At 36.6% G+C, this 121,896-nt stretch overlaps 3 protein-coding genes and 1 pseudogene across 6 annotated transcripts; 3 read left to right on the forward strand and 1 right to left on the reverse strand.

The window, feature by feature from the left end:
* Positions 1-21,465: 21,465 nt before the first annotated feature.
* On the forward strand, positions 21,466-23,463 carry LOC136408841 (cathepsin L-like). The gene is made up of 6 exons (XM_066390026.1): positions 21,466-21,622; positions 21,678-21,902; positions 21,960-22,070; positions 22,645-22,787; positions 22,896-23,050; positions 23,104-23,463. Exons 1-6 carry the CDS (start codon positions 21,530-21,532, stop codon positions 23,361-23,363), a joined length of 987 nt encoding a protein of 328 aa, XP_066246123.1. The 5' UTR covers positions 21,466-21,529; the 3' UTR covers positions 23,364-23,463.
* A 10,546-nt stretch (positions 23,464-34,009) lies between these two features.
* On the forward strand, positions 34,010-36,514 carry LOC136409292 (cytochrome P450 6k1-like; annotated as a pseudogene).
* Positions 36,515-49,419: 12,905 nt separating this feature from the next.
* On the forward strand, positions 49,420-121,326 carry kn (EBF transcription factor knot). Of its 4 annotated transcripts, XM_066390481.1 has the most exons (16): positions 49,420-49,664; positions 54,100-54,389; positions 58,062-58,215; positions 66,034-66,097; positions 71,717-71,772; positions 81,011-81,084; positions 82,002-82,070; positions 104,389-104,470; positions 110,862-110,979; positions 115,044-115,198; positions 115,254-115,380; positions 115,436-115,524; positions 115,581-115,755; positions 118,502-118,708; positions 119,142-119,314; positions 120,122-121,326. In XM_066390481.1, exons 2-15 carry the CDS (start codon positions 54,262-54,264, stop codon positions 119,306-119,308), a joined length of 1,665 nt encoding a protein of 554 aa, XP_066246578.1. In that variant the 5' UTR covers positions 49,420-49,664; positions 54,100-54,261; the 3' UTR covers positions 119,309-119,314; positions 120,122-121,326. The 4 variants fall into 4 exon arrangements, with proteins under 4 accessions (XP_066246578.1, XP_066246581.1, XP_066246579.1 ...); XM_066390484.1 differs by lacking the exon at positions 119,142-119,314 and having other exon boundaries at positions 115,032-115,198; positions 120,122-121,232; XM_066390482.1 differs by lacking the exons at positions 119,142-119,314; positions 120,122-121,326 and having other exon boundaries at positions 115,014-115,198; positions 115,581-115,770; positions 118,488-118,636.
* LOC136409159 (uncharacterized) lies at positions 104,866-110,806 on the reverse strand. The gene is made up of 5 exons (XM_066390489.1): positions 110,591-110,806; positions 105,894-106,137; positions 105,530-105,842; positions 105,244-105,437; positions 104,866-105,163 (listed from the first exon to the last, which is right to left on the reverse strand). The coding sequence occupies exons 2-5, from the start codon at positions 106,024-106,026 to the stop codon at positions 104,955-104,957; spliced, it is 849 nt and encodes a 282-aa protein (XP_066246586.1). The 5' UTR covers positions 106,027-106,137; positions 110,591-110,806; the 3' UTR covers positions 104,866-104,954.
* Positions 121,327-121,896: the final 570 nt, after the last annotated feature.

Raw genomic sequence — 121,896 nt, forward strand, 5'->3', positions numbered from 1 at the left:
ATCCACGAGTTTTCCAGGTAAAGTTCAGGAGAAAATTAAGACATTTGTGGTGGTTCAATCGAGTAAATTGATTCTTCCTATTAAACCGTTGACTGTAAGCGTCACTATTGGAGGATTTAACGTCTAAGGCATTAAAATTCAACATTTGCACCTCTCAATTGACGTCGACGGGCATCCCCCAGGACCTGTCATGAGACAATAGGCCACACTAATCATTGCAATGACGTCGCATCCGTCTGGATGCACCCCAATTGTACCCCGTTACAGTCCCATTGCTAATTGACAATCTGAACAATTATTGCCCTTCGATTTTAGGGCTCTCGAGGTTTATGTCACTCAATATGCATTTTACTACATGTTGAAATTGACTAAAGGAAACTTACCGAAATTTTAATATGATTCTAACGGATAATTCGTTCAGAATCTATACGGTTTTAAATAAACGCTTTTACTCATTTCGTAGCTTTATGTTTTTAAAAGAGAACTTACTAATATACTGAACCCCTTACTAATATACTTAACGTAAATTAACTTACACGAATTTACTTGAACATTCTCACTAATTCTGTTACTTCAGTACAAGTTTTGAGTAATGAGACAGTGAGTAACACGAATTGAATTCATTCAAAATTTATACGGTTGTACAAATTTTCTTATTTATGCTGTAGTTTCATATCTTGGTATGCAAACCGATCTTCAATAGGCAAGTAGAAATTTGAGGTGTTTCTGAAAGAAAAGTTACTAATATACTCAACCGCTTACTAGTATACTTAATCCAGATTAACTTCCCCGAATTTACATAAAAGTCTTTACTGTTTTAATTACTTCCAGGTTTTGATCAATGGAGATATGAGTAACCTGATAGTTTATACATTTTTATATAAACTGTTTTACTAATGACGTAGAATGAAAATACATCTACAGAATGAAAAGAAATTTGAAACATTTTTGAAAGAAACCTTACTAAGACACATCGAAAAAGGGAGTCTTAATGTTTTAATAACCCTGCCTAGAAGGCATACGTCTGCTTTGTGAACATTTTTTCAGAATTTACCATAGATCCATAACTATGATTTTATGCAAAAATCAGTGACGTAGCGCGTTCAGCTTTTGTGTAATGTGTATTTTTAATTCCTTTGTAAATCAAATTAAATACATAATGTTTTTGTAACTGTCTTGCTACGGCACTGCTTTTTAAGTGATAAGTTACTACTTTCTTAAAACTTAATAGACATCTTTAATTAAGATTTTACGTAAAGCTCAGTAGTGGAGAATGTTACTTATTGTGAATCTCTATCTTTGACACCTCACAGGTAATTTTTGGTTTATTTTACAATTAATTTTCTATACTACTTTAGTTGTTTTTGTCCAGATTTTGAGTAATGAGATATTAAGCCTCTGTCGCGCAAATATACCTTCCAAAGTTTACAAGAAACCTAAAATATTTGAAGAAAAACTCATTAATACACTCTAATCTGATTAAATTATACCAAGTTATGTACTTTGCCTTCATAATTTTGTTATTATACAGTTGGTCTTCATTATTGAGGTTTTAAGTCTATGCAATGTGAATATTTATTCCTTTAAGTTTCGATGAAAATCGGAACTCACTAAAATCTTCAAATAGAAATTAATTCGCATACAGATAATAATATACTAATTTTGCCTTACTAATTCCGTTACTTCGTTCCTGGATTTGATTAGTGAGGTTTTGAGTTCAACGACTGTAAATATATCTGTCTAGGTTTAATAGGAAACTTCGGAAGTTTCTCAATGGTAGCTCACTAATATATTCCGTCCAGATTTGAGGGAGAAACTAACTACGTTATTTTAGCAACCAAAAGAGAAAACAAAACCATCAAATTTACATTCAGAGTCGCAAGCATTACTGGGAAATCTGGCAAAAAACTCGATGCAATCCCCGAAGGCTCCAACAACCACACTAATACGAAAAAAGGTATTCAGTCAGAAATAATTAAAGTCATATTTGTCAGGACTAAACTTTGCGAATAATTAAATATAAATAGACAATTACAAAATATATGCATTTATAAAATGTAACTCTGGAGCTTGGATGTTGGGAGTGTCCACGCCGACGCGCCGCCTTTCCAGAAGCCTGGAAACCACTCCTACCGCTTCTTATCCCATAGGACTCGGACCTGGCAAACCGCGAAGGAGGATCTGCCTGGGAATTTCACCTCGAACCGAAATTTTTAAAACAAAAACCTTTTTAGAGGTTTTTTGCATCTCTTTGTTAGGGTGTTAAGCAGGTTGGAACATAGAATTCACATTGTTCAAATAATATATATACTGGGGCTGCTATTACGGGCGGGTAAAAATTAAATGGATCGGTTCCAGGTCTGACTTTTTAAATGAATATTCCTCCAAGTTGTCTGAAGAGATAGTAAATTTATTATCATTATTGATTATGAATGACTGAAGGCGAGACACTTTCTAGACACAAATAAATGAGTGCAATAAAGCCACTCCAAAAGAGGCAAATTTTGTCACATTGCTCTATTGCATGTACACATTGCACATTGCAATTTCGTGTCAATTTTCCTGTTCTTTCAAAAACTATCTTGGTATACGAAGGTCTAAGAAGGAGAAATCTGTAGACACAGTCAAACATTTACATAGATTAATTAAATTTCAGGATATGCCAAATTAAAGCGAAGCCGACTGAGGTCAAATTAAAACATATTGAGTCTGCTTCCCACGTCATACCCGATTTCAGAGGTGTGGCACAGACTGGGCGAGGGCTCTCCGTGGAAATCAACCTTTTGATCAAACATATATTGAAAATTTCGGTTAAAAAGTTTTAATTTGTTATAATCGTAGGTCTGTAAGTAACCCGATAAAAAAATTCCTCTATTGTTATTTAATCGACATTTTTCAGCTAATGGAAGTTCCAAAATCAAAACGTTATCTTTTTCTGAGTAGATTTAATGCTTAATAGTGGAAGCCTGTAAGGTACTTTTAAAAGTTACTTTTCTAGAATGATACAAAACAATCTTTTATTCGAATCATTTCGTTGTTTTCTCAGATTTTTAAATTGTTAGGTGGACAGCTGAACACGTGAGCAAGGAAGAGAAATTGACATTAAAGTGGTAATTTTTGGATGTACCTATGCAGCTCCTTCCCTTAAAGCCTGAATTCAATTCCATTAGGGTAAACAGACCGAGTTTAAATAGTTGAATTTTCCGAATTAAGACCATCCGAAACAAGTGATATGTGAAAACGACATTAGTATTACTTCATCGTTCCAACATTAAACATCGTTCCAAGTTATCCGAGATTACGAACGTCAGTTGCGAAGAAACAAGAGCATTCCAAGTCATTCGAAGAAACGATAGTTAGGCGTGAAGAAAAACCAGTCGTGAGATTTAAAATTTCATTTTCTTCAGATATACGAATCTAAATAGGTTAAATCTGACAAGTGAAATTTACCTAATTTAAACCGTCCAAACCATGCGGAACACCGACTTCGTTTTGCCGGATTTCCACTTCGTTGAACCAAGATATTCTAGGAAACAAGGTTTATTATCAAATAATTCTAACCAGTTGTGAAATTTTAGACACCCCTTTTACCCCCACCAAACCAAACACTCCGCCGTGGCAAACCTACTTTAGGGCGGCGTTTTCCCACGGCATCAACCAAAATATCTAAGATAGCAAAAATTATCTGAGCAGGATTAGCACTTGAACCGAGCAGGGGGCGAATGTATCTTCAGTTTCACATGCGCATTTGTGGTGTGTTCAGATTAGTTCAGGTTGGATTTACTTTAAGATTTACTTGCCAGAGCTTTCTAAACACTATTTTTCTATATGAGTAAGAAATCTAAGATGGATGGGTCTTCTGGATTGTTATTTCAAAGTGTTTTCTTTCAGATTTATAATTAAATTGAGGATTTTTTGACTTTTGGAATAATAAGTAGAAAATTTTCTGGATTCGTAAGAACAGCATCTAACCTTAAAATGGCTTCGTTATTCATTTTTATCTCTGTTAAACTCTTCAGCCTTTCAGAACTTAATTCTTAGGGGCGCAGCAGTCGTAAAACAATAATATAGCTAGGTTTTTGATTTGGCGTGATTAAAAAAAGGGAGGAAGGGAACGTAGTAACTGCTAGGGATGTACATGTGATCCCTAGGGAAAAAAGCCCTATTTTATGGCACTCACTCTCTATCTCTCTTCGTGAACAACCACTTTTCTAACCTCCTTCGGAAGGGTTTATAATGTACGCAAATGCCATTACCTGCATTTTAAAGCAGTGCGTCTCCTGCTAACCAGGACTCCAAGGTATTATCAATCACTCAAGTCACAAAGGCTCTCCAGGGCTAGAGATCGTCCCTCTTTTACTCTAAATTCCGAAATTCCGTATTCTTTGTTTCTGGCAACTGACTTTTACCCTTAACTTATGGCTCTTCATGGCCGACAGTTTCTTTTCGGAAGGCCGCAGGCAAATTTAAAGGATTTATAGCTGTGTTTTGCCTATTCTTGTGCTCCTCTTTCGACCCTCCAAGGTATATTTATCATTTGGCCTTTCATTTGATACTGCTCTGTATAACATTATTTTAGGGAAATAATGGCGAGAGAGTCTCAACACCGAATTCAAATACACCACTTAGCTTCTAAGCGCTTTCAAATATTGAACGGACTTTCTCGGAGTTCCAAAGTTCATGTGATTAAGTTACTCGTACAATTACAAAGTCAAATGCGGAGTTGAGAAAATGTCGTCCAACTTGGAAAGAATTAAGTTTTAATTTTTAATTGCAGTTTGAATACGTTTCGGTTTCACTCAGGGGACAGATCGGGCATAATAGGGACGTCTGGGACACGAAGAATTTTAAAGTAGGGACAAACGTGAATTTTCAAGTAGACGTGATTATGTGAGGAGATTAATGGGTCAAAAGTTTTGTTTCGCAGACGAGAAGTTGCTGCTTTTCATTGAATTTTCGCTTCGGTTGGATATGAAGTCAATAAAAATATGGTTTTTTAATTATTAAGATTTTTTTGCACACCAAAAATTCAGTCCATATCACTGGAATTTCACTCTATTATTTTCTTCAATAGAATTCTCTCTTAAAACAGTTAAAGCACACGAAAAGATACCCAGTTTTACTTCCGCGCCACAGATGTCAGAGTGCATCCACAAGTAGAGAATTTAGCAATTCATTTGCTACAAAATAAATTTTGAAAATTGAATTTTATCAATAATTCTTTTTAATCAGTCCCAATAGGCTCTAATTATCATCAAACAAACCATAAGCGTACTTTATTTCGCTACGAAAAAATTACATATTTTTTTGAGAAGATTATTACTTGAAATCACTATTGGTAATTAAGTCAAGATCTCGAAAATTTCTAAATTAACTCAATCCTAGTTATACCTCGAATTCTCGAACATTCTAAATGACGCTGTCCCTGACTTCGAAATTCTCAAAAATCTTGGGTGAGGAGACTCTGAGCGACTTAAAATTTTTTTAGTATTCCGGTTCATGTCAAGGAATTACTTCAAAATCTACGTTGTATTGCTGATTAGAGGGTCTACAGGTTAATTTGAATTCTCGAAAATTCTGAAATACTTCCTCCAGGGTTTTTCCAAATTGCTAGAAAATTCTTGATAAGTTCAGTCTGCGTTTCTTCCAAATTCTCAAATATTTTAGACGAAATCGTTCAAAGTAGCTTAAAAATTCTGGATAATCTTGAAGAGAGATTGTTCAGATTTACTTAAAATTAAATTCTCTATGTTTCGAGAATAGGCCTAATCTGTAAGTAATAATGGTACAGAGACAAACTATGCATTTATAGCGAAACATTTCAATCTACGCTATTGAAATAAAAAATTTAGATTTTATATTTGTTCCGGTTTTTATCGCTTTTTTGCTCAAAGTTAGGAAAAATGGCTCTCAATTATCGTTTATTCATAAATGCAGAGGCGCACTTCGAGGTTTTTAATACGTTTAAATAAATGTGCACTACGCCGCTGGCTTTCATCGCAATAAAGTAAAATCTTGAAAATTAAAGGGAATGCGCGCACGAACTTCATCACAAAATTCTTAAATACAGAGGCGTCCTGAGATGTTTTAACACAATTCTGCTACTGCTGTTTCACTAATAGAGAGTTTAAATTTGTGTTCACTACAACTACACGTTTCTTTAAAATTTACAATGATTTCTCAGTCAGAGGCGTGCTTGACGGCTTTTTGATATTAGAGGTTAATATTACTGAATTTTGTTATTTACGAAGGTATAAATTTGTATAGCCAGTCCACAATTTCTCCCCACTCGGACCTCCCTGGAGACGTCTTGGGGTCGCAACAAAAATAAAACTTATTTGACCACACACATCTCGAACTTTCCTACAAAACGTATACGCAAATTCAATTGTCTGTAATTTTTCGCTAAAAAGTTCCGAGCCGAAAGCAAAAGTTTCGACATCTCGGCAAACATTTGTCATTGAATGTTGTGACCATGGTCTCAGGGGACGAATCCATCATTTCGTTTGAGTTTCGAAAGAAAATAAAATATACAGTTTTGATGTTGATAAATTGAAAAGTATTGGGCTGAACAGGAGCTGAATTTATTTCGGAGAACGTATTCGTTGGGATGTGTGGATTAGTGAGGATTCGAGCCGGATTGAATTTTGTTTTCCATCGATATGTGTGAATTTGTGGATAAAATCGACCATTACGTCTTCTAGATAGGACTATTTTGAGTATTAAAATTCACTCCTAAATGGTCTTACTACGTTTTAGATTTTCAATTCAGAAATTGAGAGGAGACAAATTTGCGGCAAACGTTTCACGTGTGAGATAACTTCTGGATAAGGTTATCTTAGATAAATATAAAAATATATATTAAAAACTCTCAAGTCGCTTCAGATCTGTAGAAAAATTAAATTCCTCTTTTAGTTCCCCTGGATAAATTAACTCATCAACTTCTGGATAAGATATATTTGCATGTGGATAAAATGTCTTGACGAGTATTAGAAATATCTGGCTTGCAAAGAATTGTTCCTGACAGAATATATCTGTAAATGCATCTTGTTTTCTCAACTCCTCTGACAAAGGGAAAAACCTATTAGAATCCATAGGAAAATTTACGAATTAGGGGGTGAGTTCTGGATAAGATATCTTAAGGGGCATTATTTATAACCCAAACCGTTCTATATTCCTTAAGATTAGCATAAGACAGAGCTGTCGCTGTCAGCTCTACCTCATAACACTCCGTATTGCCATTATTCTGCGCTTTGAGGTTTTAACAGTGGATTTTCTTGTTTCCAGATTGCAAACATAATCTTGCTGTTTGTCATCATCTTCAATTTGAAAATACTCATAAACCTCTAAACGAAACCGTAATTAACACTTTAACGTGGCACAAATTTCGCCTGGTCATCAAAAGTAGGCTCGAAACAACAGAATACGCCGATGGGGTGCGAGGAGGGGGCTGACTCTGAACCCCGTTGCCTGTTCTCGAATGATGGGGGATGAAGTTGGGCCTCTGGAGAGCCGTTACGGGGCCAGCCCCGTCTTTTCCACACCGAACTTAAATTGGATACTGGTCACTTTCTATAATTCATCCCCTATATCATAATTTACAGTTTCGTGCTCGAATAACCCGTTTTCCTTCCCATTTTTTCTCAATTTAGCACTTTTAACTAGACGGAAATGCTCCCTTTTTGGGTATGTTCCTGGATAATATAAGGTCCAGATAATTATTGTTTTTAAGGGACGAATTTCCAAACTTTTTATGGTATGTTCTCAATTAAAAGCTGACGTACGTGTATGTGGTCCAGAAGGAAACTTTTTCCGAGGCCGCACTCACAATTCCCGCAATCCCAGCTCAATTTGATTTCGCGCATATTCCCTGAGGATTTTAATCCGGTTCTAAGCCGGTGCAGGTCACTTGCGGTCGCAATATCAAGCGAAAGTCAATATTCATCCTCTTGGAAACCCTATTAAGGGATGGGAATTATGTTTTCATAATATGAATCCGTATTAAGATTTAATCCATATATCCAGACTTCAAGATTTCGATATGTAGAGAGAAATCAAAACTGTGAAGTTGGGGTTTTTGTGTCTGCGTATTGATTTTGGTTTGAGCAAACGAAATTTTATAAGGATTAAGGCGGAGATAATGCATAGCACAAACACAAATTCGGAGCGGTTCACGTTAGTTTGGGTTGTCATGCTTGTGAGGAGATTTAAAAACTTTTCTTTCTGTATGAGACGTTTTCTGAAAAATATTTCTTAAGAATTATTGGCGTATTACGCTTTTTCAAGCGAATTTTTTCAATTCCAACTTCTTTGCAAGTGTATATAAACAACTATATTTCGAAGGCACGCTCCGTGCGCCTCTGGTTTCTATTTATTGAGAAAATTTGCTCCTAAATATCTCCCAGAAATCATTAGCGTATCGAGATATTTTGAAACTCGATCGATTTTTTATATAGACAAAAATATAAAAGTTAGATTTTTTGGTTGAAGAAGACCATTAAGAATTTTGTCCGGTGATAGCACGTCGTGATACGCCAATGACTTGTTAAAGACAAGAGGTCCGCCAAGGGCCAATATAGAGTAAAGAAATGGAATAAAAATCTGTATAGATAATTTGTACTCAACGTGATTGATGATACTTTGAAAAAACTTTGTCAGACGCCAATGATTTTTAGGAAAATACTTTGAATACTTTTTCAACCAAAATATCTCGAATCTTACTGCGTCGGAGGCAAGATCGTGCGACACCATGATTGATAGCTATTATTGCCTGGAGCTTGATTGTTTTTCAAGTGCCTTTGAAAACCAAATTCCTTCTTCCTCTCATCTGTACTCAACTTTTTTATATTATCGATGCAAATATTCTCGAAAAACACGCGCCTACGCGTGAAAACTTCCACAAACAAGCAGTTAAACTCATATTAAAAGCAAATCCGCCTCAATTTAACCCCGAATCCGATTCAGCCTGTAACATGATTAAGTCTTAAGTTATTAAGGGTGTCATCTGCTTGTCTGCCGGTTAATTAAGCCGATCTTAACTGCGGAACAGGTGAAATTTTCATTAATTAATTCGCCGGGATGATGTCACTTGAATTATTTAGCACCTATTCTATATTCTATGGTGTGGTGGTTATTACCACCGCTGTGTATTAATAACCAGAGCCAAGGGGTGGAATTTGGCCTGAAATCCTGGCAAAGATAGCTAGGAAACTGTTAGAAAATACCCGGAAAAATTACCAAAACGTAAACTAAATTTTTTATAGTGTAAACTTGATTTAGGGACGCCCCTGTCTTCTCACATAAAATTTTTAAGTTTTTGGTTAACAATTGGCATAGTTAAAAAAATAATAAAATTAGTTATTTAAATGCGATATTTATAGATTGTTTACTACATCCTTTTGGAAATGATTTGTATTCACCTCTGTTATCTGGCATAAATCTCAGCAATTGTCCAGAAAACAGTTGTAACGTTTAATGTGTCAGAAAACAGGGGCGTATTTTACATTGAAGGTTTTAGGGATAAGCAAAATTTTAGGTTCAACCGTCATGTGGTGTTTATTTTGAGATAATGATTTTTTTAATTATAATATTAGGCATCTACATTAAAACTCTCACAAAAGGCTGGTTCCGCACGCCTCTGTTGTTAATACAGTTAATGTCCCAATTTATAGAGATCTAGATAACAATTATTCCAATCTATTTGAACAAAACCATTGCCGTGCCGAGTTCAATTTGAGATTGCGATTTTCAAAAATTATTATATTGCAACTTTAAATTAAGTATGCCACTGAGGTCTGTCCCTGTATGCTTCTGTTTTTAAAATAACCAAACCCACAATTTTTCAAGTATCTATACATAATCGAAACCATATTTTTTAATTAGAAATCATTGGCATGAGGACCCATTTTGGCCATATACATATTATATTTTTAAATTTTATTAGCATAGGTAGAATAACAAATAGCATAGGCGAAACCCGGTATACTCAACGTCGAAAAGGAAATATACGGGTGGATGCCCAATTCTGCCATAATGTTACATTAAAAGAACAAGAATAGAGAAGCATCGGGCCGATGGAAGCGGCGAGAAAGAATCATGAGACCCGTGAGAATCAACATAAAGCCAGAAAGGAAGGAGGAGACGATCTCCTATGTTTATTTAAGCAGTTGGATTTAGCGAAATTTACTTTTCATTTCAATTTGTTCATGGGGCCAAGCAAAAAGTAACAATTTGGTGCTTCTTTTGTGTTAAAGAAACAAATGGAAGTAGAGCAAGTTTGTTACGTTGAAAAAAATGAGAAATTTGAGTTATCAGTACATACACATGTAAGTCAGTATTTGAAGACAATTTCAACTAAAATTTGCAAAAAAAATTTTTTTTAAGTTAATAAAACAATTAGGACTCAGAAAAATGACTAATTTTTTTAAATTTGATTATTGTTGTTATTATTATTATTATTATTATTGATTATGATTAAATATGGACCTTTTGCAAGAGGAAAATTACATATGTATTTAATTTTTAATTTGTGTCCCGAAAAACGTCTTCAACTCCAAATGAATTGCTTGATGATTTTCATTTTTTAAATATTTTTAAATATAAAGTACAACATCAATGAACATTTAGAATGTTTAAGGGTCATCTATATGCACATTTCTCAGATTCCTATCAAACTAGTTCTGAAATCCAGCCTTGAAAGTTCCTTTTAGTATGAATTTGAACGCACAAAATTCTATCTTAAATCTTCTAAATATTATCTACTATAGCGAGCTGAATTAATTTTTGCCCTAAAACTCCTCAGAAAGGAGAAATGTAAACTTCTCCCTAGAAAGGTGTGAAAGGGACTTTTTATTGACCTTGGTATAAGCCCATTTGGACAGATTTCTGCCTCCTCTGCCTCCCATATAAATAAATTGTTTGTTCAAATAAATCCCTAACACAAGAACTGAATTAAGGCCAATATAAATGTCTGAATAAATAAGCGACTGAACATGATTCCCTGGTAAATAAACATTTTATTTAACACCAAACCGAAATCTGTGTGTACAAACACCAGTTTAATAATAGAGGGCCATCCATTCTTAATCCTGCTTGAGCTCTGGCAATTGATGCATGAATGATGGCCCGAACTACGTTCCCCAATTTAGAGAATCTCATATTATTAATTGTATTACTCAAACTAGCATCATTGCTATTTTGAAATATTGAGAAACGAAAGGTTGGTGACATTTTCGATCTTTAGAAATAAAATAACTGAAGGGAATCTCGTGAACTTGCGTTAATACAATTGAGCGATGTTAAATAGGGAACGCAGCATTATTTAACGCATGAATGATACAACCTGCCCTAAAATAGATTTAGAATACGGAGCAGTAGGCAGCCCCATTACGTATATCGATGGGGAGGCTTTGAAAATCCCCCAATGTGCATTTTTAATAGGTTTTGCATCCCTTGGAGACGAACATGCATCGACGACTGTACCCTGCAGATGCTAATGCATCTTGCAGATTTTGATTGCCTCAAAGTGACGGTATTGGATATACATGAGGAAAATGAAAGTATATGAGTCTCATAGTTAGCTCTAATCTCAGTTTTAAAATAAATCTTTCTGAATAATGTACGCTTCTTTAAAGACACAAACAAAAAATACTTCAATTGCTTCAGTATTTGCCATGGAATTTTTTGCCTGAAATAAGTTTTTTCTACTAGGCAAAGTTGATTTGTGTACCACTAAGCGTCATAAGCGGACGATGCATCGGACACACAAATTTGTGAATTTGTCCAAATATAGCTTCAAATATAATTATAAAAAAAATTATAGCTTAGAAAATACAGGATGTTTCATTTAAAGTGACATAAACGATTATCTCCGAAAGCAAATTTAAAACCAAAGAAAGTTTCAAACAAACATTGCTCGTTATAAAAGAGGACGTCGAACGCACATAAGCAAATTTTTATTCAAGGTCATTTAAAGGACGTTTCAAAGCCAACTTTTTTTTTTTTTAATGAAGCACTCATTTTTTTTGTAAATTTGTAAACGGCTTCATAAACTAAGTATTTTTTGCTTGAAAAGTTTTTCTAAAACTTCTCGTTTTCTAGATATCAACAAAAATTGAAGTGACGCATTTAAAATAACACATTACTTAAATTGCGATAAAACTTTATTAATAAAGAAATAAAAATTTACAGATTCTAAAAGTAAATCCGGAAATCATAGTAAAAATAATTTTCAAACATTTATCAGTCGAACAAAAATGCCATGTTTGCATATTAGAGTATATTCGTGATTTTTTTTTTTTTTGGTATTGAATTATTGAGGAACCTTTAAGACAAAGCTAATTATTTGATTTTCAACTGAAGTTGTTAATTTAAATGTGGAAAACGGAGAACTGTTCTAAAGAAAACAAAATTTAAATGGCGTTAGCTTATAGAAAAAGTGGTCAAAACAGCGTTGAAACTTATCGGATTTATATGCAGAGATTCCCTGAAAAAAGAGCACCATTCGTCGAACTTTTTATCTAGTAATCAAGACATTTTTTGATAGTGCCAACATGAAGATTAGTAAAAAAACCTGTGCAAGAACTGCCACCAATGAAAACGACCAAGGTCCAGTGAACTGATCACTCAGATCTTCTGACTTGATTCCGTTAGACTTTTTTCTTTGGGGTTATCTTAAAGAAAAAAATATACGCTCAAGTCCCATCAACACCAGATGATATGAAAAACCGTATTGGAGCAGCTTGTGAAGTAATCACTGAAGAAATGACTGGAAATGTTTCGAGATCCTTTACCATGAAAATTGGAAAATATCTCGATGCGAAAGATCAACATTTCAAGTATTTGTTCGACTGATAAATGTTTAAAAATAAACTTTACTACGATTTTAGGTTAATTTTTTGAACTTGTAAATTCAATTTTTGTTGATATCAGGAAAACGAGGAGTTTTAGAAAAAAGTTTTCCAGCAAAAAATACTTTTTAAAATTTTTGAAGCTCTTTGAAACTTAACGAAAAAATGGGTGTTTCATTAAAAAAAAGTTGATCTTGAAATGTCCTTTAACTGTACCTTGCGTAAAAATTTGCATATATGCATTGGACATTCCTTTTTATAACAAGCAATGTTTGTAAAATGATGGTTAAATGTGGTTTTGGTTTCAAGTCAGTCCTTTAAGTGCACAAAAATCATCTTTTAATTCTATTAAAATCAGGGACAAACGACGCTCTAATTATAAAAATTTCCGTGGGTTGTATGACATACTTGTAAAAAAGATCAGAAGTCTGGAAAAATTTTAGTTATGCAAATGATTTTTAACAGAGTTATAGTTTAGACCCAGTGTTTAACTTGACTAATAATTTAATTTTTCTATTTTATCAAATTGTCTTTAAATTTTAATAATACTCAGAGATATACTGAGGGGCATATATTGAAATTCTATCCACAATACGAAAGTCGTGTTAAACAAAAGTAAATAAGGTTGAATTACTCTACTGATATTTTTGTAATGTACCCTTAGGCTACGCCTATGAATTTTCATTACTTTGGTGGTATGTCCAGGATGGCCATATGTTGGGAACCCATTATTTTCCAATAAGGGTTACCTTTCATAAAAACTTTCACTTCTTTTCCTCGTCAAGACAAAAGTCTAAAATATCCACATTTTGCTAAAATCTCACTATAGCTACAACATCCCCGTAAATCATCTTTTCTTATCATTATCTTAACGTTACGGGTTAAGGATTTAGAAAGTTACCATCTGTGGATTGTCTTGTTAATTGCCTAAAACCGGAGTACGCCTATGGGTACTAACCCCCAGATTTGGTACTTAAGATACCCCGAAGCTTGTAAAAGGACCATAACTATTTTGACCATTACGATTATAATAATATAACTCGACGCTCCCGGAATTTTGTCACTTCCCTCATTAACTCTTGGCTCTCTCTATTGAAATGTCAGTTTAATCCCAAGATCTTTAGTTTTATAAACGATTAAGGGTTGTGTGTGTCATAACGAGTGGAATAAAAATCTACCAAAGTGTTCCCGAGTTTTGTTTCGCGAGTTCCATTACATTTTGATGAATTAGGTTTTGAAATGAGTTCCTTAAGTGAACAATATTTTAATAAGAATCAGTGACGTAGTAGAAGTCGGTTATGGAAATTCAAGCGATTTTGACAAAATGCGGCACGGTTATTAAAAAAATCAAAACTATGAAGATACTTGTGTAACGCCAATGGCCTGGAATTAGGATCTAAAGCGAGCTGCAGTTCCAGTATGAATGATAATTAAAACACGAAGCAAAATTGTATATTAAGTCAGTTTTTGAAAGTCGACGTCATTTGCCCTTTTCAACGCTCATTTCCCCCCCTCCGGATCTAATTTCCAGAGTCATTTTCGCTAACGACCACCAAAGCTAAAGGTCACTCTACTAACGAACGCTAAACGTATCTCATTTTACATGTGAATGCACCCTCATTAGATGTTACTTCTGCATTCAGAATTTTTCTGTCCACTTCTGTTGCAATAGGGAAGTAATACCCTTTTGGTGGTTGGATCACGGTAACGATATTTTAAAAACTCGTTGTTAACATTAATTTAACTATTTCGTACACTCTTGAATACCAATAATATTTCTTGTAATCTGTTTTTAGGCGTAAATTTCCAATCTGTGCAGTTTTTTCTACGAAGGGCGAAAACAGGTCGCAACAACCCCCTATAGCTGTACGCCCTTTTATGCCAGAAATACAATGCCAAATCAAATGGGATCGTCCATTCATAAACGTCCAAACTGTTTTTAACAGGTTGTGTGTTTTGAGCGATTGTACTCTATAAGGGTTCGTCAGGGTGATTTGGAACATTTGTTTCGCTCAAGCGCCATTTGGCCACAAAAACCCTTTAAAACAAGGAATTGCACAACTAACAAAAACAAATCTATAAACGAACTCAATAACTTATTATTTTACAGACAATTGGCAACAACGCGGACATCATACATCCCGCAAGTTTAAAAGCAGTCTCTAGTGGCCCTAAGGGCTGCGGTCTTGGCCAAAGGGTCACCTGGTGACAATTTGTCACTTTCGGGAGACATCTAACATACTTCCTCCATTCCCCATGCAAAGTTTAAGGGTTTTAGCGAAATGTATATTATATATGGGAGTTTTATGATTTAAAATGTGCAAATCCTTGGCCCTTGTTTCGGGCCACCAGCGCATAAAGGTTTATGAGGATTTTTAGGATGATTTTGCTGCACCTGATTGGATCGGGTCATTAAGTGTGACAAGTTCAAGGGGGAGGGATATGGCGTTTGTGAAATTTCTTTGGCCTTTCCTCACCTGTTCTAAAAATTTCAACGAAATACTGTTTTGGACTTTTTTCTCCTTTCAGCAAAGTGTTTCCAGATGCAGTCTCGATATCCAGAATTACGCATAAACACATTTCCCACCTCTTCGGCTTCCCTTTAACGAAAATTTTTGCACCAATAAAATCCCGGGGGCTTCGGGAAATTGATTTTGGTAACCTCAAAAGCCCCTCCAAAGTTTTCGTTCGCCTTTGACACCCGCGAATTTACATAAATAAAATTCCTTTTGCGACACATCACTCCCTGAAAGCCGCGACTTTATTTTGTTTTTCTCGGGCTCTGCAAACGTGAATGTTTGCTGAAAATTTAATTTACCCGAAAACAAGGGAATTTAAGACAGTTGAGAGGGAAAACTTCTTTATTGCCCACGCACGTTGGTTTTTCAGTTTATTTTTACAAGTCAGTTTTCATTTTAAACTCCAGTTTTTAGAGTTCTACTCGAAGGTAAGTGAGTACCTAGATTAATTTGAAAACAATAAAATTCACTATTCAACAAAAGTTTCACCTGAAGTTTACTATCGAGTTCATTACAAGAAACTTTCCTTTTGTACGCCCCTGCCTTTCAGGGTACAAGCTTCCAACATCGAGGATTAATAGCTCTAAAGTAAGGTGCATAATTGGCCCTAAAATCAACGAAGTTCTTGGTTTTACTTAGAAGTATCCCATTTTTAAATTTCCTAAAAGTTTGACAAGTTTACCAAGAATGCCCTTATTAGAAGCTTTTCTTATATACGTCCCTGATTTTAACAAAAGCTCCTCTAATATTGGGGGTTAAGCACTTGAGGTTAAAGGCAGGTCAGCTTGCTTCGTTGAACGAAAAGTATGAAGTTACCAAAACCAGTGCTCTTATTGAATCAGTCTAGCAACCATTCAAACAAGTAGTTGGACTATTTTATAATTATTTCCAGACATTTAATTCCCTGGACAGCGCAGTCCTTATTTTTTCCCAGGTCTGGGTAATTGAGAAAATCATATCTCTGCATCCCCTCACTCAAAAAATCTACCCCACATTCGAGTTTCATCCCTCGCAATTTTAGGCTCCTCTAGAGACCGCAAGTTGCGCCGTCGACAATTTGAAACTTATTTTAACATTCATATGGAAAGGTAGAGGCATCTAGGCCCTAAAATACGTTGGCGACGAGTCCTTTAATTTATATGTATATTTATTAGTCCTGGAACCGTATATGCTCTCGTAGAGACGCGTATTTTATGGTTTTAATCAAGTTTTGATTTATGTAGTAAGTGTAAGTCGAGGTAGAAACTCTTCAACCATTTACCTACACCAGAGACTATTACACGTAATTATTGTGAAGTCTAAAAAATATATTTCCTATATTTGAAAAATGCTTAAGATCCCTCAAAAGCGCTCTAGGTGTAGTCAATATTAAACAGTATACGGTATATTTCACGACTTAGAGATATGAAAGAGTGTATGCTTCTGAGCATCTTCATTTATACATGTAGTATACAAAAAATGAAGTAAACATACTGGAGATCAGCTGTCGTACGCATGAGCTCCGCGATGTTGCCGACTTGCTTTTAAATAGCCAGGTTGATTGATTATTATTTATCGTTTGCTATCAAAATCATTTTACATAATTATTCTTTTCAAAATTAAATAAAAAAATACATACAACTCTGAAAATTATTTGAAATAATTTTGATAGCAAACTTTAAATAACAATCAAGCAACCTAGCTGTTTAAAAGTAAACCGGCAACATTGCAGAGCTCATGCGCACGACAGCTGATCTCCAGTATGTTTACTTCGTTTTTTGTATACTATAAATGGAAACGCGCGGACGCATACACTTCTTTATATCGCTACTGTTGTGAAATATACTGTATGTAAACACTTCCACGAACTCAAAAACTCTTTACCAAGCCAACAAAATTTTATTAAAAAAATTGTGAGATCTTCAGCTTTTATTTTGCTATTTTTCCCCTATCCTCCAGGACGGCACTGTTTACCTTTGAATTACATAGTCAAGATCGAAGATTAGAGACAAGCCTTTCTATCACAAAAAACTATGCTAAACTCATTGGCGTAGGCGGAGTACGGGGACAGATATTTTTGGTTTTTTTTTATACCTCTTGGAATTACCTTTGGCACAGCGATGTTGCGCTTTGAATAAAAGTTCAAAAATTAAGATTTAAAAAGGTGTCAAAGTAAAAATTCCCATTACTATCGCCAGTTTTTTAATATTTTTTCCTCATTTGAAGTTATCTGTGGCATACCAATATCCAGTATTTAATTAAATTCTCCAAGTCAAGAATAAAAGCACATAGCTTAAGACCACAAACCTACTTTAAAATCACTCATAGATTTATTTTTTCGGCCATTATTTCAAATACATTTATAATGCTTTCTCCGAGCTCTAATTATTATAAGAAGCTCTATACTTTGAATTAAACAATGAATATATCCCCTTCTATGCCATCCACGTCGCCGTTTCCTGCATGAGCAGCCACTCAGATGTTCCAAAATATTTACACACCCGGTATTGTATAAAATAATAGGCACTGCATGCACGGATTCATTTTAATCTGTTCTTCAATCGAAAGAGCAAACAGGGCCTAAATAAACACATCAAAGGGACGTCGGTTTGTTTTTTATTTTCCATGTAATCCAGTCCGCTCTCATGGTGAAATTTCCAAGAAATTTCCTGCTTTAAATCAAATAACAATAAGGCATAGGTAGGAAACTCGCCAGGGAAATCCCTTCGCAGCTCACGTACTCTTCAAGATGGAGAATTAAGAAAATCTTGACATTTGTCAGAAGTTGCAATTCTCCTGGCAAATTATACATTCCGAACATGTAGACAATTCTCACTCGTCCGGGAAATATGAAACTCAGTCACTCCTGGACGAAAGACGTGCCCTCCGTGTTTTGTGTTTGTCTCGAGAATTTCTAATGGCCACTGTCAGATTTGAGCCGGAAAATGTATATTTCGAATGGAAATTATGAGAAAGTTGTGTGGCGGGAGAATAGAGAAATGTGATTTTAAATTTCTCAAAAGAAATCGATTTAATTGGCTTCAGATACTAGCCTTTTCCAACAGTTTTCTAAAGTCAGAAAGAACGTTGCCATTTAAATAAGATTATGTTCAAATTATAATTATAAATTAGTTGAACATTGTAAATGGCAACAAAGTAAACCTCTTTTGTCATTGAAACTTAGCTGGTTGCCACCAATACGTCCAATAGAGGCTTCGCTTGTATCACTTTTAAAAGGTGAAGTTGACATTGCGTGGTTGCCGATAAGCCCACTTTATCTTAGTTTTTGGTGAATATAAAAATTTACATTTACGTTCATCGCTATAGATTCTAATAGAATAGGCCTGAAGAGGGTTTATTCGGTGGCAAATATAAGGGGATGTGGTGCTTTATAGTAGCAACGCGAATATGTATTACCGGCTTTACTTTATTACTCCCAAGCCTATAAAATAGTCTTTACTGTTTATTGAATAAACAAGAATGACGTTGGGGTGCATTTTTGATCTCGACTGATTTGAAGATTTGAAAAAGTGTCCCTTCATCTTTGAGAAAGCGCAATCAAAAGTATTAAAATCCGGCTCGAACAATACTCCCTCGCATAGTGAAAAGACTTGTTCCACCTGTTTCGGGAACCACTACTGGTTTTAAGAACACTCTTTTTGAATTCCGGGATCTCGTCTGGAGCTGCGTATTGCGGCTGCTCCCGAGGGAAATCCAGAAGCAACCGGCCGCGGCAGCATTGTCAAACACCCTCCTGAAAGAATATCATCAGGCCAGCAGCGACGGTGAATAATCCAGCAGGAGTGGGCGATGTAAGTGCGATCAATTGTTAAAATAAACACTCACTTCTTTAGGAGATGGTTGCTGGCTTGATAAAAAAGGGTTCTTTTACTTTTTCCTTTGGAAAGAGTTCGCAAGTAATTTTTTTGCTTGAGAGTATTGAGAGAAGTGTGTTCTTGGATATCAGTTATTGTTAGGATCGAAGTTTAATATTGAACATTAAAAAAGTCTAAACCATCACTTTAAGTTAATTTTTGCATTATTTCTTTCTGGCACTAGAAACAATGAAATTAAATCAAATTAAATTTTAATTTATTTTATTTAGTTTAAGTGCAGTCCAAAAGTGCATAAGCGTCAATTATAGAAAAATTACTTGCGTAACTAGAATAATAAGCTTTTCAGAAATTCCGAAAAAGAAACAGGCAAAATATTTGGGTTTTACCAATAATTTTCTTGCAACGGCCTTCTAATTATCTTAATTAAAAAGATTAATTTGCAATTGGCAATCGATTCGGAGGCATATGAGCTTCTGATTTTAGGGAGAGTAAGGATTTTCCTAAATTTCTCTATTTTCCTTGAAAAATCCAAATTCTAAAAAATTTAAAATATTTGAAGGAACTTGTGCACTTATCCATTTAAATCCAATAACTGACGTCCCATCAAGCTCTTGGAATGACAGTCCTTTTGGAATTGTGTCAAAACAACTGTCATTCCTCAGCGATTGATAAGAGGAATTTCAGTTAATGTTTTTTTTGCGGCACAGTACGCTGCTCAGTTTCATGTACGCCCCTGAATTTCTTCTTCGCAATAGCCGAAACTTTTACTATGAGATCATTTAAATTTCATATCTAGCCAGCTGTGGGATTTTACACAAGAGAAATAGAAGATAAAAAGTAGGTCGTAGCTTGATCATATGCCGCAAAATGACGTTAAAATTACGTTTTGGTAAAGGAGCCGAGTGAAATTATGTTGGTTTAGTTACTTCTACCGACATACGTTCTCTTCTTCAACGAACTTCACAGCTAACTAGATTTGAAATCTAAATGATCTCTCTTTATTTAAATTCAATTTGAGGTCTCTCCAGATATGCTGCTCGACGATCGTGCGACTCCGGAAAACCGAATGCAAGCGACGCGATATTTCCGGAATTGTCAAATAAATTCGAATTTTAAAAGTGCGATTTTTACCTGCTTCCAACTGGGCACAATCCTGTACGAACACTCGTTATATTTTTATTTAATTAATCTTCAACTCTGCACAGAATTTTCCAATTTTTTTCCACATTTTCCCGCGAATTTCGATGTTTTTTGCGAGTGAAATGGGAGGAAACGCGAAGACGTCATTAACACTAACAACCGGGGCGTTATTGCTTTGTTTCCAACGCTTCCTTGACAAAAAATGTTGTATTACGCTAAATCACTTCTAATCGTTTTATTTAAGGAGGTTCAACTTGTGAGTTTATCCAATTAAAATTATAGAACTGGAGCCTCCGATTTTAGGGAGCGCAACAGTTTCAGAACGCTCTAGGGGCGATACTTCCACTTTTCAGCTTACATTAATCATTTCGGAGACTGATGACATATGATAAGAAAAAATTAACGATGAGCTGATAGAATGATATTAAATATATAATTACAGGGGTGCTTTTGAGGAGAATCAGACGAGGAAAGGAACGAGACCTAATTTCAGAATTCCATTCTATAAAACCTTAAAATGTATTGACATAATCTGCCTGATTTCTTAAATATATATTGTCTCTAACTATGATGCAAGATAGGAATGAGTTGCATGCTATTCTAAGGGTAAACACTAAGGAGACACAAACACAATATTAGAAGCTGACACCACTACCTACTTACCTAATTTACAATCAGAATTTGAAATCTGAAAAATGCATTCTTATCTGTTTGGGTAGTTGAAACACTTCTTGAGAAAATAGCGGAACAATGGAATGGAGACCTAAGCAAACAGAAACTGGGAAATATTTTATAGTTGTTGAATTCATTGTAATTCCAGGTATTTACCGAAAAATAGTTAGAGACACGTATTTATAGAACTGGAAATTTAAGACTACCAATTCGAGTAACAAGTCTTGAATTAATGCCCAATGTCAGCTTTAAAAAGTTGGGCCCAACAAACTTTCTTGACGAAATGGTGGCCGAAATTTTGTTCTTAAGATCATATATGTTTGCAAAATATTTTCATTACGTTCAATTACGTTTGGACGAAGCTATATGAGTTTTAAAAAATCTCTCAGATCTTCCTTTATTTCTAATCAAATCCCTCTTCAAAAATTCAGGTCACATTAAAGATATAAATACTCTAAGATTTTCCACAGTCACCACTACACATACCACAAGTAAACTAACATTCTGTTAACCATAAACTCGTCATAAAGAAAACATGAAACTTGTGCCCTTAATCGCATTATTTTACCTTAATTTCTGCGTGAGCTCATCAGATTTCATATACGAAAAGGAGTGGCAAGCATTCAAGGTAAAAACATTAATACAATTATTCCTTTTTAATTACTGATAAGTGCGTGATTTAGAACTTACACAACGTTTCTTACCGGAGCCGTCATCACGAGAACAGCAGACGACAAATATTTGAGCAGAATGTTCACAAAATAAAAGCTCATAATGTTCTATATGAGCACGGAATTAAGGGTTACAAATTGGGCATTAGCCCATTTGCCGATTTAACGTCTGAGGAGTATAAGGCTTTGTTAAATCTGAGGAACGGTGAAAGGAGAACCGCGAGAAGCTTATTTAAGGTGAGTATTCTGAGCTTTAGTGTATATATAGCTGTGTTGTAATTTAATGTATTGCAGATACCAGAAAATAGATCTGTAATTCCAAAATCTATTGATTGGAGAGAGAAAGGTGCTGTCACCTCTATTAAAGATCAAGGATTCTGTGGTTCTTGTTGGGCTTTTTCTGCGGTAAAAAACTTTTATTGATCGTAGTATGATTAGTAAATTGGATTAGATAAATCAGTTTGCCTTTACTGAGTGAAACAAACATTCCTTCTTCAAGACCTGAAGGACCTTTTTCTTATTATCCCTGATTACTCGATGATAAATTTTCCTGATTTAAATGCAATAATTTTTTTATGTTTAGGACACTTCAGATTAATCAAAAACCTCGCTTATCGTCCCATAAATCACATTTAGAACTGATCAATTATTGCAGGTTTGGTAAATGAAAAATCAGGACATTTGACTTGTAAGGGCAGTTTTGCCATCTCTTGTAAAATAATTTTAAGTCAGTAGTCAACAAAATATTTTATAGTTAAATTTTCCTCTATCTCCCAGAGTTTAGCTTAATGATAAATCCGGAAAAGTATTCCCTTAAAGTCGATTTTAGTTCATTTACACCGGAAGAAGCATGGAGAAATTTATTTTATTTTATTCATTTATTTATTTATTTTAATTGTTTCTTCTTAAAGAAACTTGAGAAAAATCATTTTAGAGGAAATATAAACTTTTTTCCCTAATAATTGAAGGTTGCTTTTAGATTGGAAGTGTGGAGGGCCAATACTTCTTGAAGTATGGTAAACTGCTTTCCTTCAGTGAACAACAGCTGATTGACTGTGCTTCGGAGTACGGGTCTAAGGGTTGTAGTGGAGGGTTACTAAACTCTGGTTTCCAATATATCAGGCAAGTTTCCATATAAATATTATGTGCTCTTTCTTCTCTAATCTACCCAAATTCCAATGGGTAATCATGAAGCTTCTAACGTTTAAATTCCATATTCATTAATTTTAGAGACAAAGGAATAGAGGAAGAAATTACTTACCCGTACGAAATGATCGATGACGTATGCCAAGCCAGCACCAATTTGACCATCACCAAAATCAAAGATTATGTTGAGATAGAGTCACTCGATGAAGATGCGCTTTTAGCAGCTGTTGGCATCATTGGTGCGAACTGTTAAGGACCAAAATTCTCCATTGAGAATCTAATTCTGTTTCAGGTCCCGTCTCTGTGGCTATTGATGCTTCAGACTTCGATTTGCAGTTCTATAAAGAAGGCATTTATGAAGGGGAAGTTTGCAGCCAAACTACGCTCAACCACGGAGTTGTTATTGTAGGTTATGGATCAGCAAAAGGGGTTGATTACTGGATTGTTAAGAACTCCTGGGGAGGTGATTTTGGAGTAGACGGCTACATTTATATGAAAAGAGGTGTTAATCAATGTGGAATCGCTAAGGAGCCTGTTTATGCAATTTTTTAATGTATTTAGAGTGTCAGAATGTAATATATTCTTTGAAGAACAATCTAGAGTCATGAAAGGGATGTAATCAGAGGGTCGCTCTAAATCTGTTCCCTAACGATTATCGGCTATTCCTGCGGCTTTGCTTCCTCTCATTACAGTTAAACCGGGTGCAAACGGTAACTATTATGGTTACGGGCGTCGCGACGCGTCGTGGGCAGTTATCGCGCCCTTTTGGGACAGGCGTCGTCGCACGTGGCTCCGGGGGACGGCTCTCGGACGCCGCCCAGCGCCGATACTTGAAGGACGACCTGTAATAGCCATATCATTACTATTTAACCACCTCAACCCTGAATAATAAATGCGGATTTCAAAATTTTGTGAAATGCCTCAAAAGCTACAGATTTTTTAAAGAAAAATTGTAGTAATTGACATAAAAGTTGTACGGTCAATTTATCTTATGTTTTTAGGAAACTGCCGAACGTCATTCTCATCTCTAAATTTAAGTACCATCAAAATTCTCATTTTATGGATTTATAAACTTTATTTAGAGGCTCAAGTACTGACCAAAATTGGAATGAAACGGCACTGCTACTGAAGTTCGCTAATTTAAAAATGAAAAAAAATCCGGTCCTGGAAATACGGCTTAATGTTTTCCTCAAAAGCGTAAAGATTCTATGCCAACGAAGCTTCTCGTAACGGTCTTCATTGGCGTAGTAGACATTTTCTTCAAACATTTTTACTTCGTTTTAAAGCAATTAAAAAACTAAAGGAATTGGCAGAGACATATTTATTAACATTCTTGGGTTCCATAAATTCTACTTTGAACAATAGAAACTAAAAAATTAGGTACCGCCACTAAAATTCAAGAAATCGAATGATTATTATTTTGCAAAAACTCATAAAACATCCGAGCTTCATCGCCGCAGGAGATATTTTTCTCCAATTAGAGATGTATTTCTGAGCATCAATAATATTATTTTTAATAGCAAGAAGTAAGAAAATTGGCCGTACCATTAAAATCCATAAAAACATTAGTTTCCAAAAATATATTACATATAGGTTCAAAAAAACTCTATTTCGGACAACTGGGAACCTAATTTGGTAACGCCATTGGAAACCAAGAAAGCGGATGATTATACTTAACTCTAAACTCAGGTTCAGATTCCTCTATTAAGACATAGTTAAAAATTATTTTCAGTGGTCAGTTTAACATAACATCCGCAGCCCCCAAAAAATTTCACTGTGGACACCAGGATTATATAATAAGCAAATTTGATACCACCACTAATACCTAAGCAAGTCCAATGGGTTTGTGTGGGTGTAGATGCCGTTTTTCCTGAGTTAAGCATGTTTTAACTCACATGCTTAAGCATCAAAAAATTGCATTTTGGACAACATAAACGAAAAGATCTGGCACGCCGTTGGAATCCAAGAAATCAGAAGATCGCTATTTTCCAAAAAACTCCGACGAGATTCAGGTTTCATTGACCCATCTTTCGTCTTTTTCCTGTTAGGGTTGTTTTAACTTAACATTTCAGAGCACTAAACAATTCTATTGTGGATAGTCGTAAAGATTGTACAGACTTCATTGGCGTTGGTACCGTTATTTTCATGCTTTAACTTATTATTCTAAAGTTTCAAAAAAACTCTAGTTACTATTTCTCCCACGTGTCTCTAAAAAGTTCTGCCACAATCGAGATTTTAAAAAATTGGTTCCGTCTCTGGAACCCGAGGAACTAGGTGATGATGATTTTGCTCATTAGCGTAGGTGTTGTTTTTTACCTTAACATTCTAAAACTCCATGAAAAGTCTACTTTGGACAGAAGAAATTAAAAAATGAACAAAATTAATCACGTCACTGGAACTCAATTAAGTTCCATTGGCTTAGGAGCTATTTTTCCCAGTTATGAATATTTTAACTCATATTTCTAAACAATGAAGAAACCCATTATATACAATCGAAATTAAAAATTTGGTATGCCCCTGAAATTAAAAAAAAAAACAGAAAAAACTTCGAAAGCATTCAGGTTTAATTTCATTCATCATAAGAAAGCAGATGATTATTATTTTGCCTCGTTGGTATAGATACCGTTTTTCTTCGGCTACCGTTTCCTGTATGAAGGGTAGTTCTATATAGAATAAGCATAAACTACATAATATAAACATAAGCGATAGAGTGAATCTGTTCTCAACATTTGATAAATTCAAGGGTTATTCCGGTCGGAAATCTGCCCGAAAAATCCCTCGAGGGGGGTACGAAGTTTTATCTTTATAACATCGAAAATATCTTCATTTCGTATTACTCTAAAGAGGCAATTTCGCAATTTTTTTAATATAGGTATGATTTTAATGCAAATCCAAGTATGGATATGACACACCCAGCCCCCGAGCATAATAAAAAGAGCTCGGCCCTACGTGATCAGTCGCCCTTCGCCCCACGCACCGCGACCGTTCCTTTTCGCGTCATAGCAGTTGAGATAAGCAATTTTCTCGGCTCGTGATTGGGGGTTTTCCCAGGGGAGGGAAAACTCCATCTACAAATGAACAGCCGTGACAAGCACTATAATTCGTCCACTGTCGGAAAAATCGCGAGAAAAACCCGACCGTCCGCTCGGAAAATCTCCGCTCTAATTCGGATTTATAACGCATGAAAAACCGGCGAAAGCTGAGCGCTCGAATATCGTGTCAATTTCTCGATCATAATTAGATTTTGGCCTCTTTTTGCCAAATATTAAAGATTTATATGGCCATAATGTTGCTCTGCGTAACGTAAACCTCCAATAAAGAGAAATCAAATGGTGTTAAATCAGAAGGTTGACCCGGCTGGTTGAATACATCTCAGTTACCCATCTATATAGAAAAAATAAAAGTCTATAAGATTTGAGGAAAGATAGAAATCATAAGGATTAAACATAATCAATATTTAGATATTAAATCTGAGTAATCCGGAACAATTTATTCGGCAATAAATCAGGAATAAAAGTGCGTTCGAAATCCAATTAAGCTGCAACTGCACAACGCAAACCTTCATGTCCGACAAATTATTGCACCCCAGCCACAAGAGTGGACAAATGGCTTCTGAGGGACAATGGAACTGGCCACTCATTCGTTATTGGGACGAATCAAGGCCGCACGCAACAAATTTGACTAGTTCCGCAGAAATTTGACATTAAATTTGAAAAAAATATCTGTTTAAATAAAGAACAATTCAGAAATATGAGATTTTTATCAATACCATTGAGCTTTACGCTTTTAGTGATCCTATCGACTGCGTCAAAAAAATGTCTTTAACGTGATCATAGTTTGTGTCGTGAAAGTTGTGATATGAAATTGTGGTCAACAAATTACCATAAAAATTATATCGTTTTTCCACAAATTTTAAAGAGATTTTTTTGCAATAATCACTGTCTATTTTTTCTTGTACACTGAACTCGTTTTCTCTCCACCACCCCTGTATCAATGCAACAATTCAATTACTACACACATCCCTGGATTCGATACAAATGCAATAAAACATACGTCACCCCTATGCGAACCCTGTACAAATAGGAGGAAATAATTGTGATGGTAATGCCGAAAGGGCTTGCGTCAGTATTTTGTAAATTTGGAAATTATACAGGGCCAAATGGGAGGGTGTAATGCCATTTGTTTGTCTGGTAGGCGTATAATGTGTGGCATTATGCCTGCGTGATAAGAGTTTCCGAACATTTTCAGAGCTACTGTTACGAGCAATTTTAGGTCTTAATTTGTTTTTGACACTCTCTGATTTCAAATGCAATACGAATGATTTAGTTGAATGTATTGAATTTTTTTTGGAGGTTAAACCTCTCTTGGACCTAAATTTACAAAGAAACAATTGTAGAAAAATTGATCCCCTCAAGTTTATTCAAGAAATGTGCTCAAGACCCTTAAAGTAATGCTAGGAATTCTTATAACTATCAACTTTCTCTTATTAAAGTTGGAGCAGAGCGGCCAAATGCCCTGAGCCCTGAGAAAGTTCTCCGAAAATAGACAAAATTCTGATAATTCTTACCTTGTTGTTTGAGAGGATAATTCCTAAGTAATACAGCCTGCATACGTTGTATGTGATAAGGATGAAGTTGTAAAGCTTTAAAAATTTAACACACAGTAAGCTACAAAAATTGTGGCAATTTAAAATTAGGTATATCACAGTATGTGGCGCCCTCTATCAGTAAAACATGAGTAAATATTTGGGTTTCCCATTATTAACTCTTCAGGTATGCAAAGTTTCGTGAGAATGTACAAAACTGTCCAAAAATATAATCGTAAATCGAATTTAAAATGTTTATTTTAATTAAATTTGGAAGTGAAAATTTAACTTTTAATAAACTCGGAATTGAAAATTTAACTTTTATTAAACTCGGAATTGAAAATTTAACTTTAATTAAACTCAAAATTAAATTTTTTATTTCGAGTATCTAGAAAACGTAACCGTTAAAGCTTGTCCACAGAATGAATTAATACTCTGTATGTCTTAATTTCTTCCGAAAATGGTCATAAAAATATAGCACCTGTTGGTGAATACGTTGCCTTAAAAGCTGGTTTAGTTTTCCAAAAATTCTAATGATTCTACTCCATTTGACCAACTTCAACAGATATAAATGGAGTTAATCTCACAATTATCTCTTAAGATAGTCATTCACCTGTGATTGAACGCTCTTCTAAGGGCGAGTGGTAATACGAAAACATTCTGAGAAGTAAATATCCTTTTCCCCAAGAGATCCAGTTGAGAAAAATTCTTAATATTATCTATATAAATTAGAAAAAAATCCTTTCCAGACCTATAAGAGATGTTCGGGTTTTCTAATCATTTAAATCCCCTCTCCCCCCCTTTTTTTCCTTAAGCGGCAAGATTTTCAGTTCCAGCGCAGTTGACCGGAAGTCCAGAGAATGTCTTCGAAGATCAGATTAGTCAGTAGTACTGATTATTAGCTTCGTGGAAGATTAAAGCAGTTAAAAAAATCTTTTAAATATTTTTTGCCCTTAAAGTCAATTTACGTAATATAACCAAAGGTACTCTTGACCATGAAGTTTTTGTACTAGAATCGGCCCTTTTTTTGCTTGCCTCTTTGAGTCCTTCTTTTGTATTCCACAACCTAATTATTCCTATTAAACGAACACCCTCACGTAGGTGTACAAATGCACAACAGCAAGGCCAAGACCGTTAAGAATGCATGAGAACAGTTAAAGCCCATTTAGTTTCCGATGTTTTGAAACGAAATTAGGGCCCTTTGGTCCAGTGGCGTGTTTTACAGGGAATTATTCAAAACAGTGCCCCATAAATATTAGATTATTTGTAAATGACGCCACAAATAACATGAAAATTGCTTTTGTTTATTTACTCTCCCATTTGGGTAATGTACAAGCATCAGCCCTTGGGATGTACATTAATGCACGAAATATATTATGCAAACAATTCAGTTGGATTGAAAAATATACCGGTGTAATTAGATTAGTAATTTATGCGATATGAGTTTCAGCGCATAGTAGAGGAGACTCTAAGGTGAGTATTGCAGGAAACATTTAAATTCATAATTTCTGCAAAAAAAAAACGAAAATGGACAGGACGCGATGTCCCTGAAAGTTCACCCCCCTCGGAAGCCTCAAAATCAGCTCAGAAGGCCTGGAGTGGCGTCAACTCCCTGATGATCCCCCCAGAAGTGGAATCTAGAAAGATAAATTTAATTGCAGGCATATCATACAAACATATCGCAAATAGCCATACAGAGCGTGCTCAGATTTGATTATTCATAGAGCTTTAGGAAGCCGTATCAAACTACCCAGTTAATCGAAACAAGGCCCACAGAGACCCATGCCAAAACCTTAGAGGTCAGAGACGTTCCGACAGTTTAGGTTTAGACTTAATTAATACATTAAAATTGTACATCATTCGCTAGATTTGTCAGAGGCGTAGCTTTAAGGCATTAACAACCCAACAGGATCTTGGGGGAAGAAGAGATAGAGAAAGGTATGCAGTCTTAATCACCCAAATGGCCGTTGCCACCCAATCTCCTCTTTACTCCTCTATTATCTTAACCGTTCTAATGAGCTCTGAGATTAGAAATTTCGTGGACCCCGCCTCTGAAACGCGCCATTATAGTTAAGAAAGTAAGTTGCTCCGACTGCAATCCGAACTTTGACTAAATTATTAGGTCCGGGCCATTTGGGTTGACCAAAGTTAATGGACATAGATACCTTGGTTAACCCGAAACGCCCGACTGGATATATCAAACAGATTCAGTTTGAAATCATAATTGGATTCCAGACTCGAGTTTAGACTAATCTAAGTTGGGAGTTTTAGTGTCCTGTTAATAACTTACAAGAGGGTTTAATTCGCCTTCTGCACTATGTGATCAAACCCAAGAACAGGACAAACAGACTGGCTTGCTTTCCCCCGGATGAAATATTGTAACAACAAGTTCGAAAAATATCAGACAGATGTGTCTCTGAATAATTGATAATACAAGTGGAGTTTGATTCAGTCCACCCTCTGTTGCACTGCCCTTTGGAAATAAGGGTGCTCGCGCCATTTAGGGCTCAATGGTTTTATGTTAGTTTTATTACCAAAAAGGAGAAGCTGCGCTTAATTGAGAGGGGTATTGGGCTTTCCGCGTTATTTATAATTAACATATATTTTTGCCCTTTTTAAGGTTTATGTGAGTCATGAAACTTGGGAAAGAAGCGCTTCTCAGGGGATATTCATCAACTGGATAACTCTCCGATGAAAGACATGAAGAGTTCATCGGTGAGGAGGAAGAGTCAAGAGGAGGAGGAAGAATGAAAAGGAAGAGGAAGAACGAAGAGGAGAAGGAAGAACGAAGAGGAGAAGGAAGATCGAAGAGGAGAAGGAAGAACGAAGAGGTGGCAGGAGAGGAGATGAATTCTCCACTCACATTTACTTATCAACTCACCAATTTTTCATTTTCACCGGTATGTAAAGCAAAGAAATAATAAGATAATCTACGCTTCCAGTGGCCTTAATAATTTAGAATAATTAATGGAATATTGTAATGATACAGTATTATTCATGATTCAAATGCGTCTAATACTAGTTTTCCAAAGGCGCGAATTAATTAACCTAAGTAAGAAAGTAAACCTAAGTAATTAATCATATCAGTTAATACATTTACGAATTATTGCAATACGTATCCTGGAATGCGCGTTCCTTTAAAGCTGAATCGTAAACAGTTTTCAATGCACATTTTACCTACGTATTTGGTATATGTGAATTAAGTAAATAGTTTTTGTCTTACCTATGCGTAACCCATGCACAAATACTCAATTTGTTACTAATGCGCATTCTGACGAGATTAACAACCTTATTTCTATATTTTTGACATTTTTTAATAATTTATTACTATCACCGTGTTGAACGTACAAAGCTCGAAATGAGCTGTTATTCATGTAGGGAAAAAATAGGCGCACTGTATGGGAGGAGATGGAGACGAGTTTTATGTCCCTCTCCATTTACCCGGACAAAAGACACTAAAACCGAATTAACTTCTAATTTGAATTTGTGAAAAAGCGTAAGCAAGGGACGAATACGTATCTCCTGAGTCGACAGCTCTTGAATACGCATTTTACAGTGCCTGTTAGGAAAGCACAAACGTAATACAGAGTGTTATTTAAGTACGTGGCCAAACTCCAAAGGGTGATTCTTCAAGTGATTCTAAGGCGAGAAGCTTATATAAACATAGGTCCGGTAATGCTTCGTTTTCAAGATACAGAGTGTCAAGCTTTTTTAACAAATCGTCATATATTAAAAAAACTCCTAAATAACAAGAAGATGCAAACTAATATGACGTTGAAACTTGATGATAAATTTTAATGTAATATAAATGCATCTTTTAACGTAAAAATTGTATACCTCCTTTTGCTAGTAGCGTGCATAGGGATAAAGCCGTAAGTTAAAAAAAAAAAAAATAAGAAAAACGCTTTATAAAACTGCACTTAAATAAATTGTACGCGATTTTTTTTAGTAAAAAAACATTTGACAATAAGTAACCCGAAAATTACAATAGTTGTTGACAATATCTTCCTTCAACATCAATAGAAGCATTAGCTCGTCTTAATATCTATTACCAAACATGGTGAAATATTCTCGGAGCACATCTTATATGATCATATGAATCCTGTATCCGTTGAGTTGATTCTTCTACAGTGTTGATCAGAGTTCTATAAACGAAGAACTTTACATGCCCTTAAAGGAAAAAATCTAACGGACTTAAATCCGGCGATCTAGGTGGTCATGATTGTGCTTAATGAGAAAAAAATATAAAAGTTTAAAAAGAGTCAGTGACGCATAAATGACAATAATAACCATAATTGACACTGCCAAATTTCAACAAAATCGGCTTAAGGATTATTAAGATTTTTATGAAAAAACGATTTTTTAAGAAAAGTATAACATCCTGTATCTTGAAAACGAAGCATTATCGGACCAATATTTATATAAACTTTTCGTCTTAGAATCACCCCTTAAAGTTTGACCACGTACTTTAATAACACTCTGTATAATATAATACACATAAAACATATAACGTAATATAACGCATAAACGTATGTGTGTATATGCACATACGCACTTAATAAATGAATAGAAAAACGCATTTTGAGAATCAATAAGGTAATACAATACATACTAATATATGTATTGTTCATTAGCAAAGGTCTCCCTCTATTTTACCAATCATTAATTAAGTTCGCATGTACTCGTACGTAGACACAGACCAGATAACTGAAGATCAGAATTGTAAAAGACTTAAATCTGAAAAGCACAAAGTGAAATTAAATTTGACTTTCAAAAGAAATTGTCTGGGGATTTAATGAAATGTTTTAATTTTCCTCGTTTACATATTTATTTGTATTTTTATTGTGTTATATTTTACATCTCCTCTTACTATAATTTCGACTAAATTCCGACGTGCTGATGACGAGAATTCATTTACAGCTAATTCAGATACAAAAAATGAATTTCCCAAAGAAGTATAGATACACTTCGGACCCAGTTTCGCCCAATAGATCATTAATATGGAACAGTGTCGAGTGGCTACTCTTCGATTTTTAAACGAACACTTCCAATGTGCATGTCAGTGATTCGGTACCCAAACAGCTTTAGGTGCAGATCTACTGTAGCACTGACCACGGAAGCTTCTTCTTGACCGCGTGCGGCAGTATTGATCTGCGTTGCTTTGCTTTACGGAATTCGTGTTTATCGTAACTAGCAAGTGATGATTCCGCAGTTAATATCTCGTGTAAGTAAATGATTATAATGAGTTTTTTATAACTAAATTGAATAACATTTAGGTCTGATATGCCAAGCTCCTGGTACCTTTACCAGCAAGAATAAAAAGCGACTAACTTCCGTAAAAACAACGAAACTACTGCAGGGTATCGGAAAATTTCTCCATTTCCAAGGAAATTATGTTGCTGGCAGAGTTATCAGGAATTTGTAAAAACTGGGTTCACTTCTGTTAAATATTTACATCTCACTATGCAACGCATTAGTGGGAAATTTGAGTTTGTTTAATGGAATACATTGTATGTTCTCATTTAACGTTATACATGTTCGTGTGCTTTTCGAGTTATTAAAGGATTTATAAGAATGGGCAATAATTATTGATGACTCAAGTTTGCTGCTCACGATTGTGCTTTATGAATTTCGAGTTCTGTAAATAAAGCACCCTGTATATTTTTGAATATGAGATTATAACCGCTACTCTACAGGAATGTTTCAGCATTACTTACATGATTTGATTGATTGAAGAAATATAGATATTTTTGGGCTCGAAGGGTCCAAAAGAGTCAAAAAGGTGAAGTAGATTTAGGTTTTAAAACAAAAAAAAAACGCATTTCGTATGATTCGAGGAAGGAATTGAGGGATCTTGAATAATTTCATAGAGTTCTCGGTTGTTGCTTCGTTATGCTTGGAGTTTATAACGGAAATTTATACCTTCAGTTCATGAGAACGCATCAACAGCGATATCAGCTTTCCTGCTAATATGGTGAACGTTGGTAGGAAATTCATCACCAGTTAGTAAAATGACCTGTCTAGGAACTATCCAAGGTACATAATAGCTCAGCATATTGCTAATAGTTCTTGATTTCAAGTGCTGTACATAATTTATATTGGATTAAGTTTCTTTGAAAAGAAACTTATGGACTTCTAAATTCATTGCTTACATTGTTCAGCCACTGCGTCTATGGCTCTATTACTGTTCAGCCACTGCGTCTATGGCTCTATTACTGTTCAACCAATACTTCCATGGCTCTATTAATGTTCATTTAGTCCTCGCATGGGTCGGTCAGTGGTCAACCACTGCTCCCATGGCTCTACCTCCAGCGTCGACTGTAAAGAAACTGAGGCCATAGATGAAAGATCAGTTAAAAGTGTAGCGTCAGTTAAGTCGATTTTGCGTTGACCAAAAGCTTGAGTTGCTTCTAGGGATCATTTGAAGAACATTTACCATCGTCCCTTTTAGCGGCTTATAAATATACAGGATGTCCTAATAATTGTTCCTATAAACTTCTCGATATCTTAGAAATTAAGAGAGGTGTAGGGCCAAAGAACACTAAACCATTCCTAATCAATACAATGCAGGCAATGGTAATTCTCATTTCCATGAAGAGCTGCCTTCTTATAAATGCTTAGAGATATCCCCCTCTTCAATTGGGCAACGTTAACCTCCTTATTCGCCATTTTCTTACTGATCGCCTTTTACATGAGAAGACTGTGCAATTACTGGGAACTCCTAGGAGTGCCCTTCGAATGATCAATGTTCTTCGTTAGAAGCTTATGGATGGCGATCAGAGGCAAAATGCAAATAGGAAAATACTTTGGGGAACTGTACCAGAAGTATCATGGGCCGTACTTCGGGGTATATCTATGTAGTAAGCCTTATTTTGTCATCAGAGACCCAGAAATCATCAAAAAAGTAACAATAAAAGACTAACAATTTTACTTGTGATAAACAGGCGGACGATATGTCTGAAAATAGCTTGTTCATCATTAAACATCCTGACTGGCGGATTATCAGAAATAAATTGAGTAGTATTTTTACTTCTGGAAAGATTAAAAGCATGTACCCTTTGATGCTACAAACTGCCTCAGACATACAAGTGTTCTTGAAGAGTCATGATGGGGAGATTTTGGACACCAAAGATGTTGTTGGGAAACGCATGACAGATTTAGTGGCTCAAAGCTTCTTTGACATAGATAACTATTCTTGAAGGAAAGGAGGACTTGAACTTCAGGAAAGTTTGTTCTGAGATGCTTCAGATGACTCTGTTCAAGGCGTTCAGCATCTTTTGCTACTTTTTCATGCCTAAACTTGTGTTTTTGTTAAATCTGAAGCTTCTGGATACAATCTATTTGAAACACGTTTTCCTGGAGACTTTGAGATATCGAGAAAAGACTGGATTCTGCCAGAATGAATTCGTTGACAAGCTAATCCATGTGAGGAACAATTTTTCAGAGGATGTGGAGAAAGAAACCAATTTTGGTAAGTTATTAGAAATAAGCATCTCCCAAACTCTTCCTTTCAGAGGCTCAATTTTCCAGTCACCATCTGCCTGGTTTCTTGAGCAATAAAGTTCTTCATGGCCGAGTTCGAGACGACGAGTAACATGATGGGATTCGCCATCTTCGAGTTGAGTCTAAATCTTAAGTGCCAGGAGAACCCGAGGAAAAAGATTTTCCAGACATTGCCCAGCGACTCGGATGAGGTCACTCTCGATAAAGTGCAACAGATCTGGAAGTGCTGTCAGTTGGTAAGCAATTATAGATATTTAAGTGCTAAAACTGCGACACCTCGGTTGTCTTCCAAGTTTTTCCTAGAAACGATCTGGACGGACCAACCCCTAAAGAACAGGAAGGGGTGCTGCTAGTCATTTGATTCTGACCAGACATCTGAAGCTTCATCGATCCCTCTTGTAGCACTTGGAACGTTGTTCTGTTTACGCTACCAAACTCTAGCAAGGTGACCCCTGTATGGTTACTAATATCGCTAATACTTTTCCATATAAAACACTCTTACTCTTCATTTCGAGACAACTCATTGAGCTTCGGTGAAGCATCACTATTCTTACTCATAAATATAAAAATAATGAAAAGTAAAAAGACGAACTTAGCTTATTTTCTCAGTACATTAAGATCACATACAAACCCTTACTGTGGTCCAAAATCAACCTTCTTGGTGCTGTCATGTGGGCTTTACAAGCTTTTAAAGTTAGTGAAACCTTCAAATAGATTCATAGTGCTTCGGCAAGATTACGATACTCTTACAGAAAAGCTCCAAGCAAATCTGCCAATTGTGCAAATATTTTCCACATATTTGGGGAGCACAGAGGTACTTACTGTGACCAAAAATAAACTTTCTAGATCTTTTCAGCCAGGAGTTAAATATTTGTAAAATCGGTGTTCTTCCAGACTTCTTGAGCTTACGTGAAACTTTGGTATCCTCATCCGTAACATCCAAGAAAAGCAATGAATTTAGTTCATTTATCAAGCTTTTGTAGGGAATAGGTAGATACTTAACAGGCACAAAAAGAAATGTTGTGGAACTTTTCCTTTATGAGTTATACATTTTTAAACTGAAGTAAAGCAACGCGAAGACTTTGCTGAGCTGAATGATGCTTCCCCATTTTGCCCGTAAGTTCCAAGTAACAAAGTGAATTGTTCATGTTTCAACATATTTAGGACATACACAGATCGTTGTTATGGCAGTACCTCAATCTTCTAGATCTTTCGGTTTTAGAGTAGCAAAATTGTTGACCTGGATTGATCCCTGGATCAGACTAATTAAGTCTCAGGGATTACTCGTTGGACTGATTCATAGATACCAAGTGAACTAACAAATTCAGCTCATATTTTCAGAATATTAGAAACAAGCATTGCCACACTCGAATCGTATCCCAGAAACTCTTAGGCGCTATCTCTTCGGACCGTTCCTCAACCGACTTCCCAAAGAAGACTACATGATAGAAAAAACGAGCCTCAGCCTGAGAAGGAAGTCTCAATCCTCATTCCTTTGGATGGAATACACTTTGATCCAGTATACTGCGAAAATTCCCACAAATTCGACCCAGAGAAATTCCGAGATGGGTCCAAGCACTATGCCAACAACTGCGTCTATACAGAGTGGTTTTGAATAGATGGTTAAAATTTTAATGGGTGAATCCTGAGCCAACTTTAAGAAGAAAAGTTCATATTATATAAAGACATGTTCAAAAATGCTTCGTCTTCGACCTACAGGGTGTTAAAGAACACTTTATTTTTTAATTACTAGTTTTTTTTTTCGAAACTTGCTGAAAATTTGTACATATCATACGTCGAGTGTTTCCTACAAACGGAAATGTTCGGACTTTGATTTCATATACGGGGTGATGCGGATGGATTGGTCTTAAGCTCTTATTTATCACATTTTTTTCTACATTAGTAGGAGGGGGTCATTTTCAGCAGCTGCTATAAAATTAAAGCAATATCATATTAAATAAAGTTAAGCTCTCGTCTAAGCTTGGTTGATTACCACTGATAATAATTGTATCTGCAGGAGGCAGTTGCTTATTATCGCGAATATTATCTAAACCATTGATTTAAGCGACATTTTGCAAGAGACTGAAAAGTGAGAAAACTCAATGTGGATTTCAGAAATGTGCCTAAAAGAATAAAAATATTAACAGAAAAAAACATATGGTAAATGAGAGCTCAAGATCTATCAATCCGCATCACCCCGTATATGAAATCAAAGCCCGAACATATCCATTTGTACGAAACACTCGGCGTATGGTATATACAAACTTTCAGCAAGTTTCGATAAAAATAAATTAGTAATTTTAAAAAAAAATGTTTTTTAACACCCTGTAGATCGAAGGCGAAGCATTTTTGGACATGTCTTGATATAATATGATCTTTTCTTGTTAAAGTTAGCTCAGGATTCACCCATTAAAATTTTTACAATCTGTTCAGAAATCCCTTGTAAGTCCTTCGGCCTTGGCCCTAGAACCTGCATAACTAGAGAAATTTTAATATATAAATTTAAATATTTATAATTAATATAGTTTCAATTTTTTGTTACTACTGCAGGTGAGAAATTTGCTCTAATTAGTGCAAAAGTCGGTCTCATTTATCTCTGCTAAAAATTCCGGACTGAGAAGTGCGATCTGACAATGAAACGGTGGAAATGGAGCCAAAGTCTCCCTTTGTAATCCCAAAAAATGTAATCAAACTTAAGGTTAAAAAGGTGTAATTTTCTTGATAGTTTTTTAAATAAATTTAATTAAGGAATTTATTATTATACTACAAAAGCACTATTTTGCCTCCATCTTTCTCTTTACGCAATAATCGTAATAGTTATGAATTTTTCTCTTCCTCTAAACATCATTCTTCTTGACTGCTCTAGCCTGAGAGCACATTTCACACGTTGTTAGTCGATTCGGCGTTATTGAAAAATTGATTTACAACCTGTGCCTACCTAACGTTTCACTCAATTTCATTTTCATGCATATTTTATTTACCCTGTTTTGTACAGAACCGGACTCGAAAAACCTGGGTTTCGTATCGAGAACCGCGTGAAATTTGACTCGCATGTTATTTTCCTACGGCCTTTTTTCAATAATTATTAGTCTAATATTTGTGGCGCAACCAAAGGGCTAAAGACATTGGGGCAAAATTATTGGTCTTGTACTAGGAGAAGAAATGTTTTCTCTTGCTTTCCGATCTCTATTAAATCTCTGCTGGATACGCCACTGGATTTACACAATGGATTTCGAAATTTTCGACAATAGTAAACAAAACCAAGATCTTGGCGCTGTAGAAAAGTCAATGACGTAGATTATCTTTAAAAGAAGTTTTGATTTTTTTAAGTATATTTTAATGTTTTTTCGAATCTAAGGCAAAATTTTTAATTGAATTAATGCTTTCAACTATTTTTAACATTCACATGATACGCCACTGGGTTTTGCTCTCCGGTTCTTTATACTTTCAAACAAACTGGAAATATGAATTTTCCAATGCACAGTGGCCACATTTTTTTATGTTGTGTAATGGCCATCACGTAGGTCCTCTCAATTATACGAAGGGCGCAAAGAAGTAGAAGAGGACCGAAATGACCCAAACAGACGGTAGATGTTCTAAAAACATAACGGATGAGAATAGCGCGTAATCGACTAGCAGAAGGCGAGTGGAGTAGATAGTAGCTAGTGGCAGCCCTTTTCGACCCTGACGATATAACCCTTTGGGACAGTTCCGGAGTTGGAAAAGGTTCTTTCATCCCGAGGTTTTTAATGGATAGGTCCTTTGGCGAATCCCACACTACCCGGCCGTTGGAACACTAGGTCGGGTACCTTTTACAGATTTTCCTTGAGATAAAAAAAATGTGTAAAAGAATCTGTCACTTTCAATCATGAATACCTCTTTGATACACCACAAGATTTCAATATTGAGTGTGTATCAGAGCATAAAGAAGAAAATTTTGCTCTGAATTTGCCAGTAGGTTACATTCACTGAACTCAGTATACACGAAATTTCATATACGTACGATGAAATTTGAAATTTTCCGTCAGTACAAAAATCAGTGTCGTAGTTTGTCTTGAACAAGTACTTGTAGATTTAAAAAACTCAACTATTTAGATCAAATTTTGTTTCAATTTTATCCCTTTAAATCCCTCTTTGATACGCTGTTGTATTGTAATGTTTTACTGTGTGTAATTCAGTAGTTGAACATGAAGGCGTTTGGAAAAGTAGAAATTCAGTGGCGTAGCGGGTGTGTCCACGTGCGCTACTGTACAATATAGAATTCTTGAAAGCAAATTTTGTCTTCATGTAATCGCATTAAATCAGTATCTGATGCACCGCTGGGTTCAGTAAATATTTAAATGCCAAAAAAGCTAAATTGAAATGCCACTTGATCCATATTAACATTTTGGCAGAATCTATGTGTCGTACGGCACTGAGTTTTAATAGCGAAGTTTTTAAAAGCCATAATATGTAAATCTTAAGGATGTGAAATTGCGTGATAATCAGTGGCTCAGTATTTGACTAAATAAGGAATTAATGGTCTTGACGCATAGTTTTGAATTTAACGAGCACATACATTTCGACAGAGATTAGGGAGTGAAGCTAAGCTTGAAGCCACCCGCAGTTTAAGCGTTAACAAATTCAAATTTAACTTTTTAAATTTGCCTCAGAGACGCCACTGCGATTCCAAGCTGATTTTTGAAACTGACGCCTTTTGGATATTAACAGAATCAGTGTCACAGCAGTTTTTATGGTTCAAATTAAAATTTAATGTTTCTGGTTTGAGAGATGGCAAAGAATCCTTGAAGCTGTTAAATCGTTAAATAGTCAGTGACGCAGCAATTAATCTCAGTTATGGATGTGTTAAAACTAAATTGTTCGCTGTGATATTTCATTTACTTTTAAAAATATTTCACAGTACACCGCTAAATTTCTTGTATTTCACAGGTTTTAGGGGTTATTGATGATCAGTGGGGTTTCAAAACGAGAGACAATTCTAAGATGTTTATCTTTCTTCTCTTTAGTATTTTTGTCCGTTACTAATAGAAAATTTTCAACAAATTTCACGGTAGCCTTTGATGTGTCTTTTAGGTTACACTATGCAAAATGGCGAACAATGGGTCATTGAGAGCCTTCAATTCTAACTGCCTGATGGGCGTCACTTTTAACCACAAAAACGAGGACCTCAGATATTTACAAGAGCGGTACATTCTACAAATTCATGCCGATCGTTTTAGGAAATCAGTCCCTGGAGATAGACTTTTGGATGTTTTCGACCAACAGTGCTTATTACTAATAAATGCCCTTTGTGATAGCGTCAATGCGGTGTGTCCAGCCCTTTTCCCTCCACGCTTGAAAACGATTATCGAATTCCGGCTACTGGATTTTTGACAGGGTTTCAATCGGCAACGGTCTGCTTTGTTTGAGAAAAGTTCCATGAATTATTATCCTAGTTTTGACAGGTGCGTGAAAAATTATCCTCGGATTTTAAGAAGTTAAGACTGCCCCTTACATCCCTTAATTTTGGGCGTATACAACTGGTCATTTAGTATTGATGAGGTGGACTATAATGGAGTTGCCTCGTAACCTATCTCCCCTTATCATTGCTATGAGGATGCATCACATTTAATATAAATGGGAGCTTGATATGGTCCGAAACTCTGACCATATGACCATATGCGAAAACGGCACTTGGACCATTACAGACAATAGAAAAGTAAGGGATGAATCTATTATGCTTGTATTCACCCTCGGTCTGCCGTTTTTTCGATCAAACGGAATTTTGTATATTTTCAAGCATTCAGTAATTTTTCTCCAGTTTCCACTGGCGTATCAAGAAATAATTTTCCTTTTAATTCTAAAATCCTGGTAAGAAGGGCACAGTGAATTGTTTCAATTAAAGAATTTAACAGGCGCCCCTGCTTTTCACATGAAAATAAAAGATTATCGCATATTTGTGATAATTGTAAGTGCTAACGTGTGTAATTTTTTAGTGATCTTTCAGTGGTATATCAAGTATGAACTTATCTTTGTAATTCTAAGCCCTTCGAAAGGATTTTAAAGTCAATTTACTAAACTTCTGCAGACACGTGCCTGATTGTGATATTTATGCCAAGGGAATGAATGCATGTTCAAGAGTTCAATAATTTTTCAATGATTTTCGGTGAACACTAGTAAGAAGCTTCCACTGAGTTGTTTTGTTTACTAAACTCTTTTAAGGACGCCCGTGACTTATGGGTCCTAAAACCGAAGTAGGTGGATGCTATTTTTAAGCGTTGGGTAATTTTTCAGTTGCTTTCATTACGGCTCTACGGAAGAAGTTTCCTTTTTCTATTGAAAGCCTTGAAAATATGTGAAACCTGGATGGGGATGATTTTTGTTAAAATAAATGTCTTTAAGTGTTTTGTCATTTAACGTTGCTCAGTGGCGTCGATGGCAGTGGATTTTTTAAATTCCGAAAATCTCAGTAAAAAGACCATCAATGTGAGCAATTATTTTGAATTTATTAAAATATTTCAGAGACGCTCCAGATTTTTTTTTTTTAAATTTGGTCCTCATGGTATACTCAGTCAGTTGCGTGCTTGTCTACCATATAGTTAAAAATAAAGATAAATAAAAGCACTCCTCAGTTCTTTTACTGAAATCCAAGCAAGTGATAAAATTTCCAAACAGCAGCTGATTTTTTTAAAATTTTCAATGGCGTGCGAAGAAAAATCTGATTTATGAACCTCCATTGATTCAAATTTTCGATTCTTTATTAAGTCGCTTAATATTGAAACCCACGGATTCTATTGAGGGCAGTTCCTCACTCCAAGCGCCAAACCAACTGAAAGGCCTTTCATGGTCCAACATTTAATCAGAATTATAAGGGCTGAAGCTCTCTCTTTGGCCAGTGGTAGGTATAACATCAGTTATTTCAGACGTGAGCTTGTCATATTTTCTGAAATAATTGAGTAGGGATTTAATAAGGGTCCATACATGGGTCATTGGTCACTACAACAGGGAGGAAATTACGCTGTTGTTTAGTCCCTAATACAATTCTCTTTATTTAAACAAACAATTCCCGTTAGCTTTGTACGTAGTAGTTTTTCATACCTCAGAGACAAACCCCCAATGGCAATTTAACTCCCCCTTTGTCCCTTTCCACAGTGGTTTAGCGGCACCTTTGCAGTTTGTCTTAAGTCGTTTATTGGCAATATACCTGTGGTATTACGCCCAAAGTCAATACGACGAGCAATAACCATTTGCGTGTGTGCAATTCCCACGACGAGTGTAACACCGGCCGCCGATTGTCTGCAAGAAATGGAGCTGCTGGAAGAGGAAATTGCCGCAGCACGAGGCGAAAAATAACGTAACACAGGGGCGTACAAAATTTTGATGTGCTACGTAAGAACAATCCGAAGGGGGCAGCAGTGCTGGATCTAAAGTTGTAACGTCTCAAAAAGTCCAAAACTCAGTAAATCAGACGAGAAAAGAAGAAAAAATACTCCGTGCCATCCAAATAATGCACACGCAGGGGCGTACAAAAATTTTATATTCCACGTAAGAAAAATCTCAATAAATCCGAAATTCGCGAAATAGAGTCGACAATTAGAGACACTTTTGAGAAAAATAAGTTCTCACAGACCACATAATACAGTGCTAATAATTGTACGTTAGAGAATAAGTTAGGCAACAAAATAAATTGAGAATTTCCAAGTCACTAAGTTGAGACGCAACTAAGTGATATTTTAATGCAGAGCACGCTCTGGTGGGTCACAAAACATGATTCGCGCGTGCGTACATTAGAGAACACTTCAAAGTGAAAAATCAGGAAATTAAGGTGTATTTACAAAGATTCTCTGACAAAACACACTACTGGTTCTAAATGAGCGCACATCTGAGAATACGCTATGAAGAAAAGCATTTGAAATTTAGTTGGAATTAGGGAGTAAAATGACACTCCGACAAACAGCTATCATGTACGTATATTAGAGAATATGGTAGATAAAGAAAAAAGAGAAGTTTGAGAATTTGAAAATGCAGATGATAATTACGGAATGTTTTAAAAAATATATTTTGATAGACATTTACGTTCTCTCTAGAACGTACGTGCATTATAGAGTGAATACATTAGAGAATAATTTAAACAGCTGGAAAAATGTATAGTTTATAATTCCGGAAATGAAGATACTACTTCGAAAGGATAAAATAAGTCATTCTAGAGACAATTAAATACCTTCTTCGGGAATATAGATTAGAGAATAAAAATGCTTGTGGAAGTGGTGACAACATTTTTTACAGAGTTTAAAATACAGGGCGTGGACGTGACAGAGCTGAGACAGCAAAAATTGCGTTGGAAACGTTCGTAAAGGAAAAAATAAGCGAGAAAAAACTTTGCGAGTTTGAAATTCAGGAAATACGAATCGATTATTGTGTTTGTACATTAGAGAATAAATTGGAACAGTAAGGAAAACCGGAAATAGTTGGTTAGAGATTTTTTAAAAAAAGAATGGTCCCTGACATCGCAAAGTTCATTTGAAGCAGGTACGCGCAAATTAGAGAATAACCTAAATTTAAAAAATAGTATCTTTTTATTTAATTTAAGGTTCATTCAATGGAGAAATTAATAAATGATAATTTGAGAGACCTCTCTGGTAGACCATAAATTAATGGTTTCTTTCCTGCAAGATACGCCTCTGGATTTACCAAATCGTCCCCCTGCAAATTGGCATCTTACGTTTACACCGAGGCCGGTCGCTTTTGTGTCTGATATGGCCACGATATTGAGCTTCATGCCGGACGAGTTTTTGCCTCTTGTGCTTTCAGCGTTTTCTTCATCCTTTAAGGGCGTTAATTGCTTATTCCCGTCCTCGCCCAATGGCAAAAAATCACTCTAGGACCTTTGATGCCCTTTTAATCGTTTCCTGACCATCTCAAGAACACGTTTCTCAAATTGTGAAGATCTACAATCCAATTGTTCCAACCGGGCAAATTTAAAAATCCACAGGGGATGGAAATAAAGACGTCACTCTCATTTGCAAGTCAGAACAAGAGAGCAACATTTGTAAAGGGAGCTTTACATTAAAGTTCAATTAGAAGAGTGCAACCTCGGTCCAAATTTTCTGAGGGGGAAGTATCCAACCTTGCCAGATTTATGGATAAGTGGGATTGGGATTTAAATTAACTTCCTATAATAGAACTAAATTCATTCGGGTTTAAATAATAATGCTTTTTTCTTGCTGTGAAGCACTTCGGTCTACAGCCATTTGCATTTTTGTGAATATCTGACTTTCTGAGTTGAAAACAAAAGCCGCGGCGTATCGTGATGGATCGGGCAAGTAGTCTGGGGATTTGGTAAACCTCAACAGGATCCTGCACTCGACCACGTGATTATCCCGAGGATGTAAAGTTGGTTTACAATGTTTGCCTTAGAGCGGCGATTTGCGCATACGATGGATTTTCTATGCGACGAAGAAGCCCTGAGAAATTTAGAAACTCTGGAAACGAGCGACACATACTCTGTCACCTGTGTTGCCTCAATTTTCAATTTTAAGCTTTATATAAGCCGAACAATACCCCCACATTCGCTTACTTTGTAGATGGCCTATCTACTCGAACTCGAGCAAAATTGAGGTACCTCAATCCTGTAATTCTTCAATATGTATCTGACAGTTCCTTTATTTACATTTTATCTCAAGTCAATAAGGACTTATCATCAGTGTCATCCGTCACATCAGACTGAAGTTGTCTGTCAACTTCTTTGACAAATTGCAGCTCATCGCGCTAACAATTTCTCTCAACAGTCCACTGTCAAGATAGGTTTTTCTTGTCATTACTTGCATCACAATAACTTCCAGTGCTTCTCGCCGAACAGCCGCGCTAACATTTGCCTTTTCCCTTCGTCTAGTCTATATCATCCCCCATCTTTTATACCTTAAGAAAAAATAAAACAGAATTGTGACATTGTCGCGTTGGACAAAATTTAGTAGCCTTACCATTGCTGGTGTTGCACACGCTCGTCGTAATTGAAAGTTTTCAGTCTAATTTTGCGTCAGGATGCCCACCAGGAGCTTGTTCCCGTTGCAAGTGACTCCTGCCCTTATTTCGATAAATTTCTCTCATTTCATACAGCCGGGCAATCTACAAGAAACAAGAATTGACAACGTTGCCTCAATAACTAGTAGAAGTGGCAGGGAATTTGACAGTTGATTTGCAACAAGTGCTGCTCAAACAACCGCCATTTTTTTGACACTGACAGGGACATGTGGCAACTATGCGGTTAGCATTTGTCTTTAAATAAGGCGTCACGTCACATTTTGACAGGGATAAGCTAGCTTAGCTGTCAACGCCTCTAGATGATGCACATATATATGAAGGTTTTTTGCTTTAAAGGTGCAGTTTCTGTTGAAGAAAGCCCGAATAAACCCTAAGACCCTTATTAAGAGACGTCCCTGATTGTGTTTAGTGATTTATCGGCTCAAAAATCGATGTACCCCATCTATGACGCCACTGGTTCCTAGCGTCTAAGTGAAAATTAGAGGAGTTTAGAGGTTTCTAATTTAATAATCAAAGTGTCCAGTGGCAGTGCAATAAATCAAGATTATTGTAAGCGTTATAAATCTCGAAAAATCCATCAAATAAGCTAGTTCCATTTATTAATCCGTTTCAGGACGTCCCATCAATGTTAAAATGTCTAATTTCATTTTTAAACTTTTTCTCAGTACTGGGGACAGATATACTTGTAGGTCTCAGTTGAAATCTCCAAAAATTAATGAAATTTTCATACATCGCGACGCATTCCTTAGAGACGCCCCTGGATTTCAGTGTTTACATGAAATTAAGTAGTCGAAATTCCGAAAAATTTCATATTTTTCCGAGCTTCACAGAAATACAAAACAAAGAATTTAGGAAGGGAATTTAACGAAAGCCAACCCCATTAATCTCGACTGCGCCCCTATCACAAACCGCAGAGAGAAGCATCAACAAACAACTGTAGAGCTGACAAAGAATGGACCCACCCCAACCCCGCGCAGCCAGGCGTGACGCACTATGGCCATATGCGCACCCCCTCCGTCCACCTTACGGTAACCAGCGCAATTAATCCTTGGCACTTTGCCTTCAACTGTCATTATGACAGGTGATTTATCGTGCTGTTTACCCTTTTATTTTTACCCGCAGTGGCGATGCCAATTTAAAACCATCTGACTACGAATTTCAAGTGTCATTATTTTTGTTTATGGATAGGAAATCGTGCGTTCGAGCAAGTCAAACACGGTCCATTGTGTGATTTATATGCCTCGATGGGTAGTTTTGATTCGGGGTGTAAACTACGAAGATTTATTAATAGGTCGGTTTTAATTTTGGGTGTAAGCCTGAGGTTTAAACTTAAACCGCAGGCTGCACATCAAGCAACTGCTTGATTACCGTATCACGTATAAACAGGTTACCTGAAATTCTACTCTCAACGTGCAGATCTTGGAAACCGTGGGAGGCACAAAGGGCCGTTAGGAGAGGAGATATTTGTCTTTTTAACTTTAAAAAAATCCCATCCGGCCCCATTAATCTAAATCGGAAACTGCTTTCGGTTCTCTTGACCGTGTCGCCTATTTTCATTTGTATTCGTAACTGGACCACTTTAGATTAAATTAACCTTTAGATAAACGTAACTGTAGGGAGTGTAAAATGCCCTTAAGGACAAATAGATCCAAGTAAATACTTGCAGCAAGATAGTTTCTATAGGAACCTAGAAACAAACTCACCGGCTAGTTAAGGTTAGATGATGTGCCCTTCTTCCGTCGTTTGGCAAATTTACTTGGACACAGATTTGTCGGCATTAAAAGTGAAAATGCAATCGTCTTTCAAATGCTTAACATTTTTTTTTGTTTTCAGTTGTATATCTAATCACATTTAACTGTCGGCTAACTCGATCTAGGTCAAAGATCACTTGTAGATAATTTGTCGATACACTCATAAGAAATCCTAAGAATCCTAAGAAACCTTTGGTTTCCACCAAAGGTTCCATCCTAAGAAACCTTTGGTGGAAATACCGAATTTTCGCGTGAATTTACCTAACCGTCAATTCGGCAACATCAGTACGAAGACTTTTGGAAAGAAACCGATTTTCAGATATGGTAATTGGTATTACAGATTTACCCCTAAATTGCCGTGTAATTTCAGTTTTTCAGCAGCAGTTTGAAGGTGGAATATTTAGTCATCTTTAGCTGTCAGTTAAGGCTGACTATAGCTGGGTTAAAGACTCCTTATAGGCAACTTTTTGATGGACTACATAACAATTTTTCTTTAATTTCTTATAAAATTCGCGAATTTTTAGGCAAATTTAAGAGTCGAATATCTAACCCACTGTGACCCTCAGTTAAGCATAACCTACGTACTATAAAGACCCTGAAAGCAGAAGTGACATTTTCATTGGCTCCCCTCGATATTATTGTTTTGTCACCTGAAGTCTGAGCGTCGAATCTCATCTTTAACTCTCAGTGAAATTTAACCATAACCAGTTTAAAGATACCTTAAAGGCGACTTATTTGCGTCCATATTTAAAGGAGGGAATTTTTTACATATTCGAGATTTTAAATTTTAGAGACGCACAAATTGCTCGATTTTCCTGTTAGTTAAGCATAGCTGTAAGTAGTTAAAAACTCTTGCCTCATTTTAACATCACTTTTTAAACAAGAATTCCCCTTTGGCGGCGTCCGATAAAATTTAACGATGTTTATTTGGGTTTTGAAGTACTATTTTCTTGTTTTCTTAAGAACATTAGAGAATCAAGAGGAATATGCTCTCAAGTGATATCGACTGAAACGCTCATGACTGCATAGCCCTGAGACCACCTCTTCATGCTCTAATGAAGCATGGCTCACAAGGGCTTGAGTAAAAGCTGTTTAACCATACCGGAACTAACTTGAACTAACATCTATTTAGGAACATAACTTTGTTCCATCTAAGTTTACCTAGATTGCGTTCGGTTCTCATGAAGTTGGTATCTTCAACATTGCAGATGGTTTTCTCAACATCCTGCCAACATCGACCAATTGATGGTCCCAGTGATACATTAGTTTTATCAGATATTACTTAAGTGGTAATTCCGTTAATTCTACTGTCGAATATTACTGGAACAAAGTGTTCGTTATTTAGTTCCGTTTTCGTAGCAATGACTACTCTGCCGCTTTAACGTGCTACAAGTAGTACTGAGTTCTCTTCACCGTAGTAAAGAGATATCTAAAAAAACAGGAACTAATGCAGTAATGCATTTTATGCTATATTAGTTTGGCTAAAACAGAGAAGAATTCCGTAAGCTGAAGGACTCCGGAGCTGAAGCACGAAGATACTACGCCTATATGACATATGAGAGGGAGCGAAAGAAGCGTTGCGCATTTTGGTCCAGAGTCGTTCCTTCTTCCTAATAAGGTTTGAAATGATTAAAAATATCGTATTTTCCTGTTCAACCACTGACGTCTTTAAATCGTTTTCAAAAGTAGCAAAAAATAAGCGATTCAGCCAGGCAGGGGTAAACTTAAACTCGTTATCAAATCTGCATGCCGTTTTCAACTTTTACATTCTACTTCCCATTTTCCTGGAATTAAACAGTGAACTTACGTGTTAAATGCGGTGTAAAAACATGGATAAACGACTCCAGTTAGTAATAATTGCAATTATCAACCATCTACTTAATATTTGCACTTACGACGGTAACTGAGTTGTGTCTGCTACACTTCCAAAGCGATCATCGGCCTACAGCCGTTAACCGACAATCATTCCCTATTTTAGTAACGAAGTGGTAATAAAATCGCGCCTGATGACTCTAAATTCTTGACTTTCAAATGAGGCAATTCAGCAATCGAATGACTTCAAAATTGATCAAACTAATTCTCTTCTAAAATTCGAATGGGATTTCCTAAACCTAAACTAGAGGATTTTTTGGAACTCATGGAATTTCCAAAAACTACAAATAAATCTAAAAACTCTTTTAGGTGTTCAGGACATCTGATCGTCACAGAACCTTTTCGAAAATTTTCGTTCCTGAGATTCAGAAGCGTAAACTTATTTTTCGGGTGCGATCTCATCCACATTTTTTGAAATGACTGCAACATACCAAAAAGTTCAGTTAAACCGGCCTTCGATCGCCGTATATTCGATAATCCCCATCACAGCCCCCCGAACTTCGCACTCCCGCACCTACGCGTCGCCACTTCCACGCCAAGCTTCCGCTCTCTCTCCATATCCCAGTTTCCCCAAAATAGCGAACTCTGCACTTCTGCACATCATCCCCCAAATTTCCCCAGTTTTTCCCCAGTTAGCGCCACCGACTTCATATGCCCCCTTCTCCCTTCGCCTCGGCAACGAGTCTATCCCCCAAAGAGCCGGGGCCACGCCCTTTCCGCATCCTGGCGGAGCAATTGGCGCTGGGCAGCTGGCGCTAGCCTTACTCATTGGTCGCTTTCCCCACGGTGGAGCGAGGGGACAGCGGGAGGAGGAGCGGAGCAGGAGAGAGCTGGGATCGTTGCTCCTCCCTAGGGAGAGCGGTAGTAGCAGGCGAAACTTGAGGTTAGCAGTAGCGATTTGGATGTCTCTCGCGAGGGAGCAAATCGGGAGTCTTTCGGGACATTTGACATCATCAGTGCTGTCGCTCTGGAGACCGCTTTGTATCGCGAGACGTTTTCCGGGATAAAAAAATCGGTTCCTGTTGTGTAGCGTGGGTGCTTCGATAGTCTTAGATTTCCGTAAGAGAGCTCCTCAGTGTCAGGAATTTTTCTTAGACTTTGGGAATTTTTTTGTTGACCTAGGTAAGTGCCTTCAGTTGCACATGGAGGGAATGGACCTTGGAGATGTTTCGTGTCTGCTTAGTAGAAAGGGGGCCCTAACAGTAAATAAAAACGAAAAATAGTTTCTTGAAAACGAAAATTCCTCATATTTATTTTAAGAAAAGGCATAGTTGAGAGCAACTTTTGGACAAATACTCAATGTACAGGGAGCAACATAAATAATTCATTAAGTTCGGGAGGTGATTTACTTTCATATTCATACTCTATGGATTTTATGAAACATTTTCATATAAACATGCAACCAGAAAAACCAGGTGTATAGATGGTAAAAAACACTGGTTTACTAATTAAGTAAACATAGTAAAATGCAAAAATAGTAATAAGTAGAATATAAAAAATGTATTTACATATTTAATTGTTTATATAAAATTCCAGAATAAAGAGGTATCAATATATTTTTTACTATTTTTAAAACATAAAATTAAATATGTTACATTTCAGTTTGCGATTTTTCTAAATATTATAAACCACTCATTTTAAAAATTACCTGCATTTACCATTTATGCCTATAAAATTATCATATTGCATTTGAAAGATCCCAGAACGTTAATTGAGTTCTCAAATATTAAAAAAAAAACTTCCGAAAATTTCCACATGTAAAGGAGCTGTGTTTTAGCACACTTCAAATTTTAAGCTCTGATATCTACGGAATTCATACATCAATGCGGTTAAAAAAAATCACGTAAAATTCATCATTCCACGAGCTCTCTAAGTTTACGCAATTAGAATTGCAATACTTCTTTCTCCAATTTTAAAATTTTATTTAGAATGCAAAGACCTCAAATTGCAATTACAAATTTCCTCAGTAATTGAGGGCCCACGATGAATAATATAGGGTGAATTTTTGAAATAAAATCAAAGGGGTTTATACTTAAAATCAGATTTAACAGGTGCTGATTGGTCGGTCGGAGGGCAGGGGGATTTTCAAAATTTTAAAAGTTGTTTTGTCTTGTAACCCGAACGAATCTCAAACGTCATTTTTAAAGCTTCTGATTTGAGGATTAACGATCAGCAATAAATAGAGTGATTTTTGTTAAAATTAATTCAAAAGTGTTTACTAAATAGATTAACAGGGCACTTATTTAAAACTAAAGATGGATTTTGACGATTAAAAAAACACTTTTGTTGCATTATTCAGTTGATTGCTATAATTTATTATTTTTAAATATTAAAACAAATATATTTTCTTTTTATCTCTTTAACAGCACTTTTTTGCCTTTCTAGAGTCGAAAGATTTTATAGAAAAAAATTAGGTTTAAGCTCAAATAAGTGCAGCTATAAAACCTTATCAACCCACCATTCGCCGGCATTTTAAAATTTTCAGTCCTTAAAATCCAATCAAATCGTATTAGTTAAAAAGTAATCCTGAAAATGTCCAAAATTCCCTGAAAATTCGTCAAAGAAGAAAAGATTTCTTTAATATTTGCCATTTGCCAAATTTTGCGGTTTGATATCTCTAAAGTTCATGGAGTAATTGCCCGCAAAAAATATATCATATTTATCATTCCCGGCGTTCTGCTTATAATAATGCTCAAGTGCGGTTATGATGTGTATTTTATTTTATATATTTATATTTATACTATATATTATGTAAATAGATGAAAAAATATATAAATATATTTCATATATATTTAATATATATATACATATATTTTTATCTATTTCTACCATTTTGAGCTTGCTCTAAAATAGAGGCGCACATTTCGAACTCAATGTCCAGTGACTTAAATTGTGGCATACGTGTGGTCAATAAAGAGTTTAAATCAGGCGTTTTAAGTGAAAAACAACTGCTAAAAATCGTTGAAAATGTCTAAAAGAAAAAAAGTGCTGCATTTGGTTTGTTCAAGTCAGTTCTTCTCAGGCGCTCAAACTTGATCGCTCTTCTTTATTGAAAATTCTTGGAGCAAATGCTTTAAAAAAAATTACTAGTACTTTCGCAAGCAAACCTTTGACACCTCTTTAGCTTTACAAAATAATGAGTTACTTTGATGACTATTATTGATAACATATATATTGATATATTGATAACAGTAAGGTTCTCTCCTAACGCAAGTAAAAAGGCAATATTGGAATCGAAAACATACTTTTTGCATCTAATACAGAAACAATGCTGATCTATCAGGTTGTTCGGAAAGTAATTTCGTTTTTTTATGTGAAAATGAATGACAGTTTTCGTATAATAAACAAATGCTTTATTAAATTATATATTGGCCGTTCTGGTCCAACACCTTTTGCCATCTTTCTGGTAGTAGCATAATTCCACGCTCATAAAATTTTTTGTCTTTGCTGGCAAAAAACTGATCGAGGTGGTTTTTGACCTCATCATTTGAGATGAAAGTTTTACCGTCTAAAAAATTTTGGAGTGACCGGAACAAATAATAATCCGATGGTGCCAGGTCTGGAGAATATGGTGGGTGTGGCATTGTGTCCCATTCAAGCTGTAAAAGCTTTTGGCGAGTGACCAAACTTGTGTGAGGTCTCGCGTTGTCTTGGTGAAACACTACACCTTTTCTGTTGATTAGTTCGGGTCTTTTCTGTTGAAGTGCATCCTTCAGTTTGTCCAGCTGCTGGCAGTAGACTTCCGAATTAATCGTTGTGTTATCCGGTAAAAGCTCAAAAAAAACGATTCCTTTAAAATCCCACCAAACAGACAGCATCACCTTTTTTTGGTGAATATCGGCTTTGGAAATGGTTTGAGTCGATTCATCTTTTTTGCTCCATGACCTCTTGCGTTTGACGTTGTTGTATACAACCCATTTTTCGTCCCCAGTAATGATGCGCTTCAAAAACGGATCATTTTTGTCACGTTTGAGAAGCGAATCGCAGACGTCAATGCGGCGACACAGATTTCTCTCTGTGAGAACATGGGGAACCCATATATCGAGCTTCGAGGATAATCCCAGGCCTTTCAAGTGGTCATAAACTGTTGAATTCGATAAATTTAACTTCAATCCGATCTCACGTGTTGTTATTCGACGGTTCGCATCAACTAATGCCTTTATGGCGTCTTTATCAGCTTCAACCGGCCTTCCCGAACGTGGTGCATCTTCGACATCAAAATTGCCAGATCGAAATTTAGAGAACCAGTTCTGACACTGGCGTACTGTCAACACACCTTCTCCATACACATCGGTCAATTTCTTTCTGGCTTGAACAGCATTTTTACCCTTTCTGTAGTAAAACAGTAGGATATGTCGAAAATGCTGCTTATCGCTCTCCATATTTAAAAGGGCACCAACCAAAAACTACTGCGTAGAATTAATTGAAATGTTTCACACACAAGCCTTGTTATATGAGCTCTCAAAGCATATAAAAATTATATGGCTTAAGTGTGAGGTTAAGTGCAAAAAAATACCATTAAATCCTCTGTCGGGAAAAAACGAAATTACTTTCCGAACAACCTAATAGATCCGTTTAGAAGAAAAATAGGCATTCAGATTTTCACCAAATAAAAAATTTAAAGCGGTACTAATTTTTTATTGCCAAATATAGTTTAAACTTTAAGTAAGTAACATAAAAAGCATATAATTGAATCAATAGGTATTTATTTGCACGTCAATACGCCGCCATTAAAGTGCAATCACTTACCATTTCAATCGAAGATAATTGATGCTATCTTGCACACTAATAACATAAGGTGTAAAGTTAATTTTTCTAATTCTAGGTTATGTTAGATCATATTTTTATATGATTCCTGTGAGAAATCGGAATTATATTATTATACGTAAAATTCTTACGGCACGCTTCACAATTATCGTACAAAAAGTTAAGGAGGTATTGTATGGTTGATAACACCAGATCAACGGCGCTGAAGTAATGAAAATTTTCGGTGTTAGAGACATAAAGCTTAACATATGCAGTCATTGCTGACATGTGTACTATTTCGGAATGGACATCTAAGACTTTTGTCTTAAACCTGTAAGAAATATTTTTACCTCTGCAGGCACTTTCAGTAATATTTCAAAATATAGAAGAAATATTAAAGGGAGCTTTGACAGATGTCAATAAAATTAAACGTTAGTGTCTTGAGAATGTATTATTAAAATTGAATGTTCTGTTGAATTTTTGAGTTTTGACAGCAATGAACTATGTATTTAAAGAAATATTCGAGTGTTTAGTAGTTTTTTAGCACCCTGTATAAAAAGAGTTTCCTTACAATTTAATATTATGAAGTCAATTTAGAAAAATTTAACTTAAATTTGCATTTAACTAATAAATATTATTTTTTTATTATTTATTTTATTATTTTACATTTTTATTTTATTTTATATTACATTTTGTACGTTCATTACTTTCTTCATTTGCCTAAACTCTAAAAATCCAAAACTTTATCTGTCACATATTAATAAAAACCAACAGTCACCACTCATTCACCTCAGTATTTGATGTATTACAGGGTGCTCCAAACGGCTCCACCACGCGTTCAGACGAAGCCACCCCCGGCGTCCCGACGCCTTCCCCGTGGCCGACCTTGAGTCTGGAACTGGACGCAGCTGCGGCCTGGGGTCGCAAACTGTACCCCCCCGGGGCCACCCCCACACGCACCGGGGCCGGGCTCATGTTTGGCTTGCACCACCATCAGGACTCGGGCGCTGGGTTGCACCACCACCAACCCAGAGGGCCCAGCCTCAAAGAGGAGCCCCTTACGAGGGGGTGGATGCAAGGTGGAATTACTGATCAGAATGGGTAAGATTTCCGTAATTACGTATTGACAACGCATATCTCGTAAACTGTGAGAGAGTTGAAGTGGAATCTCTGGAGAATTGAAGCGGTGATTATTTTTAGACATGCCGTACTCCACTTCTTGTGAGGGTAGTTGTAAGATGTTGGGGGGTATGATGTTGATTTCAACGCGCAGGAAATACAGCAACGTTCATGCAGCTTTATTCATAGAAACGTAGGGAAACATGACACATGATAAACTCGAACTAACTCACGAAAGCTTGAACACGTCTTAAATTGATTAAAATATTAACATCTCTTGTTTAAACAGAACTAACTCTCATAAACCTGATCATCTGAAACTAAGCCGATCTAACCTGATGTTAAAATTGAAAATGTTAACAAGATCTGTTAAGTAAGTATCTGAAGTAAGGACGGTTGGATGGGATATATTGCTATAAATTAGGTCTTTTCTAGATATCGGATAGATAAAAACCGAACATAAACGCTATCGTCAATGATAGCTTTGTAATCAAGCCGAAACCGATAACCCCCTTGTTGGCGCAAAATGCGAGACTTATTGCCCTCAATATCGATCGTTTGTCATTGTTTTAGGACCTTAAAAAGTCCGCCTTTAATACCCACAAAATAAACAAAATTTTCTGCTATAGAAAGCTGAGTAGAGTTAGCAACCAATTTGGTTACAATCCGAAATTCCTTACTTGTATAATCCGGCCAACCCTTAATGGGGCTTTAAATGTCACCCAGACCATTAAGGGTCAGTGAAAAGGACAATAGTCGTCACAACGACGTCCCTTGGCAACCCTTTAGTATGCGACAAGTCCATATGGCTAAACGATAACATTTAATTGTAGCCAGTGATTTTATCTCGAATCTAGAAATTCTATGACTGCCATTGTGGAATGGCCTTTTGATGCCCATATGTGTGGGGTCGTTGAAAAGGGGAGGATCCGGCATGCGATATCGATGTACCGTTAATGCAGCATGTGTGAATAGCTCATTAATATTTATTGTTTCAGTTTCAGAGAAAAACATTCTCTGGAACAGTCGTTTGTAAAAAAGAAGGAGCCGTAATTCGAGCTAACGCCACTAAAAGGCCCTTTCCGGGCGTTCTTTTTTTCCCTTTTCGGCGTGTACAAAATTAATAGGAACAAACGAACTCGAACATTTACCACCTTCATTAACGGGCTGGTATAAATTATCGCGAGGGCATAATTCACCGGGCACACGGGCATATTTCAGTCCTGCCAGGACTCGCAGGACCGAAATCCTGCGGAGGATAGCGAGACGGACCGGCCCGGAAAAAGGATCAACAGTTATGTAAAAGCCGCAGTTTTTATGTTCAATTTAGTAGTAAATTGGCCTTCGTAGTAAAATCTCGTTGAAATCCTAGAGAAGTTGAATGAAAAAACTGTATTGAACTTATGCAGGAATTTTACTGGTGCGACGCTTGAGCAAGCGCTAAATCTTAAGTCACAATTTCTGAGGAATGGAAGAAAGTGCCTGGAGAAACGGGAATGCGGGAGAAAAGCTTCGGGTAAAGACTTCCGTAGTGAAATCTATTAGACACTAGCAAAAATGATAAAATTTGTAATTTCACGGTTGAAGCAAAAACTGAGTTAGCTTAAGGCTTAATCGAGCAATAAAACTCGAGCTATGAATCCAGAACGTTCAAAAAAACAACCATAAGGAACAGGGGAGTACAGACGAAAACCTTCAAGTAAAGATTTTCGTAGTAAAATCCCAGTAAAACCAAATCCCTAAATCTTAAAGTTTTAGCGCTTTTTTTAATTGTAAAAAGACGAAATTATTCGATAGAAGAAATGCTGTTTCATAAAATCAACTGTTAATTCCAGCATTTTTGGAATCAACTCGAGGTTAATCAATGATGACCCGTTGATAAAGTCCTGCTAAAGTCTTTCGCTATTTAAGCTGTTTAAGTTCATGAACCGTAACACGTTCTATTTCTTCTGTTCCATAGAATGAATCATAAATTCAACTATTTGGACAGCGAAGTAATGCCGTTAAAGAATGAAAAGGAAATTATTTGATATATTCAAAGTGGAAGACACAAAAGTTGATATATGATTGTTTCATGAACATTTATCTATTCTGTTTCATATCGTATCGCACATAATTCCTTTTTTTTCTGTACGTTCAATGGCTGAATAAGTTAAAGCCGTTCAATTCTAATAGGAAAGTTCGAAAAATCCAGCATTAAAATTTGAAACAGCATTACCTCGTCGAGTTTTTCTTCCGTTCTACAAGCATGGGTCTCCTGCAATATTCTCTCGCTTCTGTTCCACAGAATTAATTATAAATTTCATTACAAACATTACAACAACAAACATTACAAAATCATTATTGGCAGAGCAAGTGAATTCTTATATTAATTGCTTAAGCAACATTGCCTCTTCAGATTTCTTTACCTTTCGCAGCTCAGAGTGCCAAACTCACATTCTGCTCCATAAAATTAATCGTAAATTTAGCGTTTGTGGACCAAACTCAACTGTCAATCAGTTTTTAATTTCCTAGAGAATAAGACTGTATCGTTAATATTCTTATTTCTCTTATGGAAATTTGAAATTCTGGAATATTCTGTCTTTTCCGTTTCATAGAATAAATTGCAAATTTCAGAAAAACTATTTGCGGATGTTAGAAAAGTTCGCAAAAGTTTTCCAGTAATTTTTCCAACATCTTCTGTCTCTAACAAACATCAGATTTTGAGTTGCGCTCACGTCTTGTCTCTTCTGTTTCATAGAATCGCCTGTAAATTCCAGCATTCGTCTACCGAATTCTGCTCTTGGCGTGAGATGGAATTTAAAATAAGATTATATCCTTAAAATTGTCTCTCTTCTGGAGCTTTTAAACTCTTAAACATTCTGGCTCTTCTGTTCCACAGAATAAACCGCGAAGTTCGGCATTCGTGCAACAAATAAAAAACTACTTGTGGATGTTAGAAAAGTTGGTGAAAGTTCTATGGTGTTTTCCAACGTCTCTCTCAGATGCTGAATGGCGCTCCCATCCTCTCTCTTCTGTTTCATAGAATAACCTGCAAATTCCAGCATTCGTAGACCGATTTCAAAATCATATAAAGATGATTGAAAAGTTGGTAAATTCTAAGGCAAACTTCTATATTAAGTGCCCAAATAAAATTGCATCGTCGAGCTTCTGCCCTCCCGGTGCTGTTTAGGGTTTGAAACTTGAGTATTCTGTTCCACATAATAAACTTTAAATTGCAGGATGTGCAAGCCAAATTCAAAGCAATTTAAGTGCAAGAAGAAACTTTTGTGCCTTGCCCTGTATAAATTTGTCGCAATTTACATATTTTGATGGTTGCTGATAATGACTTATCACCTAAATAGTTTGATACTCCCTTCAATCCATAGACAACCCTCTAATGTGCCTGATTCATTAAAAGGAATATATTTGTTGATTGCTTGATTTCATGAGATAAGTTAGCAATTACGACCGAAACGTCAAGTGGCGTTCCACGGTGGAATTAACAATTAATATTATTTTCAAGGAGTGTCTTCGGGCTAATTTAGTAATGGTCTTTTTATGCTTATTTATGCATATCGCGTCGGGGAGACACCCCGTAAACGATGCGGTATATTAAAAAGTCATCAGGCGCCCCACTCCAAGTTCCCTTGTCTAACAGGGATGATTTTTCAGGTCCACAGTTGCCAGAGCTCATTTCGAGAAGCAGCCACCATCCAACTTAAGAAAATCCAACTTCTTCCATTTTGTGATAGCTCTGTACGACAGAGCAGGCCAACCTATTGAGATCGAAAGGACCGCATTTATTGGTTTCATTGAAAAGGACCAGGTAAGAATCAAAACGTTTCAAGGAATTTGAAAATGAGAGTCACTGAGAATCAGGTTTCGGTTGTCGGAATGCGTGAGAAAAAAAGTCGTATCTTCTGACTTTTAAAAAGCAACAAGGGGGAGGAAAAATGGTGCTGTTCGTGCGAATAAATGGAGTGTTTGTTTTACGACATGGAAATAATTAGGGCAAATTAAGGGCGGAAGTTGCGCTACAGGCTACAAGGTGGTAATTAATTTACTTACACGAGAGACTTCTATATTTTTAATTCTCGGTTTGGCATTGTGACACGGCCGATTTCATTATCCATAATTTCCGTAGTCCTTTTTGAAGTGCGCTTAGAACTATTCAAAATACACAACTATCCAGAGGAACCTATAGTAATTTAAAATAGGTAAACAGCAGATACTCAGTGATCAATTGTTCAAGAAATTGAGAAATGCTTGACTAAGATAAGACCATGGTTGCATTTGGTAGAAAATACAGATCATTTAAGCAGCATCGGTAGCTGATAAAGATTTTACCTGAAACATTAACTGAAAATATACATATTTTTAATTCAAGGTAAGACTATGTTTACATACAGGTTAGTCCAACTTTATAGCGTTTTTCAAAAATTTACGAGAATGAATCGCCAATTTTACCCCGAAATCCTTTGAAAATTCTCCATGGCAATTAACCCCCTTATAGAGGGTGCTTCATTTAAAGCGACACGAGCGATTATCTTTGAAACCAAATTTAGAATAAAAAAGGTTTCGAACAAATATTGCTTGTTTTGAAAGGGAACGTCCAATGCACATGATCAAATTTTTACTCAAGGTCATTTAAAGGACATTTCACGGCCAACTTGATTTTTTTAAAAGGGACACCATTTTTTTAGTAAATTTGAAAAGAACTAAAAAACTTATGTATTTTTTGTTGCGAAAGTCTTTTTATAAAACTTTTCATTTTCCAGATATTAACAAAAATCGAAGTGGCACATTTAAAATAACACATGACTTAAATTATGAAAAAGCTTTAACAATAAAAAATAAAAATTCTAATAATTAACCCAAAATCATTGTAAAAATTATTTTTAAACATTTGTCAGTCGAACAATTGCTCAAAATGTTAACCTTCCACATCGAGTAATTTTTCAGTTCTTATGATAAATGATTTTGAAACATTTCTGAGCATCTTTTCAGTTGTTGATTGACAAACTACTCTGATCCGATTTTTCATATTATCCGGAATTGTTCAGACTTGAACATACATCTTTTCTTAGAGATCTAAAATATCCCCAAGATCTAAAAATAAAGAAAAAATGTAATGGGGTCAAGTCAGGTGATCTGGGTGGCCAGTTCACTGGATCATTACGTTCCATCCATTTTTCAGGAAACGTTTCATTTAAAACGTTTCGTGCCACATGAGCAAAATAGGGTTGACATCCATCATGCCGATACCACAAAGCAGTTGTTCGATCAAGAGTAAGGTCTTTCAACAAAACCGGTAGATCATTTAACAGAAAACTACGATATTTCTCTCTATTTAAGTTGCCTTCAATAAAAAATGGTCCTATTATTTTGTCGTCGACAATGCCACCCCAAACATTAATTGACCAAGGTCTTTGATGTTCTACTTATTTTATCCAATGAGAATTTCCGAGGGGCCAATAGTGAATGTCTTGACGATTTACCTCATCATAGTTCGTGAAAATGGACTCGTAGGAAAAAAGTACATTGAAAAAAAGTTTTCATTCAAATCTCATTTTTCCCTTGCCCAAATACAAAATTACACCTGCTTTTCAATATCGTTGCCATGTTCTTGGTGGAAGGAAACATAATACGGATGCAACTTATTCAATTTTAAAATGAAATGCACACTGGCCAACGAAATGCCCGAAACTCTTGACAACTTAAAATAGCTATTTGGTTGTTTTCATTGGTGGCAGTTTTTGTGCGGTTTTTTTACTTGTTTCCCAGTTGCCCCATTCAAGAAATTTCTTGATTATTCGATAAAAAGTTCGACGACTAGGTGCTCTTTCTTCAGAGAATCTTTGCACATAAATCCGATAAGCTTCAGCGCCGTTTTCACCACTTTCTCTGTAAGCTAACACCATTTGAATTTTATTTTATTTTTTAAAGTTTTCCATTTTCCATTTTAAAGTGAACAACTTTAATTAAAAAACAAATAATTAGCTTCATCTTAAAGATTTCTTCGAAATTTATAAATAAATTCGATACTCTAAAATAAATTACGGGTTCATTCTAGTGCAAACATGGCTTTTTTGTTCAACTGATAAATGTTTAAAAATATTTTTTTTACGATTTTGGGTTAATTTTGAGAATATGTGAATTTTTATTTTCCAATAATAAAGTTTTTTCGTAATTTAAATCATGTATTATTTTAAATGTGCCACTTCAATTTTTGTTGATATTTGGAAAATGAAAAGTTTTATAAAAAAAACTTTTGCAGTAAAAAATCCTTAAGTTTTTTAGTTCTTTTGCAAATTTGCTAAAAAAATGAATATTCCTTTCAAAAAAATCAAGTGGGCCTTGAAATGTTCTTTAAATGACCTTGAGTAAAAATTTGGTTATGTTCGTTGGACGTTCCCTTTTATAACAAGCAATGTTTGTTTGAAACTTTTTTTTATTTTAAATTTAGGTTCGGAGATAACCTTTTGTGACACTTTAAATAAAACCCTGTATATTTCTAGTTAAGATTGAATTATGTCCAAAATATTTTAACCGCTCTTTCTAGAAACTCCAATTAACCTGAATAATCAGGTTACTTCAAGGTAGTTTTTAAAATAGAGTTCGCCATAAAACTATGTTCAAGATTTAAGATAGTCTAAATTAAAAGTATTAACCGAAAAGTTCAGTAAATTTTGGTTAAGGAATAATGATAAAAATGAGATATTTTTAAGTTAAAATAGGGCTGTGCTTAATTTGGTTCAGATTAATAGTCTTTACAGTTATAAATAACAGGCGATTTAGCATTAATAACAATTAATTTTATCTCAGAAGTTTCGAGAAAAATTAATGTGTTTCCATGCAAATCAATAGTCTTGAGTTGAGATATGACTATGTTCGGGATAGATTACATTGGTATTAGGATGATATTATATGGAAATTGCAGGTAATTAATCGCAAACTAATCATTAGACTTTGACCGAGACATCCTGGTAAATAAAGCTCGAGATAATTATGATTAAGAGAGTATTTTTTCAAATTAGTACTGTGTTCTTTTAGCAGATAAGACTATACAGGGAATTTCAAATTCAATCCTCACCATTGGAATCTCGGAAACTAGAGAAGATACGAAGAAGTTTAAATGGGGGCAAAATTGGGTAATCTAGCCTACCTAGAATACCATTTTCAAAATTTTAATTTTCCGAGCACCTCCGAAGGTATCCGAGAAACACTAAAAATTGGAGATTTCGTTTTTATTTTTTTTAGCGTTATTTGACATGGGATCCCAAAACCACAAGCACATTTTCGGTTTGTCCACTTTTTCTCATCTACACGACTACAACGACTTGTCACATTTGCCATCTGACTATTTTTCTGTCGAAAATCTAATGTGGCGCTCATGAGGAAAAATAAAGTTGATGATGGTAGTCGAAAGACGAAACGTGTGACATTTTTTCTAGAGTTTTCTGAAGATTATATTGATCATTGTCACTCACCTCCAAAGATCGAAAAACCCCTATTGGCCAGAACGGTGACACTCCGGACAGCCCCGCGAACGAAATTTAAGAGAAAAAAATGAACAACCTAAACAGAACTCGTGTTGCCATTAAAACCATCAAGGGTGATTAAAATATCGCCGCTGAAGCGGCTTATCGTTATCCATCATCAGTTCTCCATGTTCTCCATTATCTAAACACGTTGGAGGACTTGAAAATTAATCGAAAAAACTGTTTACATAAACATGTTACTTTGCGGCACACGTTAAACGAATGTGTTCCGGTTTCTTTTTTAATAAATAAGTTTTTGATGGATTATTTGAGGGTGCGCCTGGGCAAGTGATGGGCGTGTTTCGACCTTCTACTACGTATATAGTCTTGATAAAAACTCAATTAGAGGGAAGATGTAATTACGAGTCTACTGCTGTATGGTTCGGGGTGCGTTTGCTTGCACCATCTACATGGTCAATGTATCTTAATAAATCTCACAATAATGTCCGTTATACCGTGTTATCGATACCGGTATTTAGCCCGTGGGTGATAAACGACTCCGGAAATTTATTCACTCTTTGTTGTTAATTCCTGTTTGTGCCCGAATCCGTTTTCGGGTTTCACGATAACTTATTTCGTAATAGGGAAATAGAGGTCGATATAAGGAAATCTATAGAAATAGTTTATTTTCCTGGTTGTCTTGTATTGTAATTTCCTTTTTTGACATGATAATCATTAAATTTATTGAGCCGTACTGGGGCCCATACACTACCAAGCGAATGCTGCGCGATGATTTGCCCGTGTACGGCAATGATTGGTCCGCTACGGCAACCGAAAAATGGTGCGTAATGGAACGCAACGCGTACGCACACCGCGTAACGCGTTGCCCAATTTCACACAAAATACTTCAACAGTTTTGAAACCAGTTGCGTGTGCAATTTGTCCGATAGTGGATGGGTCCCTTTAGACCCCGTAGTTTTGGACATCAACTAACCTTTTCAGTTCGGTTATTTTTATTAAATTGTCGATTATGTGATACACATGAAAATCTCTAAAGAAGTCAGCCACCTGATTTTGCCGTCAGGAAAACCATCAATCAAATCAATCGTGTCAGTGCGCTGTGATATCGTCTTTAGTTTCCGAGATATTCAATTCGATACCTGTTTTCGCGATATTGAAGGCGCTTCAAAGCTGGCAACGCCTAATCTAGTTGCATGAGAAGCCTTCACCAAAATCCAACATATTTTGACTTCTACGGCAGCTATATTGAATTAAATCAAGTTTTTCTTCTTCTCTTTGAAAATGCCCTTGACAACATTACCACATCCAAATTAAAGTTAATTTTGATTACCACAAGCAAAACAGAATTACAAAATACTGTGCCTATATAATTCACTTGAATGAGTAATCAAGTTTTAGAGATAGAATTTTGGACATACTTGCTTCGCTTCTATTACAAGCTCTCCCTTGGGTAATGATTCTAAACTCAAAGCTGATACAGTTCTGTTATCTTCCCGATTAATGTACAAATTTTACAGTGTGTGAAAGAAACTTTAAGGTTTCAATGCGCATATAATTCACTCCTGTGAGCAATGAGGTTTCAGAGGCAGAATTTTCGAAATTCTGGCTTCGTTTCTATTACAAACTTTCCCTTGGGTAATAATGCTCTTAAACTCGAGGCTGCTACAGCTCTGTTATCTGCCCGAACAGTGTACTAATGTTACAATGTGTGGAAGAAACTTTAAGGTTTCAATGCGCATATAATTCACTCGCGTGGGTAATGAGGTTTCAGAGGTAGAATTTTCGAAATTCTGGCTTCGCTTCTATCACAAACCTTTCCCTTGGGTAATAATGCTCTTAAACTCGAGGCTGTTACAGCTCTGTTATCTGCCCGATCGGTGTACAAATTTTACAGTGTGTAGAAGAAACTTTAAGGTTTCAATGCGCATATAATTCACTCGTGTGAGTAATCAAGTTTCGGGGGTAAAATTTCGAAATTATAGCTTCGCTTTTATTACAAACTTTCCCTTGGATAATGCTCCTAAACTCGAGGCTGATAGAGCCTTGTTATCTGCCCGATCGGTGTACAAATTTTACAGTGTGTGGAAGAAACTTTAAGCTTTCAATGAGCATATAATTCACTCGTGTGAGTAATCAAGTTTCGGAGGTAGAACTTTCGAAATTCTGACTTCGCTTCCATTACAAACCTTTCCCTCGGATTAAACTTGAGGCTAATACTGTCACCCTCTTATCTGCCTTATCAATGTTCAAATTTCCCAGTTTATGGAGAAAATTGTAAGGTTTGGATAACTCCATTTGTCACCTCTGCTACTTATCACATGTCGAGCCCACAATTGTCGGAATCTCACATTATCTTCATTCCTTCGGGAAAAATAACAGCAAGGTATTTCCATTACTTGGGTAACTTACAATTGGGTAATTTTCGCATTTGATAGTTATTTGAACTAGACCACATGTGCGAAAATGTCCACAGTACTTTTAGCTCTCAGACCTGTATTTGGCGATTGATTTTCCACTCATTTTGGCGATTCGAGAAGCGAATCTATGTCGTTTTTGCCCTTCAAGGGAGTTGATTTTCTGCACGTTGAATTTTGTAGCATCGTGAATCATTTTATTTACAAATCAGAATCCTCAGACCCGTAGAACAGTGCGCAGAATTAGCGCTGTAGTGCAAAGACGACACTCCACGACCAATCTGAATTTCTGCCAATTAAACTTAATTTCGAGTTTGCTTTCCCTACGCAGGATATTCAAAATAGCCCTTTTATGATAAATGCCCAGCGTGAAACGCAATTACTCCCCGGTAGTGTAATACTCTTCTACCTAAACTCCCGCGTTCTTGTTGCGAAACTCCCGAGGGGCAGTGGCGTAGCCTGCATCCGCAAACATCTCATAAACTTGAAAATTTCCTACTTAAACTGAACCATGAATAGTCTCCACCAATCTTCCAACCAACAAAACCTGATAAGTTCCGGGCAACTCGTCTACTTGTAGATGACAGACATATTTCATCTACTACGGCAGCAAAAGCCGGATTTAATTAGTTGTAGCTGGGAAGAGCGAAATCGCAGCGAGGGAAATTAAATCCAGTTACGTCACTGGATCTGGTATTTATTCCTCTCACTTTCGCTATTGTACACTTTGAAGCGTGGCGGCGCTGCCATGGAAACGACGCCACAGACGCTAAAATTCTACATTACCGCCGTTTCAGTTACGACTCGTAACTTGTATCTTTCATGGAAATGGCAACTAGGAAATTGTTAAATTGATATCATTACACTATTTAAACAGTGAGTCGCTTTCATTTGGACTTGAATTTGCAGGAAATGGAAACGAAGATTTTGTTTGGGTTTTAGAGCATAGAGGGCTTCAATTATTAGGGAGAGGAGACTTCTTCTCGCAGGAAAAAAAATACTCCGAGTGTTTTCTGAAATCATTAACTCGAAGGGTGTAAAATGTCGATAATTTCTCAAGTGTTAACTGGTCGGAAGAGTCAATATTTGTTTGAAAATGGCCGGTTTCTGACCCTGCCCGAAAGACCAAATAGTGTGATGAATTCTGATTCTGAAATGAATTCTGTGATCCCGAAATAATTATCTTGTAAACTTGATAACTCTCAGAATTGAGTTACAAAAAAACTAAAGCCCCAATAACGAGTTTTTTATTGGAGAATTCGGACTTTTTTCTTCAGTTTCAGAGAATTTCAAGCGACGTTCCCGTGATGTTTATACTTGATTGTACGTGGTTTCTGCCATAAACGCGCTTTTTTGGAATTTATGCAGTTTTTTAATTTAATTAACATCGACAGGTGTATGATATTTTACGTTACCGTACTGCATAAACTTTCAATAACGACAATTTCGTTTCATTCACTTAATTTTTTGCCCCCTACCTACGCTCCTAATTTGATGACGTACATGATGACCTAAATCCGCCACTCTTTTCTCAATGAAATGGGTTGCTATACTTCGTAAATCTCAGTAACGTCTGTTGCATTTAAGGGTCTCCGTTCTGAATTAAAATTTACAGTTTGTGCCCTTAATAGGCCTGATTCCAGTGATATGCAGATTCCTTTTCTCCCCTTTATATAACGTAGTTTTTTCGTATTGAAATCTCATGTTAGTAACTTCTACTTTTTCCAGGAAGCAGACGGTCAGAAGACCAACAACGGTATCCAATACAGACTGCAGCTCCTCTTCGTCAACGGTAAGTGCATTAATTGTCACTTGCCATGCGCAGCAAGTAGCCGCCAAACTCTTGACTGATTTGCTAACTAAATACAATTAAGCGAGGAAAAAATCACTCACTTGGAATTCCGCAAACGTCCGTAACTGTTGCGGATCGCCATATAAGTACGCGCACAAATAGCCGGCACCAAAGTGTAAATGGTGTTTTTCTATATCGGCCGAAAAGGCATAGGAGCGCGCCGTCAATAGAAATAATTGACAATTGATAAACCATTCAGTAAAACTAATTAATTAATCGCCTTTGCGAGACGAGCGAGCAGGTACCTGAGCTGGATTTCATTATTGCGTAAACGGCTAAAACCAGAATTCTTTGATGGTGTAACGTAATATTTCAAGAGAGCACGAGTAGAGCGTTTCGCTATTTCGATTCTAGAACGAGTTTGAAGTCGGAAGCGACTGCCTAGATGAAATCTCTGAATGTGATCATCAAGAAGAAGACTGGTTGCTCGAATCGACCCTCAGGAACCTGGACACCCACTCTGTGACGTCTGGAAGCCTCAATGAGGACCGACCCTTCAACCTTGAGCAACAGGATTGTATCCGCCAAAGATTTCTACCTCCTTTTTTCCTGCGCGTCGTTACCCTTTATTCTTACCCTCATCATGTTTCTTACGGTGTTCCTACTTTTTTCGCTGCTCAACAGAAGCCCTCCGACGCTCTCTTTAGTTACTGGAACACTGCACAACCTTTCTGCCTCATGACGGAGATTCTCCCATTTATTACAGAAGAACAGGGCATGTCCTAGACTGTTCTTCCCTCACGGCGCCAGCAAGGATCAGCTTTGTAAATGCTCTCGAGGCAGCTGCCAAAATCCCGTGTCCCTTGATGGCCATAGCCTCTTTGTAGCCTAAATATCCCCACAATTTATCTACTCATTGTTTGATGAATGGTACGAAGTATTTTGTCCATCCCTGATATGCAATCAATCTCGTTGATGTTTCTCAAACTATGCCTCTGACACGATGCACTAATAGAGGCTGAATTTCCCATTTCCAGTCTAAGGGACACTGCTCTCTTGCAATGTTTCACAAAAACCGATGGATCGTCTCCGTTCCAGGGCTGACTTACACTAATCTGAACTAACTGGAGCTAACTGGCTAATTCTGTAATTTTGCAAGCATTATGCATCTGCTAGTGTCAACTTCGCTTCCCTCAGGAGTGCCCCATTGTTCCTTTAAGCACTCCTGGGATAATAGATTTCCACCCACTTATTGCGTTAGAATTCTTTGGCTTATCAAACTGCCAATAAGATTTTCCGAATGGCCAAAGTTTTATAAGGGTGTAAACATGGTTTGAAAGCTCAGTTCAGCTTCAGACAGGAAGATGTATTTCAGAATTTTAGTGCCATTTAGTATTATCCCAAGGAAACTTAACCGTAAAGATACGCATTCATTGTCGTTTTTTCCACTTCCGATTACTCTTGAAGATCCTTTAGAAGCCAGATTCTCTAGAACCATTCGTGAAACCATTGTTGAAAGTTTGCGACTAGCCCATTTCAAACATTTAAAGCCAATGACAATGACTTTCTACTGACAGAAAGCAGATTGACAGCTGACAACAAATTGACGTTTTTTTAACCTATCTTAGTCTGTTAAATAAGCGATGAGTAGGAGAACAATACAGAGGTGTCGTATTATTTATCAATGGAATTGAATATTACCCTGTTTTGTTGTTTTTGCGTCTACGTAACTGCCTATAATAAAATCGTACATTGTTGAAGCACAACGTGTGTGAGGGCGGTTTGCGATGTTAATAATAATTTAATTACCGTTTTTACTCGTATCATACATGGTCGTGAAACAGGTATATACCATAGATGTACTTGTCGAAAGTCATATTTTGTAATTGTAATATACCATTTTCCCCTGAGTCATAGATGCCAGCTGTCTCATTGCCATTATGTTTTACGTCATTTATGCTCTTTGTTTTTAACAAAAAAAAAAACGCGGTCTCTAATGGGGCTTCCTTTCAAGTCTCCAAGATTACATCTTTGCCTCAGCTTACGGGGACAGTAAAAACATGTCCACACATTTTCCCTCTTTTTGCTTCCTAATGTGAAACAACTATCAGTTTGAGTAGATTAAGGCCTATTATGTCTCATTCTAGCTCTGTGTTTAATCAACTCGAGCACCCCGAACACCGGTTTCGGTCCTATTAAATCTCGTCAGTTCATCTCGAGTCAATTAAACGCAGGCGGAAATCGACAATGTGTAAAACAAGAATGTTGGGCCTGCAGGAAAATATTCGGCCAACGCCATCTGCCGTGTAATTTTTTGTGCATTGCCCTCACCTCTATGAATATAAGCAGCAGGACCCAGTGTGCAGAGCCGACTTACAGTCGACAGTAATGAACATAAATGCAAATAGCTGTAGGAAAAATATTGGAAGATTAAGGCTTACTATGACGAGATGCAGCAAATTTGACACAGTAAATGGCACTGGTAGGATATTTTCTTGCAGACCTAACGTATTTACCGTTGATACTATCCCTTTCTGCCTGTGTTTAATTGACTCCAAATGAATCGATCTGACGAGATATAATATGATCAAAACCAGTCTTTGGGATGCTGAAGTTATTTAAGCAAAGCTGTAATGAGGCATAAACTTTTGATAGTTATTAATATTCTCAGATTTTTCTTATGAGTAGTTCAATTCGTCTTCAGGTTCCAGTATATGGTCTTATTCTCTTTGGTACCATGGTCCTCTCGTGGGTTCTACGAGTGGTTATTTTGAATCCTCCTGTGGCAAGAAAAGGAAGAATAAATCTAAGGTAGTTTCGGTGATTTTTTAGATTCAGTGTAAAATTAATATTTTATGTGGGAAAAATCTCCGTTTTAGTAGTAGAACTGCTCCTCCCTCCTACTTCCGCAGGGAAAGTTTCGGCCTCGTGTCGTCAAGCCGCTATAGGGAAACCTCTTAGATCTAGAACAAGTCTAGGAGGTCCTCCTTGATATGAGGCATTAAGAGTTTTTATGGCACTAGTTCAAGCTCCGAGAACAGGAATAAAAATTCTCAAAACTTTTTTTTTTCTCAGAGAAATGGAATCTTCTCTCGCACTTTCCTCGACTTGCTGCAGCAAGTCCTTTCACCTCTAAGAAGTCTTTTTTGGTCTGAAATGCTGAGGGCTTCCAGTAGAAACGCTGGATGGTCTGAAAGAAGTAATCCTTATAATTTCATAGCGAAAGTTCCCGCCGTGGCGTGTTCGACCTGCTATTAACAATCTTCTTGAGTCTAGAGCAAGAAGAGCAAGATAATAAGATTTTTATACAGGAGTATTTCTGGCTCTGGGAAAATGACTAAAAATAGTGATGATGGGAAGATTTCAGAAAGTGGGGTTCTCGCTTTGCTGTTTGATAGACCTTTTAGCTTTAGCGGGATTTGTTTGGTTTGGGATTTTGAGAAATTCCTATAGGAAAGCAGCACGCTCTGAAGGAAGGATTTAAAATCGTGGCACTCCATAAAGAAAGTAAAGAATTCTCCTCTTGTGCTCTTAATTTGTTATAGGTGAGGAAATGCCTTGGGGGTGCGACAAGGGGGATTACTCTGTGAAGTTTCTGACGATGAGACCAGAGCCCACCAAAGTCAAAGACACCTAAGTTATGGTGTCCTCAAGATTCACTATAGAATAAGGGCAGCACTGCGAAATCCCTTCTAGCTTGGGTTAATTAGGTTTTCTGGTGGTTCGGTAGAAGGCGCTCAAACGTTCTAAATGGAGTTTCATAATGATCCTCATTGGTCTGTAATCCATGGTTTCTGATATTTGCGTCATCAAATCAAACACAATAAGATTTTTTTCAAAAGTCGTCCGCAAAGCAAAACGAAATTCCTGCGGGTCTGATTGACCACCAAAGCCAATTAACCGCCGAAGTGACTAGTAAATTCCCATTTGGGATTCAGCAGGCGTTTGCTGGTTCTTGCACGTTTCCTTATATGCAGTCCCAACAAATAGCCGCTCTGTCAAGTGTAAATAAGTTTTTTCTTGCGCTAGGCCTAAAACGGTATTGTAAACCGCAATTCTGCACTCGATGTGGTTTATGAATTTCGTATGGGTTGGGTTAACCCAGTTTCTGGTTCTGAAAAACCTCTTTTTCTTTTACGTACAAAGAAAATTCCTTTACAACAATAAGTCGGTTCGTTACAAGGCAGAGGGGTCGTAAGATTTCCGAGGCGACGCGATAGGTAATATAGACGAAACAAACCTTAAGATCGGTGCTATATCTCATTTAGAGCCGCACACCTCAGTCAGGCCCAGAGGAGCACTATTCTCGTCCTTATTTGTAATAAAATAACTCGGTGAACGCTCTCCGAGGAAGGATATGGAAGAGCGACAAAACGACAGGTCGTTCGCGTTTAGGAAGAGAATTCGCAACACTCTTTATCGGTTTGCAGAAAGACTTTGTTGATAGCCAGTTGGAAATTCTGCATTGAAAAAAAAATTTGATGAAAAATTTCAGAAAAAAATTGAATATAATATGTAGTTATTTACCCAACAAGTACGAAAAGTGATGCGTTACCGCACGCTAATTGCAATTGTGTGAACGACGCGGAGCGGAGTTCAGTCAGCAATCGAGCACGGATAAGCCATTTACTCTCGCACGTGTCAGGTACAATATTTTTCTTACGAACTTAAGTATTAACGTATGATCAAATCTTAACTTATACACGCACACGTGCGATAAACATTTTTACCGCACGTATGTCAATGTTAAATACTCTTAAAAGTTTTGACGCCGACACATGCCACATTAATTTGCGTGGGGTAAAACTTTTCACCACAAAATGCACGCGGCAAAACCACAGGTTCTTCAAGATATGAATGATGCTTTTACATACAGTATATCACACTTCAGCGAGTGTCATAACATATTTCTGTCAGACTTGATGATTTGTTTAAAAGTAAATTTTAAAAATTTACAAATATACGATGTTTATACGTCAGTAGTCGGCACCTCTGCATATCCAGCAATTTATTTTCTCCACTGATATCAAACACGGGAAATGTGCCTCTTCATTATTGTCCAGTTAATTCTATGCCAAAGCAAAACCGCGACCACCGTCAAGGAAACTGACCCGAGGTGACCGCAAATTAATTCCGAAAACCACCACGTCTTGGATTGCGGATTGCCTTGCTTTGGACCAAAGATGCATTGCAGATTAGGAGAATAAATTATACAGAGTCAATTAATCAAAATCGTCGTGATCGCCCATCGAATTTAGAGAAAGTAATCTAGTTCATGTCAACATCTACTCCTAAAGTAAGTTGTTACGAAAAAAAAAACTGTGACAGCTGGTCAATGAAAAATAGCAAGTGTCAAGTGATGGATGATAGCTGACATCTGACAGTTGATCCATGACAGGTGACAGCTGAAAGACACACTTCGAACGTTGACACTTCACATCAACTAATGACAGAACTCCAATTTTCCTCGCAAGCACCCTCTAAGCATACTTTATACATTCTTCCTGTTTTATAGAGCGTGGCTTTTATGGGGCCATTGTAAAACTTAGCCTAAAAGCAGTATAAGCTTGCTTTATGTCGCCATGTTAGATAACTAATATCGCTTTTGTTTTGTCGCAGGAGTCAGGCAGGAGCAGGATATCTACGTCAGGCTTATCGACTCCGTTACGAAGCAGGTGAGTTTCTAAGTTAGTTTAATGGGTTTGTCGATGCGGAGAGTTTTTGCCCTTAACGTTATTTACGTAGTCCCCCCCCGTATTAGCTACTTCTTTAGACTCATTTTGAAGCACTCCTACAGTGAAGTATTGCACTAGATCTCTTGGGATGATTTCCTGTGTGAGCCAGAAACGAGAAAACTCTCCATTCATCACAAAGTTTTCACAACAGATTACGTCAAACATACCGGGCGTTGCGTCTCGTTAAATTCGCATTAAAAAGTAAAATTTCATATCGAGTTTAAAAGTTAGAAAGCGTATAATGCTAATCTAATAGACCCCCCGGGAAATATCCACCACGTACACGGATTGACGGCAACACCGTTTCACAATTTATGGAAACTCTTTTTGTTTCCGATTTAGTTTCTAGACCTAGAAGGGATTTTTTTAGTTTCAGTTTTTTAAGCTTGTAATTCGTTTTTCCTTAGCAGATTTTCATTTTTTCCCTGATTTTATGTGGGAGAAGGTCCGGATTCCTTAAAGATGAGACATTTATCTCGGCTGGAAATCACGGACGTGTTATCTGCATTGAAAAAAACATTTACTTACTAGCCCTTCGTTGGCTGAGATCTATAGTCGGTTTAAATGCGAGAAAACGTTTAGGTGTCTCAGATTCGCCAACTAGAATATGTCGTTGCTTTCAAGCTAGGCATGGCATATGTATGTTATATGCGTGGAATACGTGGTATATACTACAAGTATAAACATTCGGATTATGTGTAGTTTGAAAATAATTTTAAAAAGTTTGTCAGTAAAAATCAGTGGCGTACGATATTTGGTTAATAATTCCAAAAAAGGTTTTTTGAAAATTATCATCAGTACAGTGTTTTATCAGCACTAAATTCCTTTAAATGCTTTTGATATGGCTCATGATTCTGTTCAAAGCAGTTAAAACCAGAGGCGTACGAGACTTTGATACACTTTTCTTATTCTTGTTTTACCTTAAAAATATTTGTGTCATGCGCCCTTGTTACATTAAACTGTTCTTTACGTTTCTATTCCACATTCGCAAAATTGTGATTTATACCATTAAAACCAGAGGCGTGCGAAAGGTTGATTTTGAAACTTTAGCAAATTTATTTCCACTCTGAGACATTCACGGTTCTTCTCTTTTGAGCCCTTAAAGCCATAACTACCAACTGGAATCATATTTCAGGATATACGTCCGACTAATGATCATGTAAATAGCCTTCCATACAAAACAATGTTTGTAGATGGGCTAAATCAGTATCCGATAAGGAAACAGCGAGGGCGCAACTGTTTCCTCCATTGTAGAGCCACGTGTTGATCACGTGGCGCGATAATCGCCCTTTGCGGCCCTTTGCCACTTTTGTGGACCCCTCAAAAATCAGTTGTTTTAGATGATAAAGCTCGGAATTGGATTCTTTTTATAAGCCCCTTGTGCACGTGAATTTTTGTATGTGCATTAAAGCCTCCAAAGCAGAGAATTGCATGTTGATCCAAAGAAGGAGGAAAACTCGGCTTTTACCTGTTTCCAACCCGATCATAAATATCCGGATATTAAATTTAGCGGGATTTAGAATTTATGAGGTTCTGAAAACGGGCAATTTGTCCGCGGGTTGTTAAAAATTGCCTCTAACGAAATCAGTTTCGCGCAAATTTGCCGACGCGACGCCGGCGTCACGACGCTAAAGGGGAGAACTTTGCCGCTTAACTTCTTAAATTTAATTTTAGTCAATCATCCGCGAGAATTTAATTCTGTCTTTCGGATTCCGTTGGAGTTAGGCGAATTATAGTGCTAAACAAACATTAGTTTTAAGTAAGATACGTTTTTACGTCTTTATATGGCGGCGATCCTCATACGCGCATGGATTTCTATGAAGAGCAAATACAAATTCATCCTCTTAATTAAGAGGCTTGGAGGTTCTTTCCAGGAAAAAATCATTGGCTTACTTCAAGCATTTTATTTTTTTGTTTTCAAGGAAGATGAAGAGGTTCAGGAGAACTCTATCAAATATCAGAAATGATTTGGTAATTTTTATTACTAACGCCTCATACGCCTTTGGTTTTCGTTGGTTTGAATCGCAATTTTGTGACATTTTATTATCAGTGGCGGAATCAAACTCTAAAAAAGCCAAAGTGTTGTTTTAATATTTTTCCAAAACGTGTGTAAATCATTGGCGTCGCGTATAATTTTTTACGGTAGCCGAATATCAATTTCGAACGCCTTTGGTTTTTCACTGTTCCAAATCACAACTTTATACCCACATAGAAGATAAGCATCTTTATGAAATCTACTCAAATATAGATAGGTGAACACATGTACTTTTTTTTATATAGAAAACTTGGGGAAATTGTGTTGCATTCTATAGCAGATTCCTCGTACATCCTTGTACCTTTTCCAGATCTAAAGCTCTAATTTATCCACTTAATTTCCTCCTCAACCCCCATTTCTTTCTGGAAAAACATTGGCGTAGACGTGTAATTTTAGAATTTTTTTAACTGAGGCTCAGAATCATACCAAAAAAACTTAACATTTATAAACACCTCGATGGCACGCCTCTACTTTAGAATATTTTAAAGGATGAATTTGTCCGCTAGTTAATATCATTTAGCAGAAATTTTCTTCAGAAAATCAGTGGCGTAGTTCAGGTATTTAGATTGGCCGTAAGAGGCCCATTTATTTTGCTAAAAGTTAAGGTCTAAAGAATGCTTCCTCTTCATGTTTGGTTGTTAAAAATTTCACTCTCACCTACAAAAGCAATAAATCTGGAATCTCGGTGAGCAGAAACCAAACTCCAAAGACGACTCTTTACAGGCAAAGTAATTTAATACGTACTACGTAACGAAATAATTTACAGGCTGACTACCATTATTATGAATCCCAAACGTCATCTTTCCACCAAGTTAATAGTATTGTTACCTGGCCAAGTGTTCCCTAGGGAGCTCTTTCACAGTCATATTAATTTGCGAAATTAAAGCATGATTAAGTGGGAGCCGTTGAAGGATTGAGGAGTTTCCTTATATAGTAATTAAAAATTAGTCATATAATTGGGGAAATTTTTGAGGGTAAATTAATATTAAAAATCGTAAAGATTCCCAAGGGAATTAGCATTCTTATCTGGGAAACTGTAGGCGTCCTTGTCCGGCCGAAGCAGGCGTAATGCCGTTCTGGCTATCTCTCTGCGCGTATTTAAATTAATTTGTTCCAGGCGCTTGTGCATATTCATAAAAGTATATCGATGGTCTCCAGAGGGAAATGGAGAGTGGAGAAGCCGTTTAGGCATGATCCAAGGCCGGAAATCGCCCCGGAAAACTACCCTCCAGCAAACGTGATATTGAGGAATACACACCCACTAATATGGCCCTACATAAATTATTCTCCTTCTGAATGGCAAATTCTAACAACTCGTAAAGTATTAATCTAACATTTTGCTTGGTCGAGAGGGTAAAATTCTGGACGATCAAGGGCATAGTAGGTCCATGACGAAATACGAAAACATTTTAAGGGCAATACGCCCTTACAATTCGGCGCGAAGATACTGTGTTTAAGGGCAGTAATTATGGCATAAATTTGCAAAAATTAAGCGTAATGCAACACGCGAGCAGATTAGCCAAATAAAATTATTATTTTATCTAATTATGGGGTCAGTGATGGGTTTTAATCTAGTTATGCCCTTCAACTGGGGAAAGAAACTAATTGTTCACTTGCAAAGGAAATAAAAATGGATTTGAGGTTGTGAGTCATTGAGACGGGTTTTATCAGTGTTTTTCTGCTTTTCCTCGCCGTGAGCCTTAACAACACTATCGGCAATAATCCTCATCGTATCCGCATAAGGAAAATTGTTCTGGTTTCATTATTACCCGACAAAGAAATTTAGAAGTGAAGTGAACTTGTCTGTGCTACGCCAGTGGGTCCTTGTAATTGAGTATATCCAATTTTCGAACAATACTGCATGCTTTGAATCGATAAAATACACAGGCGTGCGACCTCCTCAATTACAAAAATAAAGTATTTCTAATGAACGATGACATCCCGAAAATTCTTGCACTACGCCAATGACCTTCTATCTTGCGCTAGCATATAAATGTTTCCATATCTGTGAACATATGTTTAACTCAGCTATAAACAGGGATATTTAACATATAAACACAGTTCGAAATCTCGATTTGAAATCAAATCTCTAAAATCTATATATCACGCCAAAGGTTTTTGATATTCTAGCAGTTTTCTGTGTGTTTTATGTGTGCATCAGAATGTGTTTTATCAAAGCACTGAAAAAGCCGAGGCATGCGAAAGTGATTAAATATGTTGTAGGTGCGTAACAGGTTAAAAACTGAAACTTTTTTTTCTTACGAGTTTTTGGAAGAGAAATTTTCTGACAAATTAACTTTTGAGAATTTGTCGCAGTTAAATGAATCGCAACGCGCTAATATGTCTTCGGAATCTCATAAAGGTTTCGCTTTAGGATCTCAAGTTAAGAACTTTCCCTCCAAACATTCACAGGCGCGTCACAGGGGAACGAAAAATCCGAGGCGTCAAAAAGGGGTTTCAAAAATTTTTAAATCGCAATTTTTAGAAAATTGCCACTTGGGTTTTAAGCCCCAAGACACGCCAATAAGTTTAGAACAAAAATCCTCACATGCTTTATGCTCTAAGCATCCCTTATCAGGTTCTGAAGTATGCCACATATAAAAATACAGCGGCGTGCAGAAGAGAACTAAATTCTTACCAGACCCCTAACAAAAGTAAGCACTTTTTGGACCCTGCGGACTCATTTAGCCCTTGGAATTTACAGACAACAAAACATTCTCTCGGTCATGTAGTGTTAACAAGATTAAAAGTAAGAAAGGGATAGAAACTCAGTCTTAATAAGATTAGTGGCAATTGTTGTTTCACCGTTGGGGAAAATTAAGACGGAATGTCTTACAAGTCCTCTGGGCTCTATAAGATTGTGTGGATGGCATTGTCGATGGAAGAGAATTTTATGGTCTTCAACCTCAATAAACTGGAAGGAAACCACGCAGATTTTAATGTTCTGATTTAATCTGGGAGGTGTTCTTAACCGGAAAAATAAAATTTAATAACAAATTTTCCATTGTGACTACGTGTAATTCCTGTGAGTGAGGGACAAATTTTCTAGCCAGATAACAATCAAAAAGTGTTTTAAAACAAAAAAATTGGATAAATAATAAATGACCTTTTATTCATACATCTATATTTACATTAGCGATAGTGGAATATAAAAGATTTATGTGACTTTTGTCATGTTAAAAATGCAGTGATACATCATCACAGCGACATGTTTTTTTTTTAACTAATTGCATAATGCTTCAATTATTGAATCCAGTAATCCAGTAAATTTCTTCTCACATCAACTTACACGATTGGTTGATACATATTTTTAGCTCCCAAAAAATGTAAAAAATCTGTCTTAAAATTTGCCATGAGGCTTGACCCAGAGTTAAAGAATTACATTGTAAAACTGTAAAAAATTCATTGGCGTACTTTCATTTTTTCAGATGTGAACCGTTTCCCAAAATTGAAGATTCAAGATGCCATTTTTTCTTGGATTTTGCCCGTACCCGTTAAATCCCTTCCTGCACGTTTAATTTGATAAGTAACATTTATGTAATGAAAGGGGTCATAAAACTCTGTCAAGAACATTGATGCCTCTTGGTTCTCTTATTTGCGGTAATGTTTCAATAATTTAGAATCACGAAGGTTGTTTCCGACAGAAATCTGGTTATCATTAAACTACCGCTTGCGCGCCACTGAATATTGTACATAAAACAGCGTAAAAACTGAGCGCCTCCCGGTTATTTTCGGTGTCACTGTTTGTAAAAATAGGAAATTAATGGGCGAATTACCTGGTGACCTGTGAAAAAAGAAATCTAGTTATGTTTATATACTCTCCGCACGCCAATGAGATTTTTCAGGTAAATTTAGAACTTCAGTTTTTGATAGAAATTTTTCTGCTTTGGTTGTGAGCTTTTTTTGCAACACAATCTTTTTCTTTGATGTAATAATATAAACGCTCGAGTTCTGCACCTCTCTGAACTTTTACAGAACACTTGAAAACCTAAAGTGTTAGACATAAACATTTAAAATATTTTCAGGTGCATAACAAAGTGACGTATCACATTGTTTTATTTGCGAAGATGTTCCAAAAAACGATTTTCAGAAATATCACTGTTACCTTTCATATAAAAACTTAGAATTCCTATTTATACATATACCCTTTTTTGACCACAGAAAAGTAGGAAAATTTTACTTTTTGGAAAAAAGTCAGGATATTAACAACAACAAAGTAGTGCATGTCATAATTCTTTTGGCTGTGAGAATTTTCCAAAAATTAATAGTAGAAAAGAAATGTTTTTCTCCTAGATCCAGCCGCATAATTTGCAAAACTTCCTTTTGTACGCCTCTTAATGTTTAAAGAAAAAATCCAAAATTTGTCCGTTTGAAAAGAAACGTTTACAGCATTAAAAAACTTATTATCCAGTGGCGTACCTTTGTGGTATTCTTTAATTTTTAACAAGTTTCCAAATACTCATAATCTGAAAGAAAATTTATCAACTGAATCTTCATAAGACAACCTATGTTGATTACTGAAAATGTTCCTGAAACACATTAATACGGCCCTGATATTAGTCAGATTAAAGTGGCGATTATTGGACTGTTGGGGATACCTAAGGGTTAACTCTTAATTTAATTTAACGCTTGAAGTTTCCTACTATTGCCCTTAATATCAACCGACTATTTACGCCTCAATGGTGATCTCATGTAAAGGCCCAGTGCCCCTCTGATATTAGATATATTTTGGGGGTAATCAGGAATACTAAAGGCATAATTATACTTGAAATGAGTATCAGACGAAACCTCTTTTAGGAACGAGAATTCAAGTTATTCTCAGGGACAAAACCCCATGTAAACAAGGTCCCTGATATGCTTGGTGGTTTTCGTTATTTGAAGTGATACTTAGAGCTATGGTCAGTGTCTCAGTGAGAAACTCACATGCTGACCATGCTCTTGATAATGTTCCGGCCCTCAATCAGAAGGCAACGTTTAAAAAAATATATAACAAATTCCCAAGGGAATATCGTTAACAATTCATTTGGGTGTTCCCGAAAGCCCCAATGGGGCCCGAAGATTGTCGGGCCGCCTTCGGGGCTCTCCTGTGGGGCCCCGGTGATTTTCAGGGAAAATGAGTAGACCCGCAGGAATTACACGATATTTTCCTGCAAGTTAAAGTCGGGAAAGTTGATTATATCGCATCGAGGGACAGGAAGAATATAGGACAAGTTTTCTATAAAAAAACTTTCTTTATTGCCGAAATGTGCCTAAATCTGAGCCTTAAAGGACACATGTTGCTCTGCAAGTTACCAGGTCCAATAATCCCCTAAAGCCAGCCAAAACAGAGGGATCCGTCCTACATATTCAATTAAACAAAAATCTATCAACTGTTCTAAAGCTAAGTATCCTAATCCCCCCTTGTGTCCCTGACTTAGGGGATCCAAATCCCAGAGATAAAAAGGGATTTGCCCCGCCTATGGGGGTAATTATGCTGCTTTCGTGGATAGAACTCAGGCAACTATCTGATGTTTGAAAAAATAGATTCCTGTGGATTTCGATCTAAAGCAAACACCGCTAGTCTCATCATTTTAATGACAAAATTACAAAAGACTCGAAGTCAACACATGCATCTTTGCATGTTACCCTCCGATCTCTATCTTTTTTTAATTAGTAAATGGACATACCAATAATTAAGGAGAGAAAAAGACAGGTAGATGGGGGTGCGATTACCTCGGTTTGTATTAGCATCGGATCTAATTTCCAGACTAGAAATTTAACTCGCAGTTACTACTAGCTGACAGTTACATAGCATACGTTTTATTCCATTAAGCCCCTAATGTAATTCAGCGCGCATTTCTATAATAATATACTAGAAAGTTAATTTTAGGAATATATTCAATATTCAGTAATATATTTTAATGAGGCAATACTTCCAAATTGAATGCGCATAATTTCAATTGGGAAATGAAATAAATGCATCTACAGTAATGTTCTTTCTAAATTGAATTATTTTATTCAAATGTGATTGGTATTTGAATGGAAATTAAGCTGATTATGGGCAGAAATTTGCACGAATTTCAGTAAGAAACCTGAAAATAGAAAATTGTTCTGATTTAAAGCCTTCCATTGGCACCCGTGGTTCTCTTTCGGTACGGCCCTGATTACCCGCAAAATGCGAATCGTGCTCGCTAAATAATTTTTGATTAAAATGTTTGTGTTCCGCCAATAATTTACTATAATAGCCCAATTTCCACTGTTTTCGGTAATAAACGAACTAAATTTAATTTTAAGTAGTTACCTTGGTAAAAAACCAGGAACGTATTAAGACGTTTCGTTTTTTCTAACAGAACATAATGAAGACGCTTTTTTCGCTGCGGTTTTTATTTAGACGAAAAAACTGTTTAATTTAGATGAAAGGAGAATGAGTAGGTATTTAGAAGTAGTGCAGGCAAGCAGAAAAGTGAAGTTTCAAGTAAGTGAAATTCGGGGGTGTACTAGGCTGCTATTGCAATTATTACACTATTTTACTCGAATATGTGCCATCTTTTACGATAAAAATAAATAGACCTGTAAAAAACGGTTTAATATCGACGATAGACACATATAAGTGTTTTATAGAGAAGTACCGAATTACTTTTTAAGCACCTTAAAAAAGCCAGGAGCGTAGGGAAGGTCAGAAATGCTACACTTATTATGTGGCCGTTCCTTCCCTTTCCTCATCAAATAAAACAATCGTTTGACAATAATTTTGACACGCCTATGATTAATAAGGGCTGATACCGCCTGCTGTTACATACACCATACTGTCTTACATAAGCAAAAACCAGGAGCGTACGTGCAGTCAGAGGCGCCAGCAATAAACACAATACATATGCACTTTTTTCTATAGCGGTTGTATTGAAAAATGCCATAAACAATACGATACAGAGTTGGATTTCTTAATTTAAATTATTCGCGTCATTGCCCTTTTATACGTTACTGTTTATCCACCAATTAAATTTAAAAAATCGAGGATTATAATTTCGCTAAAGCCGTTGGCGTTGTCCTCATCTCACTAGAACTAGATAGGCATTGTAGAGGTGTTGATAAAATTGAAATTTAGTGATAATCTAAATAAAAATCTTCAGGGTCTCGATACTTAATTTTGCTTTTTATTTTCAGGCAATAATCTATGAAGGCCAAGACAAGAATCCAGAAATGTGCCGAGTGTTGCTTACCCACGAGATCATGTGCAGGTTAGTTACCATTTAACGGAGTTAAGAAAAGAGAGCATTTTTTTCCAAGATGAAGTCATAGAGTACAATCAACCATTTGCCACTTAGAGCTTTGTCTATTGAGTTAGGGAGAAACTGGCAATTTTGCCTCTTTTTCCTCAGACAATTTTTGACTTATTTATTCAAATTTGTTTTGGATCACACTCATAAAAAAACATATAACGAATAATTTTTTGGACCGCCCAGTACATGAAGTAAACCGGCTCTTCGAAACATTAAAAGGCATTTTTTCCCATTTGCGAAAAGTGGCTAAAACGAAAAGTTGCCCTGCGCCAAGGGAAATATTCGAGCACTTCATTTCCTTGTAAACAAACTAAGCGCAGGGAGGTTTTGACAAATTGTTTTATGCCTCTTAACTTCGGCGAAACAAAATGAAAGCAGAGAGACGAATAAGGGATGTTTTGCATCTGTGCAAATTGAGTTTTGATCCGGTTAAGTTGGAATGAAATAAAAGCCGGATTTTTGCTCTTTTTTATACCGTCGAGACGTGTAGTTTTGCTGAAAATTCTTCAGAAATGAGTACATTTTGCAACACCGCTAATACAGGGTGAGACTTTCGATGTTCAGGAAAATCTAATACTCAGCAAGTCAAGCATGCTCCAAAGTTCCGACGTTTTGACCTAAAGACATTCATCATCAAGCAATGTTGTCATCATTAAAAATCCTTTCTTCTCCACTGTGGGGTGGAAATCTTTCAAGACAAAGCAAACAAAGCTATTTAAATATTTATTCCAATAAGGCCAGGTCTAATCCACCCCAATTTAGCCGGTCAATCTTCTACCCCTGAGCGTCTCCCCCTATGCACACATAAGACCATGTATATTATGTATTAGAGTCCAAGAATAGAGTTCAGAATTGTAATTAAAATTTTTTTGCAGTCGATGTTGTGACAAGAAGAGTTGTGGTAATCGAAATGAAACCCCCTCAGATCCTGTGATAATTGACAGGTAAGTTTTAATTGATTTTTATACATTTACTGTGAATTTCTGACGGATAACTTTTGGCTCAAGCAAATCATCCCCACAGTAAGTTGCATGGAAATATCCATCTCTTTCACTACCCCATATAAGACGTCTTCTCCCCTCGGTCTATTCCACCCTCTCCCCAGGGACGCCATTTTGTATCCCCTGGGCGGCCCCGTTCCCCCAAGCGTCCCTCCGTTGCTATCAGCAAAGCACACACTGAACGAAGAAGAAATTGCAATGGACTTCTCCATGCGATACTGATGCTGCGTTCCTACTTTTTATCTGGCTTTTTTGTATATTCTGTTTATTTTTCTATAAACAAACAAATAAATAAAAAATACTTAAAAAACTAAAATTAATAAACAAGACAAGCGCCCAGATCGTTGCTCATGAATGCCTTGAATCGCTCTGACGGCAAAAAGATTTAAAATAAAAGATCAAAGGGCCGAATTAGAGACCTACTGCATAGCAAAGCAAATCGGCACGAAATATCGAAGGTGTAGAAAACGGAAAACAGAGCCAGCTTAACCTCATTTCTAGTAAAGTAACTCAGAATAGAATTCTTAGGAAACAGCATAGAGATATAGAATTAGGGTAGATATGCTTGAAACAGGACAAGCTGAGTGACTTACTCAGAACTTATCTCGACAAAAAGATCTTAAAGCATATACCGAAGGGACAGCACTGTAAAGAGGTATTGTACATATTAGAGGGCCAATGCATGAAATAGCAAATCTCAAGCCGATTGAGTGTATGGATTGAGCTCATCTGAACTCAACTAAGGCATTAATCAGAAATGCAAATACAACAGAATTGTTCGTCGATTAAGTGGTTAAATTAGACTCTCCTGAATTTAGCAGAAAGAGATTCAGAATAGCAGGACGGAATTGTTGGCTAATTGAGCAGAATAAATTGGGCACAGGAGAAACAGGAATCAGAGCAGTGGAAACGTGTTCAGAAACCAGAATTTCTAATCGTCTAAGTAGAATAAGTTTTTTAGTGAAAGTTGTTGAAATGTGGAGGACCTATTGGTCGCGTTAACTTTTTGGGATGGTCGCACTGGATAATTTTTAAAAAGACTAATTATTTATATATAATAATAAATTATATATATTAAAAAGACTCGGTTGGAAAACAGAAAAGAATATGTATTGAATTCCAAGGGCTATGTTGTAACTGAAGGGTAAAAAAAAGGGTATATCTAAATGACTAAGTATATGTAAAAAGGTATCAATCAAATAGTCGTCTCTCGCTCTCCTTTAGAAAAAACGCCGCGTATAAAATTGAGTGTCAGCAATTTTGAGTTCTCGCGTACGAAGACGCTTCGAAAACTACACAAAAGTAAAGTAATTGGGACTCACTTGAACTCATCAGAACCCTGACTCAAAATCATCGATTTAATAGAATAACGCGTACTTACCTAAACTCAGCATTAATGAGAATCAGAACCGTTGAAATGAGCCTCTAAGAGTAGGAAAGAATTGGCAGTTAACTCAGTAGAATGGATTGAGCTCAACTGAAGAGCGGAAATTAGAGCGTATTAGTAGAATTAAATTGTTAGTCAAGTATTACTAACATAAATTTTGCTAACAAGATTTTCGAAACAATCTTCTGATTTGCTATAAATTTAATTCGTTTAAATAGTAAATGGACCCGGATTACTTGAGCACAGAATTAAGGAGACGTTGCCAATGGAATGAATTAGAACTCGCACTTAAGTAGATATAAATTATTAAAGTACGTGTTAATTTTGGTACAGAAAACAAACATTTCAAAAAAAGTTTACCGAACCAAATTCTTGTTTTTTTTTCGAACCAACAGATGAACCACTGATTAGTGCAAATCGGTAGATCACTTAAAATTCGCGCTAAACAAGTTGGATAAACATGGAACGCAGCGATGTCTTTGCCAAAAGTAAATTGTACGAGACTTTTACATGAGAATCGCAGACGATACATCCAGAAGGGCATTTCTCTCCTTCGATCTGGCCATTTGCAGTTTACAGTTTCTTACTGTGATGGCAATCCCAGTTCTGCTGAAAAAAGCACGAATTTTCTTGAGCTTTATGGTTTTAATTTCCGCCATAATTCACCGTGTAATTAAGCCCATTCCAACACTAAATAATACATAAGAAAGGAAACAAAACAAAAAACGTGGAGAACGAGATAAAATCAAATCTATTACGTCAGGCCGACGTTATCGGCAAACCAAAACAGTTTTGGAAAAGCGCAAAAGGCGGGAATGGAAAGTCGGTAAATAAGCTGCGCCCTTGTTGTACAAACAATAGACACCGTTGTTTGACCTTATCTGCCCTTTTATAGGGTTTAGGCCTGGAATAAAATAGGGCTCTCGCCTATAGAGCACCAAGAATGTCATTACACCTTCTTGTTTTTTTTTCATGCCTCAATTCTAAATGTTACTCTGGATATGGTGCAAATGCGAATTGCATCCAAACCAAATCAAGCGGGTAATATAATAAATGGGTGACTTGATGGCATACAGTTACAGCCCAGTATGACCGTAACACGATTTCGGATCGTTATCATGAAATTTCCAAAATTCGTTCGTCATTATGCAATCCAATGGGTGCCATCAGTCACGCACTCTATTTGCCAGTAGCAGGGCAAATTAAAGCCAATTTAATGTATTTTTGCAATTATCCGACCCGGTTAATTTCGTGTGACGTTGGATTTGCATTTACAACTGATAAAGCCAATGGCGCACCAAATACGGATTTGTTAATATTCCATCATCGAGGGATAAAGCGGACAATGTACCTGTTTTCATTGCTTCTTCGCAAATGACTACAACTCCTTATAAAAAATACTATTAATTAGCAAAAAAATATAGAAAGGCACGTCATCTTAAATTTCCCTCCTCACTGCTGCCTCGATAGGTACTCACGCAAGAAGCATTACCTGCTCGTTCCCTCCCTCCGCGCCCTCTTTCTCAATGCTTGCTCACATAGGGCCACAAGGACGACTGCCGCTTTCTCAATGAATTGCAAAGAAGAGCATTTGTCCATCCACTAGTTGGAAAGATGCATTGCTGCTCATTTGCATGCCCTATGCTTTATCGACATCCTCTGTGAGAGTAAGGAGCCCTGGAAGTCTCAGGAGGATGGATTTACAAAGCGTTCTGGAAAATAAAACACTCAGGATTTCCCGCAGAAATCCGACCGCACATTCTCATAGAGAATTTGCCTCGTTTGAAAATTTCCTTGAAGATTGAAACGTCAATCAGTACTGAATTCTCTACAAAATCCCAGAGAATGTTTCTTTAATCCGAAATTCCTTGGATGATGGCAGAGTCCTAGTTATTCTGAATTCCGCATAGTGCCCTTGGCAGAAACGGAATGCCTACTCTACTACGAGTCCTTGCTTGCCCCCAGCATTTCCTGGGAGAAAAAAAAACAGTTCAAGGAGGGCTTCAATGCTTACTGATCTCCAAAGAGAGAAACCGAATAGCTACATGCAGAGTACTCGCTCAGTTTTTTAGAATCCAGGGACACCTCCATCAAAAAGCTAAGTCGGAACGAAATGGGTTCTTAAGACGAACTATCTTCTTTCCAATCTTTCCTCGTATATGGAGGTATTTTTGGAAGATTTCCTGGAGAGTACAGGGAGTTCTTGAATTCCCATAGAATTCCGAGCCTAAAACCGAATAACTACTCGCCAAGTTATGCCTCCTCGGAGCATTTCCTGGAAGGTGAAGAAGTCGAGGGAGTACTGTTTCCTCACGTAATGTTCGGGGAGAGATATCACAGATATTTACGGAGTCATTGCTCACATAATTTCCACGTGTAAATCCAGTAGCTACTCACGGAGTCCTCGCTTCTTTACAGGAGTTTCTAGAAAGTGGAGAAGACCTCTGGACATTTCGAAGTAACCTTTCGAGATTACTCAGAAAAACCACTTCCTTATCTGAACCCTCACGTAATTCCGGGTGAGGGGGGGGATTTTCTTCCTCCCCCCCGGAATCCCCTTCTCCTGCCCTTCCTTACTAAATGCCAAAAATTCGAAAACACAAAACTACCTGAAGCAGTCTGAGCTACTCTGATGGGCTAACAAATAAACAATCATCTGAAGTAACCTATCTGACTCCAAAATAACCAGAGCGAACTGCAACTTACCAGAATCGGCTTGAGCCTAACCTGAACCGCTAAAATAATATCTGATTATTTTTCTTTCTTGGAACGTCGCTGTCCTGATGATTGCACGACTGTCCATCGAAACACTAGTTTTCGTGAAAGCTGAGTTTTCATTCAGACAAAAGAACAAAATCTTTTTGAAACTAACACGTTCCCTCACAAATTTAAACCCCGATTTAAAAACATCCCTATCCAGACTTGAAGCGTTCAGCTACATTAACTGATTAAACTGCATCGAGTAATTTGCAAATAAGAATGATTACGTGCAGTCAGGCTAAGAAAGAAGCAGACTTCGTGACCAGCATAGTAATGCTTGTACTAGACCCATTAAGTAATCAATTTTCTAGTGGATTTGTCAGCATATGTTCCTAGAGGGTTGATACATCGAATCATGTCCGTTCTGCTCCACTGCAGTCCACTCTTCATCGTTGTTGGAAAAAATTAGCGATTTGTAGGTTTCGATGATGCTGAAAAGTATGAAATTCCTCTTGAGATAACTTTTAACAGTCGTTAAAATTTACGATGCCAGTAAGTTGATCTGGCACGGAAATTATGGATATCTGCATGAGTGTATAAACAATTAAATGTTTCTATTACGTGTAAACGTGTAGTAAAATTTTATAATGACATAAATCGAGGGCCTGTTGGCTAACTGATGGAGGCTTAAGTGTGATAATCGTTAATAATGCGTATATGTGTTGACGGTTATGGTTGGCGGTGTTGGGTTACTGATGTACAATTCGCTATGATTATCAGTAATTTTGTGAAGTTTATGCGGCACTTTACAACCAGAAACAGAACCCCATTTTCACACTGTCTCGATCTGATTAAGAACACTCCTGCCGGAAATTACTCTCGTCCAATTGAACACTGTGACATATCAATACACTTTGTCCACCCTCTTTACAAGGGGTGAAGCCTTGCCACCCTTAATAGTATCTCTTTCCGATTTAGGAAAATTAATTTGTAGGAGAAAATATCGAATTTCCCTCTCTCAAAACTTCCACTCAATTTAGTTCGCTGTCAGAAAACGATCCCGGAAATGCCGTTAAAAATATGACAAACATACGCGTTTGCGGATCGTCATCAATTCGAATGAGTTATTTGGGCCTTGATTGCACACAAATGTCACACGTCGTTCGTGTCACCGCTCCCTGTATGAATTATGCGCTCATTCGCTCATTGTCATCGCCGATAGCGAATCAAACCAGTGATGGAGAGCAAAAGGGACCTAATAAAACGGGAGTTCCCAATTTCACTTAAAATGCACGAACTGCTGTTAATTTTTCAGGGAGAAGCTTTATTTATGTCCTCATCCTGAATCCTATTTACGAAACGTTGTGTTTGTCTGATTGGTTTCTTCCTAAATTTCTTTAATACCTTCGCCATTTGTACCTGTTTAGAAAATTTAGAACTATTATGTCTTTGTGTGTTTACCGACTTGTATCGCCAAAAAGTGTCTTAATCTTGCTGGTCAATTACTAAATTCTTTTTCTTTCCTTTTTTTTTTTGGACGCGATGTTTTTTATGCGATGTGTCATAGATGAGGCTGAACAGCATGCGGATCTCGGAAACGGTAATAGATAAAAAACTGCTTAAATTTGAAAAAAATTGCGCAATTTAAAGCCAATTTGTAATCTGTTTTTATACCGGTTAAATTCCGAATGGTTACGAAGATGTTCGGAAAAAAACGAACGTTATGGTTTTCGTTTTTCGCAAATAACTCTTAACACGTTAACCGCCCACCGTACATTTGAATTTTCAGTCGATGGGGCCCAAAACGAAACTTTGTTTTAAAATGATTTTTTGATTACGTTATTTGACTTTTATTATAAAAATGCCATAAATCAGTAAAAAGACACTTTGAAAAGGGAACCCAGCGTATGGGTTTCGGAGCCGATTTGACAGAAAAAGTGAAACCCATAGTTCGGGCTTCATGGCGGTTAACGTGTTAAACGATTATAGTTAAAGGAATCAAAGTTTTACTTTACTAAGACACTTTTTTTAAGGACTTCGTAGCAGTGTTGCCAGTTTTTTGATAAATCCTTACTCTTGGAGAAAAATTGTTAGACTTTTGATTTTCGTATAGGCGCAATTTCGAATATTTATATTTTTAAAATCGACATAAAATTCCCTTTGTAGCCATTAGTATTTTTCTCAGAGACTCCATGAGTTGTAGCTGTTAAAGCATTTTTTGATAAGTCGACTAGAATTTTGACTTATAGCAATGGCACGCAATAAATATAAATAAATACTATAGAATCGTGAAAAATATTTTAATTTTCAAAAATCTTAAATTTCTTTGACGTGTGCATAATTATATTTACTTACGCGTATTCCCCAAATCAGCGTAAAACAAGAAAACATTAATTTGATTAAATTATGTTTTAATGACAACGGTACGGCTAAATTTAGATTGAATAGAAGTTTCAAATTATCACAAATGATTAAATAAACCATCCAAACATACCGTTTTCACTGTTTCCATAGCATTTATTCATTTATTGTGTGCCACTGCTGTAAGTCAACATGATGGCCGACTTATTAAAAAATATTTTAATGGCTATAGCTCATAGAGTTGCTGAGAAAAATATCGAATGTAATGGGCCAAACATCTGAAATGGTAATTTTATGACGATTTTTAAAATGTAAATATTCGATATTGCGCCCGTATGGAAATCAAAAGTTCAACTTTATCAATTCAATCTAGTTTAACTCAGAAAGTAAAGACTCAATAAGAAAACTGGCAATACTGCTAAGAAGTTCTAAAAAGTGTGTTAATAATGTAAAATTTTCATTTCCCTAACTGTAACTGTATAACAAAAAAAAACCGCCAAATTCGCATTTTTCGAATATCTTCGTAACCATTCGGAATTTAGCGAGTATAAAAACAGATTATTAATTTACTTCAAATGGCGCAACTTTTTCATAATTTAGGCGATTTTGTAACTATTACCCTTTCTGAGATCCCCAGGCTGTTCGTTCTTATCTGGGACAGATTCTATAGTTTCCTTTAAGCACTCACTAAATTTCCTTGCCTGCTTTTCCCTTACTAAATTCGTAGTAGAAAACTACGGAATTGGGAATTTCGCTAAAAAATATTGTAAGGTATTACAAAAGAAAACATAGAAGTAATTATTTTCTTGAACATTTTATGAGGCGGCAAGGAAATACGATTCATAAATTTCAATTATTGTAAAGAAACCATTTTTCTAGTGTATATTTTTATGAAAAAATAGAACTCGTTTTTGAAAATTAAATCAAGAAGTAAGGAATCAGGAAGTGAGCGTCTATTGTGAGGTGTGTTAATTCGCTAAAAAAATATTGTAAGCAATAACAAAGGAAAATAAGGAATGGAATCTAAATATTTGCTTCAAAAACCTTAGGAACACGTCTTTTCATGAGAATTTTGTGAAAAAACATTAAACTTCAGTATGAGAATTGAAGAAGGAAGTAAAGGAAAAGAAGTTAAAAAAATTAGTGAGGAAGCCACAGGGGTGGCATAATAAAGAATGTTCTGCAAATTTAGAATCTACTTCTTAGCGCTGTAGAGAAGTAAGAATGTATTGTTTATCGCCAAGTTAGTGAGGTGTGATAGAGTAGATAGAGGGAAGAAATAAGATTTTTATAGCACATTTTACACAACGGGATCTCACTGAAAACCATTGTGAGCAAAGAGAATAGGGATTAAAGAAATTGGTGGCATTCATTAAATTTTGTGAGGAACTAAAGTGACAGAGGTAAGAAAAAACGGGGCCCTGTCGGTGAGGGACTGTGTTGACACAAAACGTGCACTCCTTTTACGAGGCGTTAAAAATTAGAGCTACTTAGTTCGTACAGGATTAAGATAATTATGAAAGACGTATTTATCTGGAAATATTTCAAGACACTATGGACAAAAAGATAATTTACTGCAGGTAGGTTTACAGTAGCGAAGCCCTAAATTGCTGAGACAAATCGTTCTCTTTAGAGCCTTAAGAAAGGTTTGGTATTTCTATTTTCCTAAATCAAAATACCAGGAGGTTCCTGAGTGATTAATATCCCTGACAGATTTTAACGCCTGTGGCTGTAGCAAAATAATAGACTACTCAATGGGCCATAAAGTACAAAACTCCATTTTCTTCCTAACTCCACTTGTATACAAAGCAATCGTGGTCATTTGCCACGCCATAATATTAACACGTTTTCCTCTGAGGAGCGAGACCAAAATGACCAACTTTAAGAACCCCGCCAGGCTCACAGGCTGCCGTGCGAAATCAGCATTTCACGGTGGAGCCCTGTGGGGCCCCAAATGTAAACATCTAAATGCAAGAAGGGCCCCCGAAAACCGCTGGTAATACTTGGTCTTTAAATGCTTATGAAGGACAGAGGGTCGCCGACTTATGTGCTGCCCCGAAAGGGCTTTCGGGCATGGGGTGGTAATACAGGGTTTAACTATGCGTATGGCCAGTTTGGGGCATGGATTAAGTTTCAATTTTGCATGTAAAGAAGCTTCTGGTGACTTTCGTATATGCACACATGTGCGCTGTTTTGACAAGACCGCAAATGGCTGGAAAGAGGGTGGTGTGTTGACACCTAAAACATCTTAATTTCTTCCCAAGGGATCCTGTTCCTCTTAATGGCCAATAATTACAAACGTCATTCCATCGGTAAAAGTTTTAGTGGCCTTCCGGTGACAAATTTCGGGAAATGAAAGAATTTATTAGCTCGAGGGTGCCCGATACTTTTGGACTTATTTCTGACTGGTTTTGAATAAATCGAACTGTGTTGACTGAAGTTGCAGCTGTAAAAGAGACCACCTCTAGATACTTCAAGTCATTGTTTAGAACGTACAATACTTTAAATATTGCAGAATATACGGGTGGTACGCTTCTGGATTTCAGGTAGCCAAAGCATGAGCTTTTCACTTATAAATCCTAAAATTTGTGTGCAAAAAGCAGGGGCGTAACGCACTATTTCTCAAATTTTAACGGACCTTCAAGTGTTATTTTAAAAGAAGAGTTAAGAGTAGAAATTTATTGATTTCGAAACATTGGGGAAAAAAATAAAGATTGTAGTGCACCAATGAATCTTCACAAGGAATCACTGATAAGTAAGTTAAAATTTACGTGGAAAATTAGTGCACGTCGAATTTTTTAAAAATTGGAAACAATGGTATAGCAATCAATCTTGGCAAATAGTCATTTATAATTCTCAAATGCAAAATTAGAAATTTTCCTCGCTCTCCGTCGAGACCAGAGGCATATCAAGCTATATTTTTAAAAAAGAGAAATACATGGAAATTTTATGAACATCGAATTAAAAAAAAAAGTGAGAAATGGTAATGATCCGAGAAATCCTGCTTTTTCTCCTGTTTCTTCTGTCAACTTTTTAAAACTAGATCTTATAGCCTACCTTCATCTCCATTTTCGCCACTCTTCCTTTCTGACCTCTATCTTTGTTCTTACATTCTCTTTATTTTCTCTTTGAAAGCTCAGCAAACTGGCGAATTTAGCTCATAATTTCGAGGATCAAATCGAACATGTATGAATAACACATCGGGACGAAGTTTCACCAAATACGAGCCTTTGAAATTCTTAAATTTACACATAAAAAAATTTCATATTTAGCCTCGTTCTTATGTAGATCTAGAAATTTTTTAATGTAACACAGAATTTATCCCCTCTAGTCTCAAGCAAACTAAAGCATTTGCCTCATAATTCTAAGAGGTAAATATGAGCCTGTAGATTCTCTAACTTCGGAGCTACAATTTTGTTATTATAATTCACGAATGGAGCTGTAAACTCCATATTACAACCCAGAAATCATCTCCGTTGTGCCGAGGTAAACTTGCGAACTTGGTTCACAATTTCAAGGATCAAAGGGGACGCATCGGTAGTTCCTTCGGCCAAATATGAGTTATTGAGTTCCTTTAGTTTTCTAGTTACAATTTTTTTAAATTTAGACTTATTTTCGTGTGGATCTCTGAGCTTTCGATAATGGTTTAGGACTCATCTCCACCACTCTGAACCAAACTGAGGAATTTAACTCATAATTTTATGAGTTCGAGAGTGCCGTACTTGGACTAATATTGAGGCGAAGCACGTAACGGTATTTTCTTTTTATAATTATTGAAATTAAGATCTAAATTGTTGAGTTTACCTGCAAGAAGGCGGCTAACTGGTAGAATCACAATTGCAAGTTTCTCTATCGAACTATTGGGGCAAAAACAAAAAAATAAACTATTTTACTAAAGGAGCCATATGCTCTAATTATGCTTTTTCCTGCCCATTCCTGCGACTAAAGTCGAAATTGCACCGATTAACTTCAATGTGATTAGAACAACTGACGCTGCTTTTTTACTCACGCACAAAGCACTAAACGATAATGTCTTCTAATATCCACTGCATGCGTAATTAGTATCACTTTCCATTATATTAAGGGCAGTCCTAATTAGTTGAGACCCCCTTAGGGGACAGACGGGAGGCTGAAACTCTTTACAAGGCGTCTCTAAACATAGTGCCATTAATTCAACCACATATTCTAGGTTCCAAAATATGACGAAAACTTCATATAAATATATATCGAAAGGTGCTTAATTCTCGATATACAGGGTGTGAAAGGTTGGTTCCTGAGGATGGTCTTTTATTAATATATCCGAAATGTTTCGAAATAAATTAATGAAATTTTGTACTTTATTATAATTTGTTATGCTCTTTTTGAATCTCTATGAAAAAATTGCCACATTTTTTTAGAGACGGGTAATACAGGGGATAGCACTTAAAAAATACCTAAACTTTTTGTAATTAACTTTATTGGCGATTTTTTAGGAAAAATATTAAATTTGAAGATTTTTACATAAAAAAGTTACTCTTGTTGAAAGTTGAAATCTTCAACAGTTTTCAAGAAAACCGAAATCTAAGAAATCGGTGAATACTATGTTTTATTAAATATTTTTTGACATTTTCGTATATGACAACATTTATTCAATAAAGTCTAGTAATTTTTCGTTGCCACCAAAACAGTGTTTAATTACAATTGTTGTTAAAGAAAATTAATAAAAAATAGTTTTAATTCTGATGTTTCCTTAATAAAACGTAGTATCCAGTGATTTTTTTAATCTCAATTTTGTCAAAAACTATTGCCTTTCAACAACAGTACCTTTTTCATGTTAAAATCTTCAAATTTAATATTTTTCCTATAAAATGGTCAATAAAGTTAAGTGCAAAAAAGTGTATATAATTTTTAAGTGCTACCCCTCTGTATTACCCACCTCTGGAAAAATGTGGCAATTTTTTATAGATATTCAGAAAGAGCACAAAAAGTTATAATAAAGTACAAGATTTTATTAATTTATTTCGAAACGTTTCAAAAATATTAATAAAAAACCATCCGCAGAAACCAACCTTTCACATGCTGTATACCAAAAATGAAGAGTCTTTCGATATATGTTCATATATGCAGTTTTTGTCATATTTTGAGATATCGAATACGTGGTTGAATTTATGGTACTATATTCAAACACACACCTCGTATTAATCCATTTTCAACTTAATCTTTTTATTTCTGCACACGTAATTAATATCAATTTGCATTATGTGCAGGGCAGCCTGCTCAGTTGGGACCCCCTTAGGGGGCAGACGGGAGGTTGACTCTCTACTATATTAATTTATCCCCAACTAAATCTTTTTATTTCTTTGAAACTTATTAGGCAATTTGGGACATGGCGGTGTCCCAAAATACTAAATATCATACGTGACGTATCATTGCACACACACGCAATGCCACAAATTTATTATTTACTCTCGTCAAATTCCGTGTCCGAGCAGAATAAATTAACACCGTATTAGCCATTAAATGGACGAATGCACGGTATGTTAATATGCCTTATTTATTTGCTCGTAAACAGCGCTGAGTTAGTTTAGCACCATATTGCGCATAGGTTGGGCCATACAGGGACTATTTCATTCAAGGGAGATTGATATCGGTGATAACTATACTGTGTACTGTTTAACATCAAACTCTATCAAAAAGATATTTTCCATGGAAACGGAGAGCTTGGCCAATGCCCTCGTGGATGAAATATCACACTGGTAAAGTTAACAGAACTCTGACATGTTGGCTCTAATTGAGCAATGGTATCACTGGACTTATTTCACACTATCTTGCCCCTGTAAAATCACCCCAATTTCCTGCTCGTATAACCCGCAGGATCACCCAAACACTAACAGCAGGATAACGGGAACTAGAATAAATATGTAACGCAGGATAGCTCCCTGCTATTATTTTATTAGGTCCTTGTACAGCAGGAGTTTAGCACGCTCTAACTGAGAGGCCCATATGCCCTACGGCTCATTGTCGCATGCCTTATGTTCAACTTAGAAGTGAGGGTCCTATAAAACTAGAGGCCTGAGCTTTACTTCGGCAGGAAAAATCCCCCATGTGATTGCTTTCTTTGGATAAAATAATGGTTAACTTTGAGGAAGTTTTGGGGACTCTTAAGCGAAAGCCTCTTATTTCCATGAGCCTTGTCCCTCTCCAAAGTTAACTAATACAGTGCAAAGACAAATAGAGGACCAGCCCGGTAGCCTAAGGGCAAGTACGAGACAAAGGGTCGGAGAATAACCAGATTAGGCTTGCTGATATGCAGTGTAGTGGGAATTATCGGTGCTCTTTGGTGTATGCACTGGACTAATATCGATGACGCAGTGTGTTGTCCCTGATAAAACTTCCTTGTTTTTAATCTGCAAGGAGAGGAATTGTTCTAGAAATTATGGACTAAATTAGTGGTAGCGTGGTTGAATATTAGCAGACCTATACAAGGTGTTTCTTAAACATACGGCACAACTTTCCTTGGTGCTAATAACAAACTGATAATATTTACAATAATTGTTGAAAATTGCCACTACCGCAATACATGCAACAATTCGCCTTGTAACATGTATTTGGCGGTCTCTTAAGTATACTGGTTGTATTATGTTCAATGACACAACACACAAATATCCTATTTCTTAGGATTTTTTTATCATTACCGTTTTATAAACTAGCGACGTCACAAAAAATAATCTGATGGATTCGTATCGGGTGATCTGATAGGCCTTACTACTGATCTTATTATTAACCAAAGGTTAAGGTAGCTCTCGCCCGGAAGTTGACGAGAAATTTCATTAAAATGCAAGGGAGCACCATCACGTTTATTTGGCTCTTACATCGACATCTTCCAAATGTTCAGGAAGGTCGCACTCCAAAAAACTTCTATACTGATCGCCATAAAGTCGTTCTGATCGAATGCAAGTTTAAATGTGATAAGGTGATCACCGATAATTCCCACCAAAGTGTTGAGGGAAAATCGTACTTTATGATGATGTTATTGTGCAAATTGGTGATGGCGTTTTGAGAAAACGAAGCTTTCTCTTTGAAAGACACGTTTCTTAGGAAATCCAGCGGGGCTGCCAATTGAGATGTAACCAAGTGTAAAAATCTACTCTGAGAGGAAAATTCGAGGTAATAGAGCCTGCACACAATGCATATGATAAGGGTAAAGTTGTTGAGCGTTTAAAATCTAGTCACTAGCAATTTATCATGTATTAATTTGAAAGCCTTCTTCGAGGGGGAACTGCGAAAAGAAGCTAATATTGAGGAATTGAATGACCAGAGCTAATTTCGCGTTGGAACAATCAGAAATTATCCGCGAATCTCAAACTAATCAGGAGTAATTCCTAATCCCATGGAATCAATGCTTCACGAACCGTGAGTAACTTAAATTTAGAGAAGTCTTTGAATGAAATTGCGCTCCAAACTAATCCCAAATAATTTAATCTAAGAAAATTTGCGATTATCTCTGAATCGCTAACCTAAACTAAACGAGAATTACTACCCCTAGAAAGTAGAGGCTCTTCTAATCTTTAATGACCCGAAAATACGATGAACTATAGGATGAGCCAATCAAAGATTATCTACTAATACCATGCCTGAAACCATGCTCTACTAACCCGTATTGACTTAACTGAGTCCTAGAATTTCCCATTCGAACTAAGCTGAACCAATAAGAAATCGTCTACAAATCCCAAAGCAATAGATAGTAACTACTAATCTCTGATTGTAGACGTTATGGGATTAGTAATCGCTGACTACGAGTTACAACTTTAGAGTAATTAGAAAATTTAAAGAAATAGTGGACACGAGAGAACCGATCAAAGATTGTAATCCCATGGAACTAACATTGGAACAATTGAGAGGGACTCGAAATTTTGAAAACATGCGGCTAACCTGAACTAACCTGAGCGAGGCAGGAATTAACTGCTAAGCCCAGTGGGAATTATTCCGTGGAACAATGGAATTAGTAGTGAATTAATGGAAATTGGCACCAACCTCGGCTATCCGGTGTATCCCATATAATCTTATCATTAGTAACCTGCAGTGACAGGTATTTTCGTAAGAGATTTTAGAAGGTGCTAACCCAAACTAACCAGGAGTAATATGTGAATACGAGGGAGGGGTTGGTAACGAAGTAAATAACCCTCTGAAGTGACCGATGGCTCGTTGAGCCCAACAATTAAATCAGATCAATAACTTCATATCTCGCTAAGTATCGGCATTACTCTTGAATTTTTTCGTCAGTTCGGTCACAAAGCCGTCAGCAGTGTAGTTTTATTTCCATTCCTTTTCCCCTATATTAGCGCATACCACTTCATAAATCTGTCAGTTCGAAAAGGTATCGGTCCTCCTATAACGCATTATTGCCTCGCTGTTTTTCAATCGAACACGACTTGAAATTCCTCCAATTCTCGGCGCTACTAATCGCTTAATCAATCAATCGACATTTTTTTTTATTAAAGAATTCACGTTTGAAAACAGTCACTCTCCATGACGGGTTCAGTGTGGTCTGAGGGGGGAAAATCCCGAAACGCAAGGGAAACTTTTAGTTTCCCTGCATCGGCCGTTTTTCCGGCCGAGACGTGCTCCCCTTTCCGCGTCCTCGTCTAATCTATGTCGTTCCTTATTCCACTTTCTCCTTTTTGGCGGCCATGTTCCCAAGGGAGTCCGGACAGATCCCAGGGGTGGGTATTGACTCTGTATCCCCCAGTGAGCCGGTCGTCAATACCGTTGGGGAACGACGTCGGCCGAGGGCCCCCGAAATATGATCGGTTTCGTGAGATTATCTTTCTTCTTGCGGCGTGGTTTAGGGGGAAAATGTGTATCCACAAGGGGGGAAATGTGCATTTTTTAGTGTTCCATTATGGGCGAAGAGATATTGGGTTAAACTGCCGGATGTATCACAGATCGCAATGGCCTTCAATAAGCGATGTAAAATTATCATATTTTCAATAATAACTCGGGAAAATCCTCATACAAACACATTCCTGACGATTAGTGCGCATCAAACGTTTATTAATTACGCACATTTCTATGAAGAAATTACGAGTTTTAATCTAACTGGAGTATCATAACAAGGTCCAAACTTCGAGGTTGTAAAACCAGAACTAATTTAAACCTCTCATATTTGAGTGTAGAACAAGAATAAGTAATTCATAAAAATCTTTATACATGCACGAACCTGATGTTTATGTACATGACAAATCACCCATTTACTCAACTTTCTACGAAGAAATTACAACTTTTATTGGAAAGTCAGTGGCGCACTTCACCAGCCTTAAGAGATAACTGATTTAAAGTTTTAAAACTGACAAGAAGTAGACACTTCTCTTTCTTGGAAATTTTCAACAAAATTTTGAAATTTTTGAGGTGCCGTTTTTCGGTTTAATGCAGTGGTATAGGCCCTACATAGATCCTAGATATCTAAATTGAAGCCCTGGAGCATTGGAAAAGCATTTTTGGAGACCTTCATTTTACAGCACTTTTAAAATCCTTTATCTGAGCACGTTCCTGAGGTTTAATGGGATTAAAAAATAGAGCAGCTTCAAAACTTTCTATGGAGAAATTGCGAGGTTTATTTGAGGTTCAGTGGCGTATCTTAATAGCCCTCTAGACTGAAGAGGCAAAATTTTCGTATTTTCAAACTATAGTAAGAATAAATAATTATAAAAAACCTTTATACCCGCCAGCCTCTAATATTCAGGGTGCCTCAAACATTATCTAACTGCACAATTTTCTACAGAAAAATGTTTAAAAAATCTACTCACGCACGCTCCTGATGTATAGTATGCTTTAACAGTTGAAGTGTATGGCGAAAATCCTCAGCCTGCTATTGGAACTTTAAACTTTCTATATTTTGGGTATTGCACCAGAACATAATAATTTAGAAAATACGCACGTCACTCACACTCACGAAATTTCAAGTTTTAAGCGAAATCCAGTGGCGTATCGGAGGAACAAAATCAATAGCAATCGGCGAGCGACTTAAAAAGACAAGGCATTCACGTGGAACCATAAAACAGGCAGGAATTTCACCCATATCTAATAGCAGATTAATCATTCCTTGACCTTCCCCAAGAGCAACCCTCCGGTCCCAAGTGGTCTCTAAAATCGAAAATATCCCTCTCGGATTGCCGGATCATGTGCAACCGGATTTATCGAATGCATCATCTTAATTCTTTTAATGCGTACTGACTGGACTAAAAATCAAATTAAACTCCAATATTGGTAATTTGTTCCCAGCTGTAGCTCCTATAAAGCACGAGCTTTCGAAAGGTTGCTGTAGTCCGGAAGATAACACCTGTGTTGGAGTATTAAAACTTGCTATGGCAAGAAAGCAGCCAATGTGATGTTTCCTTGGATTTTACGGATGATTATGTCAGTTCAGAATTATAGCCGGTGCAATTTGCTGGAATTGGTGGATGGTAGATATCCCCTGGTCTAGACCGAAATAGACTTGTACAGTTTAGTTTTTATCCCGCAATGGGCTCCGCTAGACACGTGACTCAATCGACAGTCGCGTGTTGCAGTTTTGTTTTTGCCACGATTATCAAATTACAATGGAACTGTCAATTGATCTAGAGCAAAGTTACCGCAGAAGCGTATAAATAGAAAAGACAGGATGGTTTCAAAGTTGAGGCATTTTATTTTAAACAGTTTCTGAACATAGATTGTAATGGGTCGACGCTTTGGCCTCCGAGTTCTCCAGATCTAACTCCCTGCAATATTTTTCTCTGACGATATTTTCTTTGAAGAAACGTTATTGACGTTTGATATATGGCAACGGCAACTGCATGTGTGGCGATTCGGACTAATAATTGTTTCCTTATTAAGACTCATGGGCCTACAAGAAGCTATATCTTTCCCCACGATTTTTTTAAATTAGAAAATTAATGTTTCCTCGGAACATTCGTGTTTGAAAAAGTAGCGTGCTACGTCTTTGCTATTCGATAGGTATGAACGATAAGGAGGGAAAAAGTGAGATCTAGAATAAAAGGGAACATATTACTACTTATTTAGGACAAATATCTTTTCAGATTCTGTAAATTTAAAGTTGCAAATATTTATTTTTGGTCTTATTTTCAAGCGGATTTATATACTCTGGATTAATACGCGAAACTTATCTCCATTACTCCAGCGAAAACTAAGGAATTTACCTCATAATTTTAGAAGCTAGAGGAAAAATATGAGCCTCGCGATGCCCTAATTGGGAAGCTACAAATTTATTTTTTTAGTTAATTTATGAATAGAGCTGTAAACTGCCTATTATAGCCCAGAACTCGTGTCTGCTACTCCCAGGTAAACTGTCGAATTTAGCTTACAATTTTGAGGATGAAAGGAAATATATCAGTCTTTACTTTACTCAAACATAAGCCTTTGAAATTTTTCATCTACTAGTTAAATTGTTATATTTATTCTCGTTCTCGTATGGATCTATAATCTCCATTTCTCCGGAGAAAGGTATTATTGTGACTCGGACCTCAAGTCGGTTACTCCCAGGTGAACTAAGAAATGTAGTTCATAACTTCTAGGGAACATATCACTACCTCCTTTGGCGAAGTATGAATTTTTTATTATCTTTGCATGGCTCAAATTGTATATTGAGTCTCGTTCTTATGTGAACCTATAATCTTTCTATTATGGCCTTGAATTCATGTTCACTAACTATAATTTTATGGTTGATATCAATAATTTCTTTAAATACACATGAGCCTTCTAAGTGATTTAATTTCAAAGCTATAAATTTTTACGTTTATTGTAATTCACAACTTCATTCATGAAATAGGAGCAACAGTCTCTTCATAAAATTTTTCAGAATCTAAGAATAAGCGGGAGAAAAAATTGGTGTGTAAAGAAGTGGTAACGCGGTCAAATGAGTTGACTTCGTGGGATCTTCGTGAGAAACTGTAACAAGGAACTTTGTGTAGTAAAGTTTAAAAATCCTGACATTCGTGCTAAAACTCTCAGTGTAATGGTCAAAATATCGAAAATTACGCTTTTATTTTGCACATTTCAGTGAAAACGGCTGTTATCAGGAAATGGCATCGTTTATTTGACCCAATTCCAGAAATAATTTATAAATTCGTTTTTCAATTTGGGACAAAAACCCGCAAAAGCCGAAAACCTCGCTAAATATTAATGAAGTTAATAATGGCACATTTTTAACTCCCAGCTTATTTATTTTACATATGCAACTAAAAACCATGAATGGGATGCCGGGTTTCACAAGTGAAACTTGAAAATTCTTAACATTGGTCCCTGAGGACAGGTAGGTCTTGAAGAGCATGCATTATGCAGAACACTGTTGCCAGTTTGTCATCAATTAATAAGGGCCGTATCAAGACTTTTGCATAATTTAGGACGAGTTCGCATCGCAGCGTTTCCTGCTCCCACCGACGTCGTCTTAAGTCTGCGGCAGGAACTAAAGTAACGCTAAGCGATTCGGAATGGATAATGCCCCTAGTGGAAATTAGCTTGATTCGGTTTTAAATGTAAACGAAGTCCCTGGGAAGGTGTACTTTCCTCTGTGCTAGAATCGCCATAATTCCTTCTTTAAGTGGTGCGTTTTTCCCTGCAAATGAAATCAGCTTATAAATCCGACGAATTTATAAAGACGTTAAACATAACGGAATACGGAATTTTCGGGAAAGGGAGACGGAATTTATTAAATAACTCAATTTCGGCTGAATGAAGGCCTCATTTGCATCGGATTTTACCTTATTTTCCCTATTTTCTTCAGTGTTGTACAATACACAGCTCATTTTTGCGTGGCTCGTCTATGGATTTTTGGTCCTTCGAGTCAGCTTTTCATCAGTTACAAAGGAATTTATTAGCTCAAAAATTAACATTTCAAGAGTGTAACATAAACCATTTCGAAAGCATTTAAAAAACTCCCCCCAATAAATAGATCTGGTCAAAAAGCTCCGCATCGGCAATCAATTTTTTTTCTGCAAAGTTCCGGCTCTGCCGGTGATTAACCCACGTCGAAAAAACATTTTCGCGATATTTTTCGGGATAATACAGTTATAATTCATTGCATGGCAATTTCCACTGTCTGACTGACAAATTCGCTACATAGCGATTCATTTTTCAGTTGTGTGTTGACCTTTTATAGCGTTTCCGGTTGTGTTGGAGCAGCAATCATGAACGAGATGATTAGCCAAACAACATTATTGAATCAACTGCATAGTTCATTATGTTGCTAACTTAATGACGAACCATAAAACTTAAGAAAGTCGCTTAAGAATATCTTCTAGAAATGAATAAATCATTAAATCTCTTTAAAAATTAACGTAAGGTGCCTTTGCATTACCGCAACTGTCTTCGAACTGAATTCAATGGGCCTAATTTCTCTTTCGTCCTTATCTCCTTACCTTCCTCACTAAATATTCTTCACACAATTTCCAATATAACTTATTCCCTTCTACGGGATCTTCTATTTATCTCAAAATATTTCCAGGTAGTACAAAAGACAAAAATTCTTTCCAAGTTTTCCTTGTTCCCGGTTTGCTTTCCTTACAGAATTTACAGTAAAATATCGTTCTTTCTTATCGTATTTCCCTTATTTTTCTTTCTAAGTAACTTCTCACTGCTACCATTTTTTCTATTTTCCTCGCCCTCATCGCAACATATTATTAATCTCCTCGTAGTGGTAGTAATCCATCATAATTAATACCCTTTGTAATATATTAATAATATCTATAGGTGGCACAATATTTTCTTCCAATGTTTCTCCTTTCTCCCTTCCAAAATTTCCATGAAGTCACCTTGTTCCTACCTCGCGATCGTAATTCGTTTTTCACAAAATTTCTCGGGAATTTCGGACTCGTTTCCCTGTTTTTCACCTACTCATAACCAAATTTTCAGGAAAAATACTTCTGCCTTTTTGAGCTTCTCCTATCTTCCTCGGGCAATTTTTCAGATCTCTCATCACAAAATGTCTAAAAGAACTCCCATTATCATGGACTCAAACCTCAACTAATTATCCTCATTTACCTCGAATCTAGAGCGAAGTCCTAATTGCCCGAAAAACCCCTGGAATGTCTACGTAAGTTCTTTTCTTCATTCGGCGATATATACCTAAATTTCTTTTTCCTGGAAGTCGATTCAGCAGCTTTCCAGAGAGACATTAGTTTGGACTGTTTCCAGTTAAGGGATGCTTACAATTCGAGTTTTGTCCACGTGAAATTTCATTAAACAAGAGAGGAAATGTAAGTGAGACTGTCTCGCACGCCTCTGATTATTCTTCGAATATTTTTAATATTATAAACAAGATTTGCTGTAGAAATATCAAAAGTTATTGGGGTAGGTTAAGATTTTCTAATTTGCTCTGATTTCTACCGTTATTTCATGACGCATTTGCGTGTTTTCCAAAGATAAAAAATAATTTTAAATTCCCTAATAAAAAGGGCTTTTCATATTTTTTCCGAGGAAGTCACGTCTGCTAACGTCACTGTTTCATTAACTATTATATTACTTTTGAAGACTGCACAATAAAACCAATTGGCGTAGGCTGATTTCAAAGAAATATATACAACTTAATGACGAGATTATTCCATTTCGACTCTCGAGATTCCTGTATGATACGCCTCTGGTTCCTTTTGCATCATCTTCGTTATTTTTCTATTTAACGAGAGATTGGGGTAAATTCCTGGAAAAATTAGATGTAGTATATTTCTTTATATAAGTAGAAAGTCGTGAAAATGTGCCACTACAAAGTGGAGATTTAATCTGATTGTTGCTAGTTTCAAATGTTTACCCCGTATGCTTCTGGTTGGTTTTGTATCATTTCCACTTTTTTTTTTTATATAAGAAGAACTTCAGATAAATTTCTACAAAATTTAAATGATATACAAAGCATACATGAATTATTAAAAATTAATTAAATTGCACCACTTCAAAGCCGAGATATAACGTTACTGTTGTTAGTGTCAAGGGAATATCCCCTACGTGTCTGGTTGGTGTGGCGTCATTTTCATATTTTTTCTGTTTTGAAAATGAGGATCTGAGAAAACTTCTTGAGAAATTTGAAAGACGAACAAAGCTTAGTTTAATCACTGGGGATACACATAAATGTGCCTCCTTAAAGTGGCCATTTAGTTGCTAATCTTATGTCCACGCTTCTGGGTGTCATTGCAGTATGTTAATTCCTTTAGCGCCACAAAAAAGTGAAAAAGTTATCCGAATTTATCAACTCACTTCATCCCTTGTCTAATGCATCTCACAGTAACAATTCAAGCATGCCAGAACTAACTTAAGATTAGGGCTATCGCCTGACTAATCCCACTTAAATTAAGCAACAAGTTTCTACATAATGGACTTTTTTATTGAAACCTCGCGTGAGTTTTTCCAAGGGAGGGACTTCGTCCTTTCCACTTGATTCGGCATCACACAAATTGATATTACTCAGTTCGAATTCACTTAATTGAAACCATTTAAGAACGTATTTCTTGAATAAGTTGTAACCTGCATAATGGATTTTCCACTCGGATGATTCCAGTCGAATCGAATAAAAAATGAAGACATTTTTGAGGGGCATGTGCGGTTACGGATTAGCCGCCAAAGTACATCAAAAGGCGCCCCCTGTAGGTGGAAACAAAAATAATTAAAACGTGCCGATCCCGTGGGAATACCACCCCTGGGGTTAGGGGTTCAATTAGCCTGGTATGTGTATTGTTTGTAAACACTGGCAGGAAGGGTGTGTATGTGCTATTATTAGTGTAGTAATCGAGTGCTATGTAGAAATTGTGTTCTTTGGAACAAATTCGCATTTAAATTTGCCTCTCTTCTTTTCAGATTCTTTCTCAAATTTTTCCTCAAGTGCAATCAAAACTGCCTGAAGAACGCTGGCAATCCCAGGGACATGCGACGATTTCAGGTAAGTGATATTATTTTTTAGTATTAGCAATTTTAGTACTAACCAGAAAGTGATAATTGATATTGATAATAATATTGATAATAAATTATTTGACTAAAGTGAAACGTAAAATATCTTTTGCCTGTGCTGGTGTAGGCGACCTTGTGCCAATATAAATGAAGAGGTGTTACCAGCTATGGCCCGATATATCGCCAGCTCCATCTAGCGGTATTTCGCGGTACTTGCTATCGCACCACCTGAAAAATTAAGTAAGCTCAACTGACGAAGGGTTTTGACCCAGAAACGTGTCGTAACGGTCAAAATGTCGAGCAATATGCATTATTTCATCATCGCGCCGGCATTATGATTGTGTTCACAACGCCTGCTGCATCAGCAAAGGCAGAAAGAACTGTACATTTCCCAATTTTAAACTTTATTAACACTTGTTTAAACATTTTACAATAATATAAATGCAAATCTTCTAATCTAAGGTAACACCTAGCTCTTATCTTTTATTTTTGTCCTCTAAAGCGTTAATGCTTCTCTCAATTTCCGTGTTTTCGTGTATCACAAATAAGGGATCTGATACCTCTGACTTTGCCGTGTCTGATTCGCCGTTTTCATTCAAGTGTTTCCTGCTTACGTAAATATCCCCTTTGAGGACCACTTTCTCGTTTTTGGCAAGGTGGCAAAGATCTGGCAAGATTTCATGACCTGCAACAGATTTCGTATTTGAAAATGTATCATCATTATCGTCATCCTCATCACTATTAAATCCTTCATTGAATTCTTACCTGCATACAACCTTGTCAGCAACGGGGAACATGATTCAACAGAAGGCATAGTTGTTTCAATTGCTGGTTCAGTAAGGATAGGAAGTGCCCTCAAACCAGAAGGTCTCTTGACCATCGGAGACAATTCTGGAGGACTCGTGAAGATGTATTCATCCGAAATGGGAAGACTGGTGTAATTGGCAACTAAACCAAAACTGGAAAGCAACATCACAAATATGTAATTAACATTTTCCTGTATAGAAGAGAGTTATTACTCTCATTAAACTAAACAATGAAAATTACGAACGATTGTTCTTCCCCTCTCTCCGTGACACTCCACAACTCTCCGTCCTCCAAATCCCCAACATCACGCTCTAACTCCAGCCCTGTAGGGAGGTGCTTGGAGAGCCTCAGCACTATATGTTTCCCCCTTTTGTCTGGTTTTGTGAAAAATGTCTTAGTCAAATATTGTCCCACCCCACAAGCGGTGTCTTCAAGTTTACTCAAAATAAAACCTTCGCCTTCGTCCAGAACTTCAAACTGAAAGACCTCAAACTTTCCATCACCAATCTCGATTTTATAATTCCTGTGCTTTTTGGGGACACTTTTCTTTACTTCAACTGCGGGAATTATTATATTTAAATTAGAGAAACAATGGGAAAAATACCTACTTTCAGCTGGATAGTACATAGCGACCTGGTACTCAGCCCAACCGTTTTTAACTCCATCAGTTTCGTTAATATAGAGTATGTTGGTCCAGCATATTTTCATTTGATCCGTTTCATTGTAAACAGAGTCTTCCATTAGTTGTTTGCTGCCTAAGTCTTCAAACAATTTGTTTAATGGAAACTGAAAGACATTTGATATGAGGTTTCCATTGTAAGTAATATACCGAAGGAAGAAAGCTTCCGTTATCTGAAATTATAAAAAAAGTTTATTATTATAGTTTCCACACAACATCAAGTTGAATATTTCCAGGAACAGGCCAAATATTGCCGAAGATGCCCTAAAAAGGCCAGTATGAGCCGTAACAATTGCGTTAAAATTTTTCAAGTTTGGTTGAATTCTCACTAATTCCAGATTGATAGCAGTTGTCAATAATTTAGTGAGATCTCATCAATTAAGCTCCTAATTTAGTGAGATAATTGATCACTTAACTTGCTAATTTAGTGAGTTAACGGAAATGCTGTTAACTCACTAAAATATCCACATCTGCATCAGTTCGAAAGTAGTGAAACAAATGTTTAATGTTGGAATAAATTGAATTGGGCCCAGTTCACGTTAGTTCAAATTAGTTGGTTAATTCGAATTTTATTTAGATAATTTAGCTGCTGAAAATGAATTATATACAGTGTGTCCGGGTTAAGGACTTACCACCCTTGTGAAATTTTTATTTCTTTGCCAATTTTGACGTGTTTTTTTTGTTAATTATATATTCAAAATGCACATTTGTGTAGTGGGTACGATAACTTTTAGCTCATAGTTATGGCTAGCTGCGTTAATTTTGAATAATTAAATTTCAAAAAATATTATTAGGGCTTTTTTAGAATAAAAATGAAAACAGTTTCTCAAATAGAATGATCTAAAACCCACTTGTACCGATTTTCATATTTACGCTATACAGGGTGTTCGAGAAAATTAATAAAACATATTGTCAAAAAGTGATAAACCTTTTAAACCAAAAGTTCTTCATACACTTGAAGCTAGAGATCAAAATCTAAGGATGGAGTTCTGTTTATGGCTGCAGGATATGCACCAAAAAGATATTAACTTCCCAAAAAACGTCTTATACAGCGATGAAGCTACATTTATGACAAACAGTGCAGTGTCGGCACAAAATAGTAGAATGTGGAGTGATGATAACCCGAAATGGATAATCAAATCTAAACGACAATACTCTTCAAGAGTAAACGTGTTTTGTGGTATTGTAAATCAAAAGATTATTGGGCCATATTTTTTCAACGAAAGTTTGAACGCCGCTCGTTTTCTGAGATTTCTACCAAATGAGTTTAGTGACACACTTGATGAGCGAGCTTCCTCTCTTAATTAGTGCTACAGTTTACATTTCCAACTTGATGAAGCGCCCATTCATAGTGCGGTTAACACGAGAAATTGGTTAAATGATAATTTTCCCAAATGCTGGATCGGATAAAATAGTTTTCTTATTCGTTGGCCACCGCGATCTACAGATATTACGCCTATGGATTTTTTCCTTTAAGGAACAATAAAAATTAAAATTTATGCCTCAGGACCTCAGACCCACGAAGAACTTTGTGCACGCATTAAAGAAACTTGTCGGAGCATAACTTGACATCAACTAAATGACGTATATAAAAATGTATAAGAAAATTTGGGGGGTTAATTGAAAATGCTAATAATTCACTTAAAAAAACCGTTGTGTCCCAGTGAATAATTTATTATTTTACATTAAATTGAAATTAATATTAATTTATTCTAAAAAGGTTAGTTTTTGGTATATAAACAGTTCAAAGTTCTTTAATAGTAGTAATACATTTATTGTTGAACAACCGCCAATCAGTTGTATTGTTAAAATAATTTTTTTGGCAACTTTAAAATTTGTTTATATAGAAAACATGTTTTATTAGTTTTCTCGAACACCCTGTATAGCAGAAAAATGAAAATCGGTACAGATGGATTTTAGGTCATTCTAATTGAGAATCTTCCTTTATCTTTATCCTAAGAAAAGTCCCGATAGTACTTTTTGAATATGTAATTAACAAAAACCCCCTAAAAACCCTTCAAGTGAGTGTTCGTTGCAAAGATTTTCTGGATACGACCAAAGAACTTTTTGGCCAAGATTTTTGCAGCGAGACAAATGTGATAAACTTGAAGGATTGTTCACTCCCTAAGCTTAGTGTACATTACTCCAGTTAATATTATCGACGAGTATCAGGAAATTTTTGGTTGCCAGGAAACAATTGTTTCAATCACGACAGTGTTGTAAATTTGGTTAAAACTTTGATCGTCTGTATTTTGAAAAAACAATTCATGGATGATGTATAAACCAAATCACTTACGCCAAGGAAAATAAGACAAAATGCACTATAAATAAACATTATAAACCGATTTGCACTTCACTCGAGGGAATCCAACTAAACTGATACATTCAATTGCCAATTCAAACGGTTTTATAATCGCAAGTGACAATAAAAGGTGAAGTAATTTCCCACACACGAAAATTATTAGAGGAAACAGAAGTTAATAATCTTCGATTGGGCAATACACTCATGGAAATAAAAGTTAATGGTATCACCGTCTCTTTCCGTTCTTTATACAAAGGTCAAGAGCGGTAGTAGACAGGTTTGCAAACGTGCTTTGATGGAGATTTCTTAACAGAAATTCCCGGATTTTGGTGATGCACTCCGAGGTTAATGAAACCGCACTTTTTTGCAATTATATCTTCTATTACATATCTATTGTCTTGAGTAGATTCAAAACTTCCCTTCCAATCCACTCCTTATATGACACTACTGATGAAGAAAAATCAAAGGGAATATATAAAATCCAGCATTCAATGTCAAACAAACAAATGTTCCCTCGAAGAACTCCATACTTCGCCGACATCATATTCTCCCCCTAATCTTGTCCCCTTTCGATGGCCGCCCGTATCGAACGGCGTGTGCCGACTATTCCCCCAATTCGCCCCCCTCTTGGTCCCCATGGGAACGCGTACGGGGGAGCCTCCGATCCCTGGGGAGCGCGTGCGTCCCCCGGGACTCCTTCCTGTGTCTTGAAATGCACTTCGGACGCAGTCATGTTTGGCGGCTGTTTGGGGGCGGTGGGTCGGCGGCGAAGGCCGATTTGGCGGGATCGGCGATGTCCGATAGACTACCATTTAGGGGTTTGTTTTGGGGTTAATTAGGTGACAGCTTGACATGCTCTGGGGATTAATATTTCGATGTATTGCGTGGTCTCATAGTTACCTTGACCATCATCGGTTTAAAAATTTACTTTTTGGTCAGATTAATCAGGAAGTTTTCCACATAGAAGGAATTTTTCGCCACTGATTATTGTAAGGGAAATTTCCTATAGGTATAATGTGCTGAGCAAAATCAAATACCTGCCAGTTTGGATAAACAACATATTACTCACGATGTGTCAAATATGAAAAAATGTAATTTTTATTGAGAATATGTTCCGTCACTGATTACTAGGTAAGGCTCTTCATATAAATATGTATTAGGGGATGGCCAAAATTTTACACGCCATTTTCAATATGGATAATCATGAATTTGGAAATATACAAAATCTCTCTCTCTCCTCTCTTTCTCTCTCGCTCTTTTTCTGTCTCTTTTTCTCCGTCTCTCTCTTTCTCTCTGTCTCTCTCTTCCTCACTGTTTGATTTTATGATGAAATCAAGTTTTCAAAATTCCACTGTTTATTTATTCAGTCTTGGTTCTTCCTCCCCTTACCTCTGAATTATCTGGCTTTTTCTTCCTATCCTCTCAATTTCTCTCTTCTTTCCCTTCTATCGCTCATTTCTCTTCTCTCTCTCATCTCTAAAAAAACCAGAAGCGCACCGGTCAAATTTGTAAAATCAATAAGGATTTTTTCTTCTGTCAAATCAAATTAAAAATCTCTTCCGTCTTTACTCCCCTCCCTCCTCTCTTCCCCCTTATCACTATATCTTCCCCTACTTCCAATTCTTCCTGTTTTTATCACTCCTCATCATATTTTTTCTCCTCTCTACACTTTTTCACACTCACTCAGCTGTCTTGCTACTTCTCCCTCCTCCTCTACCTTATTGCATTTGATCTTTCGCTAACTTCTAACTCTCAAAATTTGTCCTCTCTTCCTCTCTTCCCCTCTTCGCCATCCTCCTTTTCCTATTTCTCCTCTCTAATAATATCAATTTTCCTGTCGACACTTAAACTACCTTAAAACACCTTAACAAATAGTGTGATACGTTACGTATAATTGCAGTAAATATCGGCAAGCTCAATTTCCCGGGAAATCGTCCAGGATATTAATACCGATGACCGAGTCGTTCGTTTGTCATTTGTTTCCCGGAAAACTCCCCGACAAGACGGATCTCCGGATCCAATTTTCCGGGGGCCATTTTCCGGAGCGGCCATTCATATCGGCGGGGCACCGGAGTTTTAGACCGGCTAAATATTGAATTTATGGTGCCATATAGAGAAGGCCCAGGCTTTCTATGATGAAAGTAGGTAAGATAAAAGATGAGATTCTCCGAAATAAGAGCCGGAGTGGAAGGGAAAAAGATGAAAAACAATTTTCTTTTCTTTCGAGATTTATACCGAAATCTGGTGTTATCGCTTAAGGAATATCTCTGGTTTTTTATCTCCAGGATTACGTTGAAATTATTAAAATCACCTCTATTTTTTACCTCTTTAAAGTCTCTTCTGGATGCACACAAAACAGCATGAAAGAAAAATTAAAACTGACTCTGAGCAAGCTTTTAATCTATTTTATCGCCTAGGTAATTGAATGGAGTGTAGCTGGTGCTCCTTGCCATAAAAGGGGGCTTAGAGCTTCCAGTTAATTTGGTCCTTGAGAGGATTTTATTAAGCCTAACATGGCTTACGTCTCCGCAGTGCTGAGCTCTAATCACGCCCCAAATAAACAAATAAATAAATTTCTTTTTATTACTTTTGCAGGTTGTCATATCAACTCAAGTGGCTGTGGATGGTCCACTTCTAGCGATATCCGATAACATGTTTGTACATAACAATTCCAAGCACGGAAGAAGAGCGAAAAGACTGGATCCCACTGAAGGTAATACACATAAAAATTAGGATCAGAAGATCGAATTCGCAAGTTTTTACCTTAAAAAAAAACGCATTTGTAGTTAAAATATACAACTTTGACCCACGACGCGGGTCCGCATACAAAACAGACAAAACCGAGGGGAAAGGTTTACGAAAATTCCCTTTTACTGATTGCAGAAGTCTTTTTTCTGATAACTTTATGCATACAAATCGCCAGAAATTTTTTGTTCAGACGTATATTGTCGCTTTCGGGCATGGGACTAGATTTGTTACTCGGATGTTGTAGGGCTCCAGTTTTATCACTATAAGTTTTATCGCTATCGTTAGAGCTGATATGTTTTCAGAAACACTCTCTTACGCTTGAATGAACTCTACTTCAAATTTGCAGTTATTCAAACTTTTGCGAAACTTAATTTTTGATCTTTGCTCCATCAGGAACAGACAAGACCCTTAATATACGAGATAATTACTCTTTTTCACATGAAACTTTTAAAAGAAAATAAAATTATTACAATCTTAAAATTGATGATAATCCACTCTCAAGAAGACTTCAACCAAGCTTAATGGACAATAGTTTGAATCTTAGCAATATCTAATACGCTAAATAAGAATGAAAATTAAGATAATAAGGCATGGAGACAGTTTAGGCACTCTTGAAATATACACATTTAATAATTTCCATTTAAATATATAGAAAAATTTTAATTTTTCGAATAATTACAACATATTTGAAATTTATCCCAAATTGTTTATAAGACAATTATTTCAGTTCTGTAGCCAAGAACTACACATTTTGCTGCCTGTGCAAACGATTTCAACCACTCAACTTCTACACTTAAATTGAAAACCATTTATCGAACGTGATAACAACGTAATCAAATATAACACTGAAAAAGATCTAAGAACTTGTATGTAAAGAGTCGCACGACATTTATATCAATCTTGAAATCTATCCACGAAGAATTATTTAACGCAGTTGCCATTAGTCTGTTTTACATTACATAAGTTAAGTGAGATAATCAAAATGATGAAATGATCAAGTTAAATCGTGAAATATTTTAACCTCTCGTCTGCCGAACCCTGAACTCTCCGTCTCCCATACTTTCCTCTCCTCTTCTCTGTCTTGTGTTCTTCTTCACTCTCTTATCTACGGAGTCCTCTCCTTTCCCTTACTTCTTCTTTTCTTCCTTCTGATGTCTCTGTGCCAACTACAACAATCTTCAGTTTTCCTCCCTCCTCTGTCCTACCTCTCTCCTTCTCCAACAATCATTTCTCTTCCCCTAGCTCTTCCCCTCCCTCCTCCCCCTCACACTGATCTCTGCTAGTCCAATCGACTGGTAAACATTGGCTCAATAGTCTGGCACTGCATGTTTTAAACGAAAAGAAAGGAAAGTTTAGGGAAATTCAAACATAACTGGAATAAAGTGAGGTATTATGCAGCCCAGGAATTTGTTCCATCACTTGCGAATCGTCCAGAGGCAGGGAGACAGAAAATTCGAATTTAATGATTAGCGTTCCTCTTCGTGTCCACACACCAACTCCTCTAAGCCTTCGTGGCTAGACATCTTGGGTGAGAGTGAATTTTTAGACTTTCTGTGGATTGTCAAGTGTCAAGGTGATTTAAAGAGCTTGGCGCAGATGTTCCGCCACTGTCCGCTGACGTATAATAAAAGACTGGAGTAGCGAAAGTGAAAAAGAAAAAAGATTAAGTCGTCGGCAGCCGGCGAGGGTAGCGGCGGAGTTGCACGGAACAGTTCCGTTTCCGTCCTCCACTGAACTGGATCCAGAGCCAATTTCACAAAGTTTGGAAAGAGGGTCGGGCTGCGCATACAAATGGCCCAAACAGGGATGGAAATATGTGTGAGAGACGTTTAGGGTACTTTTAAACTTCTTGCTGTACAACTATTATCAGAAAATCATTTTTGAGTTAAGAGGGAACTTTCAGAGGAGTTATCCCTCACCCACTGAACCTCATGTTACAACACAGACAGAAAAGAATCTCCTAGCTTAAGCTGACTAAGCTCTCTAATTTCTATAGAACCTTAAGTGTTTTAACCTGAAATTGGAGTTTCCAGATTCGAACTTCTGAAATTAGTAAATTTAAATTTTTCGTTCTTGGCCATGGTAGGCTTAGAAATTCGACCACTGTGCAACACCGGTCTTGATAGGGATTAAACTTGGGATTAAATTAGCTCTTAAATTACAAAATTTCTCCAATAACACAGAAGCCTGCATACTGTTGATAGGTTGATATTATCAATCCTCTCAAGTAGGTTCGCAGCCTTGGAATGAGCACCGAAAATCCCTGCTTCTTACTCCTACCTTTGGATTAACCCCAATTTTTTTCTAATGAGGTATATATTCAGGAGATTTGTTCGTCTAGAAACGAAAGTTCAGAACTCTCTTGTTTGGAAGTTATGAAGTTTTAAATTATGATCGTCTCTCTGGAAACTTTGCAGCCTCTCAGAGGTGATCGACGATTCGTGTCTGTTACTTTGGAGTAAACGTTCATATTAATCTCAAATTTTCCGATATTGAGAAATAGATGTAAAAGACGTCTCCAGCCAAAAATTACTTCTGCATACTATAAAATTTTTACGTTACAAAATTTTACGTTATACTCGTCTTTTTACTAGATTAGCAACCTACTTAACGTCAGCGAACACGTGCCTGTTTCTATACAGGGTCTTTCAGAACTATAGGGACAAACTTCCAGGGATTGTTCAGTGCAATAATAGAAAACTTCTAAATATAAGAACCCATATCCTCAAATATCTCTCTAAGATGCTACGGCCTTATCAAGAACGCTATCCTGCAAAGTAACATCGTGGCTACAAAAAGTTTGTTGCAATTCATCGACGACTTACCAAGACTGGTACTTTCAAACCTAACATTCACAATACTGGTACAGAAAGAACAGTAAGAACGGTCCATTTTGAGGAAGAGGTTCTTTACCAAATTGCAGATGAACCTTCGATGACGACCCGTCAAGTTGCTCAAGGTATGAGTACAACTTACATTTCTGTTTGACGGGTATTACATACAACTTTTGGTCATCAGCAACGTTGGTTTGTTAACGTGTGGATCGGTATTGTTGATGACCATTTGGTTAGGCCATACCTGCTGTCCAATCGTTTAATGGGGTCTATCTACAGGCGTTTTTTACAAGACGTCCTGCCGGAACTTCTTGAAAACGTCCCATTAAACGTGGGAGAGCAAATGTGGCTGCACCATGATGGTGCGCCTGCACACTTTTCTGTTCAAGTCCGTCAGTATTTAAATTATTAATTCAGACAACATTGGATCGAGAGAGATGGTCCAGTTCCGTGGCCTCCTAGGTCACTCGATCTAACACATTTAGGTTTCTTTTTGTGGAGACATGTAAAGTCTCTGATTTATAAAACGCTAGTGGAAACACCGGAGGACCTAATTCGACGAATCACTGCGTTATTTGAAGAGGTTCAAAATGATTATCAAATTTTTAGCAGAAACCATATAAGTCGTTTAAACAGGGGCAATGAAGTTAATGGACGACATTTTGGATAATTACTGTAGTTATTATTTTGTACAAATAAATTAAAATGAAACGTATGAAAACTCGATAAAAACATTTTTGCATATAACTCTCTTAAAGCATCTTAAGGCCGTAGCGTCTTGGGGAGATATTTGCTGACATGGGTGCTCATACTCAGATATTTTCTATTGTTGCACTGAACAATCCCTAGAAGTTTGATCCCATAGTTCTGAAACATCCTGTATACTTTTGGATTAACCTCACAATATCCCATATTGAAATGTGCACCTACAAGACTGCTTCGGCTAAAAAACAGTCTTTCTAGACCGTACGCTTTTGAATTTACAAGAATTTCAAATTATGCCCCTCGCTCGAGTAGATTTAATCACCGAGACGCGGACAGAACTGCCTGCCACTGCAAATTTCATACACTTTTCGTTATGCTCACCTATCAATAACAATTAAACCATTACTTGAAATGAATTTCTTCAACCACCTCCACTGATTTCCTGCTAATCTTAAGCCAGTGTTTTTCATGGAAGCAGGTCAATTTCCAGGACTCTATCCTCCTCTGCCCGTGGCGACCCCCTGCATCAAAGCCATCAGTCCCAGTGAAGGATGGACAGCAGGAGGATCTACCGTAATTATCGTTGGGGACAATTTCTTCGACGGCCTCCAAGTGGTTTTCGGAACGATGTTAGTCTGGAGTGAGGTACTGTTCCAACATTTCTTGAAAAGAACAGAAAACTGCAATATTTTCTTTATAGCTGATAACGCCACATGCGATACGAGTTCAGACACCACCTCGTCATATACCTGGAGTAGTTGAAGTCACGTTATCTTATAAATCAAAACAGTTCTGCAAAGGAGCTCCTGGAAGGTTTGTTTACGTCTGTAAGTATTTTTTTAATATGAGCACTGCCTGTTGTGTAATGAACAAAATATACAGCTCTAAACGAACCAACGATAGACTACGGCTTCCAGAGGCTACAAAAGCTCATTCCTCGCCATCCTGGTGATCCGGAGAAGCTTCCTAAGGTAATCTTTTTGGGTTTACGTTATGATTTCTGTGAAACAACGTTGAGAAATTTTAGGAAATTATCCTGAAGAGAGCAGCAGATTTAGCAGAAGCACTATATTCCATGCAAAGGAACAATCAGCTATCCTTATCTGCACCGAGGTCTCCCACTATGGGCAATAATGGAATGCCGACTTCGTTCAACGCGTACACCGGCCAATTGGCCGTCAGTGTACAGGACACCGGAAATGGTCAGTGGACGGAAGGTTCGATTCAGTCCCTCCTTATTTTGATTATTTTCGATATCACCCTCAAAATATATGCGTCATAACTTTATTAACCCGGTGAATAAGCAGTGTGGAAGTTTTAGATGGAACAATTCATATAATTAAGATGCCAAACATGCGACCAAAATCCTCGGACACATCGATTTTTATTTTTTCTTGTGGTTTTTTTTATAGTAAATTCATGTATACAGGGTAGTCCAAAAATCAGGTACAACCACCAACTTTGTTTTTTCAACTGGAAACACCTATTTTTTATTTCATTTTTGAATTCTACGCAAAATTTTAAGTGGGTTTTATGTGCCATGTCCTATACCTAAACGCAACAGATTTCGGGAAATTTACAATTGAACATATCAAAAACTAAATTTTTAAAATTTCTTTGGTTCTAAAAAGAACCGATCTAATACAAAATAAAACAACAAGCAACAATTAAATTAAATGTTCATATTGGATCCCACTTACTTCTTGACAGTAAGCAAGACGATGAATGAACTCCAATTTGACATTTTGAAGCATTGCTGGGGTAATTGTTCTTATTTCATTACGGATTCTTTCTTTTAAGGCTTCGATAATTGCTGGTTGGTTAAAGTATACCTTACTCTTAAGATAACTCTATAGAAAGTAATCTAAAGGCGTGAGGTCAGGTGATCGTGCCGGCCATTCAATTACCTCTCGTCCCCCAATCCAGCGTTCAGGAAAAATGCCGTTTAAATAAGTCCTAACATCGACGTGGTAATGAGGGGGTGCTTCATCATGTTGAAACCATAAAGTATCACTGGGGACATCAGGATGATTCTTATTTAGATATAGCTCGATAAGAACAGTAACAAGATCTATGAGCAATTCTAAATACTTTTCACCCGTTAATGTTCCGTCAATGAAATAGAGTCCTAAAATTCTGTTGCCAACTATTCCGATCCAAACATGTACCTTTTTTGGAAATTGAGCGTGGGCTTCTATCATCCAATAAGGGTTCTGGGGCGCCCAATAGCGACAGTTTTGTCTATTGGTTGTACCGTTAAGTGTAAAGGTGGTTTCATCAGAAAAGATAATACGGTTGACAAAAGAACGATCGTAGCATCAGTATTGCACTTCTGCATCATGTTAGCACAGAATTCAACTCTACGATCAGGATCATCTGCATTTAACTCATGGACCAACCAACTCGTGGTAATTTGTACGGATGCCATTTATAAGTTCAATTATTACAGAACAGAAGTGTGGCTGATGTCATTATTAACAGCCACTGCTCGCGAGGTATTATGCGGATTTTCTTATAGCTGCAATAAAACGTTTAATTGCTTTTCTTCAGGTATTTCAGACCGGTACTGTAAATTGTCTCTAACATGTCCTAGTTAAAAAAAGTTATTTAAAATTTTAGAAACTGTGGAGTGCACTAAAGGACCATCATCTGGATATTTATTGTTAAATAAAACACATACTTCTCGATGTGTACGTTGTCTATCTCCACGTCCTTTCATAATCAGAATTTCGATTCTCTGTTTTTTTGTCAAATGACGAACCATTTTGCAATAAATCAAAAGCAACGAAGAACACTACTTGACATACACTGAAACTGAACAAAAATTAACAATAAAAAAAGACATGCGGGTTCGCGCTTAAATAATTCCGTGTCCTACTTGATCAGAAATTTTTTAGGACACACTGTAAATAAACAACGTCGCCAATGTTCAATTGTAAATTTCTCGAGACCTGTTGCGTTTAGGTATAGAACATGGCACATGAAACACACTTAGAATTTTGCGTAGAATTCAAAAATGAAATAAAAAATAGGTGTTTCCATTTGAAAAAACAAAGTTGCTGATCGTACCTGATTTTTGAACTACCCTGTATACATGAATCTACCATTAAAAAACCGCAAGAAAAAATAAAAATCGACCTATCCAAGGATTTTGGCCACATATGTTCGGCATCTTAGTTATATGGACTGTTCCATCCATAACTTCTACACTGTATGTGAAAATAGGGGATTTTATCCTGAAAATTAGAACTAAGTAGAGAACCAAGTGAACAACTTATAAGATTTGCAGGGGACGGGGGGTAGTGCGTATGTGGAATCTGTGCTGTTATTCATTGAAGCAAGCAAATCAAATTCATTCTAAGACATTGCTGACAAATATTGTAGATGTAGCTTTAGGATATATATAGAGTGTCAATTAAAATTTTCAATTGAAACAATTCTGTTACCTGCTAATAAGCCAGTTATATCACTGGGGGTATTGAATCTTTTATGGGTATGGTCATGGGATGGCGTATTCCGCCTTTTGTAAGAATTCATGAAAAACGATAATTTTAATATGAATTTTTCATTCATAAAAGTCTTTCTGGTCCTAATATAAGTACTAAACCATCCTAGTTTTTAGACGCTAATCAAATTCTTCCTGCGTCATCAGCTAATAACATGCATCATGCACTGAAATTGAGAGTCTGAAAGATGCTAAATGATACTTTCACTTTCACGCTTTCCAATTAATCAGCCTATTATATTTTTTTAAGTGCGTGATATATTTGTGGGGCATGCCTTACCGCGTATTTTCTCATGTTTATTCTTGACCCTTCAAATCTTCCCCTTCAAGAATATTTCCATTTTCTTTAGTCTCTCCCTTATTAAGTACCTACTAAACTTCTTTGGTATCGTGCCATAGCATTTTACTGATACCAATTTTTACCTGTAGGGTTTTTCTTCTAGATGAGTATGCGCGGACTCAGAGCAGCAGCGTCAGTCCCAGGGGTGGGGGTTACTGCTCCAACGCCTCTACTCCCCATTCTTCCAACGGTGGCTCTTACGGAGGGGGCGGCAGCCAGATGAACGGCTACGGCGCCTCCACCCCCACCAGCACCATGGGCAACATGTTGCCGGCAAGTCCGTCAGGGGGATTATTCAATTCAGCACCCCGTAAGTATTTGCGGTCCGCGCAAGTTTGTGCCCCATATGGAGCTAGAGCAAAACCCTATTTATATTTATCTTTATCACGATCTGCAAGTGTCTTTTCATTACCCCCGACAATGGTCGGCATTGGGGTGGATGAAGGTGAAGTGCCCTTTATCATTCATCCCTCAAAAAGACGTATTATCGTACACCATATGTGAGCCCCTTATAAAAACGCGATACCGGTAAGGGGTGCGCATTACCAGCCTTGAACTATTTTATGCACCCTTTGGACCTTTAGAGCCAAATTCTTAATGATCTGTTTTTGCTAGCTGGGACATAATTCACAGACAAATTGACAGGAATATAAAAATTTGGTCCTAAAACTACATTTTTTCCTGTTATAGTTTTAGAAATTTTCTTGGTTTTGCTGACTGATGGAATTTTTTTTGCTTTTTAGCCTGCACTGAGTATTATAAAAGCACGCACGCCTCCGGTACCGACAAGGAAAAAAGCGCTTTCGCACCGGTTTTAAAGGGGTCAGAGTCTCCGCCGCCCTACCCGTCCACCCCGGCACTCTTCCATCACCAGAGCGTTACAGGGTGGCACCATTTAGCGGTGCAATAAATAACTGTTAGTATTCCTTTTTTTTTTTCAATTATTAGAATTTTAATATCTTCAAAACCGATTGAGATAAAACGCATATCCCCATCTGTCTCTCTGCCGCGCAACTTGTTGGCTATACGCCGGCACCAAACATCTGACTTATTTAGACCCAGTTCATGCTTCAAAAGTCAGTTTAGCTGACCCAGAGCTGGTACTGGAGTCACCCCCAAAAAATAGCGTCCCTATCAAATTAATTTCATTTGTGACGCTTGGTCTACAGATTGGTTCAAACACCAGTCTAGCTCAACTAAACCGGCTCTTAAACCATGGTTATGTAACTTGGCCTCAGAGTCCTGAGGTTTACCTCTCATGTCCATGGCAATGCCATGTTTCCACGTGTTCTATTCTAGAATCAAAATCTAACTCAACTTTTCAAGTCGAGCTAAAACTGTATTCTTCCAGACCTGACTTTAATACGTGACAGTTGTATTTCCACGGAAAGTTCAGAAGTTTCCCTAGTTTATTTAACTATGACAATTTAGCTCCCGATTTTTTTTTTTTTGGGAGATTGCAGGGATAAGTCACGTTCCCACGTACCTGCGGTCGCTCAACTGCGAGACCCTGTAAACGACTTACTACAATATGATTTTTTTACCTTTAACGTTTTCTGGCGATTTAAGAGGAGTTCTACCATTTAAAGTTTGCCTTTATCTATCGTGGTAAATTCGCCAGGATTGCCTTAATATAAAAAATCACTCTGCAGGTGTATTCTATTTTACAGCAATAACTTTTTTTTGCTTTTGTTATTTCTAAAACTAAATTTTCTTGCTTTAGGAATGTCCCTCGTGTCTTCACCCTTTGCGTCAATGAACCCCTTCGCCCTCCCCACGTGCAATACCCAATCGTATGTATCTCCGGCCCTTGTAGGCCCTACGAAATAACAAGATGTTGCCATTGTTGCTGCTGCTGTTGCCGCTGCTGCTGGAAGTGTGTAGCATTCGACTATTGTTAAACTAATGTAAATTCTGTAAATTTCTCCAGGAAAATAGATTATTTATTTATTAAGAAATATTCTCCATTGCTATTCCCAACCTCTGTGCAATTTTACTATACATAAATTTTCACCAAAGACTAATCTTAGAAGTTAAAGTAAAATTTCATGGATTGTACATATTTCCTCTATTACATCTAATTTCAAATGCATATCTTACGATGAAAACAAACACTTGAAAGTATACATATCGCTTAAAGCTGGGATTCTAAAACATAGTATAACCTGTATATAATGTATTATAGATCAGTCTTTTTGACTTTTTTCTAATTCCTGTACAGAGCATAATAGCATTAGGTATTATACGAAGAGAGAATCACATAGGGTTTAAGAACAACGAGTCGCATATTTTGTACAAGTGCCATATCATTAGTGATTTTAGCAGAAAGGACAGTGTTAGTAATGGCTGACCATTAAAAAAAGCCTCGCAGTTAGCGGAAACCGTAAACTTAGGTTGTTGATTAAGCCATTCCCTGCTGCTGCTGAATTTATTCAATATACGCCTCTGATATTTCAACGTGGACTTGAGGTTTTTGCCAATGATCATCCCTTAGTGATGTAACACTGAAATTACTGGAATATTCTGCCCTATTTCAATATCATTATTTAAAAGTCTCATAGAAGTTTTAAATACCTATAGAAATCCTATTATTACGTAAAAGTTATTTCTCTATTTTTGGCGGTAGTAAGTTAGAATAAGACCTATAGTAAGTATACGAAAAACAAATTTCTAGTTTTCTCAATCATTTTTCGTATCAATTCTGCTCTATTTATTTATGTTTTTGACGAATTTCCTAAATAGGTATAATATAATTTGTAAATAATTCTCAACTTAAAACCTTATTAATACTCTTTACTGTACTTAAATTTCGTTGTTATTTCTTTTAAATTTTATTCTCCCACCCTGTACAAATTTATTTATTTTCTTGTTGTATTTGTAAACAATTTCTTTACTCAAATGTAATATAAATAATTTTTATGACCATAATTTTAGCTGTTTCATTATTCCTCTTCAGGACTACAAAGTCACACCATGTAGACAAGCAACAAAGCGTAGCAAAACGCTTCAATATCTCTTTAAATAAACTGATAATGCTTTAAACATTTTACTTTAAAAATACAGAAATCAAGCACTATTAAGAGCATGAATACACTTCTTATTAAATGAAAAGGGCAATTTCAGAGCGATTTCGATTTGGAAATAATTTGCTCTCTAAAATTTGCTCTACACAGATATTTGTGCGCATTCTATGCAATTTTACGTATTCTATGCAAAAATATATAGCAGTAAATGATATACATGTATGCAGCGACTCTTAAAATCATGATCCTCTTTGTACCAAACTTTCTGTATTAATTTACAGTTCATAATTACCACGCTAATTTATATCTCTACACTGCTCTACATAAAACGCCACTGTACAATATACCTAACATAAGTGCTTAGAGAAAGACACAACAAAATGTGTTTTTTCACTGATTATAGGAACAGTAGCAGTGAAAGTTTTAGGTTTTTTGTAAATTTATGAAATTTAGGGTGATAAACAAAAACAATATC

Source organism: Euwallacea similis, chromosome 5 (assembly GCF_039881205.1).
Source record: "Euwallacea similis isolate ESF13 chromosome 5, ESF131.1, whole genome shotgun sequence".
Lineage (NCBI taxonomy): Eukaryota > Metazoa > Arthropoda > Insecta > Coleoptera > Curculionidae > Euwallacea > Euwallacea similis.

Coding starts and splice junctions, on each gene's coding strand:
- LOC136409159 (XM_066390489.1), bottom strand. CDS start 106,026: ATGGAAGACTCTGTTTACAATGAAACGGATCAAATGAAAATATGCTGG. Junction 105,843..105,893: donor TATGTACTATCCAGCTGAAA/GTAGGTATTTTT, acceptor TAATTCCCGCAG/TTGAAGTAAAGAAAAGTGTC. Junction 105,164..105,243: donor GCTGACAAGGTTGTATGCAG/GTAAGAATTCAA, acceptor AATCTGTTGCAG/GTCATGAAATCTTGCCAGAT.
- LOC136408841 (XM_066390026.1), top strand. CDS start 21,530: ATGAAACTTGTGCCCTTAATCGCATTATTTTACCTTAATTTCTGCGTG. Junction 22,071..22,644: donor CTTGTTGGGCTTTTTCTGCG/GTAAAAAACTTT, acceptor GGTTGCTTTTAG/ATTGGAAGTGTGGAGGGCCA. Junction 22,788..22,895: donor TCTGGTTTCCAATATATCAG/GCAAGTTTCCAT, acceptor CATTAATTTTAG/AGACAAAGGAATAGAGGAAG.
- kn (XM_066390481.1), top strand. CDS start 54,262: ATGTTTGGCTTGCACCACCATCAGGACTCGGGCGCTGGGTTGCACCAC. Junction 66,098..71,716: donor GCAGCTCCTCTTCGTCAACG/GTAAGTGCATTA, acceptor GTTTTGTCGCAG/GAGTCAGGCAGGAGCAGGAT. Junction 115,756..118,501: donor TGTACAGGACACCGGAAATG/GTCAGTGGACGG, acceptor TTTTTCTTCTAG/ATGAGTATGCGCGGACTCAG.